At 37.1% G+C, this 144,179-nt stretch overlaps 8 protein-coding genes and 1 long non-coding RNA gene across 13 annotated transcripts in view; 5 read left to right on the plus strand and 4 right to left on the minus strand.

The window, feature by feature from the left end:
- Positions 1-12,243: 12,243 nt before the first annotated feature.
- Positions 12,244-14,110, minus strand: LOC144716199 (Putative adipose-regulatory protein (Seipin)). Its single transcript, XM_078591287.1, has 2 exons — positions 13,535-14,110; positions 12,244-12,883 (listed from the first exon to the last, which is right to left on the minus strand). The coding sequence occupies exons 1-2, from the start codon at positions 14,096-14,098 to the stop codon at positions 12,251-12,253; spliced, it is 1,197 nt and encodes a 398-aa protein (XP_078447413.1). The 5' UTR covers positions 14,099-14,110; the 3' UTR covers positions 12,244-12,250.
- A 15,941-nt stretch (positions 14,111-30,051) lies between these two features.
- On the plus strand, positions 30,052-41,092 carry LOC144716332 (GDT1-like protein 4). Its single transcript, XM_078591458.1, has 10 exons — positions 30,052-30,207; positions 30,456-30,575; positions 30,665-30,733; positions 30,839-30,958; positions 31,057-31,155; positions 31,263-31,335; positions 38,269-38,354; positions 39,310-39,393; positions 39,477-39,536; positions 40,764-41,092. Exons 1-10 carry the CDS (start codon positions 30,052-30,054, stop codon positions 40,950-40,952), a joined length of 1,056 nt encoding a protein of 351 aa, XP_078447584.1. The 3' UTR covers positions 40,953-41,092.
- A 4,204-nt stretch (positions 41,093-45,296) lies between these two features.
- On the plus strand, positions 45,297-49,237 carry LOC144716178 (uncharacterized). Of its 3 annotated transcripts, none has more exons than XM_078591252.1 (3): positions 45,297-45,500; positions 46,114-46,306; positions 48,867-49,237. In XM_078591252.1, exons 2-3 carry the CDS (start codon positions 46,208-46,210, stop codon positions 49,101-49,103), a joined length of 336 nt encoding a protein of 111 aa, XP_078447378.1. In that variant the 5' UTR covers positions 45,297-45,500; positions 46,114-46,207; the 3' UTR covers positions 49,104-49,237. The 3 variants fall into 3 exon arrangements, with proteins under 3 accessions (XP_078447378.1, XP_078447379.1, XP_078447376.1); XM_078591253.1 differs by having other exon boundaries at positions 46,167-46,306; XM_078591250.1 differs by lacking the exon at positions 45,297-45,500 and having other exon boundaries at positions 45,538-46,306.
- An 8,006-nt stretch (positions 49,238-57,243) lies between these two features.
- LOC144716126 (small ribosomal subunit protein uS7-like) lies at positions 57,244-59,280 on the plus strand. The gene is made up of 3 exons (XM_078591179.1): positions 57,244-57,399; positions 58,095-58,366; positions 58,930-59,280. Exons 1-3 carry the CDS (start codon positions 57,328-57,330, stop codon positions 59,183-59,185), a joined length of 600 nt encoding a protein of 199 aa, XP_078447305.1. The 5' UTR covers positions 57,244-57,327; the 3' UTR covers positions 59,186-59,280.
- Positions 59,281-61,729: 2,449 nt separating this feature from the next.
- On the plus strand, positions 61,730-63,914 carry LOC144716253 (uncharacterized). The gene is made up of 2 exons (XR_013584866.1): positions 61,730-62,409; positions 63,528-63,914. It is a non-coding gene; the product is annotated as an uncharacterized LOC144716253 (long non-coding RNA).
- Positions 63,915-73,569: 9,655 nt separating this feature from the next.
- Positions 73,570-75,609, minus strand: LOC144716081 (small ribosomal subunit protein uS7). Its single transcript, XM_078591112.1, has 3 exons — positions 75,454-75,609; positions 74,487-74,758; positions 73,570-73,923 (listed from the first exon to the last, which is right to left on the minus strand). The coding sequence occupies exons 1-3, from the start codon at positions 75,523-75,525 to the stop codon at positions 73,665-73,667; spliced, it is 603 nt and encodes a 200-aa protein (XP_078447238.1). The 5' UTR covers positions 75,526-75,609; the 3' UTR covers positions 73,570-73,664.
- A 9,705-nt stretch (positions 75,610-85,314) lies between these two features.
- LOC144716164 (OTU-like cysteine protease family protein) lies at positions 85,315-92,828 on the minus strand. Of its 3 annotated transcripts, none has more exons than XM_078591236.1 (9): positions 92,769-92,828; positions 92,073-92,158; positions 91,940-91,985; positions 91,708-91,816; positions 87,768-87,859; positions 87,626-87,688; positions 87,409-87,527; positions 85,556-85,631; positions 85,315-85,470 (listed from the first exon to the last, which is right to left on the minus strand). In XM_078591236.1, the coding sequence occupies exons 2-9, from the start codon at positions 92,135-92,137 to the stop codon at positions 85,411-85,413; spliced, it is 630 nt and encodes a 209-aa protein (XP_078447362.1). In that variant the 5' UTR covers positions 92,138-92,158; positions 92,769-92,828; the 3' UTR covers positions 85,315-85,410. The 3 variants fall into 3 exon arrangements, with proteins under 3 accessions (XP_078447362.1, XP_078447363.1, XP_078447364.1); XM_078591237.1 differs by having other exon boundaries at positions 92,073-92,155; positions 92,769-92,809; XM_078591238.1 differs by having other exon boundaries at positions 92,752-92,805.
- A 6,138-nt stretch (positions 92,829-98,966) lies between these two features.
- LOC144716297 (inositol diphosphatase DSP3-like) lies at positions 98,967-103,399 on the plus strand. Its single transcript, XM_078591415.1, has 5 exons — positions 98,967-99,207; positions 100,007-100,100; positions 100,625-100,682; positions 100,754-100,797; positions 102,508-103,399. Exons 1-5 carry the CDS (start codon positions 98,993-98,995, stop codon positions 102,742-102,744), a joined length of 648 nt encoding a protein of 215 aa, XP_078447541.1. The 5' UTR covers positions 98,967-98,992; the 3' UTR covers positions 102,745-103,399.
- A 40,635-nt stretch (positions 103,400-144,034) lies between these two features.
- LOC144716062 (Nucleic acid-binding proteins superfamily) overlaps positions 144,035-144,179 on the minus strand; it is an 8,426-nt gene continuing 8,281 nt past the window's right edge. Inside the window, exon 10 of the mRNA XM_078591076.1 lies at positions 144,035-144,179. This exon is cut by the window's right edge and continues 132 nt beyond it. The gene's annotated coding sequence lies outside the window, so the exon portion shown is untranslated.

A 144,179-nucleotide genomic window follows, 5' to 3' on the forward strand; every position in this document is an offset into this window, starting at 1 on the left:
TTGTCTAATATTTACTTATATAATATTCGTCTTTATTGAATAGTAGTATTCACATATCAAAAAATGAGTATATCTCTCTATCGGAAGGAGAGAGAGAGATCCGGAGAACGAGTGACAGTTGGAGACTGATAGACGAGTGTGAGGGAGAGAGAGATTGGTCAAGTAGAGCGAGAGAGAGAGAGAGAGAGAGAGAGAGAGAGAGAGAGAGAAAAAAGCGAGAGAGAGAGAGAGAGAGCGAGAGATTGGGGGAGCAGTGCGAGAGAGAAAAAAGAGAGAGAAAGAGAGAGAAGAGAGAGAGCGAGAGAGAAAAAAGCGAGAGAGAGAGAGAGAGCGAGAGATTGGGGGAGCAGTGCGAGAGAGAAAAAAGAGAGAGAAAGAGAGAGAGAGAGAGAGAGAGAGAGAGAAAAGAGAGAGAGAGAGAGAGAGAGAGAGAGAGAGAGAGAGAGAGATTGGGGGACAGTGCGAGAGAGAAAGAGAGAGAGAGAGAGAGCGAGAGAGAGGGGGAGCAGGGCGAGAGAGAAAAAAGAGAGAGAGAGAGAGAGAGAGAGAGAGAGAGAGAGAGAGGGAGAGAGAGATGGGGGGGGCAGTGCGAGAGAGAAAAAAGAGAGAGAAAGAGAGAGAGAGAGAGTGAGAGATTGTGGGAGCAGTGCGAGAGAAAAAAAAAGAGAGAGAAAGAGAGAGAGAGAGAGAGAGAGGTATTTGAGGAGTAGAGCCAGAGAGAGGCCAATGGAGCAAGAGGGGGAGATTGGGGGAGTAGAGCCAGACAGAGGCAAAGAGAGAGAGAGAGAGAGAGAGAGAGAGAGAGAGAGAGAGAGAGAGAGAGAGAGAGAGAGAGAGAGAGAGAGAGAGAGAGAGCTGGAAGAAGAGAAGGAGAGAGCGCAGGAGAGAAAGAGAGAGTAGAGAGAAGGACGAAGAGCCAAACGGAGAGAGTCAGAGATAGGGAGGAAGAGATAGCGACCGAGAGAGTGTTGAGATTCGTCCATTCCTTGGTGTTGAGACATAGCTTGGAAATAGTCAGACAAGAGCATATGGACAAAACTGAGAAGAAGAGAAGATGGAGTAAGGAAGAGATGTTATTGAAAGAAGATGCCCAAATCGACAGTTCGCAGTTTCGGTTTAAATAGCGTTAGCGCCATCTGACCGTTGTATTGCTAGGTTGCGGCCAAATCTCGAGCTATGTCAATTCCTCAAATCTGACGCGAGTTGGCCTCAGTGCTTGGAGCAGAACACTAAGCAGCCTTAGTCTCTTGCAACGAAAGTCTTTGCAATAGCTTATGTTTGCATAGAAGGGGTTAGAGGAAAGTGGGAACGCAGCCCCGTCGAGGAATATCATAAGAGGTTACATCGTAGTCGAGACAATTACATGGGGGAAGACGAGGGGTGATACAAATGAACAAGATGAGGCGCATCACGCCAGGGTAGTGTCGCCTCCCCGCCTTAAGGCCCGCCGCTATGAGCGCGCGTCCACCAACTCTGCCGCTACGCATGTGCCCCCCGACTAGGCGCCATGCGCCCACGGGCATGGCGATCACACACGCCACCCCTGCCTTGAGAATCACACACAACACCAGCACTGTGTTGACACCCATCACGTGCAGACTGCATGACGATGTTGCATTCGGCACCTCAAGCCGAGCGCTGCGCACCCAGCACTACCCGCGAGGATGCCGTGCGCCCCCATGCCGCCTCAGAACTTTCTAAGCGCCACTTGCCTTAGTCTCCTGGTGGGATGTCTCCTAGCCCCGCGCCACGTACACATAATGTGCGCGCTGCCCAGGCGACTGTTGTGCGGCACCTCGCACAACTTCATGTGTTGCACCCTCGGCACGCCGCCTGGCCTGCGCGTCCCGCAATCCAGAGAGCTGGAAGAAGAGCGAGAGACTCAGAGAGAGAGAGAGGCCTCAATGTTATCAGTTGTCAAAAAATGTGTCATTTTGTAATTGATATCATAATCTAACTTAATGCATCTGATATTGGTATCCGTTTAACGTTATCCCTTATCCTTATCTTGTTTATATGTTATCCGTTAGTATCCGACTTTTAAGATAACGGATTGTGATATCTGATAACGGATATCGGTTAAGCAAATCGTTAGTAACACCCTAGTTTGTATGTACGACCTCAAGAAGTATCCACACGATCATATTGCTCTTGGATCTCCACCTCTTCTTCTTCAACTCTCATGGGAAATCTTGAGGATCTTCTCACCATGAAGACATTCTCCTTGGTTGAGTAGAGAAGAGAGCAGAGTGGAGAAGGATGGCTCTCAAATCTGGCTAGCGTTTTTGTTTTAAATAAGTGCCACTTCCATGAGAAGGATTTATCCAGATTGTATCTAACTACACGGCGATAATTTCCAAATTATAATGTTAAATTGATGCATATTACATTAAATTTGTGTTTTAATTGCCATATTTGCATGTTATCATATATATGTGGATATAAATGACTTGCACTGTGATTTTTATGATTTCTTTGAATTTTTGGTATGTTCTACATGGTATTTGACCTCTTTGCATTGAATATTTTTTTTACAGGGCTTAGATTACTTCACTAAAGGTTGGTAAGAGTTTTACTAATTTTCTCGAATTCTCAAATATTTTTCATAATTTTCTGATCAATATTTAGCCAAGAAATGATTTTGAGAATTTAACGTATACATATTTATTTTATTTGGCATTTTAGAAAGCATTTTTAATATATTTATATATATATCACATGGCATCCACGTCATTCGTTGAAATTCAGATGAATAAATGGATGCATTAAAAATTAAACCACTGTTAGCTCATTATGGCATCGCAATGCGCGATACCATACTGAGAAAATTATTTCTTAAAAGGGACACTGGCATGGGTGGCGAGGTAAAGGTACACTTAGTTTTTAAAAACTTTTTCGTGCAATAAATGCACGCGGAGAATCGATCTCCACATGCATTTCTTTACACAAAAAATTACGCCCTACAACAGTAGATTAGTCAGGTGCATTGATTGCACGCAGCAACTGACACACGTGGAGTATTAAACCATTTTTCGCATAATCAATGAATGGGGAATCGATAGCCGCGTGCATTAATTGCACGCAAAAATCAATTTTGCATGTGTTTATAAAACTTGATAGATTCCTTGTATGCGGAATCGGGTAGCCGCGTTCATAAAATGCGCGCGGCAATCGATTTCACGTGCATTTAGTTGAAGGGTAAACTCACCTAATTTATTTTACTTTATGCGAATGAGGACAACCTGGCATCATTTTAACCACAAAAAGGTACATTTTTGTCTCAATGTTGCAGCGATTATTGCGACCTTTGGAAGCGCACAAAGACGCATCATAAAGTGACATGAGAATGAGGAAAACGGCCAATCAGAAAATGCCATTTTTTATTGCATGGAGGAGAGATAAAATGATCAAACGATTGAGATTAAACCGCAATAAAGTAGCAATATCTTGAGATCTAGCTGTCTGATTGCGCTGCAATTTTGAAGGCATGTTTGTCTTTCCCCCCTCTACAATCCATATGGTTGGATCTTTAAATTGAGGTCGGGATGAAGGCAAAATTCACTTTTTGAAGCTCTCCCTAAGGATTCGGCCAGGAAGGACACATGAGTTGCTTTGGAAGTCGACAAATCCTGATTCATCATTGAAAATTTTAAGTTTAAAATTTGTATTTTGAACGTCTTGAAAGATTCTGAAACTCCATGGCATGGGCAAAATTTACATGCCTTTGAAGTTTTTTTGGAATGAAATTAGCATTGCATTTTGATTTTGATTCGAGATCTGAATTCTAATCATTATTTCTACATTTATTTGGATCATTTCTGTATTTTTTAGATTTCTCAATTAGGGTTGAATTTTTTCTTTAATCCATTTTCCCATAAATTAGTCTATTGTCTCTCTCTAGGTTAGATTGCCTATTTTTCTCTCTCTAGATTTTTAAATTGATTGTTTAAAAATTCAATTTCAATATATGAAAAAACTAAATATAAAATTTCATGCAAAAATTTGTCCATCTTGAAGTCCAAGTTCAGAAATCCCTTTGTTGATTATTAATTCCCAATTTTAGTACATAAAAAGTCTCTTAAAATTTTATCTTGATTGGAAAATTGGTAATCCAAATGAATCTGACATTTTAATTAAATTTATCCTATTAAAGTATCTTGACCAAAATATTAAAATCAAAATTAAGTTTCTACTTAATTTTGATTAATTAGAAACATAATTAAATATAATTATGGTCAATTGAATGCAAAGTTAATTCATTCTTGAATTTATTTATTTGAAATTGGATAAAAACTATTGCTTAGTGCCTCCCTGTGGTTCGACCCCTTGCTTTCTGTATATATATTATTTAGTGATTAAGGGTTATCATAATTTTATTGCATAAGTTTAAGAGCCCAAACAACGAAGTAATTATACATAAATTTTAAGCTTATCATACAGATATTAAGTTTATATAAAACAGATCGCTTGGCAGGATGTCCATTCCTTGTTTACCTATATATAATGATAAACTCTGGACTATCTAGACAAAGGGTGTGAAAAGAGATGTAGGAAAACCTGACTTTATATTAATTTAGATATATTCAATAATCCTCTCTGTAGGTCCAAAAGAACTCAGAAATCAATGACAAGGGTTTATTCAGGTTTCACCTAAATATTAACCTACTTTTTGTGTAAGTTAGACTGAAACAGATCTCCCAAACTATAAATCTATTCCTTGTGTATGGCAAGTACTGTAACTTTCTAAACCAAGGATTTGAGAGGAGATAAGCCTGTATCATAAAGGGAACCTACATTTCCAAAAATTCTCAAGTTGACGGGGTGGATATAAAAAACCTGTAGCTTTTAGGTGCTAAGAAGATAACTCATATTCTATTTCCAACATGTAGCTTTTAGGTGCTAAGAAGATACCTTTCTTGATATGGTTATCTAGTTTAAACTTAGCCAGTTCGGTGGGAGAGATTAAACCGTCAGAAAGAGGACTTCCAAGAACTATGGAGTCAGTATTAGTGTAATAATAGTCTGATATAGCTATGTGTGGATACATACGAATACGAGCACAAGCCGTGATAGCAGCAGCCAAGTGAACGGCCAACATCTTAGGAGCCTCCAGTCATTGTTGTCTATAGAGTAACAATTGGTAATGGAATTAAGAATATAGTAATGATCAGTAAGCTTCTCCGCAGATTGAAATGTGTTGTGATTGGAGATATCCATCACATTACTTTTTGGATTTTCCAAATCTATCATAGAGCGAGTTCATCAGTATTTAATAAATATATGTCATTGGAGCATCACCTCTTTTCTTAGCTTTGAGTCTGCTTTTATATAGGCCTGAGATCATACCTTTGAAAGAACTAGGTTTTTTCTCAAACAAATAGGCCCTAAGATGAACTATATCTTAACCTAAAATTACTTGCAAACTTCAACTCTTCGCTATACAAGACTCCAACGAATCTACCTTTAGGAAAGATTAAAGTACCAAACTTGTCCTTATATGGCAAGAATGGATGTTCTATAATATTTGGACATACAACATAGGCTCCAACAAATCCGAATAACTTCTCCAAATCAGCCTCTTCCAAATTATTATGCCAGACAGGGACCCCTGAACGCATCGGATAGAATTTCATAATATAATGATAGAGGGAGTTCACATCGTAGTAGTAAAATATTTTATCATCGCCTAATAAAGATTTTCACCATATGGCTTATATACATCGGCATGCCCTCCATAATAGCCTCGCCTAATAAATGTGTCTTGGTTTCTAGTAGGGATATTCATATGAAATATTTTATCATCAAAATATCTCTTACGGAAGATTTTAAGGGAAAGGGCTGAGACTGTCATCACATCCTCGATATCAATCTCATAATTAGGCCAATGAATCTCTTGAGCCTTTTTCATCACACCTCCTAAGATATTAATATCCTGACAAAGATAGTTAACTATAGCCTCTATGATCCTTAAGATTATCAACACTCAAATCAGAATGTGCAATAGAACCTTTGGAGCCTAATTCAGGGCATAAAGTTTTAGACAATGAGTCAAGAGTGCTAGTAAGCAATGTGTAAGAATCTCTAAAACGGATTAATAAATTATTGCCAACATAGACTTTCAACTCATAAAGTCTATGATTCCTCACCAAGGTTTTTATTTTATACTTATCCCCATCAAATCTTGAAAATTTGTGAAAATAAACAGTACAAAGCTCCCTATTTGATTTCACATATGCTTCCAAATTAAGGAGAAAATCAGATAACATTTTCTCACTCCTTTCTTCAAACTTGGGATAGAAAAAATATGTGATCCTCACTAAAGAATATATCAATTGAATAGTCTGAGATAGAAGTCAGATCATCACCAAGATTCACCACTAAGTAACCAGCCGCATAAGGGACATGAATTTCATACAGCATTACTGTCTCTATATCGGCAACGATGAAAGGCCTACATTTATGTTAATATTTGGCTTTAAGTGTGTTTATCTTATATGATATACGACAATTTTTATACTTTAAGTGATTTAACATCAGGTAGATTAGCATTTCTAATATCAGAATACATAACATTGATAATATCTCCAATCATATTATCATATATTGTAGTAATTGGAAAAATGTCTGATTTAAGGGGTTGGGTTTCATCGAACTCATAATATATATTTATGAAGATACCTTTGACACAGCATTGTGATATTTTTTTGCCGTATAACCTCACAAGTTATTCAACATTAGAATAGATCATTTGTTTGATGCACAAGTTATCCCTAAAGTACATAAGATATCATTAATATTAGGTAATTTCATGATATAAGCCGTAGTAAATTTGACGCACTTTGACGCAATGTAGTAAGTGTACTGCTCTACCAAGAGTAGAAAGCCATGTGTGAGCGCTTCAATATATGTAATTCGTCGGTAGGGCTCTACGAAGTGCATAAAAGCATATATCTTACCAGGAAAGCTATTCTTCCATCTTGAAGTCCCAATGGGATTGAGTAATCATTCCCAGTAACCATAATTTTGGATAGACGAAGACGTCCTTCCGAACTGATTTCTATTTTTATTTAATGTCATGCACTTTCTCTGCAACTTCAAGTCAATCAACACCTTTATCTGCCCTATGAATTCATTTCTCTTACTACACACCCTTAGGAATATCTTCTATTTGCAACATGAAGCTTTTAGATGCTAAGAAGATACCTTTCTTGATACCTCATCTATCCCAGCTACACTAGTGAATCATTAAGGATGCCACAAACTTGCATCAAATTACGAATCACTGAAACTGCCATTTTTAGCAACATTCATCCCAGCAAGCCATAGAGTATTTGAGTTAACGTAAAACACCCATCACTTTTCACATTTTCATATCAAATTGAAAAATATTTTTATTGGGAAAAAAAGGGAACCTAAATTGAATAGTTAGCTCAAACTAGACATGGTCATTCTGTTCTGTTTGTTTTAAATGAACAAAAAATTCTCACAAAAGAACCGGACAGGGTCTTGTTCTTTGTTCTGTTCTCTTTTTTTTCAAAAACGAAAAAAATTTGCACATTCGCACAAAGCGAACAAAAGAACCGCACACAGGTCTGTGCGACGTTCTGTTATAATTTGTTTTTGTTCTGTTCAGAAAACTGAACAGAACAAACAATTTGCACAAATTCACGCAAAAAGAACAGGACGACCATGTCTAGCTGTGAGGTGGGACTCCTCACTAAGGATATTGATGTATTTATGTGACATCTTTTTGTACCTCTAATTGATCCTATATGAATCATACTGTTTAAGAAATAATTGTACTGAAAATCATAGCATTGTCATGGAAATATGATTTCGTCTGATACCTTTGATACGTATATTTAATGTCTAACATAGTTGGTCCAATAGTTGGGACATATATCCTAAAGCTGTATTTGTTCCGTGGCTGATATGTACAAGACATTATTATCAACAGATTTTTGCAGTAGCGATCCCTGGCTCGTAATTATAACCTCTACTATAATAGCATACCAATCAGGTAGAGATGGAGATTGTTGCTCTTCAATTTATTCATGAGCCACCAGTAAGGGCATTATCATCATTTCCACATTAGATGTGTGTATATTAAGTTCCCTTGGAATTATTGGAGCATTATAATTAGTTCCTCATAAAATAAAATTGTTATTAGGGCTTCTAGGATCCAGCTCAGGCGTCTTACCTGGTCATCCAACTCACTAAACATCGAGGGAGTTACTGGTCTTGGTAGATCCACTTCATTGCCATCAAGGATGATCCAAGGAGCAAGGTGACCGTATTCCATTCTCTTGGCACCTACAGGTCTGTACCTTCATCCATCATGTAAATGAAATGAAGACAGATAGAGAGAGAGAGAGATATTGGAGACAAACAGAGGAGCTTCTAGAAAACAGACATGAGGCGTATGGTACGCTTGTGAACTCCTTGTAAAATTAGTGAGAAGAATAATGCACCAATTAAAACTACCTTAACATCCCTCTTATAGAAAAACATAAATTGAAACATAAGCATCATATACAACATCACTCTTTTTTTAAAAAGAACATTAATCAAATAAGAAACCATAAAAATATATATTAATGTCGTAAAAAAAAGGTAGAGCAATTTAATGAATATATAAAAAATGTAAGTTAATAACTCTACATCACTTTTTGGGATTAATCATGAAGTTAGATTTCAGTTGAGGAAACCGACTAGATTGGTGGGGGTGAGTTCACATTCTTATTTTCTCTTTAATGGAATATTTTGATTAACTCTTTGATGGAATATTTTTGGTAGTCTATATATGTGATCCATTATCATTTTGGTAGTCCTAGTATCCCTTAGTGAATTTCCAATTATCAAACCTAGTCAATCCTGCCAATTAAGATTCATGCATTAGACAAAATGAATAAAACTAATTTTCTGAAACCTCAACTACCATGACCAAAGACTTCATTCTTACTAGAGTCTATGTCCTCTCAAAACAATTCATTATAGTGCATAATCACCATTTTTGACTTGTTATAGTGTCTGACATAGAATTGTTTGGAGTCACATGATTATGGACTCCAATTCATTTGAACTAGGAGTCACATGATTGTCTTGTGTGTCTCCTGTCTAAGTATTATTCATGTAATTGTGGCAGGAATCAACCTGATCACTAGTCTTGTACAATATCATCCAGTGATTTATACAGGTTTGTTCAAAGAAATCTATCCCAAAAGAGCGCCCACTAATCCTCAATGTCTCCACAAAAATATTACAATATCACTTCTTCCCATCATATCATCAGTAGGAGATAGTGCTATTCTCTATTGTTACTGTAATTCCCTTCTCTAATATCATAACGATAAAAATATTAATAACATGTGTCTAAAATTGATCTTTATAAATAATATACCCTTTTTATATGCAGGTAATTAGAACCCAAATTGGTGTATATATTAATTAAAACTACTCTTAAATTATTATAAATATGACTTTTATTGATTATCCATTAGATTTGGGGCACACATTTCCATTGTATACGTCTTAGTTTTGTCATGTATAACGTTATTCAGAGAAGTAAGTCACTATTTATTACGATACAAATAAACACCAATATAGGTAGTTAAATTTACATTGAAACTGACAAAAAAACTGACAATATAGGTAGTCTACAAAAAAAACATTTTGATCTTACAAGATGTGTAAGAAATGCTAAATGATTTTTGTAAAAATCCAGAGTTTTTTTTAGAATTAGTATTTATCATCATAATAATATTTGAACTTAATCAAAAGCAGTGTGGTTTGATGTGTCTCACACATTAAGTTTAAGGTTCTTAGATCCTTGATGGTGCCTTAATACGTGATAAACGAAAACACTGGAAAAAAATAAATGGAAAATAATTTATATTCAATTATATAATCAAGTGAAAAGCGAGGTATAATTATATTATATCTAATGGTAACAAAAATTAATTACAAATGCTGGTAATTTTTTATATTATCATCTTAATATTTATTTCTATACATTTAATCAGATCTTAATTCACACCATTCATATTGAATTTTATTTATCACTTAAATGAAAGAATATGTGAATATTTTTGCAAAAATAGAATTTGATATTGATGTCAGATAAATTTATGGATAGAAATCTTATAATAAGTTTTCTCCCAATGCAGTTTTAAAATAAATATGTAATTTTAGGATAAGATATGCATTTTTCCTGGTTTTAGAATAATATAATGTATTATGAGATATCAGATAGATGTAATTTTATATTAAGCGAATTTTGATATTAACATAATTTACTTAATTTGTCAAAATCATATATTCAGTCATTTCCTTTGCAAGGAAACTGATTTGTACCAAAAATCTCCAAACCAGCAGGCTTGTTTTAGAATCGATAAAATAATATATCCTTATTTTTTATGCTGGAGCAAAAATATAAAAGTGAAACTGAATATATGTTGATTCCTAATGTTTCATTAGTTTTAATAATGCAACTAACGTGTTTGAAAAGGTTTCTTAAAATAAGATCGTTTTTCATAATGTGATATCATGTTGGCTTTAAGTAATTTAATTTCATCAATTTTTTTCATAACTTTACCATTCACCAATTTAAGCGTGCTACAACAAGAACATATTGGTAAATCTATATTGAACTTTTTGAACGTTTTAACTCTCCATCAAATTCCTACACACATTTTTTGTTTATATATTGTTCATAAATTTTTTGTTCAAATTCCAACAGTGGTTGGTGTGTATCAGTTTGAGTAATTGATGTTGCATAATGTACGAATAATTTTTAGGTGTGGTTTGTCTTTTTTGTGATCAATGTCCATTTATTTTATTCATGGTGTACATTTTTATTACAGACCCTTAAAAATGCGAAAATGATTCTCCAATAAAAAATATTCTCACATACCATGTTCACTAGCTCAAATTAAATCTTTGTTAACAAGGAACCATATTCGTGAGTTTAGTGTCAGCTCTTATATTACACGTTTGGTACAACATACGAATAGAGTAAATTATTATTGATTTCTTTTCATGACTTAAGTCCTGTCATATATAATCAATTTAGTAATTTTGAAAGTTTGCATTATCACCAATATACACTCATTTGTCCCCTAAGCTTAGGTAGGTAATTAAAGATGATGAAAACATCAATAAATTATTTCCTTATTATACGAGTTACTGAAAACAAAAAAACGACTAATTTTGCCAAAATGTATGATGGGGTTGATCATTGACCTTGGTAATTTTATGGTAAATTTGATCATTAAATAAATTAAATGCATTATCAAGTTATTATGCATTAGGGTATCATGAGTTCATACAATTCAATACGTTGTACATGCTCAGAAGGAATACTGACCAATGTAACTCTCCAGGTTAAAGACTTCCCAATCCACCTGATGAATTATAAATATTAGAAATATGATTCCACCACTAGAACAATATAATTTACCTCTCCAGGTCTTCATCGCCCGTTCTTTTCAATCCCAAAGAAGGACTAGTACCAAAAGCAACATGAAATTAATGAACAATTCAGTATTGAAAAAGAGGAGTCAGAACCCTATTAAGTCAGCAGGAACACAGACCAATATAAGTTAAATTAAAAGAGCAGGTAGTAAGAAAGCGTCATTTATACTATACACGTTAAGAGAATTAAGCAAATGGACAGTCAGGATTACATCAACAGTAGCCGTCATAATAGTAATATGAAACTTAAGAAACATATGAACAGTCAGGATTAAATCAAGACTAGCCACTATAATCAGTTAGAATGGCTACGATAAAAAATTCATATTGTTATATTTACTTATCATATATATTATAAACACCAACCATGCGTCAACATCTGATTTCCAGAGCACAACAATCTTAATACCTCTCTCTCTGTCTCTGTCTCGCTGTGTCTCTCTCTCTGCCTCTCTTTCTCTCTCTCTCTCTTTGTCTCTCTTCCTCTCTGTCTGTCTCTGTCTCTCTCTGTCTCTCTGTCTCTCTCTGTCTCTCTTCCTATCTCTCTGTCTCTCTTCCTCTCTGTCTCTCTTCCTCTCTCTCTCTTTCTCTATTCCTCTCTCTCTCTCTCTCTGTCTTTCTCTGTGTCTCTCTTCCTCTCTCTCTCTCTCCCTCTCCTTCTCTTCTCTCTTCCTTCTAGTTCAAGATCATTGCATGGAAGAATATATACACAGCTAGATTCCAACACTCTGAACACCAAGGCAGAAACACCCACAAAAAAAGAGAAAAAAACACCAAGTCAGGAAGAAGACTCCGAACTCCCTCCAAACACCCCCTCCTCTGTATTAACCTCACAAGCAGTGCATCCTCCCACGTTGGAAGACGACCCTTCCTCGGCTGGAACTGCAGGCAAGACTTCACAAATTTCAGGCAACTTCCCTTTGCGTCGAAACCCATCTGCCCTTCTCTTAATCACCCCTTGTTTAACTCTTGCCAAAGGCAACCCTCTTTCTTCTGCAACGTATGAAAAGTTCAAAGGCTTGAAACAACAAAGAACAGCAACCGTGAGTATCATATCCAGGCAGATAGTAACCCACACGTAGACCGTCCACTTCCATTTGTAGAGGAGAGCCTTGGAAGGAGGAAGCTTAGAATTGATGATAACTTCCGACGAGTAAATCTGAGGAACTCGAATAGTTCCCGATCTTGGTTTTAGCGTGACCTTAATTGAATCAGTTCTTGGGTTTCTCTCCTTGTGATCTGCTATTTCAAGGGTGATTTTCTGGGTTTCGCTTGAATCTTTGTAGACGTGTGGCAAAATTGTTAGGAGGGTTCTTATCGTTCGGACGGGAAGGCTTTTGAAAGTTAGCATGCACGGCTGGGATGAGCTTGTTAGTACGTGCCCATCTGATGAAATGACCTCCGCTGCAACCTATTCAAGAAGGGCACGTGAGTTAAAAGTGAAAGAACCGTTCTTCAATTAAATGAAAATGAGACCTTGGAAGTTTGAAGAGCTACTTTCTCTGAATTTGTATGATAACCAAGTTGTTTGAAGAAGAGTTACTTTCTCTGAATTCGTATGAAAGCCAAGTTGTTTGAAGAAGAGCTACTTTCACTGAATTTGTATGAAAGCCAAGTTGTTAGAAGAAGAGCTACTTTCTCTGAATTCGTATGAAAGCCAAGTTGTTAGAAGAAGAGCAACTTTCACTGAATTTGTATGAAAGCCAAGTTGTTAGAAGAAGAGCTACTTTCTCTGAAGGGTTTCTGAAAGATCTGGGTACATAGGCTACTCCCAGAAATGTATACAATAAGCTACTCCCAATTTGTATGAAGAGCTACTTGTATACAATAAAGTTCAATTTAATCATTACAAATGATTTATTGAGAACATAGGCTACTCCCAGAAATTACCAACCAAAGTGTCTAACAGTCCCAAGTCCCAAACAGATTAAACATCCCAAGATTCTATCTTTTCTCAAGATCTTGACAAGCCTCCAATCAGTAAAGATAATTAAAGAAAAACAAGAGCGAAATCTGGGCCAAATGGTCGTAAAACAAGCAAACCAGGGAAGAGAAACAGAACCTGAAACACTCCAAGACGAATATTAAACTCCGACTCAGGCAGCACAAGAACAAGAGATACCCTGAAGCTGTGGCCAAAGGGAATAGGCCGGCTCTTGATTGAAGGTTCGCCAGAGGAAAGCGAGACATACCCACTTGGCTGGGCTTCTGTGTAATCAAAGTGAAGTTCTTGGCGAAGAAAAACAGGCCGTTCTAGGAACAGCCAGACAACTCCCATGGCAATCCCCACGGCCACCGCCACTATAATAATCAGAAGAAAACATACGTAGATAGCGCTTATAATTCCCACGGCCAGCCTTCCGAAGCCGGGAAAAAGAGACGAGAAGGGAAGCGAGAGAAGATCAAGAAGCCAGTTTTCTTGCTTTGGGAGTTGTTCAATTGCCCCTTCGTCTTCTACAGATGGAAGCGTGGTTATCGCACGGCGTCGCATTGTGAAAGCGATGGTGTTTCTTGAGTTAAGGAAGAAGGTTAAGTGAAGAGGAATAAGTCTATTTGCATGGCCGCCACGTAGCTGCTTGGCCGCCACGTAGAATAAGCACCAAGAAGCTACGTGGTGCTTACACATTGGTCAGTATTCCTTCTGAGCATGTACAACCTATTGAATTGCATGAACTCATGATACCCTAATGCATAATAACTTGATAATGCATTTAATTTATTTAATGATCAAATTTACCATAAAATTACCAAGGTCAATGATCAACCCCATCATACATTTTGGCAAAATTAGTCGTTTTTTTGTTTTCAGTAACTCGTATAATAAGGAAATAATTTATTGATGTTTTCATCATCTTTAATTACCTACCTAAGCTTAGGGGACAAATGAGTGTATATTGGTGATAATGCAAACTTTCAAAATTACTAAATTGATTATATATGACAGGACTTAAGTCATGAAAAGAAATCAATAATAATTTACTCTATTCGTATGTTGTACCAAACGTGTAATATAAGAGCTGACACTAAACTCACGAATATGGTTCCTTGTTAACAAAGATTTAATTTGAGCTAGTGAACATGGTATGTGAGAATATTTTTTATTGGAGAATCATTTTCGCATTTTTAAGGGTCTGTAATAAAAATGTACACCATGAATAAAATAAATGGACATTGATCACAAAAAAGACAAACCACACCTAAAAATTATTCGTACATTATGCAACATCAATTACTCAAACTGATACACACCAACCACTGTTGGAATTTGAACAAAAAATTTATGAACAATATACAAACAAAAAATGTGTGTAGGAATTTGATGGAGAGTTAAAACGTTCAAAAAGTTCAATATAGATTTACCAATATGTTCTTGTTGTAGCACGCTTAAATTGGTGAATGGTAAAGTTATGAAAAAAATTGATGAAATTAAATTACTTAAAGCCAACATGATATCACATTATGAAAAACGATCTTATTTTAAGAAACCTTTTCAAACACGTTAGTTGCATTATTAAAACTAATGAAACATTAGGAATCAACATATATTCAGTTTCACTTTTATATTTTTGCTCCAGCATAAAAAATAAGGATATATTATTTTATCGATTCTAAAACAAGCCTGCTGGTTTGGAGATTTTTGGTACAAATCAGTTTCCTTGCAAAGGAAATGACTGAATATATGATTTTGACAAATTAAGTAAATTATGTTAATATCAAAATTCGCTTAATATAAAATTACATCTATCTGATATCTCATAATACATTATATTATTCTAAAACCAGGAAAAATGCATATCTTATCCTAAAATTACATATTTATTTTAAAACTGCATTGGGAGAAAACTTATTATAAGATTTCTATCCATAAATTTATCTGACATCAATATCAAATTCTATTTTTGCAAAAATATTCACATATTCTTTCATTTAAGTGATAAATAAAATTCAATATGAATGGTGTGAATTAAGATCTGATTAAATGTATAGAAATAAATATTAAGATGATAATATAAAAAATTACCAGCATTTGTAATTAATTTTTGTTACCATTAGATATAATATAATTATACCTCGCTTTTCACTTGATTATATAATTGAATATAAATTATTTTCCATTTATTTTTTTCCAGTGTTTTCGTTTATCACGTATTAAGGCACCATCAAGGATCTAAGAACCTTAAACTTAATGTGTGAGACACATCAAACCACACTGCTTTTGATTAAGTTCAAATATTATTATGATGATAAATACTAATTCTAAAAAAAACTCTGGATTTTTACAAAAATCATTTAGCATTTCTTACACATCTTGTAAGATCAAAATGTTTTTTTTGTAGACTACCTATATTGTCAGTTTTTTTGTCAGTTTCAATGTAAATTTAACTACCTATATTGGTGTTTATTTGTATGGTAATAAATAGTGACTTACTTCTCTGAATAACGTTATACATGACAAAACTAAGACGTATACAATGGAAATGTGTGCCCCAAATCTAATGGATAATCAATAAAAGTCATATTTATAATAATTTAAGAGTAGTTTTAATTAATATATACACCAATTTGGGTTCTAATTACCTGAATATAAAAAGGGTATATTATTTATAAAGATCAATTTTAGACACATGTTATTAATATTTTTATCGTTATGATATTAGAGAAGGGAATTACAGTAACAATAGAGAATAGCACTATCTCCTACTGATGATATGATGGGAAGAAGTGATATTGTAATATTTTTGTGGAGACATTGAGGATTAGTGGGCGCTCTTTTGGGATAGATTTCTTTGAACAAACCTGTATAAATCACTGGATGATATTGTACAAGACTAGTGATCAGGTTGATTCCTGCCACAATTACATGAATAATACTTAGACAGGAGACACACAAGACAATCATGTGACTCCTAGTTCAAATGAATTGGAGTCCATAATCATGTGACTCCAAACAATTCTATGTCAGACACTATAACAAGTCAAAAATGGTGATTATGCAATTGTTTTGAGAGGACATAGACTCTAGTAAGAATGAAGTCTTTGGTCATGGTAGTTGAGGTTTCAGAAAATTAGTTTTATTCATTTTGTCTAATGCATGAATCTTAATTGGCAGGATTGACTAGGTTTGATAATTGGAAATTCACTAAGGGATACTAGGACTACCAAAATGATAATGGGTCACATATATAGACTACCAAAAATATTCCATCAAAGAGTTAATCAAAATATTCCATTAAAGAGAAAATAAGAATGTGAACTCACCCCCACCAATCTAGTCGGTTTCCTCAACTGAAATCTAACTTCATGATTAATCCCAAAAAGTCATGTAGAGTTATTAACTTACATTTTTTATATATTCATTAAATTGCTCTACCTTTTTTTTACGACATTAATATATATTTTTATGGTTTCTTATTTGATTAATGTTCTTTTTAAAAAAAGAGTGATGTTGTATATGATGCTTATGTTTCAATTTATGTTTTTCTATAAGAGGGATGTTAAGGTAGTTTTAATTGGTGCATTATTCTTCTCACTAATTTTACAAGGAGTTCACAAGCGTACCATACGCCTCATGTCTGTTTTCTAGAAGCTCCTCTGTTTGTCTCCAATATCTCTCTCTCTCTCTATCTGTCTTCATTTCATTTACATGATGGATGAAGGTACAGACCTGTAGGTGCCAAGAGAATGGAATACGGTCACCTTGCTCCTTGGATCATCCTTGATGGCAATGAAGTGGATCTACCAAGACCAGTAACTCCCTCGATGTTTAGTGAGTTGGATGACCAGGTAAGACGCCTGAGCTGGATCCTAGAAGCCCTAATAACAATTTTATTTTATGAGGAACTAATTATAATGCTCCAATAATTCCAAGGGAACTTAATATACACACATCTAATGTGGAAATGATGATAATGCCCTTACTGGTGGCTCATGAATAAATTGAAGAGCAACAATCTCCATCTCTACCTGATTGGTATGCTATTATAGTAGAGGTTATAATTACGAGCCAGGGATCGCTACTGCAAAAATCTGTTGATAATAATGTCTTGTACATATCAGCCACGGAACAAATACAGCTTTAGGATATATGTCCCAACTATTGGACCAACTATGTTAGACATTAAATATACGTATCAAAGGTATCAGACGAAATCATATTTCCATGACAATGCTATGATTTTCAGTACAATTATTTCTTAAACAGTATGATTCATATAGGATCAATTAGAAGTACAAAAAGATGTAACATAATTACATCATTGTCCTCAGTGAGGAGTTCCACCTCACAGCTCAAGGGAAACTGATCAATAAACATTTATCCATTTTTAATCATCAAATTTACAGCTAGGAAATTCACCTCCATTTTCCTGAAAGCACTTGAGATGTTATTGTTATTGGATAACCTTTTTTCAGAATCTTCAAGAAAAAAGTGTCATTTACTTTGTAATGTTTCTTCCAGAACATAATGTGCATTCTATTTTAATTACAGGCCGCTCTGTCATTGTGTGATCTTTTGGTTTGATGAATAACTTCGAGTTAGTGTAACGGTGCATTAATTGTCACAAGGTATACATGTGGCTTTCTTTGTGGAGCAAATGACTTAAAGATGTGACATGAAGTTCCACAACCATGTCTTGTGAATATGTATGAAAACAAACCACATACTGAGCTTAGATTATAGATTCATGATTGACTTCTGCTTGATACTAGAACATGAGGCAGTTTCTTGAGAAAGGATAATAATATAACCTGTTTTAGATCTTCTCGTATCTGAGTTTCTGAATAATTCTGAGTTAGAGAATCCCACGATTTTGAGATAACTTCTTCCATGCAGTTTGGACAATGTTTTATAGTAGCTTGACAATGTATCAGTTTGGATTCACTTTGATCTATTCCTAGGTAACCAGTAATGAATTCAAGGTCATGTGGCGTACATATTGGGATATAGTTAACAGACCCAACTTTTTTACCATATGGTGTTTACTTTATGAGGGTCTTCTAGTTTTCTTAATGAGGGTCTCCTCCTCTAAATGAGGGTCTTCTAGTTTTCTTAATTTACCACCCTTAATGATAGGAGATTTTTCAGGGACATTTTTCCATTGAAAACCTCTATAATTCATTTGACAAATAGTAGCTTTGTGATATTCCTTGGACTTGTGTGATAGGCCTTTGTGATAGTTCAAGATATGTTTCACTCCCAATAGCAAAGTGTGATTTACCCATATCTTTATTATACCAACATTAACCATATACTCCCACATTCCTTCAGTTATATAGGTTTATCAATTATATTTTCCTTTTAAAAAAACCTGGTGATCACACAATGACATTTGAAGTAGCATTTTTTTGAAGCTTGCAAACCATATTTTCTTCCTCCTACTCACCATTTGGACAAGTGATAATCCAGATTTTGGGGCGTATTAGTGATAAATTAATCACTAATTATAGTCATTGGAACAATATTTATAAAACTTACTAGCCTAGGGAGAATAAGGGTCTATCCTAAGAGAACAAAGTAATAATTAGTGAATTTTTAGTTTAAAATATTTTTGGTAGATTTTTATAGGTTTGTTTCATACTTATAATTTATTAATTATAAAACAAAGTAACTAGATTTAATATAATTATAATTAAAAAAATTTATCAATATTAAAATTAATGCTAGAAGGAAATATTATGCAAAATATGAATTTTGGTCATTTAAAATATTTTTTAGAAATTATTTTAAATTTAAAATAAAATATAAATAAATAAAATAAATTTAACCATCTAGATGTTGGAGTCATTGGAACCGTCTGGATGTTGGCTAGCTGCTCCAAGACTAACCTTCAGACAAAGGTGAACATATAGGGATGAGGGGAAGAAATAGTGATCTAACCTTTTTGTCACGCCCGACAAGGCCCAAGGTGATCAAGACTCTTCCACTTCCCCAGCAGCTCTTGCTCTAAAACGCCATTGCTCTACCCAACTTTCACTAAAGGTAGGAGGACTCAACAAAACTTGTACACAGACCACTAAATCTTAGAAACAAGAGTGAGTATTACATTGGATTGTGAGGGGTTTATATAGGGAAGAGAGAGAAATGATGACCCTTGGATCTCCCAAGGCCTTGAATGGTTCAGATCTTTTCTCCAGCCTCAATCCTGATGAAGAGGTGTCCTCCAATCAAGTTTGAGTTCTCTAATTGCTCCTCTTTATGGTCGATCACTTGGCTTGCTTTTTTTAAAAGATTTGGCCTTAATGAAATTAAAGGCTCATTAAAATCATGTAGGTTGTAACTCTGGGCCACTCCTAGAGCTCTGAACGTGGTTGAGCCTTCTTTAACCTCTTTTCCTTATCCCATTAACACTCAAATGAGACCTAAATCTTAAAGTGTCAAAATTCTAAAAGAGAAGTGTGATTCGTTCCACTTTGATTCATAGAGTGAAATGGGGTTAGTCTAAAAGAGTACTTATAAATATTCAATTATTAATTTATACCAACTTCATAAACTGAGTGCTAAATAATGTTTAAATGATAAGTTTAAATATTTATAGTCATTGAACAGTTCACTCAAGCATGTCATTTAGCACCTAATATTTGATTCATCAACAAGCTGTTTTCGCATCCAGTTGATGTTGTTATAAAATGAATTTAGCTACTAAGGCCGTTATTATTTGAAATCAATATTATGATGAGACACAAAAAGGTCTCATAATAGTCAATGTCTTCTCATTATGCTAATCATTTTACAACAACTTTGGCCTTGTATTGCTTGATTATCCCATTACTATTTAGTTAATGAGTAAGTCTTCTCACAAATAATAATTTTTTTCCTAATGGTAAGTCCATGATTTCCTAGAGTTGGTTAAGGTTCCCTAATTCAAGCTCCTGCTTTAACGTTAAAACCCAATAACTTGACTTTATATTATTAATAGCTTGTGAAATATATCATGATCATTTATCATGACCCATGTATTTGCCTAATAAATATAGCAGATAATTTGGTCCAATTCTTTCTCTATTAGACTTTCTTTGGATAACCTATCCACTTTGATATATATTTTCATCCACTTTAACCTAATATTAATCCTATTAACCTAATTTATTCTCAATTTATAAAATAATGTTGGAAACTTTATAAAGTTAATTAATTATAATAAAAAGACCTTAGATGGTGCTTAGGGAGTGTTGAGTGATGCTTGATGGCAATCAAATGACTGGGTTTGAGAGGATGAAAAAAATTATGTGGTTTATCGAAACGGAGATGGTGGTGAATATGCATTGAGATTGATATGCATTTGCAGTCACTAGTGCGACCGAGATGGATATAGATACGCATCGACGAGCGGTTGAGTTGGAAGTGTCATGTGTGATAGTACAAACTTAGGCTATCAGTGTTGATAACCTAAGAAAAAGGATGGAGACATGATTCAAGAAAACACAAAGATCACACTAACATCGTTGCCATTTGCCCAACAAGCCAATTGGTGCTTTTTCTTCAATTGTATTTTTCTGAATGTCTCTCTTCCAATCCTTCACTCTTGGAGTACAAGAACAGACTCAAAAATAATTTATGACTTCTAATTATTTAATTTATGAACTTAGCATCAACTTTATAAAAATATTATAAAATCTAGAAAAATAAGAATATCAATCTAAAAATATTCTTAACCCTTATAAATTTTGAGTAACCTGATATTTATATTTTGTGACATATAAAATATTTTTTTAGAAACTCATGTCAGAAAATTGTATTAAAATACCATAAATTATAAAAAACTTTGAACTTCATTATTAAAGTTTCATAAATCATTTAAGTCCTTAATAACATGGATTTAAGATTGTTTAAGTGAGAATAAACACATTAAGCACATGAAATTATAACAAAAATTAGCATGTTATTTGTGATTATGAGGTTCCACGGTATCTTCTACCTAATCTTCAAAGACAAGGTCTCTTAGGATACTCCCACTCTAAGAACCTTATTTTAGGAAGATACTTTGAGCTTACAGAGAAAACTTGTTATATGTAGGAAAACAGAAATTTTATCTTTATGAAATCTCTAGATGACAATAAAGTAAAGATAGAATATCCTAAATAAATTGTAAAGCTGATAGATTTAAAAGTAAAGTTACCTGTCATTTGATTTTTATTGTTAATTGCGGATGGGCAAGCCCAATTATGCATAAGAACTGAAGGCCTTTTATCTGTCCATGACTCAGAAATATCTTTCCCTGCCGTGCGGAAGAACCTCAATCGTATTTCCATGATTTTTCTAAAAAAAATCACCCCACAATGAGATAGGTACATTTAAGTGACTCATCATAGCTCTAACCATTTTCTGACGTACTATATTATTTATTCAGCAACCCCATTCACATTGATTTATATTAAGGAACTATGCCATGTTTGTTTAGAAATAGAATTATGCCAAATTTACTAGATTTATTAGTATATTTGACATATTACCCGCCTCATCTATTAGAGTAAACTAATTTGATGAATTTCTTTAAAAAAACATCTTCTCATTTTTAAATTCTTAAATATCATAAATACTTCCTATTTTCTCACCGATGAGACAAAGATTCATTTACACAGATTAAACATCATGGAGGTAACAAATTAGTTTGGATTTAATCTAGTAAATTTTGACGAAAGGGAAAAAAGGTTATCACTCTGCAATGTTAATTTAATCTAGTAAATTTGGGCATTTATTAAAATATCTCTTAAAAGAATTATCTATAGTAACATTTAAATAGTCAACACAATTGTGGAACTCAGTGAAATGTAGGGAAGGTGAATCCCAGTCTTCACTTTTATTCACATTCTTTCTTGTGATACATATCCCAACATTTTGTGCATAGAATACCATAACTTTGTGCAACTATCCTTCTTTTAGCATGCTAACTAGAGAAGTAGATCCGAATAATCCATCTCAAGTTTGAATAATGCATCCATTATCAATGTACAAACTGGAGTATTTCCCCTCATCAAAGGCATTCCAGATGAACCAAAACAATCTTTAACTAGTTTTTTATACAAATAAAATTTCTTTGAAATGATGGAATGCAAAATAGTTCTTCAAAATTAGCACCTCTATAGTGTCAAATGTGAAACAGTAATTTATCACAACTTTGACATATGTGTGCATGCCTTTCTTAGAAAAAAATAATACTTAACTTTTTTTTTGAGTTTGATTTTCCTGAAATCCCTTCGATTTATTTGACATTTATATCATTGTGATAATATCTCCTGGATCCCATTGCAGGAGACCTTCAAAATGTCACAAAGGAGACCTTCAAAATGTCAAATGTTTCTGGTTGTATTGACAAGATGTAGTGACCAACATTTTTCTATGTCACTTGTGTGTGAATCTCAGACATTTTTTCAAAAATGTAGGACACTTGAATGATGTGCTCATGAACATTTTTTTATCCATGTATCAAGGCATGATGAACCTTTGACTCAACGTCCATATTTGGCCTTAACATTCTCAACAAACTATATTGTTTGATTGTGTCCAGATAGACAAAAGACAAACAGTGCATATAAACATGACTCCTAATATGCCTTGGAACATGTTGCGACATGTGGTATTTGTATTATTTTCTTTACTTAACCCATTTGGGATTTTGTGCACATGACTTTGTTTCATTTTCCTTAATGGGATCGCCAGGATTTGGTTCATTAAAACCTAAGTCCAAATCTATTTAGCCAAGATCAAGGGCATAATGATTCCTTTGACTGGGAAAAATTAACTTGATACCATGAAAATAAGCATGATAATTCATGTTTATTTCATGCATTTAGAGCATAATTGAGCAAATTTTATGCATTTTATTATAAATTTTATGTAATTTTCACCAAAGATACATCTGTCCATTAAATAATTATTCTTGCATTAAAATCAGTATATTTTGATGTTTACAATGATTGAAATTGTTAGTATATTTAAAAATAATTAATATGTTTAAACTTTCATCCAAAAAGGAGTTGTAGGTAAAGAGATATTTACTTTTGAATTTTAGAGAATTTCCTGGATTATATTTGATATTTTTCAAGTATTTTTTTAAGGTTAAAAAATGCCACATCAAATCCCACTAAGGAGGTATGATATGGAACAACTGGTGGCTATCTTTTCTTTTGGAACAAGTTAACTTCATGCCCTAAAAAGAGGGATGATGCGAAACAACTGGTGGCTCTCTCTTCTTGAGGAAAAAGTCAAATGTGTGCCCTACACGGATGGATGATGTGGCATGCTCAGGTGGCTCTTATTTTGGTGGAACTACTCAAACAAATGAATGTCAAGAAATACTCAAAATTCAAATTGCCGATCCCATGGGTAGTTTTAGATCCCAAGATTAGGCTCTTCTTGTACTTCATTTTCCTTTCTCCATGTGGGAGACCTTTTGAAACAAAGGTGTATGAGTGCAAGTTTAGGATTTTACTCTTCCAAAAGTGATTTTATTCCCTCTCTTGATCTATCTTTGTGTCTATTGTAACACGCCAAGGCACGGGGCGCAATACACGGGTTCATGAAGAGAGATTAATGCTTGAGAGCATCACCAAAGGAAGAGGTAAGTCCTAAATATTTAATATGGATTTTTATTCCATTTCTCCCATCTTTATATCCATTCCACATTCTCATATCACTTCACTCTCTGTTATAACTTATTAAACCCTATGAGTAGAGATTAATGGCTTATACCACCCATTACTATTTAGGATTTTCTCTCATTCATTCATTCCTCTCATCTATTCATTCCTTTCATCCCATCCTCACTCCACAATTGTAATACTATCTTAATCTCTGTTATAAGTTCATAGTTCTTATGAGTAAGAATTATGAACTTATACATATAAATTAATTTAATCGAAATCACAATATATATCTAGTATCTCTTCTTTCCATGCTCTCTCATCTTAACCACTTTCTTAATTATTACTTTGTCATAAATATCAATATTAATCATAAAGCCTTCTTTGTGTTTCAATCCCTTACTCACCAATTTACATAAGTAATAGGTGAATTAGGTTTAATTATAAATTTTATTGCATGTCTCAATTTACACATATACTAGGTTAACCACCTAAAATTTGACTTATCATAGATCCATCTATTTGGGAACTCTATTACTAGTTTTCTCTAAATAAAATGATAAATATTAAACCCAAAAATTTTTGACTCCATGTTGGGAATGAGAGAAATAACTCAATTTTAAATTTAATATGGACCTACTGAGTTGTGCACAAAAAAATTATAAATCATAATAATGTAGGGTATTGAATACTATATATTTAATGTGCATTTTCAGTATTCCATCAATAGCAATATGAGTATAATAGTCCAATTTAGGTGAGTACATATTAATCTCCATTTTCAATGCGCAAGGGTTAGATCCAAGTTACTGATATGAGTCAACATTTTGTGATTCAACAGATAACTACTTGTATCTAGCGTCCCCTAGGTGACCACCAAAGTTTTCTTGATTAGGTTGCAAACATACGTGCCATCTCAATTTTGAAATCATTCAGGTTGTAACATATCAATTAATCTTAAACATAAATAAAGGTAATCTCAATTGTGAAATCATTTTCCAGTTATTGGAATTTTTTAGAACACAAGTATGCTCAATCCATGAAAATTTCTAGAAACAAAAGTTAAAGAGTGTGATTCAATCGATGAATAAAAAATGGGACATAATAAATCCTATGTTAGGAATATTTTAAAAACAAATATATTAGTTCACTTAAAAACAGCTCTAAAAATTCAAACTAGGCTCAAACTGCCATTGAATGGGCCAGGGATGTCCTTGAAGGATGGCCCAAATGGATGGCGCTCAAGCTGCGGCCCTAAGGGCCTGTTCCTTTAAACTCTTGCAAATTATCCATGTTAAGAAGTGACCCAAATGGGACGCCTTAGCACTGTTATGCAATAAATATCCCTCTACGGCATGGTTTCTATGGGAAATGATGTAGCAGTGCCATGTGTGTATGCATGTACGTTGGAGTGCTAAGTGGCATTCAATGATGTTACCAAGTTTGCAACCCAAATAATTTTTCTGTATGTTTGTATTTTAAAAATTTTCAGAAAAATATGGAAAACTTCAGAAACCCGTTAGGATTTTCCCCAAATCCCAAAACACAATATATTTTGACCTTTTGATCCAATTTGAGTGACCCTTTTACCAAAATGTTTTATTTTAAGTCTGTGTCTGTTCATTTTTCCTATCATTCAAAATTATTGTAGGAAGTAATCTAAAATCATTTCAAATATGGCACTTTCATTTTAGATTCTTTGGTACAATCATCATGCTCTTTATTTTGTTCTTCGGGATTTCTTTCATTCAAAACCTTGAAATGATGCAACCTCGCAAAACCTTTAAGTGATATAGTTTTTGTTGAAAAAGATCAACAGGAATATTCTACCATTTTACACTATTTTAGGCAAAAATGGTTGGATGAGTGCGAAATGGGATGAATATGAAAATAATAGAAATCAATCATGACATGCATTATTTTCTTGCTAATTGTACTCAATAATATGAGAATAAAAATAAAGATGAATTTAGTATCTGCAAGTTTAAGATCCCTCCAGCTCATTGATAGTCGCATAGCAATGGAGATGAATTGAGAATGTGATAGACCAGCAAACACCCTACAAATCCACATACAGTGGAATTTTATAAGAAAGATGGACGATCCACCTGAAAGTTGTGGGACAAAGAGAATACAAGGAGGAGAAAGAAGTGAGAAGAAAAAATTTTGGAAATGGGAAATATCTCAAAAATTCCCAGCTTTTGTTTACCAACAATTTCCAAAGGATGTTCTTATACGAAGTATGTCTTATGTTGGGTCATGTTTATTGGTCATTAGAAATGCCAATAAACTTTGTGATACAGGATGGTTCAGGGCATGAAGGGGAAAAGATGGTGAAGACGGTGACAACATGGAGGAGGCGGTGATGAGTCTAATGTAGATGGTGACGATGGCGGTGTCGAATATGATGACAGGGTGCCAAGCACTAGCACCAAGAAAGTGCCCACAGGCGAAGGTAACATTATGATGAGATGAATCAATGTGGCGGTCGTGACGCTATACCTCTTCTTGTAACTATAACTTATTCATGAAAACTAAGAGCGGAATAACTAAGGGGGTGAATTAGTTAATTTTGCCTTTAATTATGTTGTCTAATTCTTTTTATGTATTGTTTTTTTATTCTCTCAATTCCTTATGTCGCTTGTACACCAGATTTTTTGTCCTGGACAGGATCAAAAATTTTCCCAGAAGCTGGTACTATCTGGTCAGGGGATCAGATCACAATTTAATGCTAACTGATGATCTAATCCACTAAAACTCTAGGTTAGCAACCTCACTTCGTTGTTGTCCTTCGGTACACCTCTTCTCGTCCACAGATTGACTCCAAGAGTTTAGCTCATCGTTCCTGCCTCCCTTTGGAACAACTTGTCTTTCTAATGGTGATGTAGCTCATCGTCAAACTATGTCCCCGATTAACCCAAGCCTGAGAAGATCTGCTAACTTAGATCCAGCATGATCCTGAAAAGTTTAGAAGATTCACAGCAAGGATTGACTACTCGGTCAACCTCCTAGACTCCCCCTGAGTCTAGCACAGACTCACTAATAGTCTACCCTTATCCTGACGGGTAAGTATGACTCACCCAGAGTCAAACAAGTATATAATAAAAAACTTGATGATAATCTTACTAGAAGATAAACTTCAAATGGTACTAAATGAAATAGAAAGTAATCAATATCAAATAAATTTTCCTTGTTCAACCAATGAGCTGAATTTGACTAACTAGATTATCCATGAAGTTGTTCTGACTGTTTTTTAAATCAAACCTGAAATTTTGGTTCTCAAAAAATATTCTTATGTAATAACATTTATCAAAATCTTTCCCACTACAAGATATTTCACTTCTATGACTTATATCTGTATCAAAATAACTTAATTTTTTTCCTAATTCAATCTTATTGTCAATCACCTTAACTGGATTTATAATTGGAAAATTTTGATTTCAGAATAAGCAGAAGATCAATCAAACTTAACTCATAACACAGTGAAATCAAAACCAGTATTCAAGAAAAAAATTATGTTAGTAATTTGAATATTTATACACTTGTTTTAATCCAGAATAACCAACTTGCGAATTAGAAAAACAAAATATGAAAATAAGATTATGGTCGTTAAAATTTATTATTATAATTTGAAAATGAATAGAGATAAACTTGAGTTGATCTGATCAAACAATTGATTTTTAAAATCAGTCATATGAAAATCAGAAGTTTAACCATAACTTGTTTTAAAACTCTGAAATAGAGAACCAGGATTCGAACGGGAGAAATTAAGGATTTGAAATCATAATGAGGAATCAGAATAGTAAATCAAAAAACAGAAATTCATCCGATTGAAAACAAAACAAAATCAAATCAAGATTAAAACATTTCTTCAAAAGCTTTCAATAGACCTATTTCAAGAACATGTTATAAGATCTTGATTGCATGCTCAAGAGAAAAAGATAAACAACCTGGACTGATGAATCACACACATGACAATTCGAGAGAACAATTTTTTAAAAAATATCAAGTAGAGGTTGCTTTGGTCAAAGAGAAAATGAGAGACTACGCACGATTTACCTTGAATGATATGTAGAGGGGGAGAGAGTTTTCTTGATGATCTTAGAGAACACCAATTTTTGAAAATCCCCTTTGAGATATCGTTTCTTGATGGATGGGCAGAAGGAATCCTTCAGCAAACAGTCAGAGATCGTCAATCGGCAGTCAGAGATTTTGGTTCTGAATCACGAGAAAGAGACGAAGAGTGCATTGAATCAAGAAGTCATTGGAAGAGAGAATCAGTAGGGTGAGTACTGAGTGGAGGGAAAGATACTATATATCTTGAGATAGTGATAAATGATTTTTCACAATGAGAGAAAGAGAGAGAGAGAGGAAAAACCTTTATGTAAAAATTATGACTTAAATTAAAATGATCTGATAATTATTCTATTTTTCATAAAAATGATCATTTCAAAAAAATAAGGAAAAAAACTTATTCTTTATGAATCAAAGTCACCCGTCATTGCATACCCACTCGATTTGTCAGTACCTGCATCCAAAAAGATATACTTTTCTCTCATTATTTTGGCTAAAAAAAAGATCACTCACTGTATGAAAATAATTGACATTACTTTCATAAACATCAAAGGCCATATTGTAAATTTATCAAACTCATTTTAACTCACACACGTGGCGACCGAGACGCTATACCTCTTCTTGTCACTCAACTTATTCATGACAACTTCTCTCTTTCCCATGATGACCCCCCTTCCCATTTTTAAGGAAATACAAATAAAATTAAAATTATTTTAAAAAAGGAAAAAGGAAAATGAAACTACATAATTGAGCTTAGTGGTCGTGCTCCATCCACTCTCGTGCTTGTCCAACCGATATCCATTCAATATCGGGTATCGGATAACCGATATCCGATATCCAGAAAAAAATCGGGATGGTGTGATATCGGGTATTGGGCGATATCCCTCCGTAAGGTGTAGACGGATATTGGAGGGGTAAGGACGATCTAGATATCGGATTTTGATATCCGGATATCGGATTTCGATATCCGGATATCGGAACAGGTATCCAGATATCAATAATCGGTATTGACATAAAAATTATACTACTCATCTCCTTCAATGATTTATTTAAGTCCAATGGCATAAGTTCTTGATATGTTATCAACCTCGGTTAATATATTCAGTACAAGATTTTTATTTTCTTCCAAATAGAAACCTCGGTTGCATTAAACTTCAAATCTTGTCATCCCTTATGGAAGAAAACAGAAATCGTGCGCTGAATATATTAAACAAGGTATAATTTATTATTGAACAATATAGTAACATCTTGATAAATATTCAGTATGTTGTAAGCCGGTTATATATTTAATATATTAATAACTCGTCCAATAAATAGAGCCCGAAATTTCTATTTTCTTCCATATGGGATAAAGGATTTGCAGTTGGGTGTTAAACTCGGAATCCTGCTGTTATCCCATATGAGAGAAAAAAATGTTCGAGCTCTATATATTAAACGTGGCACTTAATAAATAAAAAGCTCCTAACTACCCTCTTTTGCACAATGATTCGTCTAGCTTTTGATTAATTATATTTTTATACAACCCTTCTAAGTTGGATATCAAAATCCGATATCCAACACCGATATCCGATGTCGTCATCCTCCCCCGTGAGACGGAGGCGGATGACGACATTGAGACGGATATCGATATTGGATATTGGCACTGTAACAACCGATATCAATTACCGATATCCGATTCCCAGATATCAAAAAAACGGATACCGAAAATTATTTTTCCGGTATCCAATACAACATCCGCCCCGATACCCGCGTCCGGTAACGGCATCGGGACGGGCGAACACTAATCCGCTCCCATCACTTTGCCAAAAATGCAATTTTATTTGGAGTGGACTTTTGACTTTGTCTCCGTTGACTTATTGACTGCCTGGGTGGTCGTCGTTGACTCCGAGAAAGAGGTATAAATAGGAAATTGGGTCGTTCTTCCCAATGGAGGTTAGAAGACAATTCGACGGTAGATTCGACGAAGAGGGGAAGAGGCAGCCAAGGGAATGGAGATTGCGCGTTGTATCTTGTTTCTCGGTTGATCTTCCATTGGATCTGAAATCTGCGTCAGTAAACGGATTCGGAGGATCTGTGGATCTGGTGATTATCTGTCGTGCGATTCTTTTATCGTTCAATCTCAACAACAGACGCCGATTTTGACCTTTTTTCGGTTATTTAATGTCCTTGTTCTAGATCCAGATCCCGATTAGGAGTAGCCTCGGAATGGATTCGTAGGATCTGTGCATCTGGTGATTACCTGTCGTGCAATTCTCTTTGTGTTCTGTTTCATCTATAGACATCGATTTTGACTTTTTTTTGGTTATTTTGTGTCCTTGCTCGAGATCCAGATCTCGATTAGGAGTTCTCGCATCCGCGGTTGTCTCGGAATGGATCTGAGATATTGCTCCTCCAAGTTTCTGGTTCTAGTCTTGCTCGTGTCGACGTTCTCTCAGTTCGTCTATTCTCTGGTAAGTCCGGTGTATGGACAGATCCAGTGGTTGATCTGTACTAGAAAATATTATCTATGCTTGTGATTCTGAGAGTTTTCAATTTACAGGATGTCGGCGAGGGGAATGTTGAGAACACGTCCACCGAGTCTGTTCGACCATTGGATCGCCGTACCAAGGTTCGCAAATTTCCTCTTCTTTTGTATAATATTTCCGTCCCTTTCTCTTCCACAATGATTATTGTTCTTCATCTTAATTTTGGCTTTTACAACGCCTGTCCTTAGATGCTGCTGCATCCTCTTCGGAAGGAAATTGTTAGCAGCGAAGCTGGCATCACTTCGGATTCTGGTCTCGGACTGTTTGATGCTCTCTTTGCAAGTTTTTCAATGATCATTGTCAGCGAGGTCTGTGTTGCCCTTTTTTTTTAAGAATAATTTGAAAATCATATTCGGTTGTTGTCCTGATATTATCTTATTTTCAATGTTTTTTCTGTATCGACTAGATTGGAGATGAAACTTTTATTATCGCAGCTCTCATGGCCATGAGGCATCCCAAGTCAATTGTGCTATCTGGTGCTCTCAGCGCTCTTTTTGTGATGACAGTAAGAACTTATGCCTTGAAAAAAATTCTTCACGCATATGAATCAGGACTTCTAAGCAATATGTGCTCTTTTATTTTATGTCTCTAATAATTAAATGTTCATTTCAGATTCTTTCAACTGGGCTTGGTCGGATAGTGCCCAATTTGATTTCAAGGAAACACACGAATAGTGCAGCGACAGGTTGGGCTACTTCTCTCAATCACATATTCTCTGAACACTCTTTTTTTTCCTTTATTTATCGGACTATTAGACTTTTGATAGAGTCTTTTGGGTGACGTATCAGCAGAAGAAAAGTCAATGGAATGACAGTAGACTTAGTGGCAGGAAGAGTAGTTCAAGTATTTCTTGATTGTTATATGGGTATTAATTCCCGTTCTGTGACACTGATTCAGGGTATGAAATAGGTTTATCTTTAATGAATTTTTCGTCAAGTGGCCATATCATGGGGCTCTTGTTTTTCAAGTGTCGAAATGGCCTGATTCCCTTGAGCTCAGCATCTAAGATAGAGCAATAGACAGTAGATGGAACAAGAGAGAAATTTTCATTCAAAGAAAAAGGATAGATAACATTACATCCCCTATGATGGGGTTTTTTATAGAGAACAAGAGAGGATGACCGTTGGACCCTCGAACGGCTCTATTCCAACGGCTAGTTTAACTAGCCGTTGGTCTTGGGAATCGGGCCCGATTTTGGCTTGTAAGTGGGCCCGATATTGGGGATGTTTTGGGGGGCCCGATTGGACCCAATTATCTTTGACACTCCCCCTCAAGTGCTGGAATGGATACTGGTCATTCCAAGCTTGGACACCAGATGTTTCAAACTTTTAACTGGGAGCTTCTTGGTGAAGATGTCAGCACACTGTTCTTCAGAACTGACATGTTCTGTTTTGAGTAGTCCTTGCTCCAGATGATCTTGGATGTAAAATCGATCAATGTTTTCATGCTTCATCCGATCATGATAGACTGGGTCGTGGGCAATGCTGATGGCAGACTTGTTGTCGCAGCGGATAATAATTGGGTTTAAGTACCCAACCTTCAAATAGTCAAGTATGCCTTTGATCCACATTGCTTCGTCGATCCCTTTTGACATTGCTCTGAACTCAGCTTCAGTGCTTGACTTTGAGACCACAACTTGTTTTTTACTTCGCCATGTTACCAGGTTCCCTCCCAGGAAAGTACAATATCCTGTAGTAGACCTGTAATCAAGACGAGACCCAGCATAGTCAGAATCGGTATATAGAATTAGATCCAGCTTACCTGTCTTTCTGTATGCAATGCCCAGTCCTGTAGTTCCCTTCAAGTACCTGAGAATTCTGTTAACAGCCTGAAAATGGGAATTTCTTGGGGAATGCTTAAATTGACTAAGTACGTTTACCGCATAACATATGTCAGGACGTGTGTGTGAGAGATATAGCAATTTTCCCACAATACTTTGATAAGATCCTATATCTACTTTAGGGTCACTCTCTTCGATAGTTAGTTTGTGATTAGCTTCAATTGGAATTTCACTTATACGACAGTTCATATGTTTAGTTTCATTTAGGATATCCAAAATATATTTTTGTTGTGTCATGAGTATTCCTTTACTTGATCTAGCAAATTCAATACCCAAGAAATATTTTAGTGGTCCTAATTGTTTAACTCTAAAATTTTTGTCTATATGGTTTTCGAGGTTCCTAATTTCTGTGGGGTCATTTCCAGTGATGATGATGTCATCCACATAAACTAATAGAATCGTTATCCCCCTTTTCAGATTGATTTTTAACAAACATGGTATGTTCGCCATTACTCTGATTGTATCCAAGTTCTTTCATTGCTTGTGTAAATTTTCCAAACCATGCTCTAGGTGACTGCTTTAAACCATGCAAGGCCTTTTGCAGTCGACATTCTTTACCTCTATTTGATTCATCCTCATATCCAGGGGGAATATCCATGTAGATCTCTTCTTTGAGGTCCCCATTAAGGAAAGCATTCTTAATATCATATTGATTCAGGGGCCAATCCAAATTAACGGCCAATGAAATAAGGATCCTAATTGTATTCATCTTTGCAACAGGAGCGAATGTTTCTTGGTAATCTATTCCATATGTTTGGGTATACCCTCTGGCTACATGCCGTGCCTTATATCTATCTAAACTTCCATCTGATTTACACTTTAGTGTAAATACCCATCTACATCCTACCGATTTTTTGTCCTTTGGGCGATCAACTATCTCCAATGTATTGTTCTCCAATAAAGCCATCATTTCTTCATCCATAGCCTCCTTCCATCTAATATTTTTGATGGCTTCAAGTGGAGATTTTGGTATAGGAACATCTTGTATTGTTGTGAGAAAAACTTTATACTCAGGAGAGACATGCATATAGTTTAAGTGACTTTTCATTGGATACCATATAAGGTTTACACATGCTCGTTTTCCCTTTCTAAGGGCATTCGGCCAGTCTGTCCCAGTATTATCTTGCTCCATGTTAGTATACTTATCTTCTTCTCCCCCTGTAGTTGACTCCTCAAACACTGTTGGTTTCTCCTTCTTTTTTCTCTGATAATACTTTGGATATGGAGTCAACTGATGGATTCCTTCTATTTCCGTTGTCCTGTCTCTAGTAGACGAACCAGGTGTTGTAATTTCTATGTCATGTGTAGATTGGTTTGAGTTAGTGAGGTTAAGAACAGGAGCATCTTCTTCTGCCCCTTCTTCTAATCCAAATCTTACGCATGATTCTTGGTTCGCATCCAAATCTGGGGTTGGTGTTGCTTCACTTGTGAGCAACTGGGTTATATCTCGATGAGCCTCAGTACCATGTGGCTTATAATAGAAGGATGACTCATCAAAGACTACATCCTTGGACACGATATACTTTCGGGTAATTGGATGGTATAGCTTGTATCCCTTTTGTGTAACAGAATAACCAACAAAGACACACTTTAAACCTTTTGTAGATAGTTTATTCTGCTTATAGCCATGATTGTATACATATCCCATACACCCAAATATCCGAACAGGTAATCCAGTTTTCAAACGTACACTTGGATAGTATGTTTCAACTAGTTCAAGTGGACTTTTGAAACCTAAGACCCTAGATGGAAGTCGATTTATCAAGTGAGTGGCTGTCATTATTGCAAATCCCCACAGATTTGCTGGAACATTTCCTTGTATCAGTAATGTTCTTCCTTTGTCAACAATATCACCAATTTTCCTTTCAGCTACTCCATTCTGCTGAGGGGTATAAGGACATGAGGTTTCATGTCTGATGCCTTCAGAAGTGATAAACTCTAAGAATTCATTATTCAGGAAATCTTTTGCATTGTCTGTTCTAAGGCCTTGTACTAGATTACCAAATTGTCTTTTTATCAATGCACATAATCCTTTGATATTTTTGGTTACTTCAATTTTTTTTTCTGGAAGAATACCCAGGTGTATCTGCTATAGTCATCTACGCATACTAGGAAGTACTTAAATCCTAGTATGTCCTGCTGTGGAGATGGCCCCCAAACATCACAATGGATTATTTGGAAAGGATGAGTAGTAGAGGAGCCACTTGGTGGATATGTAGTGCGCTTAAATTTTCCTAGCTGGCAAGCTTCACAGATCAAATTTTCCACCAAAAAGTTTTTGAACAAGTGAGGGTACATCTGTTTTAAGAGATGAAAGGACGGATGGCCCATTCTTCGATGGATCTCCATGAGTGAAGCCCTTTGTGTAGCAGTAGCTGCCACATGTGTTTGGCCTCCTTCTATGTGCCCAGGATGGTTCCGAGGGAGATAGTAGAGACCTTGTTGGATTTTAGCTAGTCCAATCCTCCACCCGAGTTCCTTATGACATAAATATGCATCCAAATTATCAAAAAGAACAGTATATTCCTTCTTCTTAGCTAATTGTTGCACTGTAATTAAGTTTACCAAAAGTTTAGGAACATGCAACACCTTTTGCAGTTCTCCTATGGGTTGTATACTCAAATTACCAATTCCCACTACTTGTAGTAGTGTTCCATCAGCAGTTTGTACATGCTTATCAGGAGCAATTTTTTCATATGTCATGAAGGATTCTCTCCTGGATGACATGTGATCTGTTGCTCCTGAATCTAGGATCCAAGTAGTTGTTAAATCCTTAGTAAACGAAGCTATTTTAGGTAAAAAATTGTTGTTACCAGAGTTGGCCATCGAGGTAGAGCCGATGATAGATCCAGAGTTCATCAATTGAGCCGACATTCGTTGAAATTCCTCCTTCATCATCTTCTGGAAGTCCTGCATGGAGGGAATGGTATTACCTGAATTTTGCTCTCCCTGTAGTGCTAGATGTGCTCTAGCAACATGTGGAGGTTTCCCATGCAGCTTCCAGCATTTATCTTTGGCGTGTCCTCTCTTTTTGCAGTAATTGCAAAAAATGTCCTCTTTGGAGGGCTTGACTTCAACAAGTGCCGTTCTCTCTAGGTCATTCTTTTGTTGGGTCTGCCCCTTCGTGAAGTAGGCAGTACTTTCTATAGCTTCTTTGACAGAGTTCAGACGACTTTCCTCTTGCATAGCCTTTTCTTCTGCCTCGTCATATGAAGGTTCTTCTTCACGATTGAATAGCTGACTTCTCAACATCTCAAACTCTGGTCGTAGCCCATGAAGTAATTGACAAAGGCGATTAGTTGCTGCATATGCTCGAGCCACTGGATCAGTAGAGGGTGGACGACAATGATCTAACTCATTGTGCAGGTCCCTCAGCTTGTTGGAGTATGTGAGGACATCCATGTCGCCTTGCTTAAGATTGAAGGCTTGGCAGATAAGATTGACAATCTTGGTCTTGTCATGCCTCTTGGAATGATTTCTATGGACAGCTGCCCATAGTTTTTTGGCGGTTGCATAGGAGTTGTACCTTGTCAATTGTTCTTGAGAGATGGAATCAAGCATCCATGCAAAGACTTGGGCGATCTTCACTTGGGCGATCTTCACTTGGGCGATCTTCCGTCAGGTGATGGAGGAGCCTTCGAGGCTTTAAAGCAGCTTCTATTGTTCTTTCCCAGAGCAGGAGATTACTCCCATTGAATATGTTGCACTTTGCCAGAACAGGAAGGTGCGTCAACCATCGATCCGGTACTATCAAGGTAGGCCCGAATGATGTAGGTGGCACACTAGGCGCTTGGAGCTTCATAGACTCGTCAGCCATTGCTTTAGCTATCCTTCAAGATAGTAATTCGCCTCTGCAAATCGTGATCCTCCCGTAGGATGACCCTAATGCAGCTGAAAGAGAGCAAGCTCTAAAGGAAACTGAAAGAATGGTCGGACCTGCTCTGATACCATGTCGAAATGGTCTGATTCCCTCGAGCTCAGCATCTAAGATAGAGCAAAAGACAGTAGATGGAACAAGAGAGAAATTTTCATTCAAAGAAAAAGGATAGATAACATTACATCCCCTATGAAGGGGTTTTTTATAGAGAACAAGAGAGGATGACCGTTGGACCCTCGAACGGCTCTATTCCAACGGCTAGTTTAACTAGCCGTTGGTCTTGGGAATCGGGCCCGATTTTGGCCTGTAAGTGGGCCCGATTTTGGGGATGTTTTGGGGGGGCCCGATTGGACCCAATTATCTTTGACATCAAGAAATACTGTGTTCTGTAATTCTAGGCCCCCGACTTTCTATCTTCTTCACTTTTCTTTCCTTCATTCTCTCGCACTTGGGAGGTAGCTGTTAGATCATCACGGCCCAGTTAGGGCTAATTTTACTAACTTATGGGCCTGAGGCCATGTACGTGTAATAGACTAATCCTAGGGGTCTAATGAAAAAACTAACCTAAAATGGATTTAAATAAAGGCCCAATAAGGGCCCATTAACGGCCCACTAAGGACCCATTAAGGGCCCAATAGTGAGGGGCCCATTTAGGGAATATATTAGGTCCTTAATGGACCTAATATATGCTGGGCCTGATTTATATCAGGCCCAGCCTCCAACAGCTATATTTATAGCTGTTGGAAGTTCCTTGTTAAACAAGGAATCTTTTCTGCAGCTTTTTCCAACGGTCTATTTTTGACCGTTGGACAAAAGCATTAATCTCTCTTTCTCTCTCTCTCTGTGAAAAATTTGTATAAAAGGGGCATCTGTTTAGTAATAAAGTCAGTTCATTTTGCCCCAATTTTTCTGTCTCTTCTCCACATTCTCAGAAATTCTCTCTGCAGTCCACTATCTCATCCTTTTCTTTCAATTTATTACAGTAGCCACTTTGTTTCTACCAACTTTGCAATCAGTTTTACCTTTTTATGTTTGCCTTTGAACCATCTTCTTGGTCTGATTCATTTTTAGAACTAAAACAACTTTAACATTGTCAACCAGAGCAACCCTATCACCACCATAGAAGTTGCCCATCCATGGAGGTGCTTGGAACATTTAATGCAACATTTTTTTTTTCATATTATGACGGTGGTTTTAAAAGAAGTTTGAATCAATGTCCGCAATCCGATATGTCTACTAGAGAGGATCCGTTCTACACTGCAGTTGTAAGAGCTGGCTCTTTATTAATCTCAAAAAAGAATGGGAAAATAGCCGAGCAAGATGACAACAAAATTGGGTTATGATGGGATTACACGTTGATGTGAATAAACAACAGCGTACCTTAGAGGAGAATCTGAAAGAGAACTTGATGCTAGCTTGCATAAAACTTTCAAGTAGAGAATGTTGTTTAGTTATATGGCATATTTTTTCATCGTTTCTGGACGTAACACATTTTGGACTTTAGAGGCCATAGCTCAATCTCACAGCGCTGGACAAGTTAGTCATAGCCCTATGCTGGGTTCTCCATTCCCTCCAGGGCAAAGAAAATAAATGACAAACATCCTGGCTCATGACTGGAGAAGGACATCTAACAAGTTTGAGGACAAGCTGGTACTGACAGGGAGGCCTGATGATAGAGACCCATGATGATAGAGTGGGAAACAGTCCTCCGAATATACCAAATTGGCAGTGATTGATCATTTCTCTATTTCCGTACCTCTTTTTATGCTTGGGGCCTTGATCATTTCATTAGATCTCTCTCAGGGATCGTATCATAAAATTATTCTGTATTATATTTCGTCATTCCTTGAGTTAAGTTCCAGAATAACATGTTCATGGGCCTGTTTACTTTGCTCGTGCAGTTTTGTATGCGTTTTTTGGTCTGCGACTCCTTTATATTGCGTGGAAATCTGATTCAAAGGCCTCACAGAAGAAGGAAATAGAAGAGGTTTGTGTCCTTTTGAATTTTAATGTATTTTTCTATCCTGCGGTTAACTGAAATGAACTCAGGTTTTCTCTTCCTGTATGAAAATAATCTGATATCACGTGTCTCGAACTTCAATTGAAAACCTCTAAAATTTCAAAAGTACAATGGCAATGTAGTCAACTACCATGCTCCCAATATCAAGAAAAGAAATTTGAGAATGTAACTCCCTTTCTATGAATAACCGATGATTTTCCACAGAGATTGCAGAACTCTGTCTCCCTCAATCTCTGTGGATCTCGTCCTTCCGCACAGCTTGTCGCCCACAGAGCGTGTCGTTGAATACAGATTTTCTCCCTCACGTCCTCCTCTCTGAAAAGCCGATATCACTCTCTACCCCTCTCGTTGGCCCCTCCTTGATTTGTTCTTCTCGTCCTATGCATGAACTTAGGGTTTTCTTTAATTTTTATGTGCTTTTGCACGTGACTATTCGTTTCCCCTTTCTGCTAATGCCAGTGCATGATTCTTTCCATTTTCAGTCTCTTTCTGTTTGCATCGGTATTGTATCATCAATTTTTTTATTCTTTCCAATAATCACTATACGTGATTAGGCCTCGAGTGGCTTGAAATCCACTAATAAGAAGGATCTGGGTGCTTTGTGAAGCAAGATCACCATGTTTACTTTTCTTACTACTTGGGATAGTTGTATTTTATTTCAATTTTCTGGGACTATTATCCTAGATGCATATTCTATGAGTCTCTTGGTCCTTACTAGTGATTACTAAAACAGACATCAGATAGATAGTAATAACTTTGTAGGTTAAACGATTTCTTGTTTCCAAACTTGTCGAATTTCCAATTCTGGTCAGACGATTGCCATTTCAGTCTGCTTCATTGTAAGATGATGATTTGCCAACTTACTACGAATGTTGTGTTTCTAATGTAAAAAGTCATTTGAAGATCATGAAAACCAATGTAGGTAGAGGAGAAACTTGAGGCCGGGCAAGGAAAAACATCATTACGGCGCTTCTTCTCCCGATTTTGTACACCAATTTTTTTGGAGGTGTTTGCTCTTCAAAAATCTATTTATATACCTTTAATTATTTTATATGCATGTTTACTGATATCTTTCATATTTCCTTGCAGTCATTCATCTTGACCTTTTTAGCAGAGTGGGGTGACCGCAGTCAGATAGCAACCATCGCTGTAAGCTATTTAATTGCTGCTCATTAGACATATTTTTCTTTGCCAATCTCTAACAGATGCGTCATATAACCCTTCAACCCTCGATTTCTGAGTTTTAGGAGAAGAAACCCAAAAGATGTTCAAAACTCCCTGTGTTATTTAATCACTACGGTTGGCGTAATATTCATCTTCATGATATCGCGTTTTTTCATGTGAGCTACCCACTGGAAAGCGCTGTGATCATCATCATGATCATCACGTGATTGATGTGTTTAATGTGTTTCGCTGTGAGCAATCCCAGGAATGCAGTAGGGTCATCATCATCGCCATCGTGATCAACATGGTCATCATCATCGCATGTGATTGACGTGTTTCACAGTTAGCAACATGATCAACATGGTCATCACTACGGTTGGCGTAATATTCATCATCATGATATCGCGTGTTTTCATGTGAGCTACCCACTGGAAAGCGCTGTGATCATCATCATGATCATCACGTGATTGATGTGTTTAATGTGTTTCGCTGTGAGCAATCCCAGGAATGCAGTAGGGTCATCATCATCGCCATTGTGATCAACATGGTCATCATCATCGCATGTGATTGACGTGTTTCACAGTTAGCAACATACATGAATACAGTAGGATCTTCATCATCATCGCATGTGATTGATGTGTTTTGCAGTTAGTGACCCACATGAATGCAGTAGGATCTTCATTGTCATCACTATCATAGTCATGGTCATCATCATCACATGTGATTGATGTGTTTCGCTCTTAGCAACCCATGTGGATGCAGTAGGATCTTCCTCATCATCATCATGATCTACATGGTCATCATCATGACATGTGACTGGTGTGTTTTACGGTTAGCAGCCCACATGAGTGCAGTAGGATCTTCCTCATCATGATCATGATCAACATGGTCATCATCATGACATGTGACTGGTGTGCTTTACGGTTAGGAGCCCGCATGATCGCAGTAGGATCTTCCTCATCATGATCATGATCAACATGGTCATCATCATGACATGTGACTGGTGTGCTTTACGGTTAGGAGCCCGCATGAGTGCAGTAGGATCTTCCTCATCATGATCATGATCAACATGGTCATCATCATGACATGTGACTGGTGTGTTTTATGGTTAGCAGCCCGCATGATCGCAGTAGGATCTTCCTCATCATCATCATCATCATCATGATCATCATCATGATCATCATCATGACACGTGGATGGTATGTTTTGCAGTTAGCAACCCACAAGAATGCAGTGGGGGTAGCAGTGGGAGCAGCTGTTGGACACACGATATGCACCTCAATCGCCGTCGTCGGTGGAAGCATGCTGGCTTCTAAAATATCCCAGCGTACGGTAGCCGCCGTCGGCGGCCTTCTCTTCCTCGGCTTCTCCTTATCTTCGTACTTCTACCCACCATTGTGACCCAGGTAAAGTTCAATTTCTCTACTAATAGATTAGTTTTATGCCTTTGCATGGGTTGTTTTCCATTGAAATCATTAGCCCATAATAGGGGCTGGCTATTCTTCTTGTATATCGATATTTTTTAATCTTACTTTACTTTATTCTGCTGTCCTGTGATGGACCGTATGTTGGAAAAAAGTTTGGGGAAGGAAGAAATTTTTTTACTCAAAGAGTAAGTTAAAATGTCCGATTTGATTTTAATTGTATTTCGATGATAGAACATTGCCCCTAATTGTAGTCAGCATTTGGTCAGTTTGATGTTGAGTCAAAAAATAGAAGCTGTTCCTTTGTGATTTTATTATGTTTTGACGTTGCATTTGATCTGTTTGATGTTGAGTGAGGGGGGTAGAAAATTATGTTTTCAATTACACTTTATGATGTTGAGTCAACTGGTCAGGTCTTACTAAGTTTGTTATAAAATTGGGATGATGATAATCTTGAATTTGTAAAAAAAAAGGTTATGAAAAATGATGAACTCGTTTGCTCGTTATTTGTTTTTGTCTTTTGTAAGCATGTGTGAGAGAGATCAATAGTTATATCTTCATTTTATGTTTCTGTAGGTTTCTTGAATTGGTTGCATATAATTGATCTTGGTTTGGAAAAAAAAGAATATTTTGTTTTTAATCTTATTAGGTTCCAAGAGATAAATTATTTTCTATAGAAGTAGTGCAGGTTGATGTTTTAGTGATTTTAGTATTACTAATTGTTGATTAAATATTTTTTGTCACTTTTTATCAAACTATTGATCTATTTGGCTGTAATTGTGGGCATCATCAAATAGATTATTTATGTGAAAGAGGTGTGGATTTTTCATAAATTTAGTAAGTTATGTTGTTACTAATCTATCTTTAACGAGTGATGCAACGTAAAATAACACAGGCGAGGACATTATATATTTTCTACTTAGTAAGGCTCTTTAATAGGTCCTAATTCAATTTGGAATCAGCCACATAGTATAACTCATATTTGATAAATCATATATATGTTACTTGGATTACTCTACTTTTACTCCAAGTTAGACATGTGAGAAGAGGCAAGAATCAGAGATTTATTCATTAAAACCCATTCTCTTCCTTCCTAATTTTTTTATTAATAACATAAACATCCTGATAATCTTGAATTAATTTTTTTGTCTGGTCTTTGTGTACTATTATTCATAACAATCAAGATAGTGAAATTCATCGACATATCTTTAATGTTTCAAGCTTGAAATTAATCGTTAATAACGTAAACATCCTGATATTAATGAAAAAAAAACAATATCATCGTCTCTTAAACTAAAATAAAAATCGATAACATTGAAATAAACATCCTGATATATGATGGCATCATAAAATAAAAAAAGATGGATTCAAGATCTTAAAAGGGAAGTTAAAATTGAATCTGTATGTTCAAATATCCTATAGTGTAATTTTTAAAGTCGTAAACCATTAGCAAATAAAGTGCCACTGTAAAAATTTATATCTTTTCCATTCTAACCTTTCATTTTGATACTCTTTTAAGAACAAATCAATGTAATTTCTCCAAAATAAATAATCAATCTGAACCTTTTCATAATATGAAAACTACAGAACTATTGCACAAAGACTCATGAAGCAGGACTTTATTAGGTAATAATTGGATGAGTAGTCAAAATGTTCATTACAGAGCTATTAGAAGATATGTGCCTCTGGACTATATAAAAATATCATTTGATTGTATGGTGAGAACTACAATGCATTCAGAAATGCTGGGATTTTCATATTTAAATGGATCAAAGCTGGGATTTTAATTTTTCAACTGCCTGCTGTAGCCAATTACAATCTCTACAAGACACCTCCCGCCCTGCAAAAAGAATGAAACAGAAGAAAAAAATGTATATTTTACGCTGTTGAATATTAAAGATATCGATTGTCTTATGTGTGTCAGAAAACATGCTTGTCCTGCAGTATGGGACAGGGCCTGACCTACGACAATTGGCGCTTATTTCTGTGCAACCCATCACTCTCTTTCTCTCTCTAACATTCTCTCTATGCGTCTCTCTCTATCTTTCTCTCGATCTTTATCTATCTCTCTCATACACATTCTCTCTCTATCTCTCTTTATCTCGATCTCTATCTCTCTTTATCTCGATCTCTATCTCTATCTCTATCTATATCTAGCTATCTATCTCTCTCTATCTCTATCTCTATCTCTATCTATCTCTATCTCTCCCTCTATATCTATCTCTATCTCTCTCTATCTCGATCTGTCTTTATCTACCTCAATCTATCTATATCAAACCTTCTCTCTCTATCTCCCTGTCACATTCTCTCTCTATCTCCCTGTCACATTCTCTCTCTATCTCTCGGTCTACATATCTCTAACATTATCTCTCTATCTGTCTCTATCTATCTCTCGGTCTATATCTCTCTAACATTATCTCTCTATCTGTCTCTATCTATCTCTCTCAAACATTCTCTCGCTATCTCTCTGTCACATTCTTTCTCTATCTCTCTATCTATGTCTCTCTAGCATTCTCTCTCTCTGTCTATGTCTCTCTAACATCCTTTCTCTATCTCTCTCTCACATTCTCTATCTTTCTCTCACACATTCTCTCTCTTTCTCTTTCACACATTCTCTCTTTCTCTATCCGTCTATCTCTATCTATCTCTCTTTAACATTCTCTCTCTATCTTTCTCTCATATTCACTCTCTTTCTCTATTTGTCTATCTCTATCCATCTCTCTATAACATTATCTCTCCATCTTTCTCACACACATTTTCTCTCTTTCTCTCTCACACATTCTCTGGTTCTCTATCTAACTCTATCTATCTCTCTATAACGTTCTCTCCATGTTTCTCTCACACATTCTCTCTCTTTCTCTCTCGCATATTCTCTCTCTATCTATCTATCTCTATAACATTCTCTCTCTATCTTTTTCTCACCCATTCTCTCTTTCTCTCTCACACATTCTCTCTCTTTTCTATCTCACTTCTCTCTTTCTCTGTCTATCTCTATCTATCTCTCTATCTCTATAACATTCTCTCTCTTTCTCCCTCTCATATTCTCTCTTTCTCTGTCTGTCTATCTCTATCTATCTCTCTATCCCTCTATCTCTATAACACTCCCTCTTTCTCTCTCACACATCCTCTCTTTCTCTATCTATCTCTATCTATCTCTCTATAACATTCTCTCTCTTTCTCTATCTGTCTATCTCTACCTATCTGTCTATCTCTATCTATCTCTATATCTCTATAACACTCTCTCTTTCTCTCTCACATATTCTCTCTTTCTCTATCTATCTATCTCTCTATTACATTCTCTCTCTTTCTCTCTCACACATTCTCTCTTTCTCCATCTATATATCTCTATCTATCTCTCTATAACATTCTCTCTCTTTCTCTCTCACACATTCTCTCTTTCTCCATCTATATATCTCTATCTATCTCTCTATAACATTCTCTCTCTTTCTCTCTCACACATTCTCTCTTTCTCTATCTATCTATTTCTCTATAACACTCTCTTTCTCTCTCACACATTCTCTCTTTCTTTATCTATCTATTTCTCTATAACACTCTCTTTCTCTCTCATACATACTCTCTTTCTCTATCTGCCTATCTCTATCTATCTCTCTATCTCGATAACACTCTCTTTTTCTCTCACACATACTCTCTTTCTCTATCTGCCTATCTCTATCTATCTCTCTATCTCTATAACACTCTCTTTCTCTCTCACACACATTCTCTCTTTCTCTATCTCTCCATAACATTGTCTCTCTCTCTCTCTCCCTCTTTCTCTCTCACGCATTCTCTCTTTCTCTATCTGCCTATCTCTATCTATCTGTCTATCTCTATCTATCTCTCTATAACATTCTCTCCCTATCTTTCTCTCGGACATTCTCTTTCTATCTGTCTATCTCTATCTATCTCTCTATAACATTCTCTCCCTATCTTTCTCTCGGACATTCTCTTTCTATCTCTCTATAACATTGTCTCTCTTTCTCTATCTATCTCTATCTCTCTCTCTATAACATTCTCTCTTTCTCGCTCTCTTGGGCGTTGGGTGTCAGAGAACGGCAGGCGTATGGACTCTTCACCTTCGTCTTCTTCCCGGATGGTCCAGAGCGCACGAGAAGACCGTCCAGCCGTCTCATTAACTCTTGACAGTTCACGCCTTCCGTCGTCTTCTCCAGCCCCCAAGAAAGAGAGAGAATTCTAGAGAGAGAAAGAGATATTCTCGGTGCATGAGAGAAGATTTTGCAAGCTCTCTTCTGGGCCTTTCGTTCTGGGCTTGTCTCTTCAAGCCGTTCATTCTCCTTCTGCTCTCTTCTTGTACGGTTTCAGTTACTAAACTTTCTTCAGAGGAGAGAGAAGAAGAGAAGATAGGGAGAGAAGGCTTTTCCTTGGGTTAACTTAAACTTTCTTCAGGGGAGAAAGAAGAAGAGAAGAGTTTTGCTGGGTTAACTTGAAACTTTCTTCAGAGGAGAAAGAAGAAGAGAAGATTTTTGCTGGGTTAACTTGAAAATTTCTTCAGTGGAGAAAGAAGAAGGTAAGATTTTTGCTGGGTTAACTTAACTTTCTTCAGAGGAGAAAGAAGAGGAGAAGATTTTTGCTGGGTGAAGTTAATTTTCTTCAGAGGAGAAGGAAGAGGAGAATACTTTTGCTGGGTTAACTTAACTTTCTTCAGAGGAGAAAGAAGGGAAGATTTTTTGCTGGGTGAAATTAGCTTTCTTCAGAGGAGAATGAAGTAGGAGAAGACTTTAGCTGGGTAAACTTGACTTTCTTCAGAGGAGAAAGAAGAAGAGAAGATTTTTGCTGGGTTAACTTGACTTTCTTCAGAGGAGAAAGAAGAGGAGAAGATAGGAAGGGAAGGTTTTTGCTGGGTTAACTTAACTTTCCTCAGAGGAGAAAGAAGAAGAGAAGGCTTTTGTTGGGTTAACTTAACATTCTTCAGGGGAGAATTAAGAAGAGAGGATTTTTTGTTGGGTTAACTTAACTTTCTTCAGGGGAGAATTAAGAAGAGAGGATTTTTTGCTGGGTTTACTTAACTTTCTTCAGGGGAGAAAAAAGAAGAGAGGATTTTTTGCTGGGTTTACTTAACTTTTTTCAGGGTAGAAAGAAGAAGAGAGGATTTTTTGTTGGTTTTACTTTATTTTCTTCAGGGGAGAAAGAAGAAGAGAGGGATTTTTTCCTGGGTTAACTTAACTTTCTTCAGAGGAGAAAGAAGAAGAGAAGGTTTTTGCTGGGCTTCTGGGCATGTCTCTGCAAGCGTTTCTCTCCCGTTTCTTCCTCTTCACTCTGCTTCTGGCCTCTCATTGTGTGATTTCATTGAGTGTCGCTTCAACCGCTGGCCAAGTGAGTAATATTTCGTTTATTTTTTCTTATTGATCTCGTCATCATCGTTGTTGTTCGTTATGGTGCGCATCGAAGAGTCTGGTTTTTTCGGAGATTCGTAAAAAAATATGGAGACTTGACGTGCCTTTTTTTTGCATGGAAAGCTACACTTTGTGTTCTATAATTAATTTTAACATGTGCTTCTTCCGATTATTGTGGATGGGTGTGTGGCAGTTTCTTCCCAGAATTCTTCTTCGTCTTCTTCTAGCTTTTTTTAGCTTCTTCTTCGAAGATTCTTCGATTCTTCTAGCTTCTTCTCTTCTTCTTAGATTATTCTCTTCTTCTTAGATCCTTAGATTATTCTAGCTTCTTCTTTTTCTTAGATTCTTCGATTCTTCTTGCTTCTTCTTCTTCTTAGATTCTCAGATTCTTCTAGCTTCTTCTCTTCTTCTTAGATTCTTAGGTTATTCTAGCTTCTTCTTTTTCTTAGATTCTTCGATTCTTCTTTTTCTTAGATTCTTCGATTCTTCTTGCTTCTTCTTCTTCTTAGATTCTTAGATTCTCAGATTCTTCTAGCTTCTTCTCTTCTTCTTAGATTCTTAGATTATTCTAGCTTCTTCTTTTTCTTAGATTCTTCGATTCTTCTTTTTCTTAGATTCTTCGATTCTTCTTGCTTCTTCTTCTTCTTAGATTCTTAGATTCTCAGATTCTTCTAGCTTCTTCTAGCTTCTTCTCTTCTTCTTAGATTCTTAGATTATTCTAGCTTCTTCTTTTTCTTAGATTCTTCGTTTCTTCTTGCTTCTTCTTCTTCTTCGATTCTTCTTGCTTCTTCTTCTTCTTAGATTCTTAGATTCTCAGATTCTTCTAGCTTCTTCTCTTCTTCTTAGATTCTTAGATTATTCTAGCTTCTTCTTTTTCTTAGATTCTTCGATTCTTCTTTTTCTTAGATTCTTCGATTCTTCTTGCTTCTTCTTCTTCTTAGATTCTTAGATTCTCAGATTCTTCTAGCTTCTTCTAGCTTCTTCTCTTCTTCTTAGATTCTTAGATTATTCTAGCTTCTTCTTTTTCTTAGATTCTTCGTTTCTTCTTGCTTCTTCTTCTTCTTCGATTCTTCTTGCTTCTTCTTCTTCTTAGATTCTTAGATTCTTAGATTCTCAGATTCTTCTAGCTTCTTCTAGCTTCTTCTCTTCTTCTTAGATTCTTAGATTATTCTAGCTTCTTCTTTTTCTTAGATTCTTCGATTCTTCTTTTTCTTAGATTCTTCGATTCTTCTTGCTTCTTCTTCTTCTTAGATTCTTAGATTCTCAGATTCTTCTAGCTTCTTCTCTTCTTCTTAGATTCTTAGATTATTCTAGCTTCTTCTTTTTCTTAGATTCTTCGTTTCTTCTTGCTTCTTCTTCTTCTTAGATTCTCAGATTCTTCGATTCTTCTTAGCTTCTTCTCTTCTTCTTCTTCTTCTTCTTCTTCTTCTTCTTCTTCTTCTGCTGCTGCTGCTGCTGCTGCTTCTCCTGTTTCTCCTCCTTCTTCTCGCTTCTTCTAGCATGTTTTTAGCTTCTTCTTCTTATCTTCTTCTGCTTCTACCCTCTTCTTATCCTCTCGTTAGCCTCTTCTTAAATTCTTCTTCTGCCCTCTTCTTATCACCATCTTCTCGGTAGAGTCCCCTTCTTCTAGATTCTTCAAGCTTATTCTTCATCTTCTTCTTCTACCCTCTTCGTATCCTCTGGTTAGCCTCTTCTTAGCTTCTTCTTCTACCCTCTTCTTCTCAGCACCTTCTCTGTAGAGTCCCCTTCTTCCTGATTCTTCTTCTTCTTCTACCCTCTTCTTCTCAGCATCTTCTCTGTAGAGTCCCCTTCTTCTTGATTATTCTACTTCTTCTACCCCCCTCTTATTAGCCTCTTCCTAGCTTCTTCTTCTGGCCCCTTCTTATCCTCTCGTTAGCCTCTTCTTAGCTTCTTCTTCTACCCTCTTCTTCTCAGCATCTTCTCTGTAGAGTCCCCTTCTTCTTGATTATTCTACTTCTTCTACCCCCCTCTTCTTAGCCTCTTCCTAGCTTCTTCTTCTGGCCCCTTCTTATCCTCTCGTTAGCCTCTTCTTAGCTTCTTCTTCTACCCTCTTCTTCTCAGCATCTTCTCTGTAGAGTCCCCTTCTTGATTCTTCTTCTTCTTCTACCCTCTTCTTATCCTCTCGTTAGCCTCTTCTCAGCTTCTTCTTCCCTCTTCTTCTCAGCATCTTCTCTGTAGAGTCCCCTTCTTCTAGATTCTTCAAGCTTATTCTTCTTCTTCTTCTTCTTCTTCTTCTTCTACCCGCTTCTTATCCTCTCGTTAGCCTCTTCTTAGTTTCTTCTTCTACCCTCTTCTTAGCTTCTTCTTCTACCCTCTTCTTCTCAGCATCTTCTGCTTAGAGATTCATTCTTCTATATTCTTCTTCTTCTTCTTCTACCCCATTCTTATCGTCTCGTTAGCCTCTTCTCAGCTTCTTCCTCTACCCTCTTCTTCTCAGCGTCTTCTCTGTAGAGTCTTCTTCTCTGCAGTTAGCTAACTTGAACGGCAATCGTGAATGGGTTTATGACGGTAAAATGCAGGGGGTTGAGATGAGGCCGGTGGCAGCGCCGGCGGGGTTGCTGGTGGTGCTGGACGAGGTGCGAAGGCGAATGGGCACGTTTCAAGTGTGCGGGCTTTGCACTTGCTGCGGAGGACCTCGCAACGTCTGCCTGCCTTCTTCCTGTTGCTACGCAATCAACTGCAACCTTCCCAATCGCCCCTTCGGCGTTTGCGCTTTGACTCCTCGCTCCTGTGGCTGTGTCGGCTGTAGCTTCTGAGCCTTGACCGGAGCCATCTTCTTCTCACTGACGTGATCTTCTTCTCTCCCTTCATTATCATTATCCTCATCGTCGTCATCGTCGTCGTCAATATTATTATCCTTTCAGAATTGTTATTATTATTACTTGGGCTCTCTCGGTTCTTCATCGTCGCCGACGTCATCGTAGTCATCATCTTTATCTTCGAGTTCTCGTTATTGTTCTTATTATCCATTGTTATTATTAGTGATGTGATTGTTTCCTCACCATCATCATCTCTATCTTCATGTTCTCATTATTAGTGCTACCATTATTATTAGTAATGTGATTGTTTCCTCACCATCATCATCTTTATCTTCATGTTCTCAATATTATTCTCATCATAATTATTGGTGATGTGATCGTTTTCTCACCATCATCATCTTTATCTTCATGTTCTCATTATTGTTATTATTATCCATTGTTATTATCAGTGATGTGATCGTTTCCTCGCCATCATCATCTTTATCTTCATGTTCTCATTATTGTTATTATTATCCATTGTTATTATCAGTGATGTGATCGTTTCCTCGCCATCATCATCTTTATCTTCATGTTCTCATTATTGTTATTATTATCCATTGTTATTATCAGTGATGTGATCGTTTCCTCGCCATCATCATCTTTATCTTCATGTTCTCATTATTATCATTATTATTATTATTAGTGATGCAATAGTTTCATCTTCATCATCATCTTCATCGGCATCATCATCTTTATCTGCATGTTCTCATTATTATTAGTGATGTGATCGTTTCATCTCCATCATCATCTTCATCGGCATCATCATCTTTATCTTCATGTTCTCATTATTATCGTCATTATTATTAGTGATGTGATCGTTTCATCTCCATCATGATCTTCATGTTCTTATGATTATTATTACTATCATTATTATTAGTGATGTTATCGTTTCATCTCCATCATCATCTTCATCAGTATCATTATCTTTATCTTCTTGTTCTCATTATTATTATTACTATCATTATTATTAGTGATGTGATCGTTTCATCTCCATCTTCATCAGCATCATCACCATTATCATCATAATTATCATCTTCGTCCTCCTGTTATTATTATAATTATTGTCCTACTCACCTCCTTATTTCATTATTATTACTAACGTGCTCGGTTCTCCATCATCATTGTCGTCATTGTTACCATCATCATCATTCTCATCTTCCTCTTGATGTTCTTATTATTATTTATCATTACTAATTTGCTTGTTTCCTCCTCATCATCATCACCACCATTATTGTCGTCATCATCATTATAACTATCATCATTATCTTCATTTTCTCATAATTACTACTGCCAGTATTATTACTGATGTGCTCGTTTCTTCATCATCGTCATCGTCTTCATCACAATTATATTGACCTTAATGTTCTCATATTATTTTTGATTATGATAAGAATAAAAACACAAACAAGAATATTCATTTATATTAATCTTCCAGGTTCAAAAGTGTCTTATTTTTAGTCAGTAAACTATTATCTCAATGTTATGCAAGAATATATGAAATTACTTTTAGTTAGATTAAAAATGAAAGTAACTAACAAGCCGAAGTAAATGTCTGATGACTTTTATCATATTATTTTAAAAAAATAGGGGATTTAATTTTACAAAAAATTAAAAAAATTAAAAAAAATGATTCAATGTATTCGTAACTAGGAACTTTGAAATGAATGAATCGGTTTACCCCAACTTTAAAAGGACTTTTATATGTCTATGCATTATCTTGCTATGGAGTGGGAAAATCTTGAAAGTAGTTTTGAATTAAAATACGAATAAAAGACACAAAATTTATGAAAATTACATCATCATACATTTTATAAAATTATAACCTTAAAGTTACTATATAATTTTTAAATTTTAATGTCAATTTTAAGGTAAGTAATTTGATTTAAATTTAAAACATTTTATGATAAAATGATAATATGTGAGAAAAGAATATTGCTTCATTAGACATCTTTGTTCGACATCTTCTTGTTCTCAATATGTTCATGATTATTATGGTTGTTCTTGTTCTTCCTCTTATTATAATTTTATCTATGTTTCCTTTCCTTTTCTGGTTCTTTTTTTCATTCTTCTTATTATTTTTCTTCTTTTTATTGATCTTAATCTTGTTCTAGTTATTATGTTTCTTCATACCCTTTTTATCTCCTTGGTCTTGCTATTGTTATTCACTCTTATCTTCTTGTTCTTTTTATTATTATCCTTTTTCATATTCTTATTATCATCATTATTATTCTTTTTCATTTTCTTCCTATTCTCATTCACTATGAGGATATTTTTTAATGTTACATTTCATGTATTTTGTTTTCATTATCGACTAACAGTTATGCTTTATATTATATCATGTTTTAAATAATTTTAATTGATCGGATCTGCTTCACGATATATGAAAAGGTTAATGACTGTAAGTATTTTTAGTATTTAGTCTTGTTCGGTATAATTTGTCTACTTGATTTCGCATGGATCAATATCTAGGATACTAAATATTTAAGGTTAAAAACCCTCAACAGATAAACACGAAGCAACAACGGCATTGACAAAAAGATAAAATATTGAATCAAATAACCAACCAGGTGACTAAAATATTTACTACAACTCTAAAGCTTGTTCAAAAAATATTCATGACATTTTATGATAAAAAGAATAATATGTGAGAAAATAATATTGCTTCATTATACATCTTCAGATGGCATCTTCTTGTTCTCGTTATTATCATTATTATTCCGGTTGTTCTTGTTCTTCCTCTTTTTATCGTTGTTATCCATCTTCTTGTTCCTTTTCGTGTTCTCGTTTTCATTCTTAATATTATTATTATTGTTTTTATTGTTCTTATTATTTTTCTTATTTTTTTGTCCTTTTTGTAGTAATTGTTTTTCTTCATGGCCCTTTTTAGCTCACTTGACCTTGTTATTTTTATTCTTTGTGATCTTCTTGTTCTTCTTCTTATTACTACCTTTGTTCTTCTTGTTTTTCTTGTCTTTATCATGTTTCATATTACTCTTCTCAACATTATAATTATTTTTCATATTCTTCCTATTCTGATTTACTAAGGATAAATACAATTTTTAAAATGTTTTAAATTTTGTGTAGTTAGTTTTCATTATCGACTAACATTTATGCTTATGTTCCATATTATACCACATTTTAAATCATTTTCATTGATCGGATCTAGAGAAATTTAATCTTCATGATATATGAAAAGGTTAATAATTTAAGTATTTTTTTAGTAATTAGTCTTCTTTGGTATAATGTATCTACTTTTTTTCACATGGATCAATGGCTAGGAGACTACATATTTAAGGTTAAAAACCTTCAACAGATAAACCTAAAGCAACATCAGATTTGACATGGAGAGAAAATATTTACTCCAACTTGAAAGCTTGTTATCTAACAATCCAAAAGTCCCATTGAGCTCAAATATTGAGGGCTGCTTTGTCTTTATATAATATGTCCATCTTTTCTTTGGATCAATTGAGGTGATAAGCATTACCAAAAACATTTTAAAACTTGATTCCCACATTTGTGTGCGTTTTGAAAGAGAGTGAATTTGAGTAACTCATCAAACTTGTTCTTGCTGTCCTGGTTGTTTGAGGACAGACATTGGAGAAGATGAGGACATTACATGCAAATCACTGCACTCCCAAAAGAGCATAAGGACGGGGGGGTAAGTAGCCTTGCGTTACATTTTTTTCTCTTCATCATCATTGGGTTAAAACTACAATCCATGTAATCGCATAGAATCCTTCCACTGTGTACCACATCTAAGGCCTTTATTATCATCGTGTATGATCACATAATTTTGTACCTCTCTATCTATTGTCTTATCTTTTCATTGTCATTTCATCATCTGTCTCACTCGTCCTTATTCTCTTGTTCCTATATCTAGTTATTGTCTACAATATTTAATAACAATTGTCTTAATCAAACTAGTGAGTATTGATCACCTTCTTACCTTGTATTTTCCTCATCTTTCCTACTCTAATATTATAAACACATTTTTTCATGTTTTAATCACAGTTTAAAGAATATGAACTCCTAATCATTCTTCCCTGCGGAGGTGATACATACTCATCACTATCTAGATTTAGTGAGTATATATTTTTATACATCTATTGTTAAAAATCAAAACCAAAAACAATATAATTATAAAACTGAAGATGTATTGTAGCACATCAGAAATTGTGATGCCATAATGGCCAATCATTGGCTTACAATTTTTTTTAATGTGTGGGGAGACATAGACCAATAAAAAAGGTCAATAGCAATGAATGTGCTTTTAATGACTGAGATTAAAGGACTTGTGTCAGCACGAAAAGTTTGGGTATTTTACTTGCAATTAATTCAGTGCAAAACATAAAAAGTAGCACGCATATGCCTCATGATTTTGTTGGGCAAAAGGGGAAATGTAATTATGTGGAATTCACAAACAGTGTTTCCACGTCATAAATTATATATGTTATTCTTTGAAAAAAATCCTTGATCATTCTTAAGAGCTTGGTGGTACTGGAGGAATCTTCTCATCATCATCTCTAAAGTTTTATAAAAAATCTTATTTAACTGAGAGAATTAGGTTTGAAATGAAGTTATTGAAACCTTTTTCTCTTAATTGAAGAAAATCTATCAAGAAAATAGAAAAGGAAATATCACAAAATTTTATTTTTCTATTTCATAAAAGATACTGAATGATTTAAGTGATTAAATTTTTATCTTACATAAATGGTCTTCATTTGAGTGCAGTTAATCCCATTGTGATAAGAATGTTCAAGATATGTTGAAAATAAATGAGAGAGATAATCAAGGCATAACATGAAGAGTTCAGAACTAACAAACTAAAAAAATAATTCAAGTAGATACCACAATATGTGCCTGATGGTTGAGAAAATGCCACTTAAATTCACATGCAAGGGATGAAAAAACTTTTACAAATTTTATAAAAAAGGTATCTGAAACAATCAAATACTCTGAGTGTATTTTTCCCTATACATCCCCATGTTTCTCCAGTCCTGACATTGGTTTTCCTGAAACTCACATGACTTCTCAGAAGGAGCATAAAATACAGGGTAAATTTTCCATCTTTAGGACAACCAATGAATCTATAGAGGTTAGATAGATTCAATGAATAATCATTGATTTATTATAGTATGAATAGAGAGATAGTCTAATATCACTATAGAAACATTAGTAATGTAAATAAATTTTTCTCTTATAAGAATTGTTCTTAAGAAGGATAAAGAGACTTGTTCTTATATCTATCAATAAAACTAGTCACGTAGAATATAAAATAACACAACTACAACAACATGGATGTAAGTATGGGTAAAATTGGATGTTAATCTGTGCACATTGATTCTATGACATACACAATATTATATTCTTTAATGTAGACTTTTCTGAAATTTTTATTATTAGTTTTATAAAATTTTATCTTATATACCACATTCATGATGGCAGAATAAATTCTGGAGGAGACATGAACTGAGGATTCACATAAGTATTTTAGGTGTGTGGAGAAAATGATGGGGTCTTATTTCTGGTATTTTCAGTCAAAATAGTAATCACATAATTCTATCGTGGTGATGAATACATTAGGACACACCAATGCTGTAGATCAATAAGAGGGGTTATCTCCATTTTTACCAGGTCAACTAATGGAGTATCATGATAACCTCGACTATAACCAAATTGATTGAGCTGCAGAAAATTTCTATAATGATGGTCTTATATATTGTAAATCACACAGTACCTCTTACATAATTATTGTTTTCATTTCGACTACCAACAACATATGCAAAAACTACTAGGGCTGAAAATGGAGATATGTGAGGTACAACATTAAAATATCAAGGTTTTTTTGCTCAATAAATGAATGGAGGGTTCCTACTTTGAAAATATCTCCCTAATGCAAACTTTTCTCATTGATGTCATTTGATTTCCTAATAAAATGGTGAAATATAATCAGAATGCACAATAACCGGTCAACATCTCTCACTACATGTCTGGGCGAGAGCTATTAATAAAACACTAATTATTTGATTATAATCATGAATTTAATATATTCAGGTTCATTAGAATGATTGTATTCTCTCTCATGTTAACAAGCTCAAGATTATTAATTTTTTTAGAATGTTATTCTTTTTTTTTCTAGGTTTTTAGAATTTTATGGATTTTGGTTACATGGAATTCTCCGATAAAATATTTTTAACTACAAGTATATCTTTTCAATTTTCCTTACATCTTATTCAAAAATAAAATAGTTTTTTTTAGTTATGGAATTATAACTTTTAGGATTATTACTGGGGTGGAGAAATAAAATTAAATCCTAGAAACACTTTATTTCTTTTTCTTTAGAGCTCTATGCAACTGCTTCACTTTGAACTTCATTGAGTTACTGACAAAAAATGCATAATAACTAAAGTAACTAACCAAACATGCCATATTAACGTGTTATTCACGAACTAAAAGTACGAGTGAATATGATATATGTCACAGAAAATGACAATATTATGCACGATTGTCTTGTGACCAATAATAATCAAGATTCTCAGATTTAATGAATCATTCCATGAAGTACATGATGTTTTACTTGATAAAAGTGCCACTGGTTACCTTACCACACCCATAGTAAAATAATTATTTATAAAACAATTATTTCATACAAAATCATGAAATGGGACAAATAAGTTTTTAGATTCAGTTTTACTCCTTGAAATTGTTTCAAATGCATAGTAAACTCCTTCTTACCAGCTTTTGATGTCCTCTAACTCCACTATAGTTGTATTTTCCTTAGATATTTGTAATATATTTTAAAGAAAAAACAATCCCATGTATAGGCCAGATTTTAAACTCTAGTTAATCTAGATAACTATTTTATAGACATACCAATATGTATTTATTTATGTAAGTTGATTAGGTGGTTTAGCCAAGCATAGTGCTCACCCGTCCAATAACAGTTCGATATTCGATATCGAACAAATCTGACATCCTATATTTGATTAAAGTGAGATGATTTCAAATGCTAGCATCTGATATCAGTTGGATATCAAGCATTTTCCTGATATCAGATACCAGAACAGATGCTTAAAGGGTTCAACATAGTGGCAGATGACAGTACCGGATATCAGATTTCAGTGTCTCGATTTTGGATATCAGAATCTGCACAGAATATCAATATTGACATCTGAGATCCAAATATTATTTTATTTTTTTAAGGATACATTGTCCCATAGTGGGAAAAAACAAAAAAGGCAACAATTGTATAAGAAAGGAAAAAGTTGCACTTCAGGAAACATGTGTAAAATATGATTGACTAGTCAAGCTGACATAGGGTGAATCTTATAACAAATTTCCTTGTTGGCTTTGGTCATTAAAACCTCAATCGTCTTGGGTATTCCTCCAAAGATTTTAACATGTTCATCTTAAATGAATTTTATTGAGTAACTTAATAATGTATAATATTATTCATAAAGATATGAGAAGGAAAGTTACATATCTTAACTGCATAATTGAATGTTTCACACTAGTATGACATACTATTTGATTCATATTTCAATTTATATGTCAAATATCGAGAAAATCAAAATCCAATATCAATATCCGTCCCAAGAGATGAAGCCATCAAATAATGATGATGTCGGAGATCCATGCTAGAGCAACTGATCTCCGATAGCGCCATCAAATATCAGGATACCGGGAAAGCTGATTATTGGGTTTCCCATTTACGATATCCGGCATTGCCTATCCGCCACATCATCCATCCATATAAGATCAGCATCTCATATCCGGCAGATCATCCATCTAGATAATATCAACATCACATATCTGGCATGACATCCCTCCCGATAATATTGGCATCACATATCCGATACAGCATCTGTCCCAATAATATTGGCATCAGATATCTGTACCCCATATGGGTGAACACTAACTAACTAACTAAAATAGACAAAAAAAAAAAATTACTAACTAACTAACTAGTCAAGCTGATAACTATCTATCTAAGTACATTAAATAATGAATGGGCTTTCCTAAGGAGGCGAGGCCCAATAAGAAGAATATCCTCACAGTCCACATGCCCATCTATCCCTCTGCAGACCATATAAATTCATGTTTCCTCACAAAACCCTAGTTTTTCTTCTCATCGTCGCGCCGCCCAAATTCCCCCGCGATCGGACGAGCTTCGGAGGCGAAAATGGCCGCAGTGGAGGCGTTGCCACAGCCGGAAGTGAAGCTCTTCAACCGGTGGTCGTTCGAAGATGTCGAGGTCGCTTTGTTTTTACAGCTTTTGATTCGCTTTTGCCTTTTTTTTCTGTGTTTTTTTCTTCATTCTTGGAGATGTTTCACTTGCTCAGAACCAATTGATCCGAACCAATTGAACCAATTGAAACTCAATTTTTAGCGAATGCGAGAAGTTATTCGATGAAAAATGCGATACGTAGTTGTGCGGGAAGTGATATCCGGCCGATATGCATGATCGGTATTTGTTGATTCACAGGCGGTTTATGAAGCTCTCCGGAGACGTCTTTCCCGCGTCGTATTGATAGGAGTAGTTAGATTGTTCAAGCTGCGATTGCATCGAATCTTCAGAAGTAATCAATATGTAAAAATGTCACCAGCAAGGTTGTTGTGTGTTGAGTCGTAGAATAGATAAAACCCTTACAGAAGAGATAAAGCACTGTTGGACTATCTTTATCCTCTTAATGGCATTGAACTGAAGTTGAAGTGTCCCAAAATCCCAACAACAGTAAAACAAACTGAAAATACATTCATCCATTGTAGTGGGTTTTCTTCTTTTTTTTCTGTTCGTTCCAGCACGATCTTAATTCCGTCTAACTCAGGCGAATGATCTGTATATTCTGAACTGGAATTATACCCGATTAAACATAGAAACGAAAATTACATCTTAAAGATTGAATTATTCTGATGATTCAACTTGGTCTTAATATTGAACATGAACAGGTTAGCGACATTTCTCTGGCAGATTACATTGCCATCACCCCAGGAAAGCACGCGACATACGTTCCCCACACCGCCGGGCGATACTCTGTGAAGCGTTTCAGGAAAGCGCAGTGCCCCATCGTGGAGAGGCTCACAAACTCTCTCATGATGCACGGAAGAAACAACGGCAAGAAATTGATGGCCGTCAGGATTGTGAAACATGCCATGGAGATTATCCATCTCTTGACCGATGCCAACCCCATCCAAATCATCGTTGATGCTATTATCAACAGGTCAGCCAAATAATCTGATGCGCAATTTCTGCCTACCTATCCATCCATCTTTCTGTCTATCAATCAATCAATCTTTCTAATCAGGCCTTCTCATTGCTATGTATCCATCTCTGAGTTCATGTTTCTGTCTGTATACCCATCCATCTCTCTTTCATCTATCCATCCTTGCGCTTATCCAGCCATCTATCCATTTAGCTGTCTGTCTATCTGCCTCTCTGTTTATCTTTCTAGCTGTATTGTATGTATGTGTCTCATTGTACCATTACCTACCTGGCAATCTCTATTTCTCTTCATCCATCTATCCATCTGTCTACCCATTTTTAATATTTTGTTATCTATACTATCAATCCACTTACCTATCTATCTATCTATCTATGTGGTCCTATATATATCAAGTTTTTTATGTACCTTTGAATCTATCTGTGTATCATGATGATACTGATATTGGTGTCTGTGGGAAGCGGCTCGATATGGATTTTATGAATGCATTTCAAGTATATCTCTAGTAAATCAAACTTTTTCGTTCGTTGACGACCAATGTTGTTGGCCTTCTTTCGCTGCAGTGGGCCAAGGGAAGACGCTACAAGGATTGGGTCTGCGGGTGTGGTGAGAAGGCAGGCTGTTGATATCTCGCCGCTGAGGAGGGTGAACCAGGCCATTTATCTTTTGACCACGGGTGCGCGTGAGAGCGCTTTCAGAAACATTAAGACCATCGCCGAGTGCCTCGCCGATGAGCTCATCAATGCCGCAGGATCGTCCAACGGTTATGCCATCAAGAAGAAGGACGAAGTCGAGCGTGTCGCCAAGGCCAACCGTTGAGAAGTGGGTAAAAAAACTCCATTTTCCTTTTTTATTCGTGTTTTTATTTGTATGTTTAGACTGAGTTTTGATAAAGAGTTTGGCCATTTTGTTCCCATAGCGTAGATCAATTGCTGGGAGAAAATTTCTTGCTAATGGTGCAAAGTATCTTTCTTTGTTCTCTTGGGTTACTGCATATTTGATTTTTGTTGCTACTGGTTGCTCTTCGATCTATCACTGTTAAGGTGATCTTAGTTTTGATGTATTTGTCATATCAAACCTGGATTATTAGATATAGGATCAAAGATGTAGTTCAAATATATCGGATTAAGAATTTGGCTGACTCAATATGCACCCGACTAAGCATCTAAGTCTCTAAATTGGTTTAGAGCCTCCACAGGTTTAAGATATATTTCATTTTTAATTTCCAAAGATTTAATAATTCTAATGATGAAGATGTAGGATGTAGATTGTAATCATGTGAGTAAATCTCATCGCCATGGTTTATATACTTTCTATAGACAGTTTATTTTCGTTCGAGCTGTTTCCAGAAGCATTAATTGTGAATTTTAGTCTACAGGTTATGTTGGAAGTAGTATCTTTTACTTATCTTTTGGACACGTCTTTTGGTACTCAGACTTGATTTGTATACAATTATGTATTAGAAGTGGGATAGAAAGATTCCGTACTTGATTTGGACTATTTTTTTACAGTTTATGTTTAAGTATTTATCATATGATTACAACTTCATCCTATTCTGATCCTCTGAACCTTTTGGGGAGAAAGCAATTCTGATCTCATTCACTTGCATCAGAATGTTAGTGCATCAAGTTTTCCATTGATAGTTGGAGAGGATTTAATGTGATTCAGAATGGCCGAAATCTGAATATGATTGACACGAATGAGTTTAATTTGGCCATTATGTAATTAAAATCTGTAGGGAAATCAGCTCTAATGGCGAATTGGACAAATGGATCCAAAGAAAAACGATGAAAGACTGTACGAATCATATGATAATTAATGATAGGGCTCTTTTTTCATATGTTATTAGCCATTAATGATAATTTCCTTTCCAGAAATATTCAGAAGAGGATGAAAACACCTACAGTTCCGTTTTGACCTTGATGTGGTTCAAAATTCATGGGGTCTAACCAAGAATATAATTCCATTTTGATTTTTTTCTTTTGTTTTATCCTCCTACAAAAAAATATTTAGACATTTTGTCTGCCATCTACTAAAGCAAGTTCTTCAACATCCCCTGCGGTTCTTCACCAAGACAAACATCAAAGTCACATATTTTTGGCCCAACAAGGTCATACAGTCATAAGCAATGAGATGAAATCTTAATTCAAGGACTAAAGAAATTTCTGTTGTGGTAATAGCTGGATGGAATATTCAGCTTATAAAGTTCTCCAAGATGTCATTCAGGTCCAAAATGTTATAGTAATAGCAAAAAATGCAGGCACACAGCACTCAGTGTAATGAGGAAAAATGTTAAGATGTATCATAATATGAAGCAGCAGGCCACGCATAAAATTTATGAAATTCTGAACTTACTATTCAGAAACACATGCTGCGGTGTTATTAATGCAAAAAAAGATGGCACTTAATTTTGAAAGTCTGGCCCTAATCATGATCCTATTTTTAAATCTGCCAAGGCTCAAAACCTTAATAGGATGCATCACTGACTGGGTTAAGAGAAGAAGAGAAATTATCCAGCTTCAAATTTTGATATGTGAAACAAAAAAGATTGATTTTGATAGCAGCCGCCTCATTCTGCCCTCTAAACATAGGGAACGGCACGTCCAGGACATGACGCCCCGGACGTGATGGGATGGATGACGGGTTGTGACGAACGGTGACATGACGAAATGTTCGTCACGTCACCATCATGTCACGCGTCCGAGGTTTTTCAAAAAATCCGTCACGTACCCGTCACGCGTCCTCGCATCCTCGTTAGGGTTTGACGGTCCCAGTCCGGTCCGGTTTTATGGCATGGACCTAAACCATACCTGAAGTTCGGTCCGGTCTTGTTCGGTCCCGGTCCGGTTCGGTACCCCGGAGGAGCAGGGGAAGACAGAGGTGTTGTGCATGAGAAACATCATCAATGAACTTTGGGGCGGGTTATTGAAAGGGAGACGGGGAGGGGAATCGGTAGTATGTGGGATAGCCGTAGACATGGTCGTTCTGTTCTTTTGGTGCGAATTTGTGCGAATTGTTAGTTCTGTTCGGATTTCCGAACAGAACAAAAACGAATTCGAACAGAACATCAAACAGACCCGTGTTCTGTTATTTTGTTCGCTTTGTGAGAATTTTAGTCTAATTTTGTGCGAATGTGTGAATTTGTGCGAATGTGCGAATTTTGTTTGTTTCTGTAAAAGAAAAAGAACCGAACAAAGAACAAGGGCCTGTGGGGTACTTTTGTGCAAATTTTGAGTTCGTTTCAAACGAACAGAACAGAACAGAACGACCATGTCGAGGGATAGGGTCTGGTCCGGTCCGGTTTTTTGGCTTGGACCTAAACCTTACCTAAAGTTCGATCCTCTTCCGGTCCGGTCTTTTTTCGGTCCCGGTTCGGTCTGGTCCGACCGGTCCCGGTCTAAGATGTCAAACCCTAATCCTCGTTCAATCACGTCACCGTCACTAGCGACGGGAAATTCCCCTACCTCGAGGCTGGGGTTTCGTCTGTGTTGTTCTTCGCGGCGATCTCATCGATGAGGGAGCTGTTGTGATCTCGTCGATGAGGGAGCTGTTGTGCGAATTTCTTACATTTTGATCAACCGGCGGGGAGGAAAATGCATCGGTGGTGGAATCTCGTCTGTCGACCGTCGAGGAATGTCTCGCTTGAATTTACCGGCTTGCGTTCTACAAACGGCGAGAAAGGAGAAGCAGCGGAGGAATTTCTGGCTGGATCTGTTGTTTTTCCTCCATTATCGAGCGAGGAGAAGCTTTCACGGGAGACTGCGGGGTTCTGAAACGCAAGCACGCCAAAAGTTATCAGAATTGAGGCTATGGCGAGAGATCTGATCCCGGCATTGCACAAGATTGGCCGTCGAGCGGCCATTTCCTGAATTCCTCTCATGATCCGCTGTATTAACAAGATTGAGATCAAATTTACGGCGAAGATCTCGCTCACAAGTCGCCATCTTTCTGCAGCCTGGCCCGACCCATCTCCCTCGCCAGTGCTTCATCCGCAGGAACAAGAGCAGGCTCCACCTTCTTCCTCTACCTCAGCCTCTCCCACAGTAAGAAAAGTAGCGTTTTCTCCCCAATTTTAACTGCCCTGAAATTAACCTTCTCTCCCGTTCGATTGAAGAATTCGTGGACAAGGAGAGGGAGATGAAGAATTCGTAGAATTCGTGCCCTGAAATTATATTTTTAATGAAAAATATAATCGTATTAAAATTCCGTCATGGACATCATCCGTGACGGACTATTCGGCACGTCACGCGTCCGGACTACCCCGTCAACGTCACCGTCACCGTCACGGGCCATCTGTCACCGTCACCGTCACCGTCACCGTCACGGACCGTCTGATTCGTCACCGTCACCGTCACGTCACCCGTCATGTGACCGTCACGGTGACGCGTGACGTGACGGATGACGATTGCCGATCCCTATCTAAACATAAATCCCATAAAATTTATAAAGAGAATGCAGGAAAAACATAAAACTATATTGGAATTGTTCCTTCATCTCAGGCTGAGTAAAATAAAGTGATTTTGAAATAGGTCAAGCCTTGTTAGTGTTGATTTGGTGCTTGGGCGGTAAGAACAATTTCTCAGCCTGATCTTGGCAATGTATGAGGATCCCAAGAATGTTATTTATATCTTAAGGGTAATAAACTTCTCAACACTCATTAGATTTATATCTATCTAATCTGCCCATCGAAATCCCTTTTCAATCACATCATCTATGTTTGATCCATCTCATAACACTATCATTCATCAATCCATAATGTCATACTCAATCAACCTATTTGATATAGTGGTAAAAACATATTTATGTGTGCAGTTCTGGCTAGCCATTATCTTATCCCACCATCATTCTGACAATTTATTGCTCCTCTATCCCTCTCACAAGTCTCTATGAATATGACCCTCAACCTTTCATATTTTATACTTATATCTGCAATTATTATGTATCACCGTCTCATATCATCATTTCCCACTTCTCTCCATCTCTTATTTTGTACAATATCCATTCTCATCCCCAATTTCCTTTTAAGGAGATATTAATTTTGTAATCTATCTTTCCTGTAGAGATGACTCATGCTCATCCCTATCTAGTAATATTTTTAGAGTCAAGATCATTTCAATATCATTATTATAGCTGGCTAAGTATCCCAAACTAATTTCACCAGTTTGGCGCTAATTTGGGGACTTGCGTTGAGCACTTGGAGGCTGCCTAGCTTTACAACATGTCGGCAGACCAATTATGAGACTAGCTAAGCGCCTAGAGTACTAAATGTCTTGATGTTTGCATGGAAAGATACACCACTACACCTGCAGGTTTCGTGGCTTTTTGACCTGTTTGTGAACTGGCTAGGCAGCTTTCTAGGCACTTGTCTTGAAAATGGATTTTGATAGCTCACTAGGTACCTGGCTCGATGCATTGGAAAATTTGCTGGGAGCCCAATATGCACCTGACATGCCGACTATTGAGCTTCCTAAATGGAAACCTACTTTGTCGCACTTGTGGACCTCCTAGTTTGAAGATTTGCTAGAATTGTTTCTAGCTTTTGGTGTTAGATTATGGTTTTCAAGATCAATGATCTGATGATGATTCACACAAATAAATAAATCACGTATTTTTAACATAAATTTAGACTACATAAAAATATGATTAAATCACCTAGTATTGAGCCAAATTAAATATCCACTTGGTTCCTTGATGAGTCTTCATGAGTTTCATAAGTGTGCAGCCTCTAGATGTATCTATACTATCCAAAAAACATAAAACCTCATCTTCTACTCGACAAGCACCACCATCTCTTCAATATGATCTTCTCCCCATTGTAATCATATTAGGGGGACAGTTCCCAAGGAGAGAAGGAGAGATATCTGAATAAAGATCGCCATGAACATATTTTGTTTTGGGGTTTCATTGCTTTATACAATGGGATTTTCTATAAAACCTCCTATAATTAAATTATATTCTCTGACATCTGATAAACATCAAGTGTGTGACCCTCAAGCCCAATACAAATTTATTTGAAAACCTAATTAATTAAATATATTACTCTTACAGATGAATTTAATTAGTCTTGGGTCTATTGAATATTCTCGATAGATTGAGATGGGAACATATGAGATACAAGGTACAAGAATTTATCAGCCTTTTATGAAATATTTCTACCATCACTTATCATGTTTGTATAATCCTTCATCTATGTGACACTCATAAAAGTTACTTGCATAAGATCAAATATCAAACTATAATGGGTCCTCCAAGTTTAGACTTATGCATGAGGAAATGATCAGAATTTCCTCATGACTAGGGACTCTTTCTATAATATTTCTACTACCTCTACCAAGGAATTCATCACATTATATTCCTTGAGATGTCTTCTCTTACATAAAGGGCAGAAAATTCCATCTCCATGTAATAATTATCTTTGCGGCCATGTTGCTGCGTCTGAGCTAAGCTTACCTAACTCGCACTGCTAAGGTCTCATGGGTAATAGTAAAAAAAAATCTACATTGACATGATGTATTTGGTGCCTCTGGTCTAATAGCCACTTACACAATCATAACTTGAATCAACCTAGTTAACATTCAGATCAATATATTGAACTCCTTCTCTAAACCCCAGCTACTGCCTTTCTAAGTATCTGCTATGTCTTTATATTTTGATATGTTTCTTGAATATTCTAAGAATAAAAATATTTTGACTGTGTTCCCAAAAATAGTAACCATTACATAATTTAGTTATCTTTACGTATATTCATGGACTTCATTATAAGTGTCAAACCTGCATAATATTGAATATATTGGACAGGTGTGGAATGTAAAATTTACTTGTAGGCATATAGAATTCCATCTCTATGCATGGAGTCTACTAACCTCGAGATCACTAGTCTGTTTGATGTCTACATTGCACCTTCGGGCTTCATTGTTTAGCGATTGTTAGCATCCTGGTTGGGTGACTGGCTAGCTGCATGGCCTACCAATTTTGAGTTCACCTGGTTGGGTGTCTGCCCAGATTTGCTTATGGGCTTCTCATGATGGAAATATGTTGGCAGCCTGATTAGATGACTTACTAGACATTTTATGTGGTTACGCATGTGTGCTTCCTGGCTTGGTGACCTATACGAGACTCATTTTGGCAGTTATCCAGGCGCCTACAATGTTGATCAATCAAGTGCTTGGCTAGGCACCTATCTGGTTGTGCTATTGATTTACCTAGCTCGACAACTTGATGCCATATATATATGATTAATAAATGAAATAGATCCATATGGTATATACATAGTAAAAAAATGCCGGGATGAAAAATGAAGGACATAAAATGATGATTGAACATCAAAAAAGTAATAAAAAAATGTACCATTCAACCCACTCAGTTCATGCAAAATTATTTCGTTAACAACTACATTCCACCAAGTAATGCTAGTCATAGTTGGTGGAGTCTACTGCTCACCCCATGTTGGCACACCATGTTCGTGCACAAAGTGTAAATTTGTTCATAACTTATCATGTAGCTCCTAAGTTATCATAATCTAGAATAATATTTAGATTGATGTCAATTCTGATTTTTTGAAACAGATATTTTAACAAGAGGACCTTTGTTCAGCTTCCTTAATATATCTTGTTTCGATTTATGTTTTCCTAAAACCCATGAGGTGAGACATAGGTTTAGATTCATTAAATTTCCATGTACAGAGCATCAGACATTGACTGGCCCAGCCTAATCAACATCATTGTGTGAAGGTTGTATAATGTTGGAGTGACGTGAACCCCGTTATGGATATTATGTGGCTGCCAATCACACCACCATGTTTATTTAAGTTCATTGAATAAAATATAATGTTCATTATTATTCCAGTATGATGATTATAATGAAGTCCATGAATACATGCAAAAATCCAGTGAATTATGATAATATTATAAAACAGTGATCACTAGTCTTAAAACATGTATTCAATGGATAGTCTAGATGAATGGATAGTTTAGAATACATGTTTTAAAACGTTGATCACTATTCCTATTCAATGGATAGTCTATAGATGGACATCAAATTACTGTATAAAAGGGCACTAATTGATCCTACTTATACAATAAGTATAGATGATCATGCGACTATTAGTATGGCGACACTAAGGACACATAGTGGGTGCTCTTTGGAGAAAGAGTTCATTGATTTGATCCATATGAATCCCTGAATGATATTATATCTAAACGTCAATCAGGTTTATTCATATCACGGTTTTATAAGTGATCCACTGACCTAAGACACCGAAGACATCTCGTGGATGGAAAACTACATTTTGACTACGACTTATGAGCCTCTAGTCATGGTATTCAAAGAAGTCGTAGCTCAGATATAGTGAGAAGCTCACGGGGATGATTGAGTGGTCAAGACAAGATCATGTGGCCTCAGTATAAGAGGAGATTGACTCAAGAAGATGATGCAGAAAATCCCAGGCCAGGGTAGTGAGGATATCAGAAATGACATTCTCCAATCTTCGTTAAGCATCAGGATTAATTGAATGACATATTAGGGTTTGACAATCAACCATATCCTAAGTCGTTCGAGAGTCTCACGCTGATGATGGATTATACATATATGGTAATAGATGAAGATAAAGGTTGCATGAGAAAGTTCAAACACTACTTGGTATCTTCTAGAGCACGGGGTGTATCTTGGCACCCCACGGGCTGGAAACTTAAACTATCGATTGGGTTAAATCGATCTGTAGTTAATTAATCTATATGTTCATATAGTTAATTAATAAGGTTGGCCAATAAGTTTTATTGGCCCAGCAAAGTTATTAACTAGAATGATACATAGGCTTAGAGGGTCACACACATAAGATCATAATCGAATTACTGAGCATATTTTACTTTATGGGTTTTTGAGAAAAAAACTTAAGTAAAATATAAATATGGAAGGGACACTCATTTCATGAACCCAAGCCAACCAGATTTGAGAGCCCCCCATTTCTCCACTCTACTCTCTTATCCACTCAACCAAGGAGAGTGTCTTAATGGTGAGAAGATCTTCAAGATTTTTAACGAGAGTTGAAGAAGAAGAGGTGGAGATCCAAGCGCCAAATGATCTCGTGTATACATCTAGAGGCCAGACACGTGAATGGCTTCAGAACGATCTCAATAGGAGCAGGTCAAGGGTAGAACAAGTTCCCAAATAGGTACATTTGACGTATTATTATATAAATCAATTCAGAATTGATTTCACACTTCCGCATTATGGAAACCATGTTTCCCATGGTTGAACCAAGGTACACAACCCAACAGCCCATATGTCTTTATTTTTTATTTCCTTATACTAACAAAGTCAATATGTTTGGTGGTTAGATCATCAAGCACATTTTTTTCTCTCAAATGAGACTGATACCCTAATCAATCCAAACAAAGCAATCAATCACGATGCATCAAGCTGGTATGGATCTACAAGTGATCTCAGTTAATGGGTGATTATGTTGAGACTCCAAACCAATTCAATCATCCTGTGTATGCATCAAATCTTCTCAATCCAAAATTGCTGAATATTGTAGCCTCTTGTTCAGGCCTTTTTGGATTATACTATCAAAATCAGCATGTCATTGTCTTTGTAGTGCACATATTTTTTGAATGTTTTAATGAAACCCCCCAATCATTCATAGTTGTAGCTTTCTTTCTCTCTCTAATCAAGCCCTCTAATGATTGGGTAATATTTGGAGGTATTAACTGTTGGGTTCTAGAGGCCTTGACATGGATGAACAAAACAAAATGAATCGCAGCGAAAAACTTTTGCGTATCAAACGGCATCGACAAAAACCATTGAAACGAGTAACTTTGCATGAATCTCATTCGTGATTTCTTCGATCCTGGAGCGAGACGAGTCGAGCTGCTCAAGTGTGCGGCCTCTAGACATATCCACGCGGTCCTCGACGCGTCGGATCTCCTCCTTCTCGTTGAGGAGCCCCGTTCTTTCTCCGTCGGCGTCGTTACGTCGTCCTGATCACATCAGGGATGGAGAGGGGGTATGGGCAGAGTAGAGAAGAAGGGGAAAGGCCCCTGAACAATTCTGGCCCGGGTGAATTTTGTTCAAGGCCTTCCCCTATTTATACTAAGTGGGTATTTTTCATAAAAACCCCCAAAACTTAAGTATATCTTCCAATGTCCAAAAAACCATTTGCGTGTGACCCTCTAGGCCCATGTATCAGTCTAGTTAACGACTCCAGAGACCTAATAACCTTTATTGGCCTTCCAAATTAATTAACTATATCATCATATAGATTAATTAATGTCGGATCGATTTAACCCAATCGATAGGTCGAGACTCCGACACGTGGGGTGCCAAGCTACATCTCGTGTCCTAGAAGATACAAAAGAGTGTGTATCGACTCACTCATGGAACCTGTTCATCATCGGTTACCGTGTCTGTATAATCCCTCATCCACTTGACGCTCCTAGGACGATGATAAGCCGAAAAATCACGTAAAATTACGTGGTCGTTGCGCTTTTTAGACTTATGCAATAAATTTATAATTCCCTTAATTACTAAATAAGAATATAGAGCAAGCAAGGGGTCGATCCGCAAGGAGGCAACAATTCAGAATTTTCAAACAATTTTTATGAATCAAGTCAAGTAATTTTGAATTTTGCAATATTTAATTCAATTAATATTAAATAATATTCTTAAAATAATCAAAATTAAGTAAAACTTAAATTTGATTTCGGTCAGATAATTCCAGATAAGAATATTATTATTATTTTAAGCTCATAAAAATAAAAATTATTAATTTCCCAATTTAATAAAATTTATAATAATTTTCAGAATTAAAATTGGGAATTTAATAATCAAGAAAGTGATTTTTGAATTGGAGTTCAAAATGGATGAATTTTCGGTTCAAATTTTATTTTTGGTTTTTTTATATATTAAATTAAATTCCTAAACAATAAAAACCGAAATCTAGAGAGAGAAACAAATCAAATTAACCTAGAGAGAGAAAGTGAAGAAATTGGGGAAAACCCCAATTTCGACCCTAAATTAAAAATGTAATGAAGCATAAATGTCCTAAAATAATTAAGAATTAATTATCAAAAGTCAGATCTCAAATCCAAATCAAAAAGAAGTGCTGATGCATTCAAAACATGAATCTAGGGCATGTACATTTCGCCCATGCCAAGGCGTTTTCGAATCGTTCTAGAAGATGATCAAATACAATTCAGAAGTTTACAAATTTGATAAAGAGATCCAGATCTGACATCTTCCAGAATGCCTCATGTGTCCTTCCTGGCCAATTGCTTGGGGAGAGCCTCCAAAAGTGAATTTCGCCTTTTTTCTGACCTTTATTTAAAGATCCAACCATCCAGATTGTAGAGGAGGAAAAGACGAACCTGCCCTCAAAATTTCAGCCCAATTGGAATAGTAGATCTCAAGATATCGCAGTTTTAGTGAGATCAAATGTGGGCCGTTGGATCTCTTTTATTTTCTCTAAAAAATCAGAATTTCCTATTGGCTGGGCTTGATTTTCTCGCTTTCCGTGTTTCGGGACACGTGCACCCTCGTTGTCCGCGTCGGCCGCACTTTTTCGCTGCTTTTTAAGAAAACAGAAAAGGACAAAATAGTGCTTTTTTCGCTTGGTTAGAAGAGAGAGAGAGAAAAAGAAAAAAAATCATTGTTTTAAATAAACGCCAATGATCGGCGTCGATTTCCGCGTATGCGGAAATCGACGCCATTTGGCATCTTTTAATTTAACAAAATACGTCGGTGGCCGCGTGCAATTATTGCACGCGGCCCACCGACCAAATATGCATCTCTCTTTGTTTTATTTTATTCTCTCTCTCTCTTCCGTTGTTTTTTTTTTTCTTAAATCTCTCTTCTCCTAGCCGCTTTTCCTGACTTTTCTATCTTCTCTCTCTTCCGCCTTTGTTTTCTCTCTCCTCTCTAGCCGCTCTTTCTGACTTTTCAAATCTCTCTCCTCCTATTAAATATCTTTTCTTCTCTCTCCTCTCTAGCCGCTCTACTCTCTCTCCTCTCTCTTCCGCTTTTCTCTCTCTCTCTTTTAATCACTCTATTTGACTTTTCCTATCTCTCTCCTCTCTTCTCTCCTTTCTTATTTAATTAATATATCCCTTCATTCGCCCGAATTTCGGGCGAATGACGTGGATATTCATTTTAAATGCATTTAAAATGCAAAATAAATAATCAATATATTATTTAATTAAATAAAAATCATTTCTTGCCTAAATAATGGTCAGAAAAATTCATAAAAATATGGGAAAAATTCAGAAAAATCAGGAGATGATTTACTGACCTTAAACCAAGCAAATAAAATCATGTAAAAATATTTCTTCACTGAAACAATGTCAAATTCCATGTAAAAAATGATAAAAAATATGAAATAATAGAAAAACGACATGTTAACTGATTTCAATGTATTTTATCATGATAACATGCAAATATGACCATTAAAACACATAAATAGAATGTATAATTCAGTAATTAAGTATATTAATTTGCATGTTATCAATGTCCCCATACGATGGGACTACCAGCAGCTACGGTTATAGAAGATCATGCAAGTTATATTGTGGTTGTATTATCTTCGAGCAGAACTATGGTATTGTAGGTGTGTGCTGGCCTTACATCCCTAGCCACGTCTTCTTGTATATTGCCACATAGTGGGTTTGATCCCCCAAGGGCTGTTAGAGCTCTCTTCAACCTACCCATGGCTCGATCAATCAGTTTCAGGACAAATAGGAAGAACTCGAATATTCCCCTACTGAAACCAACACCTAATGGCTTATGCCGCTTTCACATTTCCTCCCTTACCCATCATGCAAAAGGCATGCTGTTAAAGTGGGTGTGCCCGCGCTTTGCTCTTTTGACTGCTTGTTCCCATCAGATTTCAGGTTCTCTATTAAACTCCCCCATTGGACTTATTTTCAAATTTCCTTCATGGTACTTGTACTCAATTAGTCATCAAGGTATAGTTAGGCTTAGATGGCAGTCCCCTCTTCTCACCTAAATGCAATATGAATTCGAACACACCATGTTTTACTAGGAAGGATCAAACCATGGGAACAAATCAACAGGGTATCCCTTTCTTTGGCCAGATCTTCCAACCTTTGACAATTACAGTTCATTGTAAGCCCCACCCCGTATGTCATGTGTTGCCTATGCTTGCATGCCGGTTTCCGACTTTGTACAACTCAATAGGATGCTCTATGGCAAAAAAATATAGAAATTCAGACTATATGGAAATGTTAGCATTTCAGGTTTCCTAAAACTAGGTGTTATTGAAAATAGTAATGAAATTTTATATCATAATATTCAAAACATTTGATGTTTATCATAATAGAATATATTATTTCGATTACCTTCATTTTTAGTAATATGATTTGTATCATACAATAAAAGATACTGGTCATAATTGCCATGATCTGATTATTCCCTCTTGTACAATTGTTTGTTCCGAACTGTCATAAAATAACACCTACAACCCTAATGAAAATTTATTAGATAATTTTTTATCAGGTTAGCTTGAATATTTGAACATTTAAGAATGAAAAAAGCGTTCACGTCACTCCAATAAGTTAAATCAAGTGAAGTAAAGAGGTCACACTTCATCGTATCATTGAGATTCATAGGAAGTTTCAACTTTTAACAATAGAAAAGTGCTTTGGATGATTCACAATGCAGCAATTTTTTAATAAATGGATAGTAAATGCAAAAACTATCTCAAAAGTGCATCAGAAAATTGGCCTTTTTTTATCTTCAAGGGTGGAAAAAAGTACTTTTAATGTGGCATTTTCTGATTAATGCCAATCAAGGGTATTATACCGCTTTTATATTTTTATAAGGTTTGCTGAAGACATACCATTTCAAAATCATTATAAATATAGTGATGGTATCGATGAGGACATGCTAAACTAAGACTTCATTTATCTCCTAGAGTTGGTAGAGAGGTTGTGTAAATTCATAAAAGTGAAAATTCACACCAAAGGAAACACAATATTGACAAAGAAACAATCTTCATATTGTTTTATTTGCAAGAACAATATCATCATATTGTCTTTGTGTTTCTCCGTAATATGTAGGGATAAATAAGCAAATCAGTGAGAACATGGCCAGAAGTTTGAGCCTCTAAATATTGTCAAGTTTTCTGATAGCTTTGGAATTTGTAAAACCAAGTCCATTTTTTAAGCATGAAATGCTTAGATAAAAAACCATTGAAAAAAAATTAAACCCCTGCTTTGAAAGAATTTATCATGGTTCTCATCCATTCACCATGGAGTATGAAAGAATTTATCCAACATTTAAAAACTATTTTTGAATAAATGAAAGACATCAAACATGAGGAAAGTTGAATTGCTTCGCCATTGCAATTAAACCCGTAGAACAAAAGAAAACAGTGCAATCACAATCCAAACTGATATAATCCTAGTTTGTTAACTTAAACCAACATCACTTCACTGCATTGCAATAAGTCTCATTAGGTTCATTTCGTTATAATTTTTTCATGATCACATAATACGGGTAAAAAGTATTTGACATATTTGCGTTCAAATTGTTTGCCTACAAAAAATGTTCCACCTCTGATACTGTCATAAATTTATTGAATCAGGTCTGTAAAATATGAATTTATATCACGATTTCACTAATTTGGAGTCTCTATACCAACCTATTGTATGCTAACAAAGTTGTGATCCCATAACTGTTATTAAATACGATTGCCAGAAAATGTAATAGATATTACTTCAAACAGAAGTCTACATAGAGGAAACATATAAACCTCGCCGATTTGATTTATTTCTCAAAGCAAACACCACTTCAACCTTGACTGCATCTAACCTGACATGATTATCATAAACATGGCAGGCCCCAACAGCAGAATAATATTCATCATCACTATACTTAAATCTTTGGAGAATTAAAATGAAGAAGATATTTACCAGACGAGGCTTAACATTAAAATTGAAGAAATGATATGCTGAGTCTGCCACATTCTTAATCCGATACATGAAATATACTTGAACTACATCTTTGATCCTATATCTAATAATCCAGGTTTGATATGACAAATACATCAAAACTAAGATCACCTTAACAGTGATAGATCGAAGAGCAACCAGTAGCAACAAAAATCAAATATGCAGTAACCCAAGAGAACAAAGAAAGATACTTTGCACCATTAGCAAGAAATTTTCTCCCAGCAATTGATCTACGCTATGGGAACAAAATGGCCAAACTCTTTATCAAAACTCAGTCTAAACATACAAATAAAAACACGAATAAAAAAGGAAAATGGAGTTTTTTTACCCACTTCTCAACGGTTGGCCTTGGCGACACGCTCGACTTCGTCCTTCTTCTTGATGGCATAACTGTTGGACGATCCCTTTGCGGCATTGATGAGCTCATCGGCGAGGCACTCGGCGATGGTCTTAATGTTTCTGAAAGCGCTCTCACGCGCACCCGTGGTCAAAAGATAAATGGCCTGGTTCACCCTCCTCAGCGGCGAGATATCAACAGCCTGCCTTCTCACCACACCCGCAGACCCAATCCTTGTAGCGTCTTCCCTTGGCCCACTGCAGCGAAAGAAGGCCAACAACATTGGTCGTCAACGAACGAAAAAGTTTGATTTACTAGAGATATACTTGAAATGCATTCATAAAATCCATATCGAGCCGCTTCCCACAGACACCAATATCAGTATCATCATGATACACAGATAGATTCAAAGGTACATAAAAAACTTGATATATATAGGACCACATAGATAGATAGATAGATAGGTAAGTGGATTGATAGTATAGATAACAAAATATTAAAAATGGGTAGACAGATGGATAGATGGATGAAGAGAAATAGAGATTGCCAGGTAGGTAATGGTACAATGAGACACATACATACAATACAGCTAGAAAGATAAACAGAGAGGCAGATAGACAGACAGCTAAATGGATAGATGGCTGGATAAGCGCAAGGATGGATAGATGAAAGAGAGATGGATGGGTATACAGACAGAAACATGAACTCAGAGATGGATACATAGCAATGAGAAGGCCTGATTAGAAAGATTGATTGATTGATAGACAGAAAGATGGATGGATAGGTAGGCAGAAATTGCGCATCAGATTATTTGGCTGACCTGTTGATAATAGCATCAACGATGATTTGGATGGGGTTGGCATCGGTCAAGAGATGGATAATCTCCATGGCATGTTTCACAATCCTGACGGCCATCAATTTCTTGCCGTTGTTTCTTCCGTGCATCATGAGAGAGTTTGTGAGCCTCTCCACGATGGGGCACTGCGCTTTCCTGAAACGCTTCACAGAGTATCGCCCGGCGGTGTGGGGAACGTATGTCGCGTGCTTTCCTGGGGTGATGGCAATGTAATCTGCCAGAGAAATGTCGCTAACCTGTTCATGTTCAATATTAAGACCAAGTTGAATCATCAGAATAATTCAATCTTTAAGATGTAATTTTCGTTTCTATGTTTAATCGGGTATAATTCCAGTTCAGAATATACAGATCATTCGCCTGAGTTAGACGGAATTAAGATCGTGCTGGAACGAACAGAAAAAAAAGAAGAAAACCCACTACAATGGATGAATGTATTTTCAGTTTGTTTTACTGTTGTTGGGATTTTGGGACACTTCAACTTCAGTTCAATGCCATTAAGAGGATAAAGATAGTCCAACAGTGCTTTATCTCTTCTGTAAGGGTTTTATCTATTCTACGACTCAACACACAACAACCTTGCTGGTGACATTTTTACATATTGATTACTTCTGAAGATTCGATGCAATCGCAGCTTGAACAATCTAACTACTCCTATCAATACGACGCGGGAAAGACGTCTCCGGAGAGCTTCATAAACCGCCTGTGAATCAACAAATACCGATCATGCATATCGGCCGGATATCACTTCCCGCACAACTACGTATCGCATTTTTCATCGAATAACTTCTCGCATTCGCTAAAAATTGAGTTTCAATTGGTTCAATTGGTTCGGATCAATTGGTTCTGAGCAAGTGAAACATCTCCAAGAATGAAGAAAAAAACACAGAAAAAAAAGGCAAAAGCGAATCAAAAGCTGTAAAAACAAAGCGACCTCGACATCTTCGAACGACCACCGGTTGAAGAGCTTCACTTCCGGCTGTGGCAACGCCTCCACTGCGGCCATTTTCGCCTCCGAAGCTCGTCCGATCGCGGGGGAATTTGGGCGGCGCGACGATGAGAAGAAAAACTAGGGTTTTTGTGAGGAAACATGAATTTATATGGTCTGCAGAGGGATAGATGGGCATGTGGACTGTGAGGATATTCTTCTTATTGGGCCTCGCCTCCTTAGGAAAGCCCATTCATTATTTAATGTACTTAGATAGATAGATAGATAGATAGATAGATAGATAGATAGATAGATAGATAGATAGATAGATAGATAGATAGATAGATAGATAGATAGATAGATAGATAGATAGATAGATAGATAGGTAGATAGGTATCTGCTATCTCAAGATTGAGAATGCATTCTCAGAAACAGTGGAATTGCATAAAACATTATTTCAGGGATCAAGGAGGAAAATTTACAACTATCACAAAATCAGGACATAGCCATTTGGACTCTAACACCACATGGTGAATTTACTACAAAATCTGCATGGCAACACTTTAATTCAAACAAGTCAGCCAATCCCATGAGTACAGCCATTTGGAGAATACCTCTCCCAACAAAATTAAAGTTCTTTATATGGAAGTTGGTGAAAAATACAATACCATTGGATAAAAGTGTTCAACAACTTGGCATTCATAGTGTTTCAAAATGCGTATGTTGCCTAAAAAATCCTCAAATAGAGGATCGAGAACACTTATTTTTTGCTGGGGAGTGGGCAGAACACACTTGGAACTGGCTATTGAACAAATGGGCTATTCACATAAATCCAAATCTTACTTTGATGCCATTACTGAAGCACATTTTATTAGTCCATATTACTGAGAGCAAAAGTGTTGTCCTCACCAAATGTGCAGTAGTGATATTATTGTGGGAGATTTGGAAGAAAAGGAATCAAAAGAAATGGGAAAATGACACAGTTGGTTACTGGACCATTATACAGAAACTACAAAGATGGATCAAAAATTTAGAACCTCTTATAAAACCTACAAATATTACATCTAGAAAAGAAATCCCAGGGTTGAACAACTGGAAAATACATCCTGGAAAGTTACCGTGTAATCATGCTATTCTTTTTACCACATGGGTACCACCGCCTATGAGAATGTACAAGTTGAATTGGAATGGTGTGGCAAAAGGAAACCCAGGGAGAACCATGGGAGGAGGAATGTTGCGAAATGAAGAAAAATCAATGATCTTTGCTTATTCTAATCCATACAGAGAAATGACCTCTATGGAAGCTCAATGTGAGGCAATATTTGATGGTTTGGTAATATGTAGACAAAAAGGAATTTATAATATATGTGTGGAATCAGACTCAATGGTATTGTGTCATATAATTAATAGCCATGCTTGTAAATTATAGAAGCTACAAACTTGGTAGGACAAGATTCAGGTATATCTTCCACTAATAAAACAAATCATACATATCTCTAAAGAAGGCAACCAGGTAGCAAATGGACTCACTCATCATGCGTACTGCCACCAAGAAAACGTTTTGTTTTGCAGGACTGAGGAGTTGCCAAATCATGTACGAGGCTGCTATCACATGGATAAATTGGGCTTGCCATCAATAAAAAAGGTAAAATACATGGCACAACAGGTTCGAAATTCGCACATAAAAGGAATGTGAAACGAAGAGGTAATGTTTATTTATCCAACCATATTTGATTCATATGGCTATCTGTTTTATGGTTCATTTTATGATAATTTTATCAGAATCCACTTAGACCATCACAACTTTCATACATGAAGGTAAGGGGATAGTATCTATGTTCCTTCTCTAGCTCATTGATTATTGAATTCTTAGGTGAGCAAGAAGATAGACTTGTTGAGCATTCTCAGGGCCTATGAAGGAGTAGCAGAGGTTGGATAATCGACAAAGTAACACAACTTTTATAGCAGACTCAGCCATTATGTACGTCTTAGCAGGGAAACTGCTAACCATTATCATTGGCAATGAGCGGGGGAACCACGATGGAAAAGGGGAAAGAGGCGAAGAAATAAAAGGGAGAGAAGTGTCATGGGAAGAAAAGAAAAGAATGGAAAAATGGTTGAGAAAGTCTCAATACATAGGCACAGGAGAAAGGCAATACAAATGTCACATATATTGATTGCCACCAAATCCTCCAAATCAAAGTTTTTTTAAAAATATATATATATATATATCAAACATGGAAAGAGATTTGGAAAAATCTCATATAATCCATCCCAAAGTAAACGTGAAGAAACAGCTGAAATCAGTCTCCCCAAAATTTTCAAGCAAGAATAAAAGAAAAGAGAGAGAGAGAGAGAGAGAGAGAGAGAGAGAGAGATTCGTCTTCCCCCTAGAAATCAATGCTAACCCTCTTTAACGTCAAGGTTGTGGTTATCCAGCTTTCCGGGCCAAGAAATATATTTTTTCTGAGATCTGCAATAGAGATTGTGTTGCTGCACCGATTCTGATCTTCTATTGCTCTTTGACAGACATTGAAAATGCTTTCAAGTCATGCTTTGAAACTCAAACGGATTTTTAATGGTCAAGGTACTGGTAAATGTAGAGAGATTTCTCTCCTGATTCCTTAGATAATAGGATACATACAGTAAAATTAGCACATGGCACATAGATCAAAACTTTCTGCAAAAATTCTCGCATGTTTTTTTGTGATCGATCGCAAATGACATAGTTGTAAGAACAAGTAAGGTGTTTCCTTTGATTTGATACAGGAAAAAAAATAAAACAGGTAGAGCTGGAGATTTCAGACATGAGAGAAATCCAACCAGAAAGAGTGAAGATGCAGTCACGAAGGAGCAGCTATCAGCCGTATGGGTCCAAGCGAAGTACACAATAAGACGAGAAGGATGGAGAAGCTACTCCACTCGTGTATACGAAACCAATTTCCAGAGCCGCAAAGATATGCTGGGTAACGATAATGACAGACCACAGGCATGGAAAATATCTAACAGATCGAGTTCAATGCAAAGAAAAAGCTGCACACCAGAGATCCGCAAAAATGGAACGTTGACCAACCAATAAGGACTCAAATCAACGTTGGTCAAGAGCACAAACGTCTCAAGACAGAAGTGAAAAAACAAAAATTCTACACTCTCATATCAATGTTGTTTTGCCCAAAGGTATATCAAACAATGTATTTTCACGTTCAAATCAATTAAATTTTCTTTAAAAAAAGGTAGGTAGATAGGTAGATAGATAGATAGATAGATAGCAGCTTGACTAGTTAGTTAGTCTTCAGCCATACGGATTCATATATCTGATGCCAATATTATCGGGACAGATGCTATACCAGATATGCGATGCCAATGTAATAGGGGCGGATGTTGTACCAAATATGTGATGCCAATATTATCGGTAGGGATGATGTGCCGGATATGAGGTGCCTATATACTTGGGACAAATGATGTACCGGATATGGGTGCCTATATAATCAAGCCATATGTTTTATTGGATATGCGCTACCAATATTATCTGGATGGATGCTGTACTGGACAGGGTTTGACAGTCCCGGTCCGGTCTGGGTTTTTAGCAAAGACCTAAACCTTACCTAAATCTGGGTCCGGTTTCAGTCCATTATGGTTCGGTCCCGGTCCGGTCCGAACTGGTCATGGTCTAGGTTGACTAGTCAATGCCAAAGTAGAAAATATGTTCATAGCAATGTTAAATATCATCTACATCAAGCGGGTGCCCACAAATGATCCAATATATTGCGTCTAAGCTGAGCTCAATAGGAACCACTTCGGCAAGTTGGATTTTATATTTTTAGAATTTTACAGAAAATATTAAATACATGTAATAATTTACTTCCGGTTCCAGTACGGTTTGTCTATTGGACCTAAACCTGTCTGACCGACCGGTCCGCCTTTAAATGGAGGATCTATGGTCCTGGTTCGGTCCGGTTGAGCCGATCCTATGTCCTAAATGCCCAACCCTAGTACCGGATATGAGAAGCCGATATTATGGGCACTATTTAGGTGGATGTTGTACCTAACATGATGCTGATTTATTGGGATGAATGTACTAGAGGACATGAGATGCCAATATTATGGGCACCAATAATGTACCAGATATTCGAATGGGAAAATCGACCTTATCGGTATCTAGATATTAGATGACATTATTTGATATCAGTTGCTCTAGCATTAAAATCTGACATTGCCATTCATCCCAATCTAGGCTTCTGCCTTCATCTCGTGGGATGGATGATGATGTCGGATGTCGGTATTCTCGTTATTCATTGTATAAATTGAAATATAAATTAAATTATTTATCATATTAGTTTGAAACATTAATAAACGTAGTTAAGCTATTTGACTTTCATCCCCTTCTCCTCATGAATAATATTAATCATTAGAAAGTTACTCCATAAGATTCAATTAAGTCTAACGTGTTGAAATCTTTTGATGAATACCACAAGATGATTGAGATACTACTGACCAAAGTCAATAGAGAATTTTTTCATAAAATTCATACTCAAGTCAGAGTTGACAAGGCAATCATATTTGCACAATTGTTTCCTAAAACATAACTATTTTTTACCAAGGAATTATAAACAAAGATTTTATACAGCTGTTTCTTTTTCAATTTGTTTCCATTCTGGGAGAAATTTTTATACAAATAAAACAATATCTGGACATGGATATCGATATTGATATTCTATGCAGATTTTGATGTCTACTATGGAGATACTGCGATATGATATCAGGATATCAGATCTGATATCATGTATTGGCATATGCCACTATCATGAGCCCTTCAGCGTATGTCCTGGTATATGATATCAGGTAAATATTCAATATTGATCTGATATCCAATACTAATATCTGAATTCCTCTCAATTTATCTGAATATAGGATGCCATATTTGTCCAGTATCAAATATCAAACGGATATCGGGAGGGTGAACACTATGATTGGCTAAACTACCTAAACAACTTATATAAATACATACATATTTGCATGTCTGTAAGATGGCTCTTTGGATCAACTAGATGTTTTTAAATCTGGCCGCACAATGAGCATTTGTCTTCTTTATAATCTCATGCTTCAAACACCCATACAAAATATAACCATAGTATACTTAGAAGACATCAAAATTGGGCTATGAGGGGTTTCAAATGCATGTGAATCAATTTCATCATGTGTTATACTGAAAGTGTTTTATTCTAGAAAACCGTAGACATTTTTCTAAAAACTTATTTGGCCCATTTCATGATTTTATATCAAAAACTGTTGTGAGTGGGTAGTTATTTTATGATGGGTATGGTAAGGTAACTAGTGGCTCTTTTTTAAATTAAATCATGGAGGTACTTAATTTATTGTTTTGTTAAATTAGAGAAGCTCAATTATTATTGTTCTCAGGCTATCTGCACATGGTTTTGTAGTTTTTTTATTGTCATGTATTTTGTCATTTGTGTCTTTTAGTTCATGAACAACATGCAGATATGACATGTTTGATTAGGTTATTGTAGTTGTGTATGCACATATGACATGTTTATTTTTTATTGTAATTTTCTATTTATTTTTGGTACGTGAATCATTCAATCATAGTTTACTAACCCATTTAAACATTTTTAAAAATATCAAATAAAATAGTTAATAATTTTAAGCTTGATAGCATACAAGTATAATCAATTTAATAAGATCAGAGATATAAAATTCATGAGATTAATCTAATAATTACTGTTTTATCAATAGGTCTCAATCACACATTGAGAGATGTTGACTCATTATTCAGTATCTTAAGGATATATCCAATATAAATATATACCACCGTTTTCTGGGGATATATCCAATATAAATATATTTATATTGGATATATCCCTAAGGTTGTTTTCATTTCATGTCAATGAGAAAAGTATACATAAGGGAGATGTTTTCAAAGTAGGGCCATTCTCATCATTTAGAGAGATAAACAACCTTGACAGTAGGTTCGTATCTCAGCATGTATTCATTTTTAGCCCTATTACCTTCTTCAGAAATGAAAATGATACTTCTATAAGAGGTTATATAGGATTTACTGGCATGATGAAATCACAAAAAATTAATTAATAATATCGGAGTTACAATATATAAGACCAGCACGGTAGAAATCAATTACAACTCATAACCAAAATTTTCTCAGATTTGGTTTGAGAGGAGGTTACAGTGATAATACATTAGCTGACCTAGTAAAAAAGAAGATATAATGCAATGTTGTGACCTTACGTACTGATCACCACCATAAGTTCTTTGATAACTAACACCTCGTCACTTTCTCCTTCAAAAATTAAAATTATGCATATAAATCCTTCCCTCCAATTGAAAACATCAAATTTGAATATTTTTGTGTTTTTTATAAACCTTTCAAATATTGTCCAAATAAACATTTGATGACATAACTTTCATTGGTTTTGTCTATCTACTGTGGACTTTTTTTGCGGGCTACTTCAAAAGCAATAAAACAAATAATATGATATTACTCCCATTGATGCCAGAAAAAATACACCACTTCTTGAGGTTTATTTGTGCTTGATTCATGGTAAGGATGCCAAAGACTTGATGGAGGTTCTCAATGGCTGATACAACATATAATTTAATTATTTAAGTTCAAAGGATTATAATTTTATTTGGATGTACATATATTGTAGGTCTGTGAGTAAGTAAGAGGATTGAAGACTATTTCTACTGATAAGAAAAAAATAGATTACCTACTAATGTTGCAATTTTAAAGGGTGGAAATATAAGCTTAATCTTTCTCGAACGTTAAGGCCTTTCCCAGTTAATCATAAAACTATAGCTCATGTTCTTTCATTGCATTAAGATTGTGAATAGCATTCGTTACCCCTGTATTTTTTATATACATATATGGTGTGGCATTCCTTACATAGCATGGAAATCCTATTCACAAAACTAAAAAATGAAACTTAATAATTTTGTGTAGTATGTGTCTTATTGCATATTCTTAACTTTAATTATATTTTTATGGTGTTGAATGTATCTTATTGCATAATGTGATAAAATGAAATGATATCTGAGATTAGTCTACTCTGAAAAGTATTTTGAATCCATGTATGTTGTAGATCAACTAGAAGTTAAGTGTAGTCAAATTTTAAGAATAAATTATCATGTGTAAATGTCATATAATCAATATGCACACATTGGTATATATTTTACCCATATTTCTATCCATGTGTTTATTTTTCTACTATATGAGATTTTTTCTCGATAGATATAAACCTTTTATCTCTTTATCATCCTCAAAAATAATTCTTAAACTAGAAATAAGATTATTATTACAGGTGTTTATATTGTAAATATTAGAATATTTATACACTCTTATTATAATAAATTAATGATTATGGCTAGAACTTATCTAATATCCACTGATTCATTCATTGTCTTAAAAATGGCAAGTTACTATCTTACGATCTATTTGATGTTCCTTTTTAGAAGTTATCTGAAGTTCAGGAAAATCAAAGTAGTGCTGGAGAAACTTGGGGATGGATAGAGGAAATCACCCTTTTAAAGATTTGATTAGTTAATTTATGTATACCAAATATCCTAAAGGTGTTTCGTCATGTGATGTGCTCATAAACTAACTTTTCTCGACCACTAGGCACACGTGTAGTATCAACAAGTTATTTATTTCTGAAGTCTTGAGGATATGCCTTGATTATATTTCCCATTTCTCTAATACATTTTGAGGTTTTTTTGTGAAATATGAAAATATAAGTTTTCCATTATTCATTTTCTACATCCCAGATAAACTTTCTTAATTTAGAAGAAAAGGTTTAACTAATTTAATCTCAAACATAAAACTTCATTATTTCTTGTCAAGATCCATCATAAATCTCTAGAGACGATGTTAAATAGGTTTATCTAGTGCCATCAAAAACCTAAGAGTGATTAAGGATTTTGAAAAAGAATATCACTTACCGATTTGGATTTGGGTCACTCATTCTCCACCTGAGAATAAGTGACTGAAGGACAATTCACCTAGACCACTTAACTCGCCTATTCCGACACATGGATAACTGACTAAAGGAATAAAATACACACCATGTTGCAACTTATCAGACATGCCCAACTTACATATGAGAAAAAATGAAAGAAAAAAGAAAAAGACAGTACACTTCTTTCAATATATTGCCCACTTCTAGACAGAAAGCAACTAAATGAAAGGGAAATCCTGGGTAACAAGATAATTACTATCAAGAGTCTGTAGTATTTGCATTTAATGATACATAATTTGGGGGTATGCTGCCTAACTTCTACAGAAACGGTGTTCCATAAAAAAGCATGTATTTAGATAAAAAGGAATGTATTTCCCAGTCAATTATCTAACTTTCATAAACTAACTTTAATATTTACAACTGAAAAACTGTGAACTAAATAAGTTTAGGGTACACAATTATAGTGGTTACACAATTTATAAATTTCATTTGTCACTCTTTCATTGATGTTAAAAAAAACTGAACTACATTATATGTTATAGCTAAAAATACACGACATTAGTTATTTTAGGGATTAATTTTGTTAGAGGGGAATTTTATTTCTATCTAGGTTTATAAATCTAATATAGCTATAAAAAGATAATGAAGAATCCCTGTTGTTGGAATACTAAACCAGGGTAATGAGGCTAGACATTATACTGAGGGTGGGAATTATTTTGCATACACAAATTAAATCTAGGTTTCTATTGCCAACTCATTTTAAAGTAGGTCAGAAAAATAACTCCACATTTAAACACCAAATATGAGTACATTGGGTTGATCCAGCAATTTGAAATAATCAATACTTATCATAACGAAGGTCACACATACATTTATATCCACATGGACCTAGACCCTTGGATCACTTAGCTCTGCATGGACATTTTCCCAAGATTTTAATGCAACTAACCAATTTTTATTTAGTTCATTAACATTATAAATAATATGAAACATTGATAATGGATTACACTTTTTAAGTATAACTCCATTGAACTTGGCTAGAGAGGCTTTTCGGATCTGAATGAATCACTCAACCCAACCTTGATACATTAAATCAACTCTCTTGTTCTTTCTCTCTCTTACAGTTCCCACTTCTTTTTCTCTTTCTCTTAATTTGTGCTTCTCTCTATCTTTATATGCCCCTTTTCGTCTTCAATATTTGTCTGTGTACATCTATTTGTGTCTCACCTGTTTCCTTTTCTCTCTCTTCACATATATATATATATATCTTCTCTCTCACTCTTCCCTCTTTCTCTCTCTATTATTATCTATAAATATCTGTGCTGCACACTCTTCCGTCATTCTCTCTCTATTATTCTCTAAAATATCTTTGCCTAACACTCTTACCCCTTTCTCTCTCTATTATTCTACATAACTCTCTTTGACTGTTACTCCTCCCACTTCTCGCTCTATTCCTCTCAATCTTCCACTTTCTTTATCTCTCTATTCTTCTCTATATATCTTCTTTGTCTCTCACTTTTCTTACCTAATGCTGCATCTCTCTCTCCTCTATATTTACCAATCAATTTATCTCTCTCTCGTCTTTCTGTGCCTCTCTCTCTCTTCACATTTCTCTATGGATGTCTACATATCTCTCTCTCTCCTCTTTTTGTGCCTCTCTCTTCACATTTATCTGTGGATGTATCTCTTTCTCTCTCTTCTCTTTTTGTGCCTCTCTCTTTTGACATTTCTCTATGGATGTCTCTCTCTCTCTTCTCTTTTTGTGCCTCTCTTCACATTTATCTATGGATGTATCTCTCTCTCCTCTTTTGTGCCTCCCTCTCTCTTTTCACATTTCTCTATGGATGTCTATCTCTCTTCCTCTCTGGACTAGATGAAAAGAACAATTGCCAGACAACAGCATGTCTAAAAATGAGGAATCCAACATAAATATCATTGAATTCAAGAGATAAACAATAAAAATAATGTGCCATCATCGCCGATATTCTTGGAAATTTTGGTGCCCTGTGGCCTGCGCATGTTCAATCGCCTCCTTCACCGTATAAATTAAATGATCAGATCAGTCAAATTAAGAAAATAATTCATACAAAAAAGTTAAAATTGCGACGAGGATCGACCTTTTGACCGATGACCCCAAGTTGGCATACTCCACATCTGAGGGTGAAGTTGGAGGTGTCTGTGTAGGTGCGTTTTCTGTCATAAAAATTTGATTAAATAATGCATGTAATTTCTAAGATTTTGCACTTATCATAGCAGCAAAATAGTATATGAATTTATGTCTCTCTCTCTCTATCTTCTTTTATTAAACAGAGACGGCTGCGTTTAATGGGCAAGACACAAGGGCAAGTGGGCTAGAAGTGTAAGCCTAAAATAAAAACCTTGCTCTATTACATTACTGGTGAGCTATTCAGGTTACCATGTTGAGATACGCCTTCCACTAACGAGAGACGAGAAAAGTTAAATCTATGAGAGGTGTAGAGAGAGAAAGTGAGAGAAGATAGATAGATAAATAGATGGATTGAGAAGACATAGGGAGAATCGAGAGAGACAGGACGGGTACAGAGAGAATTAAGAGGGAGGACAGATACATGGAAGAGAGAGAGGGAGAGAGAGGAGATAGATTTAGAGTTTTCAGAGAGAGATTCAGAGATTTGAGAGTGAGACGGAGATTTAGAGATTTGAGAGAGACAGAGATTTAGCGATTTCAGAGAGAGACAGAGAGAGAGATTTGGAGATTTGAGAAAGAGAGAGATTAAGAGATTTGAGAGCGAGATTTTTAGAGATTTGAGAGAGAGACAGAGAGAGAGATTTAGAGATTTGAGAGAGAGAGAGAGATTAAGAGATTTGAGAGAGAGAGGTTAAGAGATTTGAGAGAGAGATATTTAGAGATTTGAGAGAGAGACACAGAGAGAGATTAAGAATTTGAGAGAGAGAGGTTAAGAGATTTGAGAGAGAGACACAGAGAGAGATTAAGAGATTTGAGAGAGAGAGGTTAAGAGATTTGAGAGAGAGACACAGAGAGAGATTAAGAGATTTGAGAGAGAGAGGTTAAGAGATTTGAGAGAGAGACACAGAGAGAGATTAAGAGATTTGAGAAAGAGAGAAAAAGAGAGATATTTAGAGATTTGAGAGAGAGATATTTAGAGATTTGAGAAAAAGAGAGAGATATTTAGAGATTTGAGAAAGAGAGAGAGATATTTAGAGATTTGAGAAAGAGAGAGAGATATTTAGAGATTTGAAAGAGAGATATTTAGAGATTTGAGAAAAAGAGAGAGATATTAGAGATTTGAGAGAGAGAGATTTAGAGATTTGAGAGAGAGATTAAGAGATTTGAGAGAGAGAGAGAGAGAGAGAGATGTGGAGATTTGAGAGAGAGAGATTAAGAGATTCGAGAGAGAGACAGAGAGAGAGAGATTAAGAGATTTGAGAGAGAGACAGAAAGAGATTAAGAGATTTGAGAGAAATATTTAGAGATTTGCGCGATTAAGAGATTTGAGAGAGATTTAGAGATTTGAGAAAGAGACAGAGAGAGAGAGATTTAGAGATTTGATATAGAGAGATTAAGGGATTGAGAAACGTTTAGAGATTTGAGAGAGAGAGATTAAGAGATTGAAAGACGTTTAGAGATTTGAGAGAGTGAGAGAAAGGAGACAGCGATTTAGAGATTTGAGAGAGAGAGATTTAGACATTTGAGAGAGACAGCGAGAGAGAGAGATTTAGAGATTTGAGAGAGAGACAGAGAGACAGAGTAAAAGAGAGGCAGGCAGATTTAGTGATTCAAGAGATAGACAGAGAAATATAATCAGTATTTAAAGTAACTTAAAGAATTAAGAGAAAGATATATAGATATAACTGATATACAGATAAAAGAGAGAGAGAACAAAAAAAAAAAGAGAAGATCCAGATAGAGAAATAGAGAAAGGCAGAAAAGGGCCGAAATGGGAGAGAGAGAGATAAGAGGCATCTTAACCTGTTTGCATCCTTTATAAGCTTCAGAGAAAGCATTTCAATCTGCCCCACTGTTCTGTCACTTCGAACAGGAAAAATGGTCTGGTCAAACTCTTCTGGAGCACCTTCAAAGGGAGACAGCTGAATAAAATTCAAGAAAATAAGTTAATGGGGATAACTCAGACGAATTTATTCATAAAAATGATCAAATAAAGTTAAATCGATGAAAATTTGCATACAGCCAGGGCATCATAATGGATGCCATCATAGATCAGCATGGCCCTCTCCTTGTACTGCTTATCCTGCAAAGATACCATGATAATGATGATCAAACTTTGATGGAGCCAACAAAAAGGGAAAATACACGCATGATGTGTATACTTGGCCATATATATCGCAGCGGGTGGTCTGGATATCATATGCTGCAATTTCACACCCATAATATTCTGCCAGTATAGATAGCTCAATGGCTCCTGAAAAAAATATTTGGCAAAAAAGGCGGATATCACTTAAATTTATGAAATTTGTAATCGGGGAACTGAATGTATCACATCTCGAAATAGTTCTTTGATTTAATCAAAGCATAAAGGATTACATTGGGTTGGGGGACGGCGACAAATTCATCAACGTCATTGATAGATTCTGTTAAATGTAAAGGCGGATCTATAAGCCCAAGAATGTTTATTTTTATTTTTCTTATCGGATCCAGGCAGATCCAGTAGCGGGTCCGGGTAGACCCATTACCCGAATCCTTATTGGATTCGGGTAAGTTATAACGGCTAATTTTATAGCCGTTATAACACTAGCCGTTATTAACGGCTAGTTAATTCTCCTATAAAAGGAGAGGTACCTAGGCATGTTGTGGGTAACCTTTTATGGTGAAATAGATTGATTTTCTTCCTTGTCTCTTCTCCCTTCTCTCTGACTATTATCTCTACATCCCCACTGAGCAAAGAGTCAAGTCGACAGATTCTTTTCATGAACGTGACTGCAAGAGTATCACAAGGAATATTGCCACTTGGACACGTGCAGATAAACTCGCACATGTGGGGGAATCTACAAATAAAGATCGAGCAGATGAAGGGGGATATCTTTTTCAAGAAGCCCTCAGAGGCCGTCCAGCATGACCGAAAGACTGGAGCAGTGGGAGTAACCATGGCCGGAGGGAGACCTCTTGATGGAGATCTCAATTCTCTCTTGTTCTTGTCTACATTCGTTTTTTTTTTTGAAAACATCTTGTCTATATTTGTGACTTGTATATTTTCAATTCTACTTGATATTCCAAGATCACATTGCACGATTAGCAAGATTTTCCCAAGATATAAGTTCCAAAAGATTCTCGATAAGGTTTAGTCGTATCAGTCATCCCTAAATTTTGCCATCTGCTTTTGCATGAAGAATAATAACACGATGATGACACAATCGGAAGGAAATGAAGACGCAATGAAAAGGTGGAGAAAAAAAAATCATCAGATGATGAATTTGTTAGCATCCTGACATGATCCCACGTCGGGTTTATGTCCGCTTAAGGCCCAATAAGGGACTCAAAGGGAAGACTGGAGCCCAGATCCCTGAAGAGCTACTAAACCCGTCAAGGCCCTCTGGGTTAGGGCAAGAAGACAGTACCTCAAGTGAGCCTCTCTATCTCTCTCTCTCTCTCTTCCGATCCGTTCCCCTTCCTCTTCATTCAGTCGCACTCATCTCTCCCACCGCTTGCAGGCCATTCCTAGCTGCAAGCAACGACTGTTCAGGGCGGTCCGTCGCCCCCTTCTGCTCGGCCTCGCCTTCCTCCTGCCCCCGTTCTCTTTTCTCATCTCTCTTCCTTCTCATCGATCAGACATTTGAGACTCTAAGTTTGATTGAAGCTTTGTGTTACATTTGGTTTATACCACATCCATAGAAGCAGAACAAAAATCAATTTCAAAAAATACAAGTTGGGACCTTAATGCACAACATTTAAATCCATATCTTCAATAGAAACAATTTTGGAAGATATTGATTAAGAAAAATAAAATTGTGATGAGGCCAGGGAAGTAGATATTTAGACACATGAAAATAATCCCTTCTTGAAGGTGAGGAAGACTAGAACAATGCACAGACCAAAGGCAGCGTTATATGATTCATTACGCATCAACATTCCAAGAAATCCACTTAGGTTGGCAAAAAAAAATAACCTAAACCAAAAAACCCTCCTTATTAACATGTTTTAATAGGACCTCACTGACTAAAAATACTCATATTTCAGGATAAATGCTATCCTAGTTGATACCAGGAAGAAAATACAAAGATTTTCAACTTCTAGATAGGATACATCTCAAGTATACATACTGAGATTAGAGTGTGAGCTAATGCCCAAATACACATAGAGGTATAACCAGATGAATCTAATTAGGGATGGACAGAAAAATTATTTTTTTAAAGAAAAGGACAGAAAATTGTTACATCATTCATTCAATGCGTCAGAACATCTGATCATTTCACCATCTGTCTAAATCCTTTCCATCCATACCAAGTGGCCATTCGTCAGTCATCCAGGCATTTTTCATTAAAACTGTCATCAGTTTCAGTCTGTCCTTTGTCCAGATATCAGAGCAGATGATTGGTGATGCAAATGGGCGATGTGTTATCCACCCTCCGACACTGATATTGCATGAGGAAGATGAAAAGATGAGAGAGACTAGATAACAGAAGAGCCAGGCAGCGGGAGAAATCTCACCTTGGAGTCGGCGGACGAGGAAGAAAACCAAATTTAATTATAAGACAGGGTTTCATAGGAAATTACAGGTAAATGACATCCTCTAACACTAATACCTTCCAATTTGATTTGTTGACTCTTACTTTGTTTTTCATGTTTTACTTTGTTTTCAGCTAGAGTAGGAAATAAAAGTCTCCCATAATGATGGATGCCAATTGACGTTTCTGTCCAAGTGCCTGGTGAGCACTATCATCATAAATCCATTTAATCCACTGCATCCCCCAAAAGAGCAACGACACCCATTTTTCTCTTGAAAAGGCCTTGGTTCCTATTGCAGCAGTCTATAAGGAACTTTTGCTGACATCGAACAACTGAACAATATTGGCTCCCTGGTTGCAACTCCCAAAGGGAGTAAGAATTGAATATATTGCTGATATAAATAGAAAAAAAGAACCATCCCAGAGACAGATGGAACTCTACTTTCTCACTCGAATACTGATGAAGTCCTACTGAGGACACATCAAAGGTGACAGAGTAAGCCGGCAACGGCAAAGGGGACGACCAGTCAGGCAACTGTGGGGGATCATAAAAGGGAGTAATGAGCCGGGAGTCTGCTGGAAGACTGGGCAAACTATAAAGTCAGGCAATGATTTGACCTTCGTAAGGGTATAAATAGCTGCTATATAACAAAGTGTCTGATTAATGCCCCAAGGCCGATGTATCTCTAATCAAGAAAGGTATGATCAAGCTTTAGCAAACACAGCAACACTGGTCAAGCCAGATGCGGTCATTAAAACTCTCTCAAAAGAGCATCAGATGTCATTCATCCTCTATCTCTGTTAAATCCATGGGTATTCATACCTTTACAATATCAAGAAAAGGAACTTTATCTTTCAAGAAAAATCAAGAAAAGGAAATAACTTTCCCTCCTGAGAGCAAAATGTAAACCCTTTAATTTAGTAGTTTAAAAAAAAACTTTAACAGGTCCTCCGGGTGACTCTGTCAGTATTCTTTATTGAGCCGGAGCTGTGTTTTCATATTAGGAGACCTAAATACTAAATCCGGTAGTTTTTTCTACACCCCTCTTTCATTCTCTACCTTCTTCTTCATACCTCTTCTTCAAACTACTTTTCAATCTTCAATAGATTGCATTTGGGAAACTAGGTATCATTGGGCCAATAATGTACAACCCTAAATACAAAGGGGTGAAAAAGAGTAGAGAGAGCGATAGAGAGAGAGAGAGAGGAAAAAGAGAAGAATGAGTTTTTTGAGCTCAGAACAGAGTCTGGGGACTCTAGGGATCAGAAGCATCCTCTTGAATCACTGATTTTCCAGTGTTCATGTTCGTCATCTATGTGATTATGTCCTCTTTATTCATCTGTCTACCTATCTCTCTATATCCATCTATGTTTCTGCATCCATCTATCTCTTTACACCCATTCCACTCACCCTCTACAACCATTCTAGCGTCCTTCTGTCTGTGCTTAGTATATGAATTGGGGTCTAACAATAACCCATCGTCACTCTAGGCAAAAAACAAACGAGACACATGAATAGAATTGAAGATTCGGAATTTCATTAATGCAATTCCTCTGCACTTCATAGAATCTTTGTCTGAAAACTGACCTCCCCATTTCTCAGGATTGCAGATCCATTCACAATATTCTCCATTGGTTTTCCCCAGAAACGCCTCATTGTACTTTTCAGGGTTACTTGAAACTGCTGCAGCTATAACCTTCACAAAGAAAACTAAAAGAATCATGAACTTTCGGCAAAAAAAATTAGGCCATCTTGAGGAAGTAAAGAGTCAAAAAAGTTCTTCAGTGCACATATTGATTCTAACATTAAATTAGATTACCTGTCTAAGCTCAGATGCCTTTTGCCGGTCATGCTCCATTACATACCTAAGTTTTATAAAAAAAATCGTTCTTCATAACGAACAAATCATAACAACAAGTTATGATTTCAAGAAACTTTCTAACGATCAGTACCCGACTGCATTGAAGAGGCAGCTGTTATCAGAAGGAATGACCCTCCTCACAGCAACGCCTTCCATGGGACCAAAAAGTCAAACCTACTGTAGAAGATCAGCATAAGTAATTAAGGAGATACAGCCATTGTAAGTGGAATTCTTCCGATGCAAGAACCCCGATTGAAGGTTTTGTCCAACTAGTTTAAAGACATCAGCTCAAATTGGACATTCTAAGGCTTGAAAAACCAGGAAAAACACAATCTACACATACAATAAATAGAAAAATCCAAAATCGTAAACACAACCTTCCAGAAATTTAGAACGACAAAGTCGTTAAATCGAAACTTGTAAGCAGAATTCTTCATTAAATGCTTTCTCCGACTGGTTTAAAGACATCAGCTCGAGTCGAACATTCTAAAGCTTGAAAAACCAGGAAAAAAGAAATCCACTCATACAATGGGTATAAAAAACCAAAATTGTAAACACAACTTTCGAAAAATTTAGAACAACAAAATCGTAAATTCCAAACTTATAAGCGGAATTCTTCATTGAAGGTTTTCTCCCACCGGTTTCAAGCGATCAGCTTGAATTAGACATTCTAAAGCTTGAACAAAGGGGAAAAACACAATACAAACTAACAATGAGTAATACAATCCGAAATCGCAAAACAAAGCCTTCAAGAAATTAAAAAAAAATACCAAATTTAAAACAAAACCTTCGATCGATCCTGCGGCCGGGAAAATCGGATTTCCTGACGGAAACTGTCAGAACGAACTATCCCACGATAATTTATATATCTCTCGGAAAAGATGACGATAATAGTTTGGGCTCATTTCCAGTTGGCCTGGCCCATTACAAATATTTGTCCAAACTATGGATATTTTTCCCACTTAGGGAATATTTCTTAAAACTTAGTCTTATTTTTTTGAACTTTAGAAGATCTAGTTCATAACATTGGCTTCTGTGGACAACATAATAAGATACATTTATTATTTAATGCTTACATGTCACGCGGTCAAATCTGGAGCTAAGAACAATACTCGGATCGAACGCATGCCAACCTCAACATTCTGTAGAAGTGCTGAGCAGCCTTCGATTGTGCAGCGAAAGTCTCGTGGGACAGCTTTAGATTGCTCGGGGGTTAAAGGGAAGAAGGTAGGACTAGACCCCATATATGAATTGGTTATTGTATTATAAGGAACGAGATTACATTGTAGGTTGTAGCCATTACATGGGGAAGGGATGATACCGGCGTAACGAGAAGAGGTGCGACGCTCGCCTGGGTAGTGGCTCTCCTGCACCTTGAGGCCCACAGCCGTGCGCACGTGCTTGCAAGCACCGCTGCTAAAAGCGTGCCCCCCGGCAGGCATCGCACGCCCGTGGGTTTTGGCCCTCGGCGCACCCGCCAATCTGTCCCAACCTTAACACTCCACGCACCACCTCAAAAAAGGACACATACTCTACCTAAGGACGTGGGCGAAAGACGGGACGGGAGAAATTTCATCCCTTCCTATGTGCGATGTTAGCTCAGGGATGAAGGACGGGATGGTTTTTCGTCCACCGACGAAAAACCGTCCCGTCCACTGATCTCGGATGATTTTTCATCCCGTCCAGTCCTCTCAGGATGACTTTTCGTCCCGAAATTTGTCCTAGACAAAAAAACACATTTCATATTTTTAATATATTATAATATATTATAAATTATCCTAGCGAGGCCACGTGGCAACATCTCAACTGTTGGATGTGAATCCGGCGGTTTTCCGTCCAGATTCATCCATCCATCCATCATCCGAAGGCCTCCGTACGGACGATTTTTTCATCCCACGGGACGAAAAAATTGTCCCGTCCGCGTTCCTGCACTATACTCTCTATACCAATGCCTTAGGCTCTTTGCAGAATGTCTCCTACCCCACGCCCTACACACACAATGTGGGCGCCCTTGCGTGCGCTTGTAGCACGTAGCGTTCGCGCCTATGTCACCCCCGCAGTGCCCGCACCTCTATTGCCCAGCCTGCGATCAGAAAACAGTTACTTTTTGGGAATGTTATAGAGTAAATTATTCTATTTATGATCAAATAGCTTAACTTCACTATGATCTACCATAACAATGCAAATAACGAACACATGCAAATAATAAGCAAACCAAAGGAATCCAAACCTGTATGTCTCTGATACCATGTAAGTAAATGCAAATGACATCTATGCCATCCCATTTTCATAGATCTTCAGAAATAGCGATTCAATAAAAACTTGCCTTGACTCTATAAATTATAGGTGCCTGATCTCTTCTGAGATCAATGTCCACAAAAAGTGGAAGAGAGGCCTAGATTGACAACACAGGGTGAGAACTCCTTCCCATTCAAAAGAGGTTTACTAGGGGATTTTCATTCATGGGGTCCCTAAGAAACCCCGCCAATTTATTTTTTATTATTTTGGAGTTTGGAAACTAAGGGAAAACATTATTTTTTTTTCAAATTGTAAAGATATACTAATTTCCTAAACATGAATCTCAGCGTATAGGCCTCTCTAGCTCGCCTTCTTCTTGACACTCACAACAAAAACATACCCTAATTTCCTTAGCATGAATCTCAGCTTACATGTCTCCATTTTGCCTTCTTCTTGACACTAACAACATAAAACACTCTAGAATAATGAGAAATATCTGCCCATATTCTATATTTTTGCACCATTCTTTTTGATCAAGCACACACTATTATTTTAATATCTGATTTTTAAAAGTCCCAAAATATGCTCGACACATCCAGACAAAAGTGCATGATGATAAAATCAATGTCAATAGATAGATGGTGAACACATTTGATGACAATGTGGAATTTGACATCAACATGATGATAGACAATCTGCATAGTCACAATTTTTTTTCTCCCACATTGATGTCAATGATGATCATCATCACGGAGAAAAGTAAAAAAATTTCAATCCGCTGGTCTTAGACTGAAAAATGTAATCTGTCTGGAGTCTCTATTTTCTATTCACTATCCTGCCAAGATTCTCTCTCCATCATTCAATGTCCGACCAAGACAAAGATGCCAATCACTAGTCACCAGAGCAATTGATGCCTGCCGCTTGAGTCCAGTATTAGCCAATGGTATCATTATTTCTTTATTCCTTCCTAGAGCTATTGTTACATGCTGTTCGATGCCAGAATTGGCCATAGCTATAACTATTTGCCTCTTCCTTTCTGAAGCCACCATTGGTCTATCATCATGTTGATGTCAAATTCGACATTGTCATCAAATGTGTTCATCATCTATCTATTGACATCAATTTTATCATCATGCACTTTTGTCTGGATGTCTCGAACATATTTTGGGAGGTTTTAAAATCAGATATTAAAATAATATTGCGTGCTTGATCAAAAAGAATGGTGCAAACATATAGAATATGCCTCTTCCTTTCTGACGCCAATCATCAGCAATCACTATGATTCGTCGTTGTTCGACGAATCGAACAATGACATGTGGCGGTGTGAATTATAGGGCTAAAAAATATAATTGTACATTCCTATTAATCAAAATAAAAGCCCAAAAATACATAAAAAATATATATATTGACTTAGAAAAATCATATCTTTCCAAATTTAATGTTAAAAATTCCAAATAAATCATATTCTGTCTAAAGAATTATATTCTTTTATAATCTATTTTTGACTAATTCTAAAAAAATACACAAAAATGTAGAAAATTCAGGAACTCATTTTAAAAATAGATTTAATCATTTTAAGCTTGATAACATGCAAATATCAGCGGTTGAATGCAAATAAACACGTAAATATGATCATATTAAAGTACTAAATATGAGTGTTATCATGTCACAATACAGAGGAATTTCCCATTGCATGAAAATACTCTTTAATTGTTTTTTATTATTTTCTAGATGGAAAATTTATAATTCTCTTTGAAATACATGGCTTTTATTATGAATCATAGAATGAGGCTTCCATTCTGTTATTGAGCTGGCAATGAAAATATGGATAATAAAAAAAATCACTAAACCTAATCTTATCTAGATTATCACTTTTTGGAGTGAAGTTCTATAGTTCCACAGTAATATTGTGGAAAATTGGGTGAAGAAGAAAACATGATATACCCTCTTAACAAAAATTTAAAAGCAAGAGAGGAAAATAAACAGGGAACTTTGAGTGATACAATATTTAATCGTAATTCATCTTATTGTGTCCTTTTTTACAAAAATTAAAAAGCAAGAGAGGAAAATAAATAGGGAACTTTGAATGATACAAAATTTAATCGTGATTCATCTCATTATGTCCTTTTTTGGTTAAAGATCATTGATGAAAAGAAAAAACATTAATTTAATGATTCTCTCAGCATTCCCTCATAATTAGGATATCAATACTTATTTCATAATCCCTACTGAGAAATCTTAGGATAATTATGTTCATCGGTGGACCCTAATCTTTCACTTTCCTCTTTCAAAAAATTTATATGCATTATGTCATATTTTTCTCTCAAATCAATTTGTCACCCAAGTTTTGTAGATAATATGTTAACAAAAAATAAACTATTCCGAATATGAGAACTTTCTAAAAATAAAAATAAGTTGCAAGAAAAGGGTCAATCATGGAGATTATTCTGAGGCTGATGAAGCTGGATCTTTTCATACATTTGCTATACATCTCTTGAAATTGAGAGCGATATATTCTAAAGAATGAATGGTAAAACAATATATTTTGTTGGGTTTTAAGGCCATGATTGAGGTGAAAGTTTAACTATATTTTTTGGGTTGTTCATTTTTTGGTACGTTGAATCTCCTCCTTTGTGTTAATGATCTCCATTCCCAATCCACCTTCATTCTTACGTTGTTCCAATTGCATATGGTGTGGAGAAGAGCTATGGTGAGAGGATAGAAGAAGGATGGGCACTTGAGTAATTATAACCTGGGTAAATTTCACTCAGTTCCTCCCCCTATTTAAACTTAGTGGGAATCTTTTGTAAAAATCCTTGTAATTTTAGTGCATCTTTTGAAGTCCAAAAAACTATTTGCGTGTGATCCTCTAGGCTCATGTTTTAATCTAGTTTATGACTCCAATGACACGAATAATTTTTATTATCCAGCCTTATTAATTATTTTTAGTAACATACTGAATAATTATCAATGATAGAATTAACCCAATTTATAGATTCAGATTCCTGCCAATGGGGTACTAAGCTACACCACACATCCTAGAAGATATATATGAGTATCATTAATCTCTCAAGTAACCTTATTGTCATCCATAACTACCTCTGTGCGGTCCCTCTCTCTGTTTAGCCACCCATCTCTCTCCCTTTCGATATCTCTCTCTATATGTATAATTTTCTCTTTCTGTATATATATTATCTGTATAATCTTTTATACATATACATATCTCTTCCCATCTCTCTATATATCTATAAATATATTTTGTACATATAACTATCAATATATTTCTCTGTTTTTTTCTCTCACTCTCTACCCATCTCTCCCCATATATGTATATATATTTTTCTCTCTTGGTCTCTCTGTCAGTATATACACAAATATCTATCTCTCTCCATATATGTTCATCTATCTTTTCCTCTACCCATAACTTTAGATATATATATATATATATATGTACCTTTTTCTCTCTTGGTCTCTCCGTTCATCTATCTCTCTGTCTATATACATTCAAATATCTATCTCTCTTTCTCTATCCATATATTTATCTCTATCTCTCTCTACATATCTCTCTATCTCTCTCTACTGTCCCTTTTCTCTCTTGCTAATGCTCTCTACCATTGCTTCTCTCTCTCTAATGGTCTCTACCCGTCTCTAATCTCTCTCCCTCTATAGCTTCCTCTTTTCTCTCTTTCTCTTTCTACCCATCTCTTCTCTTCTCTATCTCTACCAATCTCTTCTCTTCTGTCTCTCTACCCATCACTTCTCCCTCTCTCTCTGTACCCATTTCTTCTCTCTCTCTACCACATCTCTTCTCTCTCTACCCATATATTCTCTCTCCTTCTACCCATCTCTTCTCCCTCTCTCTCTCTCTCTACCCATCTCTTCGCCTCTCTCTCTCTATCCATCTCTTCTCTCTCTCTCTCTACCCATCTCTTGGCCTCTCTCTCTATCCATCTCTTCTCTCTCTCTCTCTCTACCCATCTCTTCGCCTCTCTCTCTATCCATCTCTTCTCCCTCTCTCTAACCATCTCTTCTCCCTCTCGCTACCAATCTCTTCTCCCTCTCGCTACCAATCTCTTCTCTTCTCTCGCTACCCATCTTTTCTCCCTCTCTCTCTAACCATCTCTTCTCCCTCTCTCTACCAATCTCTTCTTTTCTCTCTCTACCCATCTCTTCTCCTCTCTCTCTAACCATCTCTTCTCTCTATACACCCATCTCTTCTCCCTCTCTCTACCAATCTCTTCTCTTCTCTCTCTACCCATCTCTTCTCCTCTCTCTAACCATCTCTTCTCTTTCTCTCTCTCTACCCATCTCTTCTCTTTCTCTCTCTCTACCCATCTCTTCTCTCTCTCTCTCTCTACCCATCTCTTCTCTCTCTCTCTCTCTTCCCATCTCTTCTCTTTCTCTCTCTCTACCCATCTCTTCTCTTCTCTCTCTCTCTCTACCCGCCTCTTCCCTCTCTCTTGCGGCAAACCCGTTCCCCCGCCGCAAACGCAGCGCCAGCGCAACGCCGCGTCTCTCTTCCTTTTAACTGTCTACTCCCCCCACGCGCGGGAAAGCCGTTACGTAGCCCGGCCCCACACCTGCCTCCACCAATCACCTATCGCCACGTAATTTCCTCAACAATATCCGAACAATTCAAATCCGGATAATCCACGCGGCCGTAACTGCCCACTACCCCCGCGGGCTTTGACCGGTCATCGCCTATAAAACCCCACCGTCGTCGAATGACCCGATGGAGCGCTCGCCATGGAGATTTTGAAATCGGAGGAGGCGATGGCGCGGCGAACGGAGGAAGAAGACGTTCAGATCGAAGAATTGATCGACGATGGCGCTCGCGACGGATCGATCGGCGTTGTGGTGGACAAGGAGCCGGAGTGCCTCGCTCCGCCGGCGAATTTCGCCATGGTCGACTTCGGGATCTACCGCTCGGGCCTTCCCGAGCCGGCGAACTTCAGCTACCTCGATTCCCTCGGGATCCGGACAATTGTGTAGGAATTTCCATCTTTGGGGCTTATTTCTTGCGTTTCTTGATGGTTACGGATTTTGCGCGGTTCATTTAGGCCTCTTGTTGTCCTCGGCGCTTATTTCTTTCGTATTTTCTATGGTTGCGCTGTTTGCGCGGTTGTTTTAGGACTTTTGATGTCTTCCGCGCTTATTCCTTGCCGTTCTTGATTTTTACAAAGCTTGCGCGGTTGATTTATGCCTCTTGCTGTCTTCGGCGCTTATTTCTTTAGCTTTTTTTTATCGTTACGCTTTTTGCGAGGTTGTTTTAGGACTTTTGATGCCTTCCGCGCTTATTCCTTGGCGTTCTTGATTTTTACACAGCTTGCGCGGTTGATTTATGCCTCTTGCTGTCTTCGGCGCTTATTTCTTTCGCTTTTTTGAATGTTGCGATTCTTGCGCGGACTTTTGATGCCTTCCGCGCTTATTTTTTGCCGTTCTTGATTGTTACACAGCTTGAGCGGTTGTTTTACGACTCTTGATGCATTCGGCGCTTATTCCTAGCGCTTTTTGATGGTTACGGCGATTGCGCGGTTGTTTTATGGCTCTTGATGCCTTCCGCGCTTATTTCATGCGTTTTTTGACGGTTACATCGTCTGCGCGATGATTTGGGGTTCTTGATGCCTTCGGCGCTCACTACTTTCGTTTCTTGATTGGTTTCGCCATTGAATTATCGCTCTTGATGCCTTTGGTGCTAATTTCTTGAGCGGTTCTTGATGATTATGCATCTTGCGCGGTTGATTTAGGGTTCTTGATGCTGACCTGATCGATGAATTTTTGTTGTAGGTACCTTTGCCCGGAGCCGTACCCCGAGGCTAATGCCGCTTTCGTCCAGGAGCGGGGGATCAGGCTATGTCAGTTTGGCATCGACGGCACCAAGGTATTAAATTTAATCTGGATAATACACCATGATTGTGATTTGTAAATATTTTTCTTCCTACATATACTTCATCGAACGTCATGAACGTGTTCTAGAGATCAATCGATATCAACTCCTTGAAGAAATCGAATATTCGTCGGATCTTAGTCGAGTTTCTTGGAGATTGACAAAACGATATTAGTTATTGTGATTTTTAAATATTTTGCTTCCTATAAATGCTTCATCGACCGTCATGTATGTCTTCTAAAGATCAATCGACATCAACTCCTTGAAGAAATCAAATATTCGTCGGATCTTAGTCGAGTTTCTTGAAGATTGACAAAACGAGATCAGTTATTGTGATTTTTAAATATTTTGCTTCCTATAAATGCTTCATCGAACGTCATGTATGTCTTCTAAAGATCAATCGATTTCAACTCCTTGGAGAAATCAAATATTCGTCGGATCTTTGTCGAGTTTCATGAAAATTGACGAAACGAAGTCAATGATTATTTTCTGGCAAATCATGTGCATTATGTTTTAAGGGGCCTTTTGCGAACATCTCCAAGGACACCATGATGCGCGCGCTGACTGTCATACTTGGTATTTTTAAGTCATTCATCTCTCCATCGTTTTCTTGAATAATCCTTAAGAAATCGGTCCTGTCCCTGCAGATGTGAGAAACCATCCAGTTCTGATCCACTGCAAGCGGGGAAAGGTATAATAATTTTCGACCCACTATTCTTCTTCTTATTCGGGATTAATCTCTCTCTCTCTCTCGCTCTATATATATATATATCTATATCTCTCTATCTATTTATATTCTACTCTCTCTATCTCCCGATTCACTATCTATAAATCTCCCTCTTAAAAAATATATCTATTTATTCTATCTCTCTATCCATCTATTCTATCTCTCCCTCTCCTCCTCTCGCTCTCCCTTTCTGTTCTATCTCTTTCTCTCTCTCTCTCTATTAACAATTTCTATACCCTATCTCTCTATCGATTATCCCCTTCTCCTCTCTATCTTTATCTCGATATCTCTTTATCTTTCTTTCTCTCTCTTTTTCTCTTTCTCTCTCTCTTTTTCGTTTCTCTTCTCTCTCTCTCTCGTTCCTCGTCTCTCTTTCTCTCGATATCTCTTTTTCTCTTTCTCTCTCTCTCGTTCCTCGTCTCTCTTTCTCTCGATATCTCTTTTTCTCTTTCTCTCTCTCCTCCTCGTCTCTCTCTCTCGTTCCTCGTCTCTCTTTCTCTCGATATCTCTTTTTCTCTTTCTCTCTCTCTTTTTCGTTTCTCTTCTCTCTCTCTCTCTCTCTCTCTCTCTCTCGTTCCTCGTCTCTCTTTCTCTCGATATCTCTTTTTGTCTTTCTCTCTCTTTTTCGTTTCTCTTCTCTCTCTCTCTCGTTCCTCGTCTCTCTTTCTCTCGATATCTCTTTTTCTCTCTCTCTCTCTTTTTCGTTTCCCTTCTTTCTCTCTGTTCCTCGTCTTTCTCTCAATATCTCTTTTTCTCTTTCTCTCTCTCTTTTTCGTTTCTCTTCTTTCTCTCTGTTCCTCGTCTTTCTCTCGATATCTCTTTTTTTTTTCTCTCTCTCTCTCTCGTTCCTCGTCTTTCCCTTGATATCTCTTTTTCTCTTTCTCTCTCGTTTTTCGTTTCTCTCTCTCTCTCTCACTTGTTTTTCGTTTCTTCTCTCTCACTTTCTCTCGTCCCTCGTCTCTCTCTCTCTCTACCTCTCTCTCTCGTCTCTCGTCTCTCTCTCTCTCTCTCTCTCTCTCTCTCTTTCTAACTCTCTCTCTCTCTCGTTCCTCGTCTCTCTCTCTCTCACTCTCTCTCTCGTCCCATTCTCTCTCTCTCTCTCTCTTTCTCACTCACTCTCTCTCGTCCCTCGTCTCTCTCTTTCTCTCTCTCGTTTTTTCGTTTCCCTCACTCTCATCCCTCGTCTCTTTCTCTCGTCCTTCGTCTCTCTCTCGTCCCTCGTCTCTCTTTTTCTCTCTCTCGTTTTTTCGTTTCCCTCACTCTCATCCCTCGTCTCTTTCTCTCGTCCTTCGTCTCTCTCTCGTCCCTCGTCTCTCTTTTTCTCTCTCTCGTTTTTTCGTTTCCCTCACTCTCATCCCTCGTCTCTTTCTCTCGTCCTTCGTCTCTCTCTCCTCCCTCGTCTCTCTTTTTCTCTCTCTCGTCCCTCGTCTCTCTCTCTCTCTCTCTTTCTCTCTCTCGTTTCTCGTCCCTCGCTCTCTTGCGTTTCTCGTCTGTCTGTGCGTCTGTCTGTCTCTCTCTCTCTCTCTCCCGCTTTCTCTCTTCTCATCTCTCTCCTCTCTCGTCTCTCTCTCTCTCCCTCTCATGTTTCTCGTCTCTCTCTCTCTCGTTTCTCGCCGCTCTCTCTCTCTATCTCTAATGCATGGACGCCGCTCTAATGCATGAACCGCAAAACAGCACCGCACGGGCTGCGTGGTGGGTTGCTTCCGGAAGCTGCAGAGTTGGTGCCTGGCGTCGGTCTTCGACGAATACCAGAGACATGCAGCTGCCAAAACCAGGGTCTCCGACCTGAGGTTCATCGAGGCCTTCGATGTCTCCTGCATGAGCCACTGCTTCCTCGGCGCCATCTACCGCTACCACGGCTTCGGCTCCAAAGCCCGCCGCCTCTCCTACCAACCCCACTCTTCTTCCTGACTCTCAAGCCCACCCACACAAGAGCAAGTCCACTCACTCAAGGTGCCCCCCTCTCTCTCCTCTCTCTTTCTATGTCCTTTAAATTTTTTAAGTAGTTCATCGCGAGGTCGTAAGCGGCGTCTTTTTCTGAGCCGGCGATAATAGGTAGAAAGAACCCTTCCTTGACTTCCTTTTTTAACTCGCTGATTTTTGGCCTCTTATTTTTTGATTGCGAGATGACTGTAATTTATGCTTGATCAGAGAGAAAATGTCTCGTTTTCCTCAGCCACTTTGACGTTATTTTTTGGCCTGATGATTCTAACTGAGCAAAATGTATTTTTGGGATTTTTTTTTGTGAGATGACTGTAATTTATGCTTGATCAGAGAGAAAATTTCTCGTTTTCCTCAGCCACTTTGGTGTTATTTTTTGGCTTAATGATTCTAACTGAGCAAAATGTATTTTTGGGATGTTTTGTTTTTATTGTGCGATAACCGTAATTTATACTTGATCAGAGAGAAAATTTCTCGTTTTCCTCAGCCACTTTGACGTTATTTTTTGGCCTGATGATTCTAACTGAGCAAAATGTATTTTTGGGATTTTTTTTTGTGAGATGACTGTAATTTATGCTTGATCAGAGAGAAAATTTCTCGTTTTCCTCAGCCACTTTGGTGTTCCTTTTTGGCCTGATGATTCTAACTGAGCAAAATGAATTTTTGGGATGTTGTTATTTGATTGTGAGATGACTATAATTTATGCTTGATCAGAGAGAAAATTTCTCGTTTTCCCCAGCCACTTTGGTGTTCTTTTTTGGCCAGATGATTCTAACTGAGCAAAAAGTATTTTTGGGACGTTTTGTTTTTATTGTGAGGGGACTATAATTTATGCTTGATCAGAGAGAAAATTTCTCGTTTTCCTCAGCCACTTTGGTGGTGTTCATCAGTCCCAAGCCTGATATTGGGGCGGATGCTGAACCAGTTACTGCTGATGGGATATCCTAATTTCATCTATACTGACAGCTTGATATTAAATGATATCTTTGAATATCAGTTGCTACATTACCAATATCTGGATATCAGATTTGGTTTCCACTACCAGCCTCGGCTATGTCTGGAGGCCTATGACATCTGTCCTGATATCCGGTGTTGGATTGATTTTGATATCCGTCCAAAATCTGGTATCCGGTATCTGAAACTGTCCCTATTTGATCCAGATATCTGCTGTCTGAAATCGGATATTGGACAGAGATAAGACGGCTGAACATTACTTCGGTGTTTTTAGCCTTAATTCTAACTAGGGTTTAATGGCCCCAGTCCGGTCCGGGTTTTTACCAAGAACCTAAACCTAACCTAAAGTTCGGTCCGGTCTTATCCGGTCCTGGTTCGGTCCTGGGCCAGCCATGTTGACTGGTCAAAGTCAAAATAACGGAATGGCCATGGACTTATTGTAAAAGGAAAAATGTATTGCAAGTTGATCTATAAAACCTATCTTGGAAGATAAAAAGATAAGAAGAAAGAGAAAAATAAGAATATAAAAAGAGAAGAAGAAGAAAAAGAACATCTGAAAATAAGGGAGAAGAATAAAAAAAGGAAGAAGATAAAAGAAGGGAAGATGAAAAGAAGACAATAGGGGGAATGAAGAGTAAAACAAGAAGAAGAAAAGTAGAAGATGGATAGAAGAACGGAAGATGAAAAGAAGAAAATAGAAGAAATGAAGAGTAAAAGAATAAGGACAGAAGAAGAGGAGATGAAAAGAAAAAATAGAGAGAAATAAAGAGTAAAAGAAGAAGAAGGATAGAAGAACAGGAGACGAAAAGAAGAAATAGAGAGAAATAAAGAGTAAAAGAAGAAGAAGGATAGAAGAACAGGAGACGAAAAGAAGAAATAGAGAAAAATGATACGTAAAAGAATACGAAAAGTAGAAGCCTAGAAGGATAGAAGAACAGGATATGAAAAGAAGAAAATAAAGAGAAATGATACATAAAAGAAGAAGAAGAGAAGTAGAAGAAGGATAGAAGAACAGGAGATGAAATGACAAAAATAGAGAGAGATGATGAGTAAAAGAAGAAGAAGAAAAGTAGAAAAAGGATAGAAGAACAGGATATGAAAAGAAGAAAATAAAGAGAAATGATACATAAAAGAAGAAGAAGAGAAGTAGAAGAAGGATAGAAGAAAAGGAGATGAAAAGAAGAAAATTGAGAGAAATGATACGTAAAAGAAGAAGAAGAAAAGTAGAAGAAGGATAGAAGACTAGGAGATGAAAAGAAGAAAATAGAGAGAAATGATACGTAAAAGAAGAATAAGAAAAGTAGAGGGATAGACGAACATGATATGAAAAGAAGAAAATAGAGAGAAATGATACGTAAAAGAAGAAGAAAAGTAGAAGGATGGAAGAACAGGATATGAAAAGAAGAAAATAGAGAGAAATGATACGTAAAAAAAGTAGACAAGTAGAAGAAGGAAAGAACAAGAGAAGATGAAAGAAGAAAATAAGGAGAAATGAAGAGTAAAAAAAGAAGAAGAATATAAGTAGAAGAAGAAAGAAAGGTGAAAGAAGAGAAGAATAATAAGAAGAGAAGAAGAGGATGAACGGGAGGAGGGGGAACGCACAATTAGCCTTCTCTCCCCCTTCCCCTTGGTCATGTGCACGCTTCAACACTCCCCCTTCCCCCTGGTCCTGGTTAGGCGACCGAGGAGAGGGGCGCGCGGCCAGTCTGGGGGTGTGTGGCGTACCACCATAGGGGAAGAGGGAGAAAGGTTGACCAGTATATATATATATTTTTTATTTTTACATCGGGGAAGAGGAAGAGGGGCAGACCTTCTCTTTCCTCTGAATTGGTGATTTGGTCATAACTTTCGCTACACATCTTGGATCGAGCTGATTTTAGTTTCATTGGATTTTGGAAGGCCTCAATCTATGGGAATAGACTACAAGAACACTCCAAATAGAGTCTTATAGCTCAGATTCGGGGCACTTGAATCCTCGAGGTAAGTTTTTTAATTCGAATTTTAAATTACCAATATCTTATGAATCCGATGAGATAATTATGTAAAATTTATACTTAAAATACTCGGCCTGACGAGAGGCATCTAGCTAATCTGTTTTTGTTAATTCTTTAACTTATTCGTCGTAAATCAATTCACAGCCTGCAATCCAATACGAGCTGCTGAATCAACTGGAAGCCAGGACCGACCGCCTGACGTGCCACGTCGTAGGGGTCGGCCGCCCTGGCAGCCCACCTGGCCGGGATGCACGGGTCCACTAAGGCATCAGTGGTACGTGCATCTCCCACGTCAACTGCCAGATGTGACTAGGCCATCGGATCCGACAGCCTGGCCACATCCAACGGCTCTCGAAATCCGAAAATCAAAAAATAAAACAACAAAAAACAAAAAAATAAAAAACATCACGACGCAATTATTTCGCCGCCAACGGTCATAACAGCAATAGAAAATGCCACCTGTGCAACCCTAAGGATGCCCCTTCTACTAGAACCTGTGGCCCTACACCCCCCTGTCCCACATCATCCCCTCAGCCTGCATCTTCCCATCCCTCACCATCCCCTCGGCCAACAACCCCCCTACCCTCATTGCCCCTCCGTATCTCCTCCCTCCCCTCGTCACCCCCTCGGCCTACATCTTCCCATTCACCTCGGCCTACACCTCCCCACCCCTCCCCTACACTACCCCCAGCTCCACCTTCATCCCCTCCATCGCCTCCACCCTTTCACAACCCCATCTCACCATCCTCTCCAAGCCACATGCCCCCCCCACCGGTATACTCACCTCCCTGCCCGACCTGCATCCATCACATATCCCATTTGAGTGGGAGGAATGCTTGACTGACCATCAAGTTTTACTCACTAGTTCTGAGGATACTGGTGGACCCACTAGTGGTCACGCTTCCACGGGAGAGGAGGAGGATGATATCTCTCTTTCTGAGGATTCAGACATGGATACCTTCCCCCCTACAGGACATCATTTGGATCCCCCCATACACATCGTATATATATCACCCGATTGAGGGTGTGTCACGCGAGCCGTTAGCCTTATGATTCCAAGTTTCATTTGGAATTATAGAGGGATAGGCAGCCCTCTAACCCAGTGTTAGGCCCCTAACTAGGCGGCATTCCTCGCCCAGAGGCATGCGTGCTTATTGGGAAGGTTTGTCCGTGTATTCGACTCACGAAGTCTTGAGTACTGATTCAAATGGGTAGCGATGCCCAATACCTGATCTATTAGGCCATTGCCACTATCGGTGGTGATTCCCGACAGAGTGTGCACGTGCCCGTCCATGCCCAAGGCGAGGCGGATCAGGTCCAGTCGGTGCGTGCTGGGCGCGTGGGCTGAACGACAGCGGTGCGCGCGCGCAAGTGCTGCGCGCCAACGCCGAGGGCCACGCGTGGGCGCCAACGATACTTGCCAGCGCCGAGATGGCACAGCGGGCGCGTGGCGCTCCTGCGGGTAATGCTGGGTGGCAGCGTCCAGCTCTTGGCGTCGAATGCGGCGGCGTCGCGCAGACTACGCATCAGAGTGTAGACACGGGTGCTGGTAGCGTGTGTGATTGCCAAGGCAGGGGTGGTGTGTGTGATCGCCACGCCCGTGGGCGCGCAACGCCTGGCTCGACGCACGGATGAGCGGCAGAGCGGGCGCGGAGCGACGGCCATGAGGCGGTGTGGCGACATTACCTCGACGCAAGGCGCCTCGTCTCGTTCCTTGTAACAACCCTCGTCTTCCCCCATGTAATCTACGATGTATTCTTGATGATATCAATGCAATGACCACATTCACTGACGGTGCCTAGCACCAACCACTCCTCTAACCCCTTTTATGCGATCTTAAGCAATCCCAAGAGCTTCCGCTGCAAGAAATCAAGGCGGCTCAGTGTTCTGCCCAAGCACTGAGGCCGGCACACGTCAATTCCGAGCAAAGAGTCCTAGCTCGAGATTTGACCGTGTGACACCCAGTCACACCTCATTGCCCTGATTAATAAGCACAACCTAGGGATAGTTGGGCTTATTGAGCCAATGATTACACTGGATCAATCTTATTCTATTACGAGGAAACTCTGAATGGATCATGTTTACTGTCATTCCTTGAATAAGCTTTGGCTTTTTTGGAAGCGAGATTATTTGTTGGAATTTCTTGCCGACGGGACACAGTACATCACTTTTTCAGTACCATACTCCGTGAAGCCATACACGCTCACGGTCCTCTACGCCTCGCATAGACATCTAGTGCGGGAAGCACTTTGGGAGGAACTCATCCTACATATCGAGATCCATCCGAGACTTGTTGATCTCCCTTGGTTTATAGACGGGGACTTCAACTGCATACGTGCAGTCAGTCAACGCCAGGGAGGCTGCCCCCCTAGGGCATGATCTATGCAAGCGTTCAACGACTTTATTCACCAAGCTTCCCTCGTGGAGCCTCCTACTATAGGTGAGAAGTGGACATGGTGCAATGAGCAACAAGCAAATGCATGAGTGTACGAGCGGCTCGACCGCTGTTTTTGTAATAGCACTGCACTGATGCACTACACCCTTACCATCGTGATACTTCCACGTTACTACTCAGACCACACACTGCTTTTACTCCTTCTAGACTCTACTACTCGTGTCCGTCGCCCTCCCTTTCGATTCTAGGCTATGTGGTTAGAGCATGAAGCCTTTTAGGGTTGCACATTCACTAGCACGGAACGATCTCTGATTCTCCTCTCGAGAACTTCAGTTATAGATTGAGGAACCTCAAGTTCCACCTGAAATGTTGGAATTGACATGTATTCGAAGACGTGCATGCACCAGTCGAAACACTCATGAGGGAGCTAGCTGCTATTGAGCGACAACTACATGATGGTTGCACGGACGACGCGGGAGAGTGCAAGACTATGCTTAGCGAGCAGCTTGAGGATGCTGTACAACGACAAGAGATTTTCTATCTCCAGAAATCATGTATCCGATGGCTGCGAGAAGGTGACAGAAACACATGTTTCTTTCATGCCTTAATTCGCCACAGAGCCTGTCCTAATTATACAACCCTATTAGGAACGTATAATCAGGACCCCGTCCAACTAGCGACTATAGGTGTTGCATATTATAGCTCGCTCCTTTCCTCATAGCCGACTGTCGTGAGTGAGGACCTACTCATCTCCATTCCTGATGCAACACGCCTACTGCCGGGATAGATCTGCGCACGTTGCAACACAGGGGGACGTCAAATTCACTTCATGAACATTGATGACAAGAAAGATGCACGTTATGAAAATAAGCAACGAGAAACACTAGACCGCTGCTAACCTGGGAAGGGGCTCCACTAATTTCGTTGGGATGGACTAGTAAGGGCCAAGTGCTCCGAACTCCGATGACTATCTCGAGGCCTCCGGATGGGGTTTCCCCGGTCAGAGTTGAAGCCTTCACTCAAACGTTAGTTATAGATGTCTAGTTCCCGATCGGAGTGTTCCCATCCCAAAGGGTCTCTAACAACTACCCAACCCAGTTAGCCAATGGGGGAGGAGGGGCGGGTGCAAGGGTAAACTGGAAAACGTCTCACACGTAGTCGGCACGAGGGAAAAATATAACAACACCAAAAATATAACGGGGGAAAAATATAACAAGGGGAGAAAGTTGCGGGCTGACTTGGGGACTAGGTCCCGATGGCCGCTGTGCGAGGTGAGTCCTCGTCGGAGGATAGTCAAACATCGGCTTCCCGAAAGGGTAACGTGGGCAGTCGGTGTGGCTCTTGTCTGGTCGTCGGCAACAGTACCAGAAACTCTGGGAGTCAGTGGCCATTTGGGCGGCTGGTCATTCCCCAATCGAGAGAGTAGAAGGGGGCGGTGGATCACGAGAAGCGCGCAGTCAACGGGAAGCCACAACATATCCGGAGCGGGTGGGCAGATCAAGCGGATCAAGGGAACTTCAGGAGAGGTTCGCGGGGCAGGGGGGGAGAGGCCCGGGCGCCAAGTTCCAGGCGTTGGCATCAACACCCACCCGTCGATGAAGTTTCATAAGAAGTTGGGGTGATACTGTGCTAAGGACAATTTGTAGACCCGATTCAGCTACTAGCCAGCTTGGGATAGAAGCCTGGACCGATCTAGACTGGGAACCCATTCCGGGAGCAACCAACTTGGGTCGAGAATCAACTCCGACCAGGTGTAGAACTTCGGAGCTGCAGCAGATCGTCCGGGAGGGATTCCAGAATCGTCGGTAATCAGCTTGAGCAGGTGATAAGTCCAAATTTTGGGGTTTTATGTCGTTGTTTTGATTCAGACTTAGCCAACAATATTTATGAAAATTTTCCACTTAAATTCTCTATAATTAATATTGGGCAAGTAAGGGGTCGATCCACAGAGAGGCAGAAATTTAATTTCAGAATTCTTTCTCAAGCTTGGGATGAAGAAAATGATTGTAAACGTGAAAAATACTATTTTTTGGGATGTTTCTAGATTTGTTGGTAATTTTCAAAATTCCCTATCATTTAAATTAAGCCAAAGTACAAGGAGAAAACAAAATCATATCTCTAAACTAATTTTTCTATTTTCTCTTAGCAAATTAATCAGAAATAAATATTTTTAGAATTTTCTGGAATTAATTTACATACAAAAAACAACTATAAGTATTAAAAACGAGAAATAGAGATTTTTTTGAAATGTTTTAGGTGTTAAAATGACTTTAAATAACTTATATTAATTTTCTAGATTTTTTCCAAAATTTTTTGGATTTTTTTCAATGCAGAAAATAATTTTTCCGATTTTTCAGGTTTTTTTCTATTTTTTAAATAATTTTAAATATGAAAAAAAATGAAATTTACCTACTCCGGCGATCGCCGGAGCGGTGGCGGCGGTGGCGACGGTAGCGGCGGAGGAGCGGCGGCGGAACGGCAGCAGCGGCGGCGGAGCGGTGGCGGCGGCGGAATGGGCCGGCGGGCGTGGGTTGGCCTGTCGAGGGCAGGCCTCTTAGTGGGTCAGCCCACTAAGGTTAGCCCAATTTGACTAAGTCAAGACTTAGCCAAATTGGGCTTAAGCCTTATTGGGCTTAATCCAATGGCCAGGACTTAGCTGATTTGGTTAAATCCTGCACAGGGCTACCCTGTACCCTGCAGTCTTGTGCGCTGGCTGTGCGCGGACTGGCGGGCAGAGGGCTGTCTCTGCCGCACAGGCACCCCAAGGCGCCGCACGACACCGCACGGTGGCGGCTAGAAGACAAAAATTAGTGTTTTGAAAAGATAAGAAATGATATTTCAATGCGATTTTTTTTGGGATTCTATGTAGGGAATGCTTGAGGATCTAGAGAGATATAGGGAGATATTTTATAGTGAGAGACAAATGTTTCTAGAGAGATAAAATGTCGAAATGAGAGGATAGAGAGAAAATGAAGAGATAGTGTAGAGAGAGTTTGAGAGGGAATTTGAGGGTGTAGATGAAGGAGATTTTTTCTGAAATTTTGAGGTGATGAACTGTGGATATGGATGGACGTCTAGAGAGAGAAAGGGACGAAATGAGGAGATAGAGAGAGAAAATGAAGAGAGAGTGTAGAAGGAGTTTGAGATAGAATTTGGATGTGCAAATGAAGGAGATTTTTTATGAATTTTTTAGGGGAGTAACTATGGATATAGATGAAGGTCTAGTGAGATAAAAAACCTATTTTAGAGAGATAAAGTGGATAAAATTAGTGTTTAGAGTGAGAAAGTGATGAATTTTAAGGGTAAATGGATGGAAATGATGGAGAAGGTAGAAATCTAAGATCCTAAAGCCTCAAATGATGGAGGACCATCCAGTCGACCATGCCCCGACCCATCGCCAGCCACGTCGTGAAGCTCGAGCGGACGTGAAGAATCTACAATTTCGCTACCAAGCTTGAGAATCGACAACGTCTTATCACTTTGCATCGTGTATCTTTATGTTGTTTCGTTCTTTTGTCGTCTTTGGATTATCGGGAGGCCCCTCCTGTGTGAGCATCGGCCTCCCCTCGTGTGTGTTTATTTTTAATTACGTTTAAGCGTCATCTTTAGGGGGGGAGGAATCCATGTTGGACTTCTTCTCTCCCTAAAGAATCCACTTAAGGGGAGCCCAATAGGCTCTCCCTTAAGAGGAGGGGCCCAAAAGGTCCACCCCTTCCACAACTACCACTTCCTCAATATAAAAAGGGAAGAGCGGACGTGGAGGGAAAAAAAGAAGTCTTTGTTTTGAGAACACCAGATCTCGTTCTTGGTCATTGGCAGTTATTTTTCTGATTGTTGAGGGTTCTACCCTGTTGCTGGAGAAAAAAAGAAGAAGCTTTGAATCTTTGGAAGAGATCTTACCTCTCCAGTGAGTTTGTATCTCATCACTGTCAACCTGTCGATCGTGCATTCACCGTAGAAGGAAGAAATCAAGGAAGAAGAATACTTGTCGAGGAGAAAATCCGCGGTCACCACCTGGATCAGGTTCCCGGCCATCTTAGTCAATAAGAATCGCGTTATCGGCCAGAGCATCTTATTGATTCACTGGCTGCTGATATTGTACGGCGAAAGAAAAGAAAGTGAACGTCTCTCTTCAGACTTCTCTGAGACTCGCCGCTGATAATCGCGCTGCCCATTATCGGCTTGACCGTCCTGGAACTTTCCTGGAATTCTCTTCCGCCGGCTGCGGCGCCGTCAATTCTTCTACACCTAGGAAACTCCTGGCCGACGGTCCGTGCCGAAGCCTCAAATTTTCGTCAAGTGGAGAATCGTTGGTCGTATCTCTTCCGCTGGCCGTGACTCTCAAATGAGTTATATTTTCTTGCTGATTAATTCTGCTTACACGGTGACCCAAGAGTCAATAGAGCAAGAGAGGATCAAGGGAGCCGTCCAACGCGCAAATCACAGACAAAGGGCTTCTACTATCCCTCGAGACCATCCCGATCAATCATTTCTACTCCAGGGATGTTCTACTGCGCTCAACCTCTCAGTCTGTCAGGCCTTCTTTGAGAAATTACAAGCGTTCTTAGACCTCTTGTGGTTGTTTATCCAATGTGCTGCCTCAAACGTCCAGGGTTATCAATTTGCAGTCCAAGATTGATACTGACTCCGCCTCGCCTCAACATCAACATAGAGAAGATTTCTCATTAGCTCCCTTTATCACTCTCTCACTCTCCCCCCTTCTCCTATTCCACTCTCTCTCCTCTCTCCTTTTGTCTCTATCTCCCTCTTCCTCTCTCATTATCTCTCTTCCTCCCGCTCTCTCTATCTCCCTCTTCTTCTCTCATTTTCTCCCTTTCTCCCTCTCCCTCTATTTAACTCTCTCCCTCTCTCCTTCTCTCACTATCTGCCTCTTCCTTTCTCATTAGCTCCCTCTCCCCTTTCTCTATTCGCCTCTCCCTCTCATTTTCTCCTTACTTTCTTTTACTCTCTTCCTCGAAGTCAAAATGATATTATCACTCTCTTCTTTTTCCCCTCAATCTTCTCACTCTCTCCCTTTCTCACCATCTCTCTCCCCCTTTCTCACCATATTTCTCTCTCTCTCTCTCTCTCTCTTTCTCTCTCTCTCTCTCTGTCTCTCTGTCTCTCTGTCTCTCTGTCTCTGTCTCTCTGTCTCTCTCTCTCTCTCTCTCTGTCTCTGTCTGTCTCTCTCTCTCTCTCTCTCTCTCTCTCTCTCTCTCTCTCTCTCTCTATATATATATATATATCATACTTTCCCATTACCTTTCTTCTGTTCCTCCTTGCAGTCAATTTTCCTCCATATGACCCCCCATTCTTTCATGCCCTCTTTCCTTCCTCTCACTCTTTAATTCTCTCCTTCTTTCATCTCACTCTCGCAATCTCTTTCTCACTCCTTAATTATCTCCCTCTCTCACACTCACAATCTCATTCTCACTCTCATTCTCATTATTATTTTATGAAACAGAACATGCTTAGAATCAATGGAGTTGGATAAAGATGAGGTATTCTTGTGTTTAATTTATTTTATGATATTTGATTTTAATATTATCTACTCTTATTGTCATAAAAAAAATTACATTATATAGGTGATGTGACAATGAAGGGAACAGAGGTTTGTCAAGGTAGAAAACAGTCGCCTGTGATGGAGTGCTTTACCAAAAGTACTAATGGAGACTATAAATGCAATCTTTACAAAAGAAAAGAGGTGACGGTGAAACGTCACAAAACTAGAATGACTTACGAAATTCTCATATTGAAGTTCATAAAAAGCTTAAGGGTTTGAACCATGTGAAACCTGTTTCGGGTTATTTTTCCAAAGCACCAAAATTTCCTGGCAGAACTGCAAAAAGAATGAAAGAAGAATTGTTGGATCTGATTGTAAGTACAGACATGCCATTCTCAATTATAGATCACCCTAACTTTCAAAAATTCTGTGAATTCATGGCCCAAAAAAAAGTAACTATTCCACCTGACCAGACCGAAGAAGGAACTAGATCGAGACCAAACCGAGACTGAGACCGTACCGAACCTTATGTCTAGGTTTAGGTTTTCGTTGAAACCGAACCGCGCTCGAACCGTGTCCTTCCCTATCCATGACTGGAAGATAGTGGAACATGAACAAACCAAGTGAAAATAAGAGTGTGTTATGGAGGATGATGTAAAGAGGTGATGATAAAAAAAGATGGTGACAAAGGGGAATATAAGAAGAAATATTTAAAGAAGGGTTTAAATTTTAAATTAGGTTTTGAAGAGGAGACATAATGGAGATGGCAGGATGAGATGTAGTAATGAAGATGGTGGAAATAAAATATGAGTCAGGATTGAGGAGGAGGAAAATAGTGGTTTATGGTTTAGTATGTGAACAGAGAGGTACAGAAGCGATGAGATCGTGGTGATCTCATCGCTTGTGTACCTCTAACCCAAAACCAAGGAAGTCAAAGAAGAGAGGAAAGAGGGCTCCAGCTTGCGACGCAGAGAAACGATAATTTGTGGAGATTGTTCACCGTGGACTCCTGCTGCACTTGTGGAAATCGTATCATAGCGCCAACTCGACAGGTCACGTTCATCTCTTCCCTCTCATTTTACAGTGATTAATTATCTCTTTTAGTGCCGAATTCTCAATTGCTCGTCACCGTGAGTGCATCTAAACTTGAATTCTAGGAATTAGCCACTTATCTGTGTTAGTGATTTTATTGACGATAACGGTTTTGATTGTCTACGTTGATCGTGTGACCCTTCTTGGACGAGAAATCGTCCCCCACCTCGTCGTCTTTCAATCTGTTCACACGGCTCATCGGAAGCTTGATTTGATAAAACCCGTCCGTGTTGTCCAATTGAAATACGTCTCGTGTCATCCGACGATTGAATTTATTTCTCGTTACCTTTTCTTAAATCATATATATATTATTCCATGTCATTTCATCTCGTTTAGGACTCAACCGCCATATATAACTCGACGAATCAACTCTGATCGTTGTGTTACACCATCAATGCAAGTTTACTGAGCCTTCAATGCTTCCTCTCAAGTATGGATCCTTATATTTTGCGAGGATCAGGCGTTTTTCAATGCAAACAAGAGACGAGATTAAGAGAAAACTTCAATAAACTTACATTAAGTAGGTTGAACAACCTGAATTCTGAAGAATGCCTTGTCCTGCTGGCCAGCCACTTGCTAGAGCACGTCCAGAATGAGGGAAAATGAGGGAGAAAAAGTCTATTTATACATTGTGAGAATTACTAAAATACCCCTTTGGGCATTATCTATTCTCTTTTCTTGCCATTTTGCCTCTTTTTCTCCATGGGTTGAGAGCTTTGCCTTTTAATTTCCAGTTTGTTTCTTTTGTAATGTGTTTGCGGGCCCAATAGGTAGTTCAGGTCGTGGTCCAAGCCCCTCTGATCTCTCCTTTAAAAGCCTACAATACCGTTTCATCATTTGTAGCCCATTTTGATAGTCACTAAGCTCCCAAAATCCTCCAATTTTTCTCAGAATGATATCTTCTAATTCCTGTAAATTTCTGCACATTTAGAACTATAAAATACTCACCAGAAATCAAAATGACTGACTTCATAGAAGTCAATGAAGTTAGTGAAAAATAATCATAATGTGCAAAAGTTGGAATTATTAGCTAATGCATAAATATTTGGTTAATTCAAACAATAACATGATAAATTATAAATTAATAATACTAAAAACATCTAGAATGTATACAAATATTAGGTTCATTTATCATGTTATCAGCAGGATCGAGTTCGCTCCGGGCTGGGGAAGCACCGATGTCGATCCCTTCACGGCGCCGAGATCATTGCTTTCCGCTCCGGGGGACGTCGAGATTCAAGTTCTTCATGGTCAGTGGAACGAGGGTCCTTGATCCCCTTCTCGACAATCCAGGCGGCAGATGGGGATATCAGCTAGGGGCGTTGGGGAGGATTTCCTGCTAAAAAGAGAGAAAGACAAGGAAGGAGAGTAGAAGACAATAGAGTAGACATTATTCCAGTGGTCAAGAATGAAGGGGAGAGGAGAGGAGAAGGATCAATCAGGGGGTAGGGGAGGCGGGAACCTCTCAAGAGACCATTTCTTCTTCTTCAAAATTCCCTGAACAAAATGTTGGGCACCTCTCCCCTCTTATAGGGTGGGGAAGGGGATGCCCTAATCCGGCCTGTTAGGGTGGCATTTAAACTAACGACGCCACCCTAGGGCCGGCATCAGTCCTGAAAATAAAAAGGTGAAAACAAGCACGTAATCCCTTAATACACGTGGGTAGTTCCACAAAAACAAAGAAAAATGAAAAAAAACATGAGGTCATGGTAAACAAAGAAAATAAACTTCACACCGTGTATTTGAATTGCAGATCCTTTGCGTCAGCTCGGGTTGCGCGGTGAGGTTGCTTGCAACCTGGTGCTAGTTCACTTGGATGGTCCTCCATCTATTCCCCATTTGGTGACCGACCAGGAGAACACACTTCTCACAGCCCTTCCTACGCAAGCAAAGATCAAGGAGGTAGTCTTTTCCTTGGGTAGGAACTAGGCTTCAGGATCAGATGGATTCTCAGCGGAATTCTATATAGCATGTTGGGATATCATAGGCACGGACTTGGTGCTTGCTATCAAGGAGGTATTTACACGCAAAGTCCTACCACGAAATTGGAAATCCACTCTCTTGGCGCTTATCCCAAAAGTAGAAAACAAAGTTTCATTTAAGGACTTTCGCCCTATTAGTCTTTGTAATGTATGCTATAAAGTTGCATCTAAGATCATTACAAATCGACTAGGGACCTTCCTTGAAAGACTTATCTCACCTGAATAGTGTGGTTTTGTCAAAGGTTGACAGATCCATGACAGTATCATGCTAGTTCATGAGTTAGCCCAGACCTTAAACACTCATATTTGAGGTTCGAATGTCATCATAAAATTGGATATGGAAAAGGCTTTTGATCGAGTTGAGTGGAATTTCCTTACCCAGGTGTTACGTCATTTTGGGTTCACTGATGCAATTATCGATCTCGTCGATGCCTGCATTAGAGAGAACCACTTCTCTCTCCTGGTGGACGGAAACTCCATTGGCTTCTTCACGGCCACGAGAGGTCTACGACAAGATGATCCTATCTCACCCACCCTTTTCATATTGATGGAGGAGGTCTTTAGCCGATCGCTCACATAAACGATCGCTCGAGGCCTCATCCAACCATATTTTACGAAAAGGGGATGCTCGATCCTCTCGCACTTACTATTTGCAGATGATGTCATCCTTTTCCTCAATGGATCAAAAAAATCCATTAAGGAACTCATGAGTGTCCTCACTACATACGAGCGGGCTTCTAGCTAGCTCGTCAATGCCTCAAAGAGTAGCTTTATGGTTGGTCCTTCCACCATTGTAAAGCGCTCTCTGATTATCCAACAGTATACTCGATACTCTCAAAAATGCCTCCCTTTCAATTATCTCGGATGCCCTATCTTTCTTGGACGGACTCGCCATCATTATTTTGATGCCTTATTGGTCAAATTGAGAAAGAAACTTAAGGGATGGAAACTTTGTTTTCTATCCCCTAGAGGACACATCCAACTTATCCGACACACCCTCATGAGTATTCCGCTACATACCCTTGCGGTCCATTCACTATCCCTTACAGTCCTCCGCTCTATGGAGTGACTGTGCGCTCGATTCTTATGGTCCGGTCACCTTGAGGGAGAGAGTCGCCACCATTGGGTTTCTTGGGAGAAAGCTTGTCGAACGACGGATGAGGGTAGTCTAGGGATCAGACGCCTTCAGGATGTCCAAGACATGCTTCTGAAGAAGCTCGTGTGGAAAATACATACCACAGAGTCCCGATTGGGAGTTTTATCTTAGTGAAATATGGCGAGTGTGCCCGTAGAGAGTTGGATACCCAGGGCCATCGCAGATGGCCAACTTGGCAGCGACATTGGCTAGAGATCGCCAAGGTCACACACTGGCATGTCGGTAGAGGCACAATTAGCACCTGGTATGATACATGGCTCGCTGACGCACCCTTAGCCCCCCATCCACACTTCGAACCACATCGCCTTCAATTGACAATGGCACAGCAGCTCACGGGCAACACACACCACCTTTGGGAGCTGCATGGCCTCCCCTTAGACACTTTATCCCAGGCTTGGAGTATTGCCATCGGGACCACTCACGACCATGCTATTTGGACGCTTACCCTTGACGGATCCTACTCCTGTAGATCTTCTTGGGAGAATTTTCGTGAGAAAACCCCCATCCAACATTGGGGTCGTCGCATTGGGCATCTGATGATCACTACTTGGGTCTCCTTCTTCCTCTGGAGACTCCCCACTAACAATCGAGTGATCCGTATCGGTCACTCCCTTAGTTCGCTTTGCCATTGTTGCCCCACATCCCCGCAGATTGAGACTATCAAGCACCTCTTCTTCCATAGTGAGACAGCCGTAGACTGTTGGCACCAAATTACACACTCCTCGGTATCTCCCCTATTCTCACACTGTTAGAGTGTTTTGGCAAGATGTATCTCTTGCCAACATGCTCTAAATGGAGCCCCTTCCTCCACATCACCATAGCCTACTTACTATGGGAGATATGGAAATGGCAAAATTCCTCTCATTTTGTAGGTACTCCCATGCGTGCCTTGGATATCATGTGACGAGTCAAGCTATGGATACGGTGCATCCACCATCTTATACCTCCTCGCGCCCACAGCTCAGCCCTCGCTTGTGACCTCCTTCACTCTTGGGGCATCCACGTGACCCTCGCCCCTACCCGCATTCAGCTATAGATTGTTCGTTGGCATCCACCGCCAATCGGCACCCTCAAGCTGAATGTGGATGGTGCGGCCAAAGGGAATCCTGGTCCAGCTAGAGGGGGCGGTATCCTCGATGACCATACAGGGAGTATTATCTTTAATTTTTTGTCCTTCTATGGCATTCAGACTAATACAGTAGCCGAGGCTATGTCGATACGTGATGGTTACTCCTCTACAAGGAACAAAACCTTCACAATATCGTCGTAGAATTGGACTCACAGGTATTAGTTGATATGCGTCATGCAGGTAAATGCTCCCAATGACAGCTTCAACGGGTCTGGCAGGACATCATGCGGTGCCACCCTCGCACACCTAGTGTTCGTCACCAGCTACGCGAGGGAAATCAGACAGTGGATGCTCTTGCCAACCACGTGGTATACACACATACCCCGACCTCCTTTTTCTTTTCTTGGCAGGAACTCCCTCTAGCAGCTTGTGGATGCTACTGCGTGGAATGCCTTGGCTTGTCGGCCCTTCGCATGCATTGCACACTATCGAAGGGGAGGCCACGAGAGTAACAGATTGCATGGAGGGATGACGGCGGGAGAACTCACCCTCTTGCTTGATCGTCCAATTTTTCGAGCACCTCAACACTGACATCTGCAGATGTTGAACTTCACTCCACACATCGACTATGCTATGCTGGCTCCCCATACTCTTGCTAGCACGCGTACATCTCCTGGAGATTTGCCCCAGCGATTGGCGGCTTGCATGAAGCGCGAGAGGTGGAGCGCTCGCTCTCTCACTTTATCGATGTCCCCACCACGCACCTCATCGATGACACTTCTCGACGGCGGGGAGAGCTCCACACACTCCATGCATCATCACCGCCGCAGGGAGATCCGGAGACACATCGACATGAGTGACCTTCTCAGAGCACCTGCCAGGTATCACTTATGTATCTTTTCTCCTTCGTGCACATGGGCGTGGATGAGTGGGATCCGAGTGTAATTGGGATATTTATTCTCGCTCCACGCCCAAAAATGCTGATAAAAAATCCACTTTATATATAAAACCCCTCCGGGTGACATCCAGGGCATGGCTGGATTGGTCTACGGGCATAATCGTAGGGTTGGACGTACCCGGCTAACCGGCACCGTGTTTTTGCCTTCATATCCGATCCCGATCTGGTTTGGCCTTAGGACCGGATCTGGCCCATCCAACCGGTCCAACCTGAAACGGCGAACCGGTAGTCCCAATTTTGTTCGATCTGACGGGTTCCCGGTCCAAAATGTCAAACCCTAATTCTAATTGTGCAAAATATACTTTTGGGGATGTTTTAGGAGAATTTTCCTCATTATCCTCAACTAATTTTTTGTTGGATGTCTGATGCTTAGAATTGAACAGAGGAATATATAAAGAAATAGGCTGGTGGAGAATTATTTTGAGCCTCATTGTTATGGCTTGATGTTTCTTATTTAGCATAACTAATAGTTAGGATGCTATATTTTCATTGTGAAATAGTAATAGTTTTGTATTTGATAAGAAAGAAGGAAGCAAAAAGTATAAAATGGTGGTAAAAACTTCTTAGTAAAAAGTATAGTGTTATGTTCTAAATGTTTGGTAATTATTATATTTTCATAAGAAAAATAATAAAAAAATTATACTGACATATTGCAAAGAAACCATGACACTTGTGAATATAATATATTTAAATAATATAACAACTATATTACAATAAAATCCAGTATGTGTGATATCAGACATCATCGGGGACATCATCGAGTCAATAGAGGATGATGGTATCGAACGTCGGCGGTGTTGTTCGTCCGACGGATGCAAACCTAACGGATTATGTAGCTATGATATGATGAATGGGTGATAAGCCGAAAATAGGGGTGAAAATTACGCAAATTTTTAGCCCTTGTCGTTGTGAATTTTTGGCTTATGCAATAAAATTTATAAAAATCTACTTAATATGTATAGTGATAAGTATGAGTGTCGTCCAAGGGAGGCAAGTAGGAATTTCAATTTGATTTAATTTTTGGTGTTTTAGATCCTAATTAGAGTGAATTTGATCTTCAATGAGGATCAAGTCACCCTAATTATGTGAGAATTTAGAGAGGGGGGTAGGAGAGATGGGAAGATTAGAAGAATTAAGAGCTCTAAATTTCCTTCTTTGATCCTAATTAAAGGATCCAAGAAATCATTTAGAGAGGTTGAAAGAGGGTTCTTAAAATGAGTTGGGTTGATTTTTCAGATTGATAATTCAGAACTAAAATGGGGTAAATTGAGACTTCTAAAAATTAAAACTAATTTTTTTTATAATTTTCTTTTGTAATGCAATTGAATGCCCAGGTAAAATTCCTCAATTTCTCCTCTCAATCCTAATCAGGGCTTGTACATGCCGCTCAAGCCAAGCGATTTAGAAGTTCAGACTAGAATGGAGATGAAGAAACAAACAACTTAACCTATTTCATTCAAAATGCACAAAAGTTTGAATACAATGAAAGAAAAAAAATACCAAAACTGTTGGTCCAGGCTGGGACTCCTCTCTGTCTTGCAGCTGTGATGAAGCACCCTCCAGAATGAGCTCCCCCTCTCGAAATTCAGCTTTTATACTTAGGTTATAGGGTAAAAATCACCATTTACCCCCGTTTAGTACTTAATATTTATCTATCAATGTAGGATAGATCTGAATGATCTAACTGTACAGATAGAAAGAGGGGATCAAGACAAAGAAATCCATAAAAAAATCATCTCAATCGGACTTCAGGATCAAAAGTTATTAATAAATCAATTTTAAACCAATTTAATCCATTGGATTTAAAATTGATTTATTTATTAGTTTCGTTTTTAAACACGCAATGACGTGTCGCTCTCTCATTGGCTGGCGCATTTTGAATCCTCCTTTTTGCAGAAAAGTCCTTAAAAAGCCTGGAATTGCTTTTGGACGCCGCCCAAAAGTAATTGCGTATATGCCCCTGGCGCACTCTCTCTCCTCCGACTTCTCCTAAAACATTAAAAATATATATTAAAAATTGCAATAAAACCCTGAATGATTTTAAATAGGATCTTTACGCCTGCCGTGGCGACCGAGAGCTGTTTTCAGGGTCTTTTTGCGACGAAACGTTGCAAAAAGGCCCCGAAAAGTCTAGAAATTGCATAAATACATTTTTTTCTCCTATAAATATGCCCTTTTTTCATAGAATAAATGCATTTCTTCTTGAAATAAATCCCAGAAAATTCCTACAAATTTGTAAAAAAATTCTAGAAAATTCTAGAAAATTCCCTGATTAATTCCCATGTTGATAAATGTCGAAATAAACTTTTTAATGTGCCATTTTCATCCAAAAATAATTATTTTGAGCTTCAATAAATCCTTAAAAATTCATATAATTAACATAAAATTAGGAAAAAATCAGAAATTACTTGGAAGCATTATTTTTGTGTAAATATATGTAACAACCCAAATTTAAGCCTTTTAAATGCATAAATCATGCTAATAACATGAAATAAAGACCGAAATTAGGGTGTTATCATATACCCCCCTACTTAGACATTGCTAGTCCCTTAGCAACATCTAAGTACTTTGCTGAATTATCATCTCTTTCATCCTGTAAGTCAGACAACAAGTGTGGGAAGTGTTAAGTGTATCAATCACAAGCCGAACTAAAACACTAAATGACATTTTGAGCTCCGACCTTTTAAGGAATGTGGGGTTTCTTTCTCCTTGGCTTGGATGCCTAAGTGGATGAGAAGGGAGTGTACTTGTTTCTAGGTATAACGCTATACTCCTCAGGTAAACTCTCTCCACTCATGTGCAGCTGGCCTCACATCTCTAGCGAGCAAGATCACTCTCTCCCGGGGTGACGGCCACCTAGTACTTGCCTCTCCATTAGCCTTTTCTCTTTCCTAAGAATAGAAGAAGCCATTTCCTCCTCCTGTTGAGCACAGAATATTGAACACAACGAGAAGAGTATATGATAGAGTTGTGATGGGGGAGAATGAGACTTTGTGAAAGAATTAGGGTGAGCATGAACAATGAGAGATTTATGGTCCAACAGGTGCTGTGCTACCTTGGATAACCTACTCCCAAGATTTTTAGAGGAAGTGAGGGAGATAGAAGAGATGAGACCAATGTGATGATATAGAGAATAAAGACCATCTTGCCCTGAATTGAAAGTCAAAACCAGAAATGGTGCAAGTCAAACCCCTCCTTTCTCTTTGTCTTCTTCTCATTCCTCTTGTCTTTTTTTTTGAACTCTTTTTTTTTTCGCTTCTTTTTTTTTTTGTATATCAAACAAAGAGGATAACAACAAATGAAACACTTTCCATGACTTGAATGGTTTTTTAAATATTTTATCACAACTAGCATGAGTGTCATAACAATCACATTGGTCTATGGAGAAGAGATAGAAGAACGAGATTTAGATGATGCAGAGCGAATTATTGACAGAAAAGATACAAAGAGGCAGTATCATAGTGATACCGTGGAAAGTGAGATAGACGTACTTGAGAGATAAGCATATCCTCGGTAGCGGAAGCAAGGTGGTGGAGTCAAGTTGTGATGGATATGGCGTGAAGCGTGTGGAACAATAAGGTGAATGAAGTGGTGGATTCCGTGCATAGGACTCGGAGAATGGCTGCTCACTATTTTGGAATGAAAGTAGGCTAATGGGGAGAAGAAATGCGTAAGTGGGATCGGCTATTAGAATTGATAGAATGGGGGCTCTCAATTCACTCATCACTCCCCTTTTGAAGCATAGAGCTTCTACCCTTGACTTTCCATCATCTAATCACCTACTAGACACCCTCCCCAATTTGAAATTGAATCCACATCGCCCAAAATCACTTGTGTTGCACCTCAACATGTTCTTGATCCGCTCTAGGACCTTAACTTCTCTACACATGTTTCCAAACCACTGGATGAAAGAAAATTAATTCATGTATGTGCATGTTAAAGATCGTTAAAAGAAGGTTCAATTCATGTAGTATTCTTTAAAATTAATCACATGAGTCAACGTTTTCCATATAAAATGAACTAGCTCCCCCCCACTAAAACACACATGGTCCTTAATACATAACGATTAAAATAACGAAAAGGAAAATTGAGGGAGAGAATTGCAAACAGTGGGGATGGACTTGAGGCTTGTTGTTTAGATGATAGATGTAAAATCTTGAATACGTCATGCTGCATTTGCCAATCTTCCCGTGAGAGCTGTGGATACGAGGCCCCATTCCTGAAACAAAACAAAAAACAAAGCGAGCAAAATGGACAAGAAAATAAAACTAACAAGAAAATAAAGTAAGGATAAAGATAAAACTCCAAGGGATTCAAACAAACGGTACTAGTATGGATTTAGGGGTCCATAACGCCTTACGTGATAATTTCTTAAAGGGTTCTAAGATGGATTTAGGAATCCATACTTGGTGCCGTAGATTTGGGATCGGAATGACCGTCGACCTTGTAACGGTTGATTGCCTAGGAGTCCATTTCATTTTCTCATGTATTTTATTGCCCCCTTGATGATTCCTCTTGTCTACAAACATCCTCTTCATGCCAGCATTTGTCCTTATTCTATTATTTGTTGTTCTTTTGTTCTTCCTATTTGGCATGGAGGTTGAGGGAATATCAGCAATATCTTTATGCAAAGTTTTTTTATTATCCAAACTACATTCCTCTGTGCTCCTTCTCATTTTGCACTTTTCCTCTTGTAATACCTTGATACTGTTCTGTAAGTAGTGATTAATTATTGTCAAGGCCACGAGTCGTATTTGGGAATGCAAACATGAGGGTTTACAATGAGTTTGGATAACTGAAGTAGTAGATGGTGACATGGAACCTTTGTTTTCAAGGATAGAAGTAGTTGTTGAGGCATGATTGTCCTCATCAATATTTTCCTTAGAGATTTCCTTATCCTCTGCCCTAAAGTGTCCACTTCTACTTGCCGAAGGGTCAGCTAGCTTAAGGGTAATTCTCTTATCATTTTCTCTAAGGATAACTTCCTTAAACTCTACGTCTATCACCGCTCTTGCTAATCTTAAGAAAGATCTCCCTAAAACAATAGGGGCTTTCTTTGTCGTTCCCTCTAAGATGAAAAAATCAGATTTAAATTGACATCCATTAATATCAACACATGCATTGGTGATTTGGCCACTAGGAGTGATATGAATACCATCATCAAAGCATATGAGTTGGGAAGATGGCGTCACCTTACCTATAGGGTGTCTCTCTAGGACAGTTGAAGGGATGATACTATGGTTTGAGCCTAGATCTATAAGCACATTGTGGAATCTACTTCCTCCAATATCACACACTATTCTAGAGTCCTTTGGCTCTGTAATCCTCCTCGACTCTCGACTAACTTTAGGTACCTCCCCGTCTAAAATTTCGGATTGAGTTGGGGGAAGTTGGAATAAAGGCTCCTCCTCCCTACATACTTCCCTACTAGGCTCTAATATTCTAGAGTTCTCCATCTTCTCTAATCTTTCATGTAAGTTCACCATTTGATCCTTCATTAGTGATAGTACTGATATGATCGTGGGATCTATAGGAGCTTGTGTATGAAGCTTAGGCACACTAGAACTCCTAGGAGAGCTATCACCCTTAGAATCTATTGGTTGTGAGGGAACTTTACTTCCAATTTCCATAGATAAATCTATTGTAGCATCATCAGTTGTTCTTCTAATAAATTCATGATCATAAGATGCTCCCTCTAAAGATATAGGAGGAGTACTACAGTCGTGGAAAGATCGAACATTCTCATCTACTATTTTGTTCTTTTCCTCTTCCATCCTCTTTAATTCTCTGTTTGAAACATCTACCCTCAACTCATCTCCATGAAGGCTTTTGTATGATCTTTCTCTGAGTGTTAAATATTCCTCAAATGAAGGTGCCTTGTAATGGTCCCCTATTGTTCGCCGTGTTTGATTACTAGAGGGTCCAAATACGCTCATAGGAGGTGAAGATGTCTGGGTACTATCTGTCTCTATTTTGCCCTCCCTTGCAGCTTGCATCGCAAGCTCTTTCACTGTCATTCTAACCTTTGGCTGCATATTTTTCATTTACGTAAATCTAGATTCACTAATCAAGGATTAGATAAATAGGATGACAAAAAGGCACTAAAAGGATAATTATTCCCAAAATCAAACGCTCATTGCATATAGATGTTCAAGAAAATTGCAAATAGTGGGGATGGACTTGAGGCTTGTTGTTTAGATGATTAATCATATTCGGGTCAATTCTAAAATTAACATTTTCTGGTAAAGGAGCAGATATTTTAGTGTAGGTTTCACTCTCTATAGGGTCAGAAAATTCTCTCAACCTCATTCTTCTAACACCCTGTTCAACCCCAAAATTTTGATTATTCTCCATTAAGTCACAAAAATGCTGATTTTCACCTTCGGAGCTTTCAAAAATACAATCAAAACTAGGAGTTCTACTAACTGTTTCGAGATTCACGAGATGAGGTTTTAAAGATCTCCTACCGAACATGCAATGTTAAACACATCAATATAAAAAATAATCAGTTTTGATGAACAAGAAAAATTAATTATGCAATGATGAATTTTTTTTTTCAATTTCACTATTTCATCAAAATTCACAAAATAATTACAAAATTCAGCTCAATCCAAGACTTAATATAAAAAATAAAGAGTAATGAATCCACACAGAATAATTTAAAAATTCAAACCGTGCGTCCCCGGCAGCGGCGCCAATTGATAAGCCGAAAAATCACGTAAAATTACGTGGTCGTTGCGCTTTTTAGACTTATGCAATAAATTTATAATTCCCTTAATTACTAAATAAGAATATAGAGCAAGCAAGGGGTCGATCCGCAAGGAGGCAACAATTCAGAATTTTCAAACAATTTTTATGAATCAAGTCAAGTAATTTTGAATTTTGCAATATTTAATTCAATTAATATTAAATAATATTCTTAAAATAATCAAAATTAAGTAAAACTTAATTTTGATTTCGGTCAGATAATTCCAGATAAGAATATTATTATTATTTTAAGCTCATAAAAATAAAAATTATTAATTTCCCAATTTAATAAAATTTATAATAATTTTCAGAATTAAAATTGGGAATTTAATAATCAAGAAAGTGATTTTTGAATTGGAGTTCAAAATGGATGAATTTTCGGTTCAAATTTTATTTTTGGGTTTTTTATATATTAAATTAAATTCCTAAACAATAAAAACCAAAATCTAGAGAGAGAAACAAATCAAATTAACCTAGAGAGAGAAAGTGAAGAAATTGTGGAAAGCCCCAATTTCGACCCTAAATTAAAAATGTAATGAAGCAGAAATGTCCTAAAATGATTAAGAATTAATTATCAAAAGTCAGATCTCGAATCCAAATCAAAAAAGAAGTGGTGATGCATTCAAAACATGAATCTAGGGCATGTACATTTCGCCCATGTCAAGGCGTTTTCGAATCGTTCTAGAAGATGATCAAATACAATTCAGAAACTTACAAATTTGATAAAGAGATCCAGATCTGACGACTTCCAGAATGCCTCCTGTGTCCTTCCTGGCCAATTGCTTGGGGAGAGCCTCCAGAAGTGATTTTCGCCCTTTTCCAGACCTCCATTTAAAGATCCAACCATCCAGATTGTAGAGGAGGAAAAGACGAACCTGCCCTCAAAATTTCAGCCCAATCGGACATGTAGATCTCAAGATATCAAGGTTTTAGTGAGAAAAAATCTGAGCCGTTGGATTTATTTATCTCTCCTCCAATAAGCTTGGAAATGGCTCGTTTTGATTGGCTAGCATGATTATTTCTCGTTTTCCGATTTCTCGGATCACGCCCTGACACGTTGTTGTGCATGTCGTCCGCCCGCAATCATTGGCAAGTGATTTCGTCATTTGAACGGCTAGGAATTCTCTACGTCACCCTGAAATAATAAAAACAAAAGAAAAGGACAAAAGGTCTTTTTAAAAAAAATATATATTTTTTATTCTCTTAGCCGTAATCTTTGACCATTCTTCTCTCTTTTATTTTAAATCATAAGCCGCTATTCTTCTCTCTCTTCTCTCTTTAAATATTTTAAATCATAGCCACTTATGTTGACTATTCTTCTCTCTCTCTCTCTTCTCTCTTTTATATATTTTAAATCATAGCCGCTTATGTTGACTATTCTTCTCTCTCTCTTCTCTCTATTTATTATATAATAATAACCACTCATTCTCTCTCTCTCTTTATTCTTATTTAAATAAATATATCCATTTATTCGCCCGGGCGAATGACGTGGACACTCCTTAGTAAATATTTAAATATATTATAAATGCCAAATAAATAATATATGTGTTATTTAAATATGTAAAAATCATTTCTTGGCTATATAATGGTCAAAAAATTATATAAAAATATGGAAAATTCCAGAAAAATCATGGAAACACTTACCAACCTTTAGCCAAGTATTTAAAACCCTGTAAAAAATATTTCTTCACTGAAATGAAGTTAAATTCCATAAAAAATGATAAAAAATCAGAATTAATAATAAAATGAAAGGTTAAATGATCTATCTTTATTTTAATATGATAACATGGAAATATAGTCATTAAAACACATAAATATAATATAAAATTCATTAATTAATCATGTTAATTTGCAAGTTATCACTCGACATGCGATGTAATGCTGGAGCATGATGAAGTTCGGAGGAGCCACGGAGACGAGCGAGGCAACGATCATGGCTTCAGGCAGCTACCAGTCTTAGTGGCGCATCTGAAGGTAGCGTACTTTCGACGAAGATGGCAGATAAGGTGAGCGACGACAATGGGAGGTTCCACCCTCGAGGTAGAACTCCCGCTCAATGACGTGACGGCTGTCAGGCATGTGCAATCGGTTGATTTCACTCAGCACACGGGGGCCTTAGCCGTAAGAGGCAGTGGCTTCCCGTGATGTGCGAGTCGGCTGAACTCGTGCCAACCCCCTTGGGGAATCAAGTCGAGCACTTGGCGAAACAAGGCCCATGTCGCATTCTCCTACTTCAAAGTGCTGCTCCACATCCACTCCAGGGGTTGGGCGTGGGATCTTCCGTCGGGGTGGCAAACAACTGATTCTCGGTCAGCAGTGCGACCGAGAGGCCACACTGATGACTCCAAATGCGCCAACGGGGGGGGAGATAACTTGTTGTTCGTTACGCCTTAGCCGTGCAGGGAAAAGAGCACGCACGACAGGGGGGAGGGCAGGAACGTGTGGGATGTGGCGAGGTAGGGGAAATGATTGGGGGATGGTCAGAAGGATCAGAATCCCCCTATTCCTTTTTCTCTTGATTGTTATCAGAGTTCCCAATGCCTCCTGATATCCTCAGTTCACGATCATCCCAACGGCCCGTCGTCGAGGGAACAGGGGCCCCGATTTATCGCGAATTCCTGTCCCAACAGCGGCGAGCTACTGGTTTGGTGATCGCACGTTGGTCAGCCCGGCCGATTCTCCCTGATGCACGCGCGCAACAAGCCCGATTGGGCACCCCTTTCATGATCTTTGGCGAAGAATCACGTTCAAAGGATCTCCATTCAGAATTGAGGAACGGGAAGATCTCCGACCGTTCGCTGCGGTTTGTTGACGTCATGAACGATCCTGGCCTGCGCCGAATGGAAATCTCTCATCGAAATCGCAGTAATTACACGTCCGCAAACTAGAGAATCGACTCAATCTGGCGGCCGATGAGTCCCTTCTTCCAATCCTCCTCATTCTCCTTCAGCTTCCCTTTGTGCTTTCACTTCTCTGTAGAAGGGGGAGACCAGAAAATGCAATACGAATTCCTTTCTTCTGTTCTTCCTGGTCTAACGAGCTAGGGCACCCCCCTCTTCCCTTATAACGGGGGAAGAGGTCAATGGGCCCCCTTAGCTAGGTCAACAAGGGGGGTAGAGTCCATTAGGGGCCCTTATATAATGGGCCCCCATTACACATAGAAAGGGGAAATTAAGACATAAAAAGAAGAGAAAACAAGGAAAGAAGGGCACAAGGGAAGGGACCCAAAATGGCTAAGGACCCCTCCCTGTGACGACTGCGAGGGACGCGCAGAACGCATCGCAACCGTGGCGTACAGACGAGACGAGAAAAACACAAAACACAAGAAAGAACGAATAAAAAAAAGTGATAATTCGAGGAATTTCACCCGATCTTCGAAGACGGTGTCGGGCGGCGCGGACGACGCTGTTGACGATCTCCGATGGCGTGCACCATCAATGTGTATTTTCTGAATCATATTCAGTTTTTCCTTCTTCTTTCCTCTTTCCCTTATTCTCTCCACCTGCACTTCTTTAGTTCTATTCCAAGGTATTATAGTAATAAAGCCTGATTGCACTAGTTTACAAGATGATGAATCCACCATTATATCTGCTATCGAATATGGGGGCCAGTGTTTGAGAAACACAACAAGCCATTGTTTCTACTCATGGAAAATTGTAAACATGTGAATCTTGGTATGTCCATTCCTTAAAAGCTTACTCAGGAAAACTCTTCTATGGAAAACCCGGTTGATTCTTTTGGTTACAGCAGCGAACTCACAAAAATTATTGAACAAGATTCCCCCTCCTATCTCCTTCATGGATAAAAAAGAGAATGCTTAATTTGATCCTGATTATGATGTCTGTATTCGTTTATATCGGCATCTGTTCATGATAATATCCACATCATTATCCGAATCTGTGTTCCCATATATTGTAAGATGCTAATTGTAAAATGTTTCAAGAAGAAATTGGACCACGATCAGGAGTCTTCATAGCAAACATCAAAATGTCATTTTAGGAGATAAGTCAACCAATCACAACATTCAAAAACTCAGGTGACTGAGTGATAAGTTAGCTGCAACAAGAGAACCCTTCAGTGAAGAAATACTAATCTCTGCTCTTCTCAGAGTACTTGTATCTAGGTATAATGCATTTGTCTCTAATCTCAATGCCCATATTGATGGCATGGATTTAGATGCTGCCAATGCCAAAATTGACAATAAAACTACAGGCCAAATTAACAGAAATAGAGGGCGAATGGTATTCCCACAAAATAAAATCAGGTTCACTCAAATGTGTTAATAGAATCAGGAAGAGGCAGAAGCAGAACATTGCAGTTAATATAACTGAATTGTGTGGAGCACTTGTTATTGCAGCCACTTCCTTTCCCAGTTATATGGCCAAGTTGGTTCAAAAGTGGAGGGAAACATTAAATTGAAGCTTCCAGGGATAGCAGCCTAAAAATAAAAATAAATTTCAGATCTCAAATCATATCATTAAAAACTATGGACAATTATCTAGAGATCATGGACACTGGGCCTGAGATTAATGCAACTTCAAAAGGTCCAATATTTGATCCCTTTAAAGAACATTTGGTACCACTCTTGCAATGGTGATGGTTGTGACCTGTAATGGCGACAGTCTATAAATACTAACACATAAAATGATGAAAAATATGATGTGGATGGATGACTTAGATGACTTCCTCGATGATGTTGATGAGGATAGGGGGTCATAGTAGGGACTGGCAATGAAGTCTTCATCATCATTAGACAACAAATTCATAATATGTATAGTGTTGGTCAGTTTTGTTTTAAGATCTCAAATTTTATGCACAAGTTCTCTCTAGATCAATCTATATGACATCCATCTTTCTGTCCTTGCACATTTCCAAGATAGGAACCCTTCATCTACTCTCATCATGATGCTATCATCCTAGGTAATCTCTCTGGGTTTCCTTTCTTGCTTGTGCCTTATCTCATTCACCATTTATGTCTCCATAGATCTCTCCATATTATTTTCCATATCTCTCGCCACACAAAATTCCAAACTTGAGAGAAAGCCTTGCTGCCATCTCATCACAATGTTATCATCTCAGCTGGTGCCCACACTTGATGGTCAATTTTCTCTCTTGTGCGGCATACTTTGATGAAGGAGCAGTGCACATTGAATGTGACAACAATGAATGAGGGTGATGACAGGTCTATGGTGTGCATCTTTTCAATCAATCTAATTGTAGATCATTGCACCTGTCATTGCTACCCATCATAGTCCGACATAAAATTATGATATATATTTTATTGATCCATTTAGCTTAAAAATGACATATTTTATTCACTAGGTCATGTAAGTTTTGAGAAAATAGAAATCCTATGAAAAATAATGTATGTTTGGAGTAGATTTATATTTAAGTATCTTATAGTTATAGGATATGAATGTTAATGATTATGGAAGAATCCACAAATATTGAGCCATGAATCATATCTTGGACAAAAATATATTCCCAATTACAAAATATCATATATTTGTGATGGATTTTATTCAACTGATATTTTCAGAATGATAAACCTGAAATTGGGGTTAAATTCATGACTTAAGCCTTTTTATTTAGTCAACAATATTTCTAATTTTTCATACCAATATAGATCGACTATGGGTTGAATCCAAAGGGAAAAAGTATTAAGTTGACTTTAACTTTAATTTATTTTAGGAATCAATTCTAATTTGATGAAAGAAAATTTGTGAAAAGTAATTCATATTAATTCTAGGAAGCAGGTAAAATATTAATTCAAATAAACCTAGAATACCTAAAATTTATAGAATAATTTTGGAAATTTTCTCAAAAGTTTGTAATTAAATCAAACTAACTACCTTAGCTGGAGCTTTATCAACTTTATGTGAAGGTGTATTGTGATGGTGTGAATGGGGTATGTGCATGAGTATTGACATCAGAGATTTTGTGGAGATGGCTGCAGATACGTGTTGATGAACAACAAAGTGCAGTGAATGATGTCGATTTTTTTTGTCATCAAGAGTGATGGAGATGGAGGTGGGAACAGGCTTAGGAGCGTAGGAGACTGTGGTGGTGTGGGTGATGGTTAAAACCTAGGCTATCAATCATGATAACCTAAAAAAGATGAATATCACACTTACCTTATCATCACGTGCCTAATTTATTGAGTGGTGCTTTTGTGTCCTGAGTTTTTATCAGAACTCCACTCCTTCAATCCTTTACTCTTTGAATGGAAGACTGGACTCACACGAGATTTGGAATGAAAAAATACTAACTTTTAATTAGGAACAAAATCCAAGAGTGCCTTTAAAAAATATGTAGGGGTATATCGATATATCCAATGGTATGAATGGGTAGAGGGAAGAGAAATAAAGCTACCTTCAAATATTTTGGATCCATAGGTATCACAATCTGAAGTTGAATCATTCTCATTAGTCCATTTTTTCTCACTCCTTGATCCATGCGGCAAATTTCCAGTGTGGCATAAACTTTTATGAAAGCCAGAAAAAATCAACAAATCCTTACGAATCTAAAATAAATTCAAATTCCATATTCTGAATTGGAAATTATGTTCTTTATGTGTTAAATGTCAGAAAACTCGATAAAAATACAAAAAATTCCAAAAAATCAGAATATTATTCTTAAAATGGAGTAAATGCCAAAAAACTATTTTAAAAAATCAAAACACTTTTCTCTGACTTATAAAAGTATTTTATTTATGATATCATTTTCATAAATACGTATTAAAATACCATGAAATCAATAAAATACAGAATATGATTGAAAATTTTGATAAATTTTAAGCTTTAATAACATGAATTTAAGACCATTTCCATGAAAATAGGGACATGAAACATGAGAAATTACAATTAAAGATATTTTGTTATTTAAATTTATCTAAATTCCATAGACGTATCCAGAAGCTTTTAAAACTAAATATTAACATTATGAAAATATTGTTAAAGCATAAAAAAATTTAAATAAATCCAAAATTGTATGATTTGGCTTATCAAATTATTGAATTTATGAAATTACTTTCATAAAGTTGTATTAAAATACCATAATAAAGAAAAATCAGGACTCGATTTAAAAATGAGGCAAATCATTCCAAGCTTTAGTAACATGATTTTATGATAATGTCGATGAAATTAAGCACATGAAATACATGAACTTACAATTAAGGATATCATTTTAATTTTGATTATCTATATTCCACAAAATTATTAAATAGTTGGTAAAATCAGATTATCAACCTTAAAATATAATAAAAGCCTAAAAATATTTAAATAAATGAATAATTTTATGCTTTCACTTATAAATTTATTTTATAAGTGAGAGCATAGTCATAAGCTTATGTGAAAATTATGTCAAAAATACTATATAATCAATAAAAATCATATCTTGATTAGAAAATGTGGGACGTAGCCTCAAGATTTAATAAAATTAATTTATCATAATGTCAATGAAAATAACCACATGAAATACAAGAATTCAATTAAAACGTTATTTATGATTATTTCAATTCCATAGAAGTACCAAAAAGGTAGAAACAACCATAATATATTTATTAAAGTCCAAAATTGTGTGCTTAGAATTATAGAAACTATTTTATTTATGAAATTATTTTCATAAGCTTCTGTGAAAAACCATCAAATCAAAAAAATCATAACTTGATTTAAAATTTTGATACCTCACTTTAAGCTTTAATAAGATAAATTTATCTTGATGTCAGTGAAAATAAACATATGAAACGTGATAAATTGTGATTAAAGATAGCATGTCACATTAAAAGATAACAGCTTATTTTGTTGATCTAAATTCCACAAAAGTACCAAAAAGTTTTAAAAAATCACAATATCAATCATAAAAAATTAAAGAATAAATTTTTTTTAACTAAATCCAAAATTATATGCTCTGACATATAAAATATTTTTAGTCATAAAGTTGTGCTAAAATACCATAAACTTATGATTATCATATTCCATAAAACTGCCAAAACGTGATTTTAAATCGGAACTTGATTTTAAAATGTTATAAATCACTTTACGCTTTACTAGAACTTATGATCATGTTGATGAAAAATAGCATACTAAATACAAGAACTTCCAATCAAACATAACAGATTATTTTTCATTATATATGTTTTATTAAAGTACCAAACGTTGGTAAAAACAAAATATGATTCTTAAAAAACAATAAATAACTAAGAAATATTTGACAAATCCAAAAGTCTGTCCTCTGAGTTTGAAAACTATTTTTTATGAAATTATTGTCATAAAATTCTTCAAAAGTACCATAAAATTAAGAAAAACAAGATTTTGATTTATAAATGTCATAAATCACTTTAAGAAATAAAATAAAATGATAATCATGATAATAAGCATAATAAGATGAAATAAAAGAAAGTGGAATCAAGGATAACATTTTAATTGTGATAATCTAGGATACATAAAAATAAAAAATTATAAAAATCATATATTAACCTAAAAATAGAATAAATGCCTAAATTATATTATGTATCCAGAATTTTAATTTTGATTATGTATATTCATTAAATTATTCAATATTTGGAAAAAATAAGAATAGCGACCTTAAAATAGATGGCTAAAAAAATTTAAATATATCCAAAATTATTATGATATATACTATTGTTTCTTTATAAATAATATATGCCTACAATATATATTCAAAATTATAAAATTATGGGCACTGAATTAACAAACTATTTTATTTATGAAATTATAGTCATAAACTTTTTTAAAATACCATAAAATCAAGACTTATGAACCTTATTTAAATTTTTGATACATTAGTTCAAGATTTATTAACATGAACTTAATTTCAATGAAATAAAAACTTCCAAGATAAGACAGTAAAATTAAATATTTGATTTTATTTGTGATTATTGAAATTCCAATAAGATACGAAAGCGTAGAAAAATCAAAATAGCGTTCTTTGCCTAAAAGACATTTAATTAAATCCAAAATTGTGTGCTCTGACTTATAAAATCATTTTATTTACGAAGTATTTGTTAAAATTAAATAAAATAAAATTTCTGTTAGAGTACCATTAGTTTAAGAAACAATAACATTATGTATAAATGTGATAAATCAATTTAAGCTTTAATAACATGAATTTCTGATCATGTAAATGAAAACAAGCACATGAAATACAAAAAATTACGAAACAAGAAAGCACCTCATTTGTGATTATCATTAATATCATCATGACATAACTCTGGAGCTAAAAGAATGAAAATTTTATGAAACTTGATTGATAAACACTGAATTTCATTGATTGGATTTAAAGTACGCATATGGGTGGAGAATAATTTAAAATGTTTTTAAATAGTTAATCATGCTGGTAGTACATATTTATTCATTTTAATCATGTCAAGCCTTTGGGTAAAAAATATAATCATGGATTTGTTTTAATATAATTCATCTGAACCATCGTCACCCATAAGGAAGGGTATGAAGAAGATACTTATACAAAAATATCTGGATAAAGAATTTTATCTGTAGGAATAACACATAAGACTCCAAGACTATATTCTTCCAATGTGTTGTTTTCATAATCTGATAATGTATAAAATTGATCTTTAAAGTGAGATAAATTGATGTTAATTTTAGTATATTAGAGAGTGATTCACCGATTGAGATTTATATAACCTGAATCAACTTTTCTTCCACAAATTCAGTTTGAAGTTGAAGAGTTGAACCATCATTTTTTACATATATAACAATGAAAATATGGATCATCCATGGTCCATATTTCATATTTCATGTGGATGATCTCACATTTATTTTCATATGAAAATTTATATTTTTTCTTCTCTCATGTTATATGATAAAAAAATTAAGTATTACTTTCATACATATTGCACTTTTATTTGCACTTAAATGATTATAATTCCATGTTATCACACTAAAAATGAACCAAATTTTTCTATAGTATATTCTCATGAAATTTCCTGATTTTTATGGATTTATCTAGAAATTATTTAGTGGAGAACATGAAGAAAAGGGCTCTAAAACTACTCTCGGTAGTTTTTGCAGGCGTAAAGCTCCCATTTTATTGTAGTTTTTGGTATTTTAACTTGTTTTAGAAGATAAGAGGGTTTTTTGTAATTTTCTGGTGAAATAGGAGTGGAGGGGCATATATCCAAATACTTCTAGGGTGGCGTCCGAATAAAATTTTGCATAAGTGTAGGAGTTTTACTACAAATTTCGTGGGAAGAGAGAAGGCCAAAAGGATCAAATGCCTTAGATTGCTCCATATTCAAACATTAATATCTGAAGATCCAACAGTAGGATTGAGCTCAAATTTTGAGGATTAGTTCATCATTGTACGATCTTTCCATCCGTATAAATGGACCAACGAGAGGAGCCCCCAAACTAAAGAAAATTAAAGAATATGTAGGGCAAAAGTGGAATTGTCTCACCCCTTTACCCTAGGTATAAAACCCTATTTTTCTCTCTTTTTTCATTCATGGATGCTCGACCATAGTCTGCACTCAGAGGGAGGCTCTCTTTGGATCCACTATTGTCCTGACATTTTATTTGATTTTTAGTTTCCATCTTCATTGATCTTGATTTGTGCTATCCTAAATTGCCTTGGCTATAGAAAAATGTACTAGCCCTTGTATTGATTCAAGAAGGAACTTAGCTAATGATCAAATTCTATTATCAGATGAATTAGATCATATTACTCACTTATCAAATTAGATGAATTATTTATTCCTCACTTACCTCTAAATCCCCACATTCTTCACCAAGCATTACTGTTTAAGAACCCTACATTAGGTACTATTATCTGATTAAATTCTGATTCTGAATATTCTTTTAAGGATCATGGTGAATGAAGTGAGGACCTATATTCTCTTTACATTATCTCATTTCTTCTATCTCCCTCTGCTCAATTGTCTTCTCTTATGATCTCTAAGTATCTATCTTTTATTTAAAATTGAAATAAAAAACCATACCCATTTAACCTTGGAAATATGATCTTCACTGAAGATCATATCTAACCAAGATTAAATCTACTAAAAATACATTCTAAATAGCTTGAATTAAATCCTTGTAGATTAAATATACTAAAAGTATAAAATGGGTGGGTGATCCCATCTCTTCCACCCTTTTCACATTGATGGAGGAGGTCTTCAGCCGATCGCTCACATGAGCGATCGCCCGTGGCCTCATCCGACCATATTTCATGAAAAGGGGATGCCCGATCCTCTCACACTCTCTATTTGCAGATGATGCCATCCTTTTCCTCAATATATCTAAAAACTATATTTGGAACTTATGAGTGTCCTCACTACATACGAGCGGGCTTCACGCCAGCTCGTCAATGCTTCAAAGAGCAAATTTATGGTCGGTCCATCGACCACCACAAAGCACTCTCATATTATCCAACAATGTACCGGATACTCATGAGGATGCCTCCCTTTCGATTATCTGGGATGCCCTATCTTTCTCGAACCCGTTAGATATCATTATTTTGATGCCTTAGTGGCCAAGTTGAGAAAGAAACTAGACCGATGGAAACTTCATTTTTATCCTTTGGCGATCGCATTCAGCTAATTCGACATGTCCTCATGAGCATCCTGGTGCACACCCTAGCGGTTCATTCATTATCACTCATAGTCATTCGGTCTGTAGAGCGATTGTATGTTTCTTATGGTCTGGTCACCTTGCGAGAGAGTGTTGCCACCAATGGTCTCTCGCCACCACGCTCCAAATGGAGCCCACTTCTTCACGTCACCATAGCCTACTTACTATGGGGGATCTAGAAAGGGCAAAATTCTTCTCGTTTTGAAGGGACCCCCATGCGAGCACTAGATATTGTGCAACGAGTCCAACAATGGATACGACACACTCACCATCTTATACCGCCCCTAGCTCGCCGCTCAGCCCTCACATGCAATCTTCTTCGCACTTGGGGCATATCGCAGACCCTCACCCCCATCACCATACGGCTACAACTTGTCCATTGGAACCCACCACCAATTGGCATCCTCAAGTTGAATCTGGATGGTACGGCCAGAGGGAACACGAGACTACCATAAGGGGGTAGTATCCTTTGCGACCACACATGGAGTATTCTCTTCACCTTTTCATCTTTTTATGGTATCCAAACTAACAGAACAACGGAGGCTATGGCGATTTGTGATAGTTTGCTCCTCTGGGAGGCGCAAAACCTTCACAATGTCATCGTAGAACCAGACTCACATGTGTTAGTAAACATGCTCCGTGCATGTACCTGCTCCTAGTGGCTTCTGCAGCAAGTATGACAAGACATCATACGGTGCCCCCCAACTTGATTAGCATTCGACACCAGTTGCTCGACGGCAACGAGACTATGGATTCCCTTGCCAACCATGCGGTATGCACTCAAGACCCTTCTACTCTTTACTCCTCCTAACAGGAACTCTCACGGGTAGCTCATGGTTTCCACCACGTTGAGCTCCTTGGCTTGTCAGCTTTTAGCACGCCTTGCACTCTGTCAAAGGATAGACCCTGTGACTGGCTAATTGCATGGAGCACAGGAGGCAGGAGCACTCACCCTCTCGCTTGACTGATGTCCCGCCACGCGCCTCAACGATGCCACCTATTGACGATGTGGAGAGCTCCACACACTCCATGCATCATCAACTACGATGGGAGGACCTGGTGAGATGTCGACACGAGTGCCCTTCTCCGAGCACCTACCAAGTATCACTCATGTATCTTTTTTTTTCTTGCACATGGTGTGGATGAGTAGGATCCAAGTGTAATTGGGATATTTATGCTCGCTCCACGCCTATAAATGCTGATAAACAATCCACTTCATATATAAAATCCCCCTGGGTGGCGTGTAGGGCATGGCTGGATCGGTCTACGGGCCCAACCACAGGGTTGGACGTACCCGACACCGTGTATTTTGCCAAAATAAAAAAAGAAATCCTTGAACTCTGCCTCCCTATGGACGACCCCTCTACTCATCATGTACATCTTAAGATAGAGGGTTTATTATAAATATTATTGTATAAGTTGATTACAAACAATGATAGTCATTAACCTAGTTAATTATAGTAAAATTCTGCTTATGATTGTAATTATAATTTATTTATTTTATGATGTTTTCCTTCAATATTGTACAAGATTATGTTAAAAAGATTTATCTATATTGATAAGATGTACTAACTGGAAAACACTCTAAAAATGAATCAAGGGGTAACCAAATTCAAATATTAAGTACCCATATATTGCTATGAGCATATAATTTCTCTCATGAAGTTCTATAAAAAGTGTTTGAAGAATTTAAATTTGTCACAATGTAGAAGTTAATATTTTACTTACCTTTCTTGTTTTATGTTTTTGCTTTGATTACCGAATTCTGTTGGGAAGCTGATCAAGTGCATTCAAGGGTTAAAATTTTATTTAATGTCTTGGCTCATGACAAAAATTGAACTCAGATTTTCATTAAGGAGCTTCATCATTGACTTCTTTATTGTTTTTTCCACTTCTCAAGCACCAGGAAGTCTTTGACATTATCAGGTGGACTGCTTTGAATTTATGATAATTTTTAAAAATATTTTCAATTGTTTCTTCACGCACACACATCATGTCATTAATTATTTGCTTAAAAACCAAGTCCCAGATTATTTCCCTTGCTGAAGAAATGAGATATAGAGATAGTCATGTCCTGAAAATCCTATTATGGATCATAGAATGAGGTGTTTTAGTGCACTATTAGATTTTTATTCCTGAGTAAGACAGTTGGAGCACAGTACTTTGAGGTGTCCACATGTACCCTTAATAATTCAGTCTTAGATATCAAGAATTTAATATTTAAATCCTTGGTATTTGAAACATGAGCATATCATATCCAGATAAAAGAGAAAAAAATCAGAGCGTTCTTAATTCTTGGGAAGATACAAATGACAATGGATTCAAAATACTAGACTAAAATTTAAGTAAATAAAATAAATATAAAGTTCCCCAAAAAATAATATCCACATCATCATAAAAAATAATCCCATTCATGGGCTTCTCCTGATTGAGTCTAAAAGACTGGGCAAAATTCATCATCATATGCAAACTCTTGATCTATGACTGGGGAATGAGTTTTAATGGCATAAAGTGGGTTTTCAAGGATGATAAATGATAACATGTTAGTTAGCCCATTTATATTATGGATTTCACATGTATATTCACATTGAAATTATAGTTTATGCATGCTATCATGTCTTAAATGATTAATTTTTTTAATAAGTATTCTAGAGAACTTTCTGACATTAAATTCCTAGTAAATGAGTTTTTCAAGTCACAACATATTATGCATCTAATTAAGGGCTTCTACAATTTTTGAGTTTTTTTTTGACGTATTCCTTATGCCTCATGTCGCAAGCACATCCATCTATTTTTGGCAGATGATTGTCAGCGTCAACATTATAAAAATCATAATCATTTCATCACAATTTGTGAAGACATGATAAAAAATTATCAAATTAATCAACTGGTTTTTAACTGGACAAGAGCACATGGCAACATGATAGATTCTGTCAATGATATAGAATGAGAGGATATGTGGAAGCACAAGAAAATTTACCAATTTAAATTACAATAATATGATTGCACAGGACAGTTAGGAGGCAAAAAAAGAAATAAGGAAATTTTATTGCAATTAATGTATTTGAATTCCTGTTATGTTAGTGCACATGACAAGATTTTGTGTGGTGTGTCATGAATTGTGTCACGTCACACATCAAAACTGTTAAATAGTTTTTTAATATTATTTTTAGATAGAACAGGAACATGCGATTGGAGAATTAATGACAGGGACAAAAGGCAAACTTTTTTTGCCCAATCAAGACATGCCATTGAGAGTAGCTAGCAGGTGCAGAATTTGTCGGAGGCATGAATAAGAAAGGTGAAAATCTACAGCTCAAATTAACCCAATTTCAGATTGTGATATCTGGCAATCCATAAGCAATTTTGAGCTGATATTTTATTGATGCAGCACCAAAAACTGTAGAAATCAATTCTGAAGCTTCACCCCAACGTTGGTTGGCCTGCACGACAGAGGGCAGCTAGGGATAATTTTTTGTGTTCAACTTTGATTATAGTTGGTCTCCGTCCTTGTTTTTTTATTCTCACTTGATTGAAGCAAAAATCCATCCTTGGGTGGAATGTATAAGCCCTTTTTTGGATCATTTAATGTCAAGCACTTATAGGTTGCTTTTAACTACACCAAATGTACATACAAATTGGCTTCAATTACTATTCTTTATTTTATTATTATTTATTCTTTATTTTCTTGATCTAAAAATCATATTCTTTATTCTCTGTCATGACTGTACTATACCAAGCCTTCTCTCAGATACATAATATTGTGTTCTTTGAAATAAGCCCAAGATCCTCAAGATCAACCCCCTCCCCTTTGGTTCAACCCCTTAAGATCCTTTATTTCACGATTAAGGAAATCCGTTAAATTTTACTGTCAAAAATCATTGAGCATAATATTATTGTCAAAAAATTATGTGAGTTTAAGGATTTTTTAGGTTATCTAAATTTGAATGATTTTATTTATTTCATAAGTACCAATTTTCATAAAAAATGATATTTTTTTACCCCTAACATAGACATATCTCTAATTAAGGTTTAACGTGAATGAAATTGAATGTAATTTTAACTACTGACTAAATAAAATAGGTGAGGGATAAATCTCTCAATAGCTTGAGAAACACTTGAAGTGATTTCTAAGCATGAGACAAAAACTAGAGTATACTATTGCACATGAAAATAATATCTAATCTGATGGGAAATAAATTTAACATAAGCACTTTTAAGTCCGTTATTTTACACGCCATTGCTACTGAACTATCAGTGATTCAAAAAAGGAAAATGATAACATGAATTTAGATTGATTCCATGAGTTTAGCATTTTAAATGTATATTTTTATTGATACATTCATATTATTGCATTATCCATTTTTAAGTGAGCCCTAGTTACCTTGGTTATTAGACTGATCATTTTTCCTTTTGGTGACCTAAATTCTTTTAACATAACTAGTGACCAATAACATGTTCAAATAGGAGAAAACGGGGTTGATGCATGACAATGAAAATAAACTTGGATTCTCCCATCTATAAGTGGGCATCTATTTCATTATGATCCTAGAAAGATTACAAGGGATGTACCCATATTCAAGACCATAGCATATTCTTTTAGCTGGGCATAGCATATACATACAGAAAATCAGTCCCAGGCTGTGATACATACTAGTTATTAATGAAAATCCATATATGGATAAAATGACCATCCAATGTCCCATAATACTGGGGATAAATGGGCTGGGCACCTAGAAACAGGGGCTACCACTGAAGTTGGAGGGCCCCGGTACTCAAAAGTAAATAAAAATAAAGCCTAGAAAAAAAAGAAGGGAAGGAAAAATTAATGTGAAGAGAGAGGGATTTGATGCATGAAAAATATTTGTTTATAATATCATAATCTCTCTTTGCAGTCACCCTTTTGGAACATCATCTCCAATACAAGCCGCAGTGAAACATCATCCCTAAAACACCCTCATTATCATCTCTCAAATCTGATTGAATTGCCATGGATGATCTTCTCGTTCTTTAGAGTGTGACATAGAGTGATTACATACATAAATATTTGTGTTTATTTTTCTACAAAAACTAATACGAAGAAGATACACAAGGTTTATCTTCGAAACTCTAGTTTAAATTTATGAAATTGACGTTATGAGTTGTTTTGGAAAATGTTGGAAAAGGCCAAAATTGATGTCTGTTGGGGTTGCCACTTTCTTGGCCTACAAAACATTGTTCAAAGGATTTAAGCCATCATTCAATGATATTGGCCAGTAAATCATAAATTTTAACCAAAAAAAGGGTGGATTTTTTATTTATTTTGAGCTAAGCTAAATAACTCATAGATTGTAAGATCCAGGTGACATTATAAGGCTTAACTTTGTCTCGAACTTCTGGGTCATATAAATTTATCTATTTTCTTGCGATTCATAGTTGCAAATGCAATTAATGTTCAACAAAAGAAAGCAGGGATAAAAACTTCAAACTTTCTTATACACATTTGTTTTAAGATAACTTAGGTGTGCTTGGAGACTTTATTATGGATCACTATATAAAAAATTGGTTCATGTTTTTTTGAAATATCCAGCCTGTAATTTATTCTGCTAAACATGAACCAATCGGATACATATTAATGGTTGGAATTTTTTTGCTGTGCTTTAATATGTTTTAAAAGAAGGAATTCATCCTGAGGCAGATAAGGGGGAAACCCCAGCCCATAACTTTAAGATGAGAATAATCAGACAGGCAAAGAACTTTAAGATGAGAATTATTCTGCTATCATCGGATAATAAGTGAATCTTGAAAAAATACAGACAATATATGAAAATTTTCGAAATTATGAATGAACATAGCAGGGCCCAAAGGCTCTCTATATACAAAGTAATGGTGAAAGGCCAACATACCCTTTACAGGTTCAAATAACCCACATATTACACAAGTTTATGTGACAATTTGAATAGCTAT

The sequence above is a fragment of the Wolffia australiana genome, chromosome 20 (genome assembly GCF_029677425.1).
Source record: "Wolffia australiana isolate 7733 chromosome 20, ASM2967742v1".
Taxonomy (NCBI): domain Eukaryota; kingdom Viridiplantae; phylum Streptophyta; class Magnoliopsida; order Alismatales; family Araceae; genus Wolffia; species Wolffia australiana.

Coding starts and splice junctions, on each gene's coding strand:
- LOC144716199 (XM_078591287.1), bottom strand. CDS start 14,098: ATGTGTAAGCACCACGTAGCTTCTTGGTGCTTATTCTACGTGGCGGCC. Junction 12,884..13,534: donor TTCGTCTTGGAGTGTTTCAG/GTTCTGTTTCTC, acceptor CTTCTTGAATAG/GTTGCAGCGGAGGTCATTTC.
- LOC144716332 (XM_078591458.1), top strand. CDS start 30,052: ATGGAGGTTAGAAGACAATTCGACGGTAGATTCGACGAAGAGGGGAAG. Junction 30,208..30,455: donor TCGGAGGATCTGTGGATCTG/GTGATTATCTGT, acceptor CTCGAGATCCAG/ATCTCGATTAGGAGTTCTCG. Junction 31,336..38,268: donor CACGAATAGTGCAGCGACAG/GTTGGGCTACTT, acceptor TTGCTCGTGCAG/TTTTGTATGCGTTTTTTGGT.
- LOC144716178 (XM_078591252.1), top strand. CDS start 46,208: ATGTCTCTGCAAGCGTTTCTCTCCCGTTTCTTCCTCTTCACTCTGCTT. Junction 46,307..48,866: donor TCGCTTCAACCGCTGGCCAA/GTGAGTAATATT, acceptor GGTAAAATGCAG/GGGGTTGAGATGAGGCCGGT.
- LOC144716126 (XM_078591179.1), top strand. CDS start 57,328: ATGGCCGCAGTGGAGGCGTTGCCACAGCCGGAAGTGAAGCTCTTCAAC. Junction 57,400..58,094: donor GGTCGTTCGAAGATGTCGAG/GTCGCTTTGTTT, acceptor GAACATGAACAG/GTTAGCGACATTTCTCTGGC. Junction 58,367..58,929: donor GTTGATGCTATTATCAACAG/GTCAGCCAAATA, acceptor CTTTCGCTGCAG/TGGGCCAAGGGAAGACGCTA.
- LOC144716081 (XM_078591112.1), bottom strand. CDS start 75,525: ATGGCCGCAGTGGAGGCGTTGCCACAGCCGGAAGTGAAGCTCTTCAAC. Junction 74,759..75,453: donor GGTCGTTCGAAGATGTCGAG/GTCGCTTTGTTT, acceptor GAACATGAACAG/GTTAGCGACATTTCTCTGGC. Junction 73,924..74,486: donor GTTGATGCTATTATCAACAG/GTCAGCCAAATA, acceptor CTTTCGCTGCAG/TGGGCCAAGGGAAGACGCTA.
- LOC144716164 (XM_078591236.1), bottom strand. CDS start 92,137: ATGGAAGGCGTTGCTGTGAGGAGGGTCATTCCTTCTGATAACAGCTGC. Junction 91,817..91,939: donor AGGCATCTGAGCTTAGACAG/GTAATCTAATTT, acceptor TTCTTTGTGAAG/GTTATAGCTGCAGCAGTTTC. Junction 85,471..85,555: donor TTGGGGTCATCGGTCAAAAG/GTCGATCCTCGT, acceptor TATACGGTGAAG/GAGGCGATTGAACATGCGCA.
- LOC144716297 (XM_078591415.1), top strand. CDS start 98,993: ATGGCGCGGCGAACGGAGGAAGAAGACGTTCAGATCGAAGAATTGATC. Junction 100,101..100,624: donor TTGGCATCGACGGCACCAAG/GTATTAAATTTA, acceptor TTATGTTTTAAG/GGGCCTTTTGCGAACATCTC. Junction 100,798..102,507: donor TCCACTGCAAGCGGGGAAAG/GTATAATAATTT, acceptor ACCGCAAAACAG/CACCGCACGGGCTGCGTGGT.